The 144,179-nt window shown below is 39.7% G+C and overlaps 1 protein-coding gene and 1 pseudogene across 4 annotated transcripts; both read right to left on the bottom strand.

Annotated features, from left to right (window-relative positions):
* Positions 1 to 31,819: 31,819 nt before the first annotated feature.
* Positions 31,820 to 37,642, bottom strand: LOC111179205 (uncharacterized; annotated as a pseudogene).
* Positions 37,643 to 37,750: 108 nt separating this feature from the next.
* On the bottom strand, positions 37,751 to 132,312 carry RYK (receptor like tyrosine kinase). 4 transcript variants are annotated; one of them, XM_022582529.3, is made up of 15 exons: positions 132,051 to 132,312; positions 102,285 to 102,406; positions 90,876 to 90,975; positions 89,037 to 89,171; positions 85,777 to 85,830; positions 81,973 to 82,117; positions 76,083 to 76,183; positions 72,967 to 73,101; positions 71,602 to 71,688; positions 66,216 to 66,285; positions 60,413 to 60,545; positions 59,347 to 59,456; positions 59,027 to 59,186; positions 40,275 to 40,411; positions 37,751 to 38,881 (listed from the first exon to the last, which is right to left on the bottom strand). In XM_022582529.3, the coding sequence occupies exons 1-15, from the start codon at positions 132,277 to 132,279 to the stop codon at positions 38,770 to 38,772; spliced, it is 1,830 nt and encodes a 609-aa protein (XP_022438237.1). In that variant the 5' UTR covers positions 132,280 to 132,312; the 3' UTR covers positions 37,751 to 38,769. The 4 variants fall into 4 exon arrangements, with proteins under 4 accessions (XP_022438237.1, XP_022438238.1, XP_089767253.1 ...); XM_022582530.3 differs by having other exon boundaries at positions 72,967 to 73,092; XM_089911127.1 differs by lacking the exon at positions 102,285 to 102,406 and having other exon boundaries at positions 132,051 to 132,189.
* Between the last annotated feature and the right edge of the window lie 11,867 nt (positions 132,313 to 144,179).

Genomic DNA, 144,179 nt, shown 5'->3' with positions numbered 1-144,179 from the left:
AGCATCAACGTGGGCCTTAACGTGTTACCTGCTGCAAAGGGGAACCATCTTTGGGGAGGGGTGTCAGTAGTCTGTCTGTATCCCTGTGACTGGCCAACAAGAGTGCTGGTTCCTGCTGGGCAGGCTTTGAAGGAGGTAGAGTTCAGCCCCAGAGTTTAGTTCGTCATGAGAACGCCCTGCCCAAGGCCACCCTGGAGGCTGAGTAGGAAGTCTGCTGGAGTGAGCTAAAGTTTGGGGGTAGTTCCAGAACGCACTGAGTCACAGCCCTGGCTTCTGCAATACCCGGATGCCTGGAGGCTGGAAGAAAGACACCACAAATGTCACTTGCCCATTGCTCAGGAATGTCAGAGGGCATGAAGGTAAATCCAAAATTCTGTGGGATTACAGAACCCCCTCCTTCCCTTGTGCTGGGGTTGAGAGAAGCACAACTCTGGGCTAGGCTTCCAGCCAAGGATGCTGACTCACACAGGATGACCAGGTGACATTTGTGCAGGTGTGGTAAGAAGTGGGTGACCATGCTCAGTTTACCAAAACTGCTGGAAAGAAAATCCTCTGAGTCCCATCCCTAAAGAAATCAATGAAGATTGGTTTAACTTTTATGCATGAGAAATGGGACTGTGACCTTCCCAGGAAACCTTCCCTGATTGCCTGCTACACCCCCAGTCTACCCTCGTCCAAGTTCCTGTTACTCCAATGTTTGCTCCATTGGCTATTTGCATGTCTGCCTCCCCACTGGATGGCAAGCCCTGTGAGGCAGGCCTGTGTCTCGTTCATCACTGTACCCCTGCCACCCAGCACAAGGCTCCTTCCAGTACAGCCTATGAGGCCCCAAACATGAAGTGAGAACATTCAAACACCAGGCTGGACCCTGGTCTCCAGATGGCACAAGCAGACACCCTGCCCCCTCCAAAGCCAAGGAGGCTGCAGCTGAACCACTCTGACCTCAGGACCACCTAGACTTGACACACAGCTCATCAAGAAATCAGCCAACTTGGCTGCTGGGCAGGCTAACCTCGCTGGGGTCTCCCCAGCCTCCCCAGCTTGCTAGTGTAGCCTTTTAGAATGGGCCTTGTGCCCAGTGCCCCTTCGAGACTGACCTGTGTGCAGTGGCGAGGCCCTGTTATCTCAGGGAGGGAACAGGAGTTTGGGCTGGGCAAGAACACACTTCCTGGAGGGCAGGGCAACCTCACAATGGGAGAGGGCAGCTACCCTCACCTGCCCCCCAACAACTCACACAGCTTCCTGTAGTCTACTCCCCGCAGAAGGGGGGTGTCTGAGCTGTGAGGTGCGGGATTTCATAGAGCCTCCTCAGCCTGGACTAGCAGGCTATTGGGAGGTCTTTGACTTTTACTCTGAGTGAAATGAGAACCACTGCAAGGTTTTGAACTAGAAAGAGATAAGCTCTGACTTATCTGTTCACAGGGTCCATCTGGCTGCTGTGATTAGAATAGACTGAAGGGGGACAGGGCTGGAAGTGTGAGACCTCCTAGGGAGCTATTTGATACTGACATTCAGTGTGCACTTCCCGTGAGCCAAGGCTTAATCCTCACAAAACAACAACAACAACAAAAACCCACTATAAAGTTGGTATAATTATAATCACACTCTTTATAAATCAAAATATTGAGTCAAAGATGTTAGGTAACTGCCCAAGTATACAGCCAGTAACTGGTAAAGTCAAGATTTGAACCCAGGCTTTCTGGCTTTAGAGTCCACACTTTTAACCAGCTTGCATTTCAAAGAAAGAATCAATATGATCTAATAATGACATGATGTAGGAACTCAAGAAAGAAACCAAGAATGATCCTAAGATGTTTGTCTTACCACTTCTAATCAACATAATATTAGAGGTACTTGCCTGGGTGATGATGTAAGAAAAAGAAGTAAATGAATAAAATTTAGAAAGGAAGAAGTAATACTCTCTTTATTTGCAGACAACATGCTCTTATATGTTGAAAATCCTAAGGAATCTACCCCCAAAATTACTAGAAGCAATAAAAGAATTTAGAAAGAGTGCAGAATACAAGGTCAATATAAAAAAAGCTATTTTATTTCTATTTACCAGCAATGAATAATTGGAAATGAAATTTTTAAATACCAATTACAATGGCATCAAAAGCATGAAATACTTAGAGACCAATTTAACACAGTATGTACAAGTTCTGCTCACTAAAAATTACAAAATATTATCAAGAGAAAACAAAGAAAACCTAAAGAAACAAAGAGATATACCATGTTCATGGTTTGGGAGACTCTACATTGTTAAGATGTCAATTCTACCCCAGTGTGAGTTATAAATTCAATACTATCTCAATTAAAATTCCAGTGGGCTTTTCTCATAGAAATAGAAAAACTGATGCTAAAATTAATATGGAAATGTTAAGGATAAAAAAATAGCCAAAATAATCTTGAAAGAGAAAAACAAATTTGAAGAACTTATACTAGATTTTCAGATATACTGGAAAGCTACAGTAATCAGTAAAGTGTTATATAGGCATAAGATCCATGGAACAGATTAGAGAGCCCAGAAATAAACACAAACATATATGGGCAATTGATAGTCAACAAAGACGCCAAGGTAATTCAGTAGGAAAAAGGGTATCATCTTTTCAACAAATGATGCAGGAACCACTGAATATCTGTAAAGGAAAAAAAAAGGAACCCCAATTCTTACCTCACGTCATACACAAAAATCAATTTGAAGTGGAGCATTTACTTAAATCTAAAAGTCAAAACTATACAATTTCTAGAAGAAAATATAGGAGTAAATCTTTGTGAACTTGGGACAGGCAAAGATTTCTTAGACAAGACACATAAAGCTTAAAAGAAGTGATCACTTAGATTTTATCAAAATTAAAAACTTCCATTCTTCAAAAGATACTGTTGAGAAAATGAAAAGACAAGCCACAAACCAGGAGAAAATATTCACAATACAAATATTATACAAGAGATTTGTATCTAGAATATATAAAGAACTCTCAACTCAATAATTAGGTGACAAACAACTCAATTTTTTTTAATGAGCAAAAGATTTAAACATACTTTATAAAAGAAAATGTATGAGTGACCAATAAACCACATGAAAGAATTCTCAGAGCATTAGTAATCAGGGAAATATGGATTAAAACCACAAGGACAAACCATTGCACATCCAGTGATTCAATAGAATGGTTTAAATTTAAAAACTGATAATACCAGACGTTGGCAAGAATGTGAAACAACCAGAACTTCCATACATTGTTCAGACATCGTGGGAGTGTAAAAGGGTACAACTGTTTTGCAGTTTCTTATAAAGTAAACACATACTTGCCATGTGACTTAGCAATTCCACTCCTAGGTTTTGAGAGAAATGAAAACTTATGTTCATGAAAAGACTTGTACACAAATATAAATTTATAACAGCCTTATTCATAATAGGCCCTAAACTGGAAAGAACTCAGGTATCCCTCAGTAGATGAATGGGTAAACACAATGTAGTATATGCACACCATGGAATATTACCCAGCCATAAAAATGAACCAAATCCCTAAAACATTATGCTATGCAAAGGAAGCCAGACACAAAAGAATACATACTGTAAGATTTCATTTGTATGGAATCCTAGAAAAGGTGAAACTAATCTATAGTGACAGAAAGTAGATCAGCAGTTGCCTGGGGCTGGGGTTGGCTGGGATTGGCTGAAACGACCTGAAGGAACTTTCTAGGGGCGATGCACATGTTCTATATGTTGATTTGGATTGTGGCTACTCAGGTGGACACATTTATTAAAAATCCATCCGAGGGTACACCTTATTGTATGCAAATTTATAGCATCTAAAAAATGCCCTAGGGAGGGGGAAGGGTAAGCTGGGATGAAGTGAGAGAGTGGCATGGACATATATACACTACCAAACGTAAAATAGATAGCTAGTGGGAAGCAGCTGCATAGCACAGGGAGATCAGCTCGTTGCTTTGTGACCACCTAGAAGGGTGGGATAGGGAGGGTGGGAGGGAGACGCAAGAGGGAGGAGATATGGGGATATATGTATATGTATAGCTGATTCACTTTGTTATACAGCAGAAACTAACACACCATTGTAAAGCAATTATACTCCAATAAAGGTGTTAAAAAATTTTAATAAAAATAAAAATTAAAAATGCCCTATAAAGTTGATTTTAAAAAATTAAGAGAGAATAGGAGGAGAACTAGAGACAGTGGGTATATGGTGGGGGGAAGTCCTTTGTGGCTGGTGAAAAGCCCAGTGCTTGGAATATAATAAATTGTCAATAATTTTTTTAATAAATGAAGAGGGGCTGGAGAAGGAAGGAGCAGCAGGAGATGATACTGGGGAGAGAGAGAGATTCCCCCAGAGACAGGGCACTCAGGAAAACAAGGTAGCAGTGTGGCTGCGGCCAGCCCTGGCTTGGGGTCCCTTGGCCACCCACCAGCTCTCTGACCTTCCCAGACCAATCTCTCCACGAAAGGGAATGCTGATAGGGCTGACTGCAGGGATGAGGTCCAGGCGAGATCATTCCATGTGCTCAAGGCCTGAGCACACCCCTGGCCTCAATCGATATTAGATGTTATTATACTAACAACAAAGATGTGCTACAGAGAACTGCTGGCCCCCTTTCTGCTCTGGACGTGACCTAATGAGCGCATATGTGTCCCTGGCTTCTGCCTCCCTGCTCTGCTCTTCCTGACATTCTCGGGCAGCTCTCAGCCCTGGGTGAGGATGTGCTGTCTTTCTGTGGCTGCTCCACAGACAGGGAGGGAGGATGCCTGCCTGGAGTGTCTGGTGGTCCCCGAGGAGGTTGGCAGATAAGCTCCTGAGGTACTCTCCGCTGCTATGCTTCTCCCGGAATGTCAGCAATCCTTCAGATGGGATTGGATAACACACGGGACTTCTTCTCTGGGTATATTGTTTGTCCCAACATCAGAGGCCTCTCTGGACACAGGAGCCCCAGACTTCTGTCCTTTGCCCTGGGAAACCACAAGGATGATTTTTTTGTCCACAGAGATAACAGTGGGATGATGAATAACAATGGGGCGTGCTCCCCATCTAGGTCTGTACCCAAATAGCAGGAGGAGGTAGAGGTCATGGAAGCATCGAGCTGGGAGGAAACACAGGAGCTGCCCTGCATTTTCCAAGTGTGGTATGTGGAATCGCTGTAGGTAGAATAGGATACACCTGTTATCCTAAACTTATCTTTTGATTTTTATGGACACTTTCTTTTTTTTTAAATTAATTAGTTAATTTATTTTTGGATGCATTGGGTCTTCGTTGCTGTGTGCAGGCTTTCTCTAGTGGTGGCGAGTGGGGGCTACTCTTCCTTGCAGTGCGCGGGCTTCTCACTACAGTGACTTCTCTCGTTGCGGAGCACAGGCTCTAGGTGTGTGGGCTTCAGTAGTTGTGGCGCACGGGCTTAGTTGCTCTGCGGCACGTGGGACCTTCCCAGACCAGGGCTTGGACCCGTGTCCCCTGCATTGGCAGGCGGATTCTTAACCACTGCGCCACCAGGGAAGTCCCTATGGACACTTCCTATTTATGTCAATTTTTCCACTCATCATAAGTGTACATGGAGTTTCCTTTTCAAATCATTGCACTTAAGTTTTCATTTTAATAGGTCTTTAATAGGTTTTTAAAGAAGAGTGTTGAGCAAATAACAGATGATTCTATGCAAATATAGCAAAAAACACAGATAACATGCAAATGACTGAAATCTACAGAACATTGATAGACCAACTCCCCATCTGTCAGATGGGAAGCAGAGGCTTCCGGAGGTTGCACAAAAGTTTTGTTTTTTTTGGCGGGACGCGGGCCTCTCACTGTTGTGGCCTCTCCCACTGCGGAGCACAGGCTCCGGACGCGCATGCTCAGCGGCCATTGCTCACGGGCCTATCCTCTCCGCGGAATGTGGGATCTTCCTGGACCGGGGCACGAACCCGTGTCCCCTGCATCGGCAGGCGGACTCTCAACCACTGCGCCACGAGGGAAGCCCCACAAAAGCCTTAATAGCAAGATTCTTAGTGGTAAATCCAGAGGCACCTAGGAGCCTTGATCCAGAGGTAGTAGTCAAAGAGGGCAGGGTGGGCAGTGCTGAGCTGATCAGGGCTGTAGGAGGGGCCCAGACCCAGCAGACACTGTGGATTTCAGGGCTCCCTCCAAGACCCCCAGAGCATTCCCAGGGTTATGGAAACCTTACCCTTGGCGCCTTCAACTGCTTTCTAGTGAGCACAAAAGAAAAAGACACTCACCCTCATGCTTCTCTCTGTTTAGTCACCAACCCTGACATTGCTCAGCCAAACCCTAGGCTGACAGGAGCAAGGCGAGGAGTTCCTTGTCCTGCATGCTGGGAGCCCACCCCTTGCCCAGCATTAGGGCCTTTGTGTTAGTGGACCAACACCAACTGCAGAGCACTTGTGTCCCCAACCCAGGCAGACACTTACTCATGGAGTCCTCTTAACACCCACAGGAGGTGGGCCCCATGGCCATCCGCCTTTCAGAGATAGGGAAACCGAGTCTCAGAAATGTTCAGAGCTGGTACAAAGACCAAAAGGTGGCAGAGCAGGGAACTGAACCAGGTGCTGAGGTTAAATGCTGTTCCCCACCACCCCTCCCATGGCATCTTGGAGCCTTGAGTTCAGTGCAACCAGGGCCATTCCCTGTAAGATGCCAGACACCCTTTGCAGCCTCTTACTGGCGTCCCCTAGGGCCAATCCAGCTTGACGGAGTGTTGGCTGCACCCACGTACCCAAGGACTGGGAGCTGATCCCGCTTTTACACATAAGAAAACTGAGGCTCAGAATGATGACGGGGTTAGTGCAGGGTAACACACATGGTGAGACCTGGGAATCGAAGCCAGTGCAGAAAGCTTTCCCTCCAACCTCCAGAGTCCCTAGGAGAAGGGAGACCCTTGCTCAGAGAGGGTGATCACAGGTTGGAGAGAGAAGCAGTGCCCCATTTGAGGTACCCACTCTGCTGCCTAAGTGTCTGAGGCCCAGCATCCTGGAGAACCACCCCAGGTAAACCGCACTCTTCTGGGCTTACCTTCTAAAGGATCTCAAGTCCTGGAAAAAATAGCATCCCCAGGCAGGGGGCCTCTAAAGACAGTAAGATCTCTCAAGCCACTGCAAGGTCCACCCAGGAAGAAGGTCGTTTCCATGAGGCAGGAAAGAGGGCTGCCTGGGGGCAGCCCAGGCCTGGGTTTGAATTCCATCTGAGACATTCACCCACTATGTGTCCATAGCCACGTTAATCGACCCCGCTTTGCCCATCTACATACCTATAGTATATGGATAATAATGCCAAATTCAGACGGTAGCTATAAAATATGCAACACCTCTGGCATAGTGCCTAGAATATAGCATGTGCTCAATAAATCAACAATAATAGCAGTCACTGCAGTAATTGTACAAGGGTTAGCCATGCAACTTTTTTGCTTTCACAAATTCTTGATCCTTAACCTTCATTCAATCCTAATTGGTATTCTAACTGTCTCTGAACAATCCTTTTTTTTTTTTTTGGCTCTATATCTTTGCTTATACTTTATCGCTTCCTGAAACACCATCTCCTTCCCTTTCTATATGCCTAAATTTTATCCATCATTCATGGCACAGCTCTTCATGGATCTTCCTTGTAAAAGAAGCACAGCTGGAGGGAAGAAATCAATAGTCAGGCAGGGTATGAAAGACCAAGAACCATGGCCCAAAGCTCTGGAAGAATCTGAGACCTGGGGCTGAACTATCTGTTCAACTACCTTCAACTCACCACCCATCCACTTCCCTCCCTCCCACCCAGTCACCTAGAGACCCAGCCACTTACATCTTACCCTCCCACCTGCTCCCTTGCCACCGGTATCTGCTCTCTAATAAACAGTGCCAAATTGCATCTGTCCTTTGTTCTCTTTTCCCTTTTTTTGGCCTTCTTTTGGATCAACTTAGAATTTTTTTCATGTCCTTCTCCTTTATTGGCTTATAAGCAATAACTCCACGCTGTTTTAGCTGTTACTTTAGAGTTTACAGTATACATATAAAATTTGTCATGGTCTACTTTCAAGTGATGTTATACCATTCCATGTACAGAAAAGACCTTACAATAACATATTTACATTTTCCCCCTTTAGGTCTTTGTGCTATTGCTGTCATACATTTTATTTCTCTATGTGTGTTTTTTTTTTTTTTTTTTTTTGCGGTACGCAGGCCTCTCACTGTTGTGGCCTCTCCCGTCGCGGAGCACAGGCTCCGGTCGCGCAGGCTCAGCAGCCATGGCTCATGAGCCTAGTGCTCCGCGGCACGTGGGATCTTCCCGGACCGGGGCACGAACCCGTGTCCCCTGCATCGGCAGGCGGACTCTCAACCACTGCGCCACCAGGGAAGCTCTCTATGTGTTTTTCTTTAGATGTTGGGGTTAGGAGTTTATTAATTAATTAATTTATTTTTGCTGTGTTGGGTCTTCGTTTCTGTGTGAGGGCTTTCTCTACTTGTGGCAAGCAGAGGCCACTCTTCATAATGGTGCGCGGGCCTCTCACTATCGCAGCCTCTCTTGTTGCGGAGCACAGGCTCCAGATGCGCAGGCTCAGTAGTTGTGGCTCACGGGCCTAGTTGCTCTGCGGCATGTGGGATCCTCTCAGACCAGGGATCGAACCCATGTCCCCTGCATTAGCAGGCAGATTCTCAACCACTGCGCCACCAGGGAAGCCCTTCTCTATGTGTTTTAAATGCCACATTACATTGTTTTTATTTTTGCTTTAAACAATTATCTTTTAAAGAGATTAAAACAAAAACAGTCTTTATATTTACCCACATGGTTATTATTTCTGGTACTCTTCATTCCTTTGTGTAGATCCAGATTTATAACTGGTAACATTTTCATTCTGCTTGTAGGACTTTTTTTTTTTTTTTTAATTTGGCTGCATTGGGTCTTCGTTGCTGTGCTTGGGCTTTCTCTAGTTGCGGCGAGCAGGAGCTGCTCTTTGTTGCGGCACGCAGGCTTCTCATTGTTGTGGTTTCTCTTGTTGCAGAGCACGGGCTCTAGGCGCACGGACTTCTGTAGTTGTGGCATGCAGGCTCCAGAGCGCAGGCTCAGTAGCTGTGGTGCACGGGCTTAGTTGCTCCACGGCATGTGGGATCTTCCCAGACCAGGGCTCGAACCCGTGTCCCCTGCAATGGCAGGCAGATTCTTAACCACTGCGCCACCAGGGAAGCCCAGGACTTCTTTTGGTATTCCTTGTAGTGCAGATCTGTTGGTGATGAGTTCCTTGTTGATCTTTATACCTAAAGAGGTCTTTATTTCACCATTTTTGAAAGGTATTTTTACTAGGTAAAAAATTCTGGGGTGACAATTCTTATATTTCAGTACTTTAAAAGTTTGATAGGCTATTTCTGATTTATGTTTATTCCAACAAAAAATCTATGGTCTTTTCCTATAGCTACTTTTAAGATTTTCTCTTGTTTTGAGCAATTTGATTATATCTTGTACCTTGGTATAGTTTTATTGTTCCTTGTGCATGGGATTCACTGAGTTTCTTAAGTATCTGGATTTATAGTTTTTACTAATGTGTCCATTAGTTCTTCAAAAAATTTCTTTTGATAGAACTACCACATGATCCAGCCATCCTACTTCCAGGTATATAACCAAAGGAGATGAAAACACAATCTTGAAGAGATATCTGCAGTCCCACATTCATTGCAGCACTATTCACAATCGGCAAGATGTGGAAACAACCTAAGTGAATGGATAAAGAAGAATACAGAGCACACACACACACACACACACACACACTGGAATATTATTCAGCCATGAGAAAGAAGGAAATTCTGCCATTTGCAACAACATGGATGGACCTTGGGGCATTATGCTAAGTGAAATAAGTCAGACGGAGAAAGACAAATACTGTGTGAGCTCACTCATATGCAGAATCTAAAGAAGCTAAACTCACAGAAAAAAAAGTAGAATGGCAGTTACCAGGGACCAGGGGGTAGGGGAAATGGGGAGATATCGGTCAGTGAGTACAAACTTTCAGTTATAAGATGAATAACTTCTGGGGATTTAATGTACAGCATGGTGATTATTGTTAACAATACTGTATTTTTACAATAATACTGTGCATTTGAAAGTTGCTAAGAGAGTAAATCTTACATGTTCTCACCACAAAGAAGAAATGGTAATTATGTAATGTGATAAAGGTGTTACCTAATGATATGGTGGTAATCATTTTGCAATATGTAGGTGTGTCAAATCAACACATTATACACCTTAAACTTACACAATGTTATGTGTCAGCAATACCTCAAAGCTGGAAAAAAATTTTTCACCTCCTCTCCTTCAGGGACTTTAGGATGCTTGAAGTTGTCCTACAGCCCACTGATGTTTTGTTTGTTTATTTGTAGTATTTTTCCTTTTTGTGTTTCATTTTGGGTAGTTTCTATTGCTCTGTCTTCAAACTCACTAATCTTCTCTTCCACAATAACTAATCTACCATTTGTAGCATCCAGTGTATTTTTTAAAAATCTCAGACATTAAAGTTTTCTATAAGTTCAATTTGAGTATTCTTTATATTTTCTATGTCTCTACTTAACAGTTCAGTCTTTCCTCTATCTTTATGAACATATGGACACAGTTTCTGTGTTCTTTCTGAACACAGTTCTAATAACTGTGTTAAGGTCCCAACCTACTATAATGATGATAAATTCTATAGAATTTCTATTCTATAGAATCTACCATCTGTAGAATCTATCATCTATATTCTTTCTGGGTCAGTTTCTAATGATTGATTTTTCTCTTCATTATGGATTCTATAGAATTTCTATTCTATAGAATCTACCATCTGTAGAATCTATCATCTATATTCTTTCTGGGTCAGTTTCTAATGATTGATTTTTCTCTTCATTATGGATCATACATTTCTGCTTCATTGGATGTCTGGCAATCTTTGAATGTATGCCAGACATTTAAAATTTTACCTTGTTTTGTGCTATTTGTTTCCGTATTCCTATAAATATGCTTGACTCTTGTTATGGGACATGATTAAGTTACTTAGAGCCAGTTTAATTCTTTCAGATATTGTTTTTAAGCTTTTTCAGATAGGGCCAGAGTAGTGTTTATCTTAGTAGAGGGGCTAAATTTTCCCCACTACTGAGGCAAACTCGCCTGATAACTTGTGAATTACATAATTTTCCTCTGGATGTTGAAAACAGACATATGTCTGTCCCTGTGTGAGCTACAGGGATTTTTCCTCTGATCCTTTTTGGGCAATACTTTCTCCGGCCTTGTGAAATTTTCTCATATTCACACACTGGCCAGTACTCAGGTGAATACTGCAGGAACCTTCTACAGATTTCTAGACTTCTCTCTCTGTGCAACTCTTCCTCTCTGATGATTTGCCCTGCAAACTCAAGCCACCTGGGCCTTCAAAATCCAACTTTTCAACCTAAGGAGACCACTAAGCTCTCCCTGGTTTCCTTTCTAAGAATTAAGCTGGGACCATCACAGGGTTCACCTCATTTTCTTCCCATTTTTCAAGAATCATTGTTCTTCATTGCCTAATATGTAATGTCTTAAAAATACTGTTTCATATATTTGTCCAGATTTTTAGTTATTTTGGGTGGAAATAAATCTGGTCCATTAAACCATCTTGGTCAGGATTGGAAGTTGTAAATGTTCACCTTTTGATAGTGAACATGTTTAGTCCATTGTGCTTGTTTCATTGAAACTTGCTGCAAATACCTTGGCAGCTGACAGATGAGAGATGATCCCAGGATGTTCTGTACATGGAGGAATGTGGGGTCCAGGCTCACCTCCCACTGTGCTGCCACTGCCATTCTGATGATTGTTTTAAGTATTGAACAGTTAGAGCCAGTTTTTGTCCAGGCTGTTGTAGCTTACAAAATTTAATTCCTTCAAACACTGGGTTGCTAATCTACTTGCTTTCAGTTCCATTTATTAATCATAACTAAGGTTTTTTCCTGGTCATAGTTCTCAAATCCTGAAGTGCTTTCCCACCCCTCTCCTTTGCCTCTCTCTCAATGTAAAGGCAGCTACCTTGAGCCTATCCAGCTTGAACAAAAAAGACCAAAATTTAAAATTTTCCCTGAGGGCTTTATTCAGCTGATAAGTTTTACTGAGCCTTTATTGCTCAAAGCTTTAAAACTACTATCTCTTACTATTTGGGCCTTCAAAATACTTGTCTTTCCCTTCTTTCAAGGTGACAAATTTCTGGAATCTCCCAATTTCCTTTCATTTCAACATTTACACTGGCTGAGTCTTTCCTGAATGCACATGTCTTTGCAATACCCTGCCATCAAGGCCAATAATATCCACACATGTTAACACTTTACTTCCCATCTTTTTCCTTGGTACTGATGACTCATTAGGCATGGGATCTTCCTCTCACATTTCAAAAAATGATGATTTTATCAAATGTTTTTTCTCTAACAACATGGATCTCTATTTCTCCAGCCCCCGGGCATAGCTTCCTCACTGCTTACCACCTACTGCTATGCTAATGTCACATACTGTAGGATTTAATTTCAGCAAGACTCCACTTCCTTTACCAATTTCTGTATCAGTCAGAATGGACTAACAACTATAACAAACCTAAATCTCAGTGGATTAATACAAAGACTTTTTCCTCCCTCACACAAACAAAGTGAATGTTCCTGGTTGGCTGTCCCTTCCATCTTATGGATCCTCCATCGTCTTGCAGGCTTCTTCTGGGTCCTCTGTATTCAGATAGCTGCCTTATAGATAATGAGAGCAGCCAAGATCCTCATGGTATATCGTAGGAGCTGGACCAAGAAGTTGAATTCCATTGATCAGAACTAATCACATGGCCCCATCCAGAGGCAGGGGACACTGGGAAATGTAGTCTTCCTGTGTGCCTACAAGAAAAAGTAAATGACTTCACAGCACTGTCCAAATGCTTACCTTTACACCCACTCATCTACCACGAACCCACCAAGAACAAAATGAGAATATCAACAAAGAGGAAGAAAGTATTAAAAAAAAAAAGAAACAGAAATTCTTGAACTGAAAAATACATTAACTGAACTGAAAACTAATGAGGGGTTCAACAACAGACTTGATCAGGCAGAAAAAAAATCAGCCTGAAGAAAGGTCATTTAAAATCATCAAGTCAGAGGAGCAAAAGGAAAAAACTGAATGAAGAAAAATGAAGAGAGGTAAGGAACTTATGGGACACTATCAAGTGGACCAACATACACATTGTATGAATCCCAGAGGGAAAAGACAAAGTGAAAGGGGCAGAGAATTTACTTGAAGAAATAATAACTAAAAATTTCCCAACTCTAAGGAAAGAAATAGACACACAGATTCAAGAAACTCAAAAAACTCCAAAGAGAACCACAATGCGACATTATAATCAAACTGTCTAATGTCAAAGACAGAGAGAGAATCTTAGATGCAGCAAAAGAGAATCACAAACAAGGGAGCCTCCATAAGATTTTCAGTGAATTTCTCAACAGAAACTTTGCAGGTCAAAATGAAGTGGGATGATATATTCAAATTGCTGAAAGAAAAAACTGTTGGCCAAGGATACTATATCTGGCCAAACTGTCCTTCAAAAAATGAAGGAGAAATTAAGACTTTCCCAGATGAACAGAAGCTGAGAGAGCTTATTACCACTAGAACTGCTCTAGAAGAAATGCTAAAGAGACTTCTTCAAGTTGAAACAAAAGAATGTTAGCAACATGAAGCCATTTTAAAATATAATAATCTTGCCTTTGCACAGCAAAGGAAACCATCAGCAAAATGAAAAGACAACCTAAAGAATAGGAGAAAATATTTGCTAATAATATGACCAATAAGCGGTTAATATCCAAAATATATAAACAGCTCATACAACTCAATATCAAAAAAATCCAAACAACCAGATTAAAAAAGGGGCAGAAGACCAAAGAACGAGAGATGGTTAACAGGTACATGGAAAGATGCTCAACATCGTTAATCATCAGAGAAATGAAAATCAAAACTACAATGTGATATCACCTCACACCTGTCTACTTGATAGCTATCATCAAAAAGACCACAGACAACAAATGTTGGCAAGGTTGTGGAGAAAAGGGAAACCAATGTTCATAGCAGCATTATTCACAATTGCCAAGATATGGAAACAACCTTAAGTGTCCATCAACAGATGAATGGATAAAGAAGATGTGGTATGTATATATACAATAGAATACTACTCAGCCATAAAAAGAATGAAAATTTTCCATTTGCAACAACATGGATGGACTTGGAGGGCATTATGCTAAGTGAAATAAGTCAGACAGAGAAAGACAAATACTGTATAATATCACTTATATGTGGAACCTAAAAAATACAACAAACTAGTGAATATAACAAAAAAGAATCAGACTCACATGTAGAGAGAACAAGCTAGTGCTTATCAGTAGGGAGAGAGAAAGGGGAGGGGCAAGATAGAGGAGGGGGACTAAGAGGTACAAACTATTATGCATAAAATAAATAAGCTACAAGGATACATTATATAACACAGGGAATATAGTCAATATTTTATAATAAGTATAAATGGAGTATAAACTTAAAAAATTATGAATCACTACGCTGTACATCTGTAACTTATATAATACTGTACATCAACAGTATCTCGATTCTTTTTAAAGTAAAAAAGAAAGAAAAATGTAAAAAAAAAAGATCTCCAGTAATAGTAAATACATGAATAAATATAGTAATCTTGATGCAGGGAACTTATATACACATGTGACAAAAAGCATTTTTTAAACCAAAAACCTATGTTATGGGAATACAATGTAATTTGAGACATCAATAATATAAAATAGAGGAAGTGGGGAGCTGTAATAGAGTAGAGATTTTTGTATGCAACTGAAGTAAAATTGTTATCAGTTTAAAATAGAATGTTATATTTTTAGGAGGCTTTATGAAGTTGCAATGGCATCCACAAAGAAAACATCCATAGAACATACACAAAGGGAAATGAGAAAGGAACCAAAGTATATTACTACAAGAGAAAAATAAAGAAAACAAAGGAAGAAAGGAAGAAAGGAAAGGAGGGACAAAAAAGCTACAAGACATACAGAAAACAGTTAACAAAATGGTAACAGTAAGTCCTTCTCTCTCATTAGTTACTTTAAATGTAAATAGATAAACTCAACCAAAAGACATAGATTGGCTGAATGGATTTTAAAAACAAAATCAACAAAAGGGTGTCTCTAAGTGACTTACTTTAGATCTCAGGACACATTATAGACTGAAGGTGAAAGGATGGAAAGATACTCTATAAATGGTAACCAAAAGAGAGAAGAAGTACTAATATCAAAAATAAAAATATACTTTAAATCAAAAACTGTTATAAGAGATAATTCACCAAGAAGATATAACAATTATAAATATTTATGCACCCAACCTCAGAGCTTCTAAATATATGAAACAAACTGCAGAGTTGAAGGGAGAAATAGACAGCAATACAATAATAGCTGGAGACTTCAACACCCCTATTTTCAATAATGAATAGAACAAACAGACAGAAGATCAATAAGAAAATAGAGAACCTGAACTTGAACAATATAGCAATTGGACCTAATAGAGCACTCCACCTAATAACAACAGAATATACATTCTTCTCAAGTGCACTTGGAACATTTTCTATGACAGACCATGTGTCAGGCCATAAAACAAGTCTTAACAAATTCAAGATTGAAATTATACAAAGTATCTTTTCTGATTACAAATGGAATGAAATTTGAAACCAAAAGCACATGAGAAACAGAAAAATTCATGAATATGTGAAAATTAAACAGCACACCCTTAAACTACCAATGCACCAAAGAATAAATCACAAGAGAAATTAGAGATAAATGAAAATTAAAATACAATATACCAGCACTTATGGGATACAATGAAAGCAGTGCTAAGATGGAATTTTATAGCTGTAAATGTGTACATTAAAAAAGAAGATCTCAATTTAACATTTTAAATTTACACCTACAGAAACTAGGGGTAAAAAACTAAACCCAAAACTAGCAGAAGCAAGGAAATATAAAGATGAGAGAAGAGATAAATGAAATAGAGAATAGAAAAACAATAGAAAAAATAAAATTGAGATAAATTTTTGAAAGATTGATAAAATTGACAAAATCTTAGCTAGATTAACTAAGAATAAAAGAGAATACTCAAATAACTAAAATCAGAAATGAAAGAGGAGATATTACAAATTGTGCCACAGAAATAAAAACAATTCATTTTTTATATAAAAAAAGAATACTATGAACAATTGTATACATAAATTGGAAAAAATGGATTAATTTCTTGAAACGCACAACATACCAAGTCTGAATTATGAAGAAGCAGAAAATTTGAGCAGACTAATAATGAGTAAGGAGATTGAATAAGTAATCAAAAAGCTGCCATTGCTGAGAAGAGGGAGAGGGTGTAACTATATGTAATAAAACCAGCTCAGACCTGACTTTCAGGGCTCCTCCTCCAGCATCTTGGGATCTGACACTGACCCAATAGGGCAGTGACAGACACTGAGAATAGGAGAACTAGACACTGATTCATATCTGGCTCTGGCTTTAGCCCCTCCATCTCCAGCCCCACCTCCCGCCATCACACTCTTTGACTTCAGACACAAAGCTATAAAACAATGGAACAGAATAGAGAGCCCATAAATAAATCCAAGCACTTAATGGTCAATTAATCTATGACAAAGGAGGAAAGAATATACAATAGAGAAAAGACAGTCTCTTCAATAAGTGGTGCTGGGAAAACTGGACAGCTAAATGTAAAAGAATGAAATTAGAAAATTTTCTCATACCACATATAAAAATAAACTCAAAATGGATTAAAGATCTAAATGTAAGACCAGAAACCATAAAAATCCTAGAAGAAAACATAGGCAGAACACTCTTTGACATAGATTGTAGCAATATATTTTTGGATCTGTCTCCTCAGGCAAAGGAAACAAAAGGAAAAATGAACAAATGGATCCTAATTAAACTTAAAAGCTTTTGTACAGCAAAGGAAACCATCAACAAAATGAAAAGACAATCTACTGAAGGGGAGAAAATATTTGAAAATGATACGTCTGATAGGGGTTAATCCAAAATATATGAACAGCTCGTATAACTCAATATCAAAAAAACACCAAACAACCCAATAAAAAATTGGGCAGAAGACCTGAATAGACATTTTTCCAGAGAAGACAGACAGACGGTCAACAGGCACATGAAAAGATGCTCAACGTGCCTAATCACCATAGAAATGAAAATCAAAACCACAATGTGATATCACCTCACACCTGTCTATTTGATGGCTGTCATCAAAAAGACCACAGATAACAAATGTTGGCAAGGATGTGGAGGAAAAGGAACCCTAGTACACTGTTGGTGGGAAGGTTAATGGTGTAGCTGCTATGGAAAACAATATGCAGGTTCCTCAAAAAATGAAAAATAGAACTACCATATGACCAAGCAATTCCACTCAGGGATATATATCCGAAGAAAATGAAAACACTAATTCAAAGAGACACATGCACCCCAATGTTTATAGCAGCTTATTTACCATAGCCAAGATAAGGAAGAAACCTAAGTGTCCATCAACAGATGAATGGATACAGAAGAAGATATAAATATTCCAATATATACATATATATGTATTCCGTATGTATATATGTATTTATCAGAATACTACTCAGCCATAATAAAGAATGTTTTGCTCTTTGCAACATGGAGGCTATTAATGCTTAGTGAAATGTCAGGTGGAGAAAGACAAATACCATACAATTTAACTTATATATGTAATATAAAAAATAAACAAATAAATAAATACACTGAAAGAGAAATAGATTTACAGATACAGCGAACAAATTAATGGTTCCCAGTGGGAGAGGAAAGTGGGGAGAGACAAGATAGAGGAAAGGAAATATGAGGTATAAACTACTATGTATAAAATAAATAAGCTACAAGGATATATTGTACAACACAGGGAATATAGCCAATATTTTATAAAACCATTAAATGGAGTTTAATCTATAAAAATACTGAATAACTATGCTATACACCTGAAAATAATATAGTACTGTAAATCAACTATACTTCAATAAAAAAAGAAAATTAAGAAAACAAATCCATTTACAATGGCATCAAAAAGAATCATATCTAGTAATAAACCTAACCAGAGAGATGAAAGATTTGTACACTGTAAACTACAAAACATTGTGAAAAAAATTAGAGAAGATACAAATAAATGGAAAGGCATCCCTTGTTCATGGATTGGAAATTGTTAAAATGTTTGTACTACTTAAAGTGATCTACAGATTCAACGTGATCACTATCAAAATCTCAGTGACATTCTTTGTAGACTTAGAAAAATACATCCTAAAATTCATATGGTACCCCAAGAGACCCTGAAGAGCCAAACAATTTTGAAAAAGAGAAACAAATTTGGAGGTCTTATATTTCCTGATTTCAAAACATATAACAAAGGTACAGTAATCAAAACAGTGTGATACTGGCAAAAAGACCAACACATAAATCAATGAATAGAATAGAAATCCCAGAAATAAATACTCACATATATGGTCAAGTGATCTTCAACAAGAATGTCAAGACCAGTGAGTAAGGAAATTATAGTCTTTTCAACAGATAGTAGTAGGAAAACTGAATATCCCCATGCAAAAGAATGAAATTGAACCCTTACTTTACACCATATACAAAAATTTACTCAAAGTGGATGAAAGACCTAAGTGTAAGACTTAAAACTATAAAAGAAGAAAACATTAGGGAAAATCTTTATGATACTGGGCTGAATGTTTTCTTAGAAATGACACCAAAAGCATAGGCAACAAAAGCAAAAATAGACATATGGGATTACCTCAAGGTTTAAAACTTTGGTGCATCAAAGGACATCATCAACAGAGTAAAAAGAGAACATAAAGAATGGAAGAAAACATTTGCAAGTCATATATGTGATGAGGGTCTAGTGTTCAGAATATAAAAAGAAGTCCTACAACTCAACAAGAAAAAAATATAATGACCCAATTAAAAACGCGCAAAGAGGGCGCCCCTGGTGGCGCAGTGGTTGAGAGTCCACCTGCCGATGCAGGGGACATGGGTTCGTGCCCCGGTCTGGGAAGATCCCACATGCTGCGGAGCGGCTGGGCCCATGAGCCATGGCCGCTGAGCCTGCACATCCGGAGCCTGTGCTCCGCAACGGGAGAGGCCACAGCAGTGAGAGGCCCGTGTACTGCAAAAAAAAATAATAATAAATAAATAAAATTAAAAAAAAATAAAAACGGGCAAAGAATTTGAATAGACGTTTCTCCAAAGATGATATATCATGGCCAAAAAGCATATGAAAAGATGCTCAACATCACTAATCATCATAAAAATGCAAAGCAACACCACAGTGAAATACCACCTCAGAGCCATTAGGATGACAATTACTAAAAAAAAAAAAGAAAGAAGTAGAAAATAACAAGTATTAGCAAGGATGCATAGAAATTGGCACTCTTGTGCACCATTAGTGGATTTGTAAAGTGGTATAACATATGGAAAACAGTATGAAGTTTCTTCAAAAAATTAAAAATAGAACTGCCATACGATCTAGCAATCCCTCTTCTGGGTATATATCCAAAATAATTGAAACCAGGGTGTTGAAGAGATTTTTTTCACACCCATGTTTATAGAAGCACTGTTCACAATAGTCAAGAAGTGGAAGCAATCCACATGTCCACTGATGGATGAATGGGAAAACAAAGTGTGGTGCATGCATACATACAATGTTATTCAGCCTTAAAAAGGGAGAAAGTCCTGTCAATATGTACAACATGGATGAATCTTGAGGACATTATGCTAAGTGAAATAAGTCATCACAAAATGACAAATACTGTATGATTCCACTTATAAGAGGTATCTAAATTAGTCAAATTCGTAGAAACAAGAAGTAGAGTGGTGGTTACTAGAGGCTGAAGAGAGAGGGAAAGAGGAGTTGTTTAATGGGTATAGAGTTTCAGATTTGCAAGATGATAAAATTCTGGAGATCTATTTCACAATATGCTAATATACTTAATAGTACTGAAATGTACACTTAAAAATGGTTAAGAGGGAGCTTCTCTGGTGGCGCAAGTGGTTGAGAGTCCGCCTGCCGATGCAGGGGACACGGGTTCGTGCCCTAGTCTGGGAAGATCCCACATGCCGCATCTCCCTGACTTCAGAGGAGGTGACCTCTTTCTTGTGTTTGTTGCTTATCTTACTGTGTTTGGGGTCTCCTTTTTGCCGGCTGCAGGTTCGTAGTACCCGCTGTTTTTGATGTCTGTCTCCAGTGGCTAAGGCTGGTTCAGTGGGTTGTGTAGGCTTCCTGGTGGAGGGGACTAGTGCCTGTGTTGTGGTGCCTGTATTATTTCTTATTCATGTCTTACTGTCCCGTGAGATTTTGACAAATAAGGGCAGGCAGAACTTGAGGTCACAATCCAAATTTATGGACCACATGCGAAAAGAATCCACTGCAAATGAAAGTCAGCAAAAGCATGAACAGCTTCAAATTTCTAAGAACTTCAAGAAATGGAATTAATAGATCCAGATTATTAAAAAGGAATGTGTACAATAATTAAAGAAACAAAAGGTGCAATGAAAAACATAAGCAACTACTTAGGTAAAAGGAGATATATTTTTACAAGAAAAAAAGAGAGCTTTTAGAAATGAAAAATACAGACACTGAATATTAAAACCCAAATTCCATTAAAGAGCAGAAGAACCACAACTGAAAAAAAAAAAAAAAAGAATCGGTGAATCAGAAGCTAGGTTACAAAAAGCTACCCAGAATGCAGTACAGAAATTTAAAATGAAGAAAAATATTAAAGAGAGGTTAAGAGACATGGAAGGTAGGAAGAGGCAACATTAGACTTCAAAATATTTGTTTCTCCCTCTTATTGTTAAAGATTAATTAACCCAACACTATACTCTACTCCTATATACACACTTGGCATTTCCTCCCAGACAACAGGAAGTTAATCAAATGCTTACTGTAGCAAGTACACTTGCAAAAAAATATATTTTCCTTAGATCTTGGAAAATAATTTCAAGGCTGCTTCCTGGTATTCTGTGCCTAGATGAGAAAGTATATTTGTAACAAAGATACTGTCCACTTTCTAACTTTGCTGCATAAAATTTTTTGAAAATAAATCAAGGAACCTAATTCTTGGGGCAAGAAGGAGGGAAGACATTTGTCATGAAGTCACCGTGGCAGTTGCTGATGCCTCCCTTCCATGGTAGGTCAGCCAACAGTGTCAGCTCTTCAGAATGACATTCTAAGTGATGTTTGTGCTGGCGAATTAGAGCAGGGAGTCGATGATGTCTAGGTCATGGGTCATTTCCTTAGTGGCTCACGGCCACAGGCAGCAGCCCAACCCCAGTAGGCGCCTTGTGGTCTCAGGTCTGGGTCCAGAGGTCAGGGTTGTTGGGCTGAAGTTGTTATCACTACTAGAAAAGCAACTCCAGGAACTCTAGCTGGATCATGTACATGCTTAAATACAGGTTGAGTGAATGCATAAACATATGAGCCAGCACTATGCTATGCTGTGGGAAAGGCACCCCATCAGCTGGTCTCATGTATAAACTTCCTACCCACAGACATCTCACCCTGTAGATCAGCATTAAGGATTAAGTCCATCCTTCTCTCTCTTTTTTTTCAGGAGTGTGTGTCTTAGAAAACAACCTTGTCTCCGGCATACCTTTCTCCAGGGCTTTTGAATACATTTAGATTTTTTTTCTGCCAGTAGGAACTCTTGGAATAATGAATTCCATATGTGTATATTTCTCAGTGGGAAGTGGGACGATTACCTTTATTTGGTCAGTAAAATTACTCTTTGCTCCAAGAAATCATTATATTTCGTAAGTCCTAAGTGCTGGAAGAAGTTGCAGAGGAGAGGGTGGACTGGTCCTTCATTGCTTAGGGAGCTTACAATGTTAACAGACTCCAAAATACACGTCTTTGATGTTCACGTGAAGCTATGCATCCATACTTGTTGAAGGAAAACATTTCTCATACCAGTTTTTCAGAATGCTTGAGTGATTTTCAAAAAAGGAAAAAGAAGGTAACTCTGGTAACCAGGGTAGCACTGGGAAGAAAATGGGAACAGGAGACCCAAACAAGTTGTTATTGCCAAACACTGGGGGAGGGAGCAGAGGGCATAGGAGAGGTTGGCCTACAGGCAAGACTGTCAGGAGGATGGGGGGCTGGAGAGAGCTTGTCAGAGAGACCCAAAATTCTGCCCCTGGATGACTCAGTAAGAACCACAGCAGAAGGAGTGAAGGTAGCTCCCTGGGGAGGCCCTGATGGAGGACTGAAAATGGAGAGGATGAGTTTTGTGTTGTCTGTGTTGGGTTTGAGGTAGCTGTGTGACATCCAGGTGGGGATGTCCTGGAAGAGATATTCAAAAAGGCCTGGACCAGAGCCCCAGGTGTGGAGGTGCTGGGCACAGAGCAGGAATCTGAGCATAGATGGAACACCTTAGGGACATGATGGAGAAGGAAGACTGGGGGTAGGAGCCTCAGGAAGCCCTCACATTTGGGGGGATGGGGGAGAAAGAAGTCTGTGTAGAAGGTAAGAGGAAGAAAAAACCCAGGAGAGAAGCACTGAGGGAAGAGAGGGTCTCAAGCAGGGCGATGTGGTTGGTAGGGCCAGGAGGAGGAGGACTGAGGACACTGAATCTGGTCGCCTTGGGAGTCTTGGGACCTGCAGAGGAAGGCATCCCAGAGAGTAAGGACACTAGTCCCAGGTCAGGGTGCTGACACCCGAGGAAGCCAAGAGATGCCCCAGGGATGCTTGAGCCCTCCTCTTCCAGGCAGTGCGATGGTACCAGGCAGGGGATACTGAATGGAGAGTGGAGGGAAGTCCTGGATCGAGGAGGGACCACCAGAGACAGGAAAATCACAGGGAATGAAGACCACCCTGGGAGGGGATCCAGGGTGGGAGGGGACATTAGTGTTGGCAAGAGTGAGAGATGAGAAAGGTCTTTTGAGAGAGGGGAGGGGTGTCCCAGGAACACGAGATGGACTTTTTCGAGAAAGAGAGGAGAGCCACTGACTGGGGCCGAGTCAGGGAGGGGGTAGGGGAGGGAGGGGCCAGCATGGGGGAGAGGGCTAAGGTGAGGACGAGGGGGACAGGAAGGGCCAGAGTGAGGGACAGGACAGTGAGGACAGTCTGTGGGATACCAGCTGGACAGACCACAGCACAAAGTGAGTCGCGACAAAGAACAGCTGGGCTTCTGAGAGGGCCCTGGCCTGGCCTGCAGCTTAGCAAAGGAGCCCGAGGTCATGCTGGGGCCAATCTTCCTTCTTCCTGAGCCCCAGGGACCTCGAGGCCTCCAGGTGACCACCCAGACAGTGGTGGCTTCTTTTCTGGGAACACTGCCCAGCCCAAGAAGTCCTCTGTCTAGTATAACCACCCTGGCCTCGCTCTGTTTCCCGTGGTTTCCTCCCTTCACCCGCAGCTTCCAGGGGAGGGAGGTGATACTTCCTGTGCAATTCCTTCTGGAATTCCTGCCCAGGCTTCTGAGGTCTGCAGCTGTTCTGGAGAATCAAGCTGTACCACACTCATCCACTGTGATGATCCAGACGGGCCTTTGGTCAGGAGGGTCCCCCGTCACAGGATGGCTCAGGCAGCTGTGAGGAGAGTGGCCTGGAGTCGGGGAGGCTGGAGGGTAGCTTGGTTTGGAAGGGCTTGAGGTGTCCGGGCAGGAGCGATGGGGGCCTGGACCAGAGTGCTGGTGACACGGTGAAGAGAAGTGGTGGTGCAGGGATGCGTTTTAGAAGTAGGGGATTGAGCAAGGGGCTGAGAGAAAGAGGGGAACCAAGGCTGGTCTCTCAGACCAAGGGACACTGAACGCTGTCACCTGAACAGCAGACTTCCCAGTAAGCCATGTACTCAGTGAGCGTGTGACGGCCCAGAGGGTTTTCTCCAAGCCTGGGAAACCTCCGCAAAGACAGCAGGTGTCTGTTTTCCTGAGAAGGGGCAGAGGGTGGGCAGGGCCTCCGGATGGGAGCGTGAGAGGGGCTGCTTCTCCTGCCCAGCCTCTGCAGGGACTTCCCCGAAAGGTTCAGGGTCAAACCTGAAGCTCCTGGGGGAGGTCCAGCCTCATGGGACCACCTCAGGCCTGACCCCCCAACTTCTCCCCAGCTCCTGCACTGGGTGCAACCATGGTAGTGTGGGCCGGGAGACCAGGCCAGACTGCTTTCACCATCCTGAGAAGTCCCCCTTGACCTAATGTGATGCAGTTTTCCACAAGATGGACATTTTTGGTTTTTATCTCTGGGAAATGGAGTATTTGTTTTCCAACGAACAAATTCTTGGATAGAAAGAACTGGATTTGCAAAGAAAAGTTTTAATAAAAATGGGGGGAGCAGGGGAGAAGGGCAGCCAGACGGTTTCCAGCTGATGCCACAAATGATTTCCTTACTGTCAGGTTGAGGCTCAGCCTCAGGGTGTGTGCAAAGCTGCAGTCATACCCGGGGGCCAAAGTGGTCTGAGCCACTGGGTTTGGGGGGGCCGGGGGGGTGGGGAGCACAAGTTCACAGACACAGGCTCTCCTCACACCAATTAGAAAACCAAACTCCAGGACAGAAGTGATGGCCACTCAGATGAATAAGGGCCGCGCGTGTGCACGTAATCCACACACAAACCCGAGCAGCATTCTGATCCCACAGACAGTGACTCGAGCCGCTCCCCCTTAGAACGGGGGCCACTGCCCCTCCAGGGGCCACCCCATGTCTCTGGAGATGCCCTCTCCAAGTGTTTAGGCTTCACAGGTTTTTACCAGGCCCTCGAGGAAGGCTCTCTGGGGCTGGAACCCTGGGGGTGCCCACAGTTTCAGAGCCTTTCCTCCCATACTCATTGTACCATAACTGGCTGGTTATACACCCTAAGCCCCCTCTTCTGTCCTCCCCTGCTACCCCCACTAGACTGTGAGAACAGGGTGGCTTCCTAGCCTTCTCCATTCCCAGGGCCTGGCAGAGCTTCTAGTTGTTCTAGTTGAATAAACAGACCAACGACCAAATACTCAACCAGCGGATTGAATCCCTTTGGTACAACATAAATTTATTCCTGAGTGGTGAGGACAAACGGCCAAATTGTATCTCCCTAAAAACCCCTCCTATACCCAAGGCCTGGCAGGAAGATAAAGCCATGATGGGGTGCCTCGTGCCCACACGTCACAGCCACAGCACTGAACACAGCATGGAAAGCAGCTGGGCAAGCTCTAGATCTGCTCATTCTGCTTTCCTGCACGTGACTGGCCAGCTGATAGTAGGTAATACACAGGTTAGCTGTGCTCTGGTATGAAAGGATGAGACGAGCTGGGCCAGTGAGACGGCCTGTCTCAGAAATTTGATATGAATATAAGCAAAGAAATGGCCGGTTAGTTGCAGATATGTAGTGTGTACATAGAGGATTAGGAAGGCCAAACTGGCCGTATGTAAGCTTCAGTTACAAACTATAAATAAGCAGAGGAAGGCGCTAGCTGGTACCCAGAGAGAAGCCAAGAGGAGGCTTTATAAGGCTAGGGATCAAGGACGGCCTCTTGGACAAGGGAAACAAAAGCACAAATAAACAAATGGGACTACATCAAACTAAAAAGCTTTTGCACAGCAAAGAAAACTATTAACAAAACAAAAAGGCAGCCTATGAATGGGAGAGGATATTTGTAAACCATATATATGATAAGGGGTTAATATCCCAAATATATAAATAACTCATACAAGTCAACATCAAACAAAAATGACCCAATTACAAAATGGGCAGAGGACCTGAATAGAGTTGACATTTTCCAAAGGCATACAGATGGCCAACGTACACATGAAAAGATGCTCAACATCACTAATCATCAGGGAAATGCACATCAAAACCACAATCACCTCACACCTGTCAGAATGGCTGTTATAAAGACCACAAATAAGTTTTGGCAAGGATGTGGAGAAAAGGGAACCTGTCATGCACTATTGGTGGGAATGTAAATTGGTGTAGCAGTCACTATGTAAAAGAGTATGAAGTTTCCTCAAAAAAATTAAAAATAGAACTACCATCCAAACCAGCAATTCCACTTCTGGTATTTTTCCAAAGAAAAGGAAAACACTAATCTGAAAACATATACGCATCCCTATGTTCACTGCAGCATTATTCACAATAGCCACAATATGGAAACAATTGAAATGTCCATCCATAGACGGACAGATAAAGAAGATGTGGTGTATACACACACACACACACACACACACACACACGAATATTACTCAGCCATAAAAAAGAATGAAATCTTGCCATTTGCAACAATATAGATTATATTAAGTGAAATAATTCAGACAAAGACAAATGCTGTATAATTTCACTTACATGTGGAATCTAAAAAACAAAAGAACAAACAAAACAGAAACAGACTACAGAGAACAAACAGGTGGTTGCCAGAAGGGAGGGGGAGGGGGGATAGTGGAAGAAAAAAGGTAACTATGTGAGGTGATGAATGCTAATTAGCTTAACTGTAGTGATCATTTCAAAATGTATATTTATATGAAACCATCACGTTGTACACCTTAAATATATACAACTTTTGTCAATTACACCTCAATAAAGCTGCAAAAAGAGTTTAAAAATTAAATATTAAAAGGACAGTCTCTTGGGAGAGACGACATGCGTGGTGGATTCTGCAGGTGAGGGGTTACCTAGATGGATGGGAAGTGGGGGTATGGTGCAGCATTTACAGGAAGGGAGATTACGTGTGAAGGCACAAAAGGGATGTGTGTCTAAGAACCACTGGCTTCGTGAGTGAGTAGAGAGCAAGGGAGGGGAAGAAGTTGCGTGTGAGGGGGACAGCAGGGCCAGATGGTGGAGGGAACTGTGTGCTACGGTGGCAAGTCTGGCCCCTGCAGGGAACGTTGAATACGCTCCGGGAAGACCTCACCTCCGGACACCTCCGTCTCACCGTGTCGCCCTCCCAAAGCCACGGCTCCACCATCTCCCAGGACTAGGCCACCTCTAGACCCAACGCCAGATCACACTCTACCCAAAAACCACTGACCCCTTTCATCTCACATCTATGCTGCAACCTCTTAGACACGAGGCTCCAGGCCTTCAATATTCCGGTCTAACTACCTTGCCCAGCTGGAGCTCACAGCTGACCATCTGAACTACATCTCACCAACACCCTAAACTCTCTTGCACTGCTGTCCTCACACCTGTCCAGAAAACCCACAATCCTCCATCAACCCCCCAGTCAGCCTTCTCTCCTGTGGCGGGCTTCTAGCCGGGCCCCAGATCTATTCTCATCTTCTTCCACAACACTAGAGTTTTAGTTGGTGACATGGCTGCCCAGCTAGACCCATTTCCCAGACTTCTTTGCAGCCGGGTGCCTAAGTTCCCACCAATGGAATGTGAGCAGAAGTGATGTGTACAACTTCCCTCTCTCTTACCTAAGAGGAAATTATTTGCTTTCCACTTCTGCTCCTACTCCCTTTCAGGAGCTGGAACACTGATGTGTAGAGCCCAGCTCTGGCCATGCAGCCACAGTCTGTGGATAGTGGAACAAGATGGAAGGACGCCCGAGGACCCTGAGCGGTCCTGAAAAATGAGGCACTCCACCCTCCTCCCTTTGCACTGTAACATGAGAGAGAAATAAACATTTATCATATTTAACCCACTCCTTGTTACAGCAGATTCTACTACTGTCAAATATGTGGAGAAAAATGCCGTAACCCATCAGGGCAGTCCCGTCTCCAGGCCTCAGCTGAGGTCCACCTGCACTTGATCCTGATCAGCCCCCTTGCAAATTTCCCCTAGTCAAAGCTTCCAACTCTCATGTTTATCAGGCCCCCATCCAACCTCTCGCTCTCAACAATCCTGTCTTATGGCACAACAAATGTGGAGGCCACCAAGCAGGGTCTCCCACCATGTTCTACATACCACTGTGGTCCTCTCCCCTTATCTCAATGGTTGGTGTCCTTTTCTCTGTGCTCTGATTAGACTCTCTGGATTAAATTCACAGCTCTACTACATACTACCTGTGCAACCCACCTCAGCTTTCCTTTCCTCAACTGCAAAATGGAGGTGACAATACTACTTAACAGGATTGTGAGGACTAAGTGAGGTAATGCATGAAAAGTGAGGTAATGCCTGACACACAGTCAGCAATGGGCAACTGCCACTAACATCACTGAAACAAATGTGACCACATCAGTACCTGATGGAGGCCATCCACTGAATCTCCGTCACCTACAGAACATAGTCTAAACCTCTCAGTATGTTAGGCCCTTCGTGACACATCTGCCGTTTACCCCTGGCATGTTCTCTCTTGCTACTCTGCCTTGAACACTATGTTCTAATACCAAACTGCCCACAGATCTAAAAAACAAAACAAAAACCCATTCACTGATTAGACAGATAGATATTAAAGTCCCCACTTTTGGAGCATTAGTGACTACTCCAATAAATTAATTCCCCTTCCTGGAAAAAACCACCCACCTCCCTAAAAATCATCATGAGAAAAAGCCTATTTTTCATCCTGTGTCTGGGAAGTGATACTGAATTCAGTTTCCTAAAGCAAAAGTTAGGTTACCCTTCTTTCAGCTTTAAAATGCGATGCTATGCTAAGATGGTTATGGGGAAAAAAGCAATCTTTATATCTACTTTTAAATCTTATTGTTTAATGCATCTGAAATGTTGTATCCCATGGAAAGGGAAGGAGATTCCTTTCAGAGGGACATTTGACACATGAGCCAGATGGTGAGGCTGGCAACAGGATGTTGAAGAGTAGGAAGACGGCCAAGGTGGCCAGCAAGGACAGTGGAGATGGGGGCAGGCCCTCAGGGCAGAGTCAGTCCCAGATTTTCACAAAGCGCATAGCACCTGGCTGCAGTCTCCTGTCTCTTCCTCTTCCTGCCTTCCCAGAACAAGCAAGAAGGACCCTAGGGAGTACTTTCCACGAGACAAGAGTCTGCTTAGCGGACCAAGAATGCCTGTCAGGTCAAATAAAGCTGCCCTCCTTTCAGTCAGGTCACGTGTGGGTCTTTCTAAGGGGAAAAAAAGAGCAAAGGCCAGAGGGACGCTGCCTAGAGATCCCAACACAAAACTTAAACACAGGTTTATCAGGACATTGCACTTCCTGCCGAAGAGATTACGGTCAAGTCAAACCCATTCTGGCCTGAGCGAGTCAGAGTTAGAGGAACTTCATTCAGAATATGAACTCTAGTACTTTTCTGGGGCCAGGGCCTATGACCAATTCCTCCTCAAGTCTACCAGAGTGTCCAGAATGTCCTGTTCTCTGAGTTATGGAGACAACATCTAAGGTGTTCTTTAGATATATAGTAAGTAATGCTATCACCAAATAGCTCCAATTCAAAATTAACAAACCTTATATGAATGCAAAGTCTTTAAAAAGGCATATAAAATATAGTCCAATAGATTCATGTGATATTTCATTAAATGAATAAACAAATGTTTAAGATCTTTTAATAAGAATTTTTATGGAGACAGATAGCTAATCTCTAGCTTACTTCCAAAGGCCCTAGGTAGTCAGACCATGAAGCTAGAGGAAAGGCACCTGGTGGGAGATACCGCAGGCCAAACACTGAGGAGAACAAAAATATCCCTGCAAGGCCAAATCTATAAAGTGGTGGCAGAATTATGGACTCGTGGAAAATAGTAGGGCTGAGGCCAAAGTAACAGCGATCAGGATGGAATAGTAAGAGTTTTCTGGACATAGAGGCTAAAATGTTACCTAGTAATCCCTACCAGTATTTCTCCTCAAATAATGGCAGTACTTACCAACCTGAAAACTAGCTGACTGGGCACTCTCTACATTGGCAAAGACTTCATAACCACTGCACTTCCTCTCATACTGACAATGCTCTGAAGCAGTGATATACTGCTAAAGGAGGCCAGATACCAGTCCCTTACCCCATTTCTGCACAGGGGCAGACATTGCTAGTTGCCCACCAACAGCCATCCCTATTTTCCTACCAATGGAAGCCAAATTTTGTTCAAGGTAAGAATGTGCTCAACTAAAAAGTTTCCTCAAATGTGCACAAACTGATGAACGAATAGTATATATATATATATATATATATATATATATATATATATCCATTACAACGGAAAATTTGGCAATAAAAAGGAATGAAACCCTGATACATGCTACAATATGAATGAACCTCAAAAATGTTACGCTAAGTGAAAGCAGCTAGACATAAAAAGTCACATATTGTATGATACCATTTACATGAAAGGTCTAGGATAGGCAAATCTAGAGAGACAGAAAATGGATGTGTGGTTGCCAAGGGCAGGGGTGGGGATGGAATTAGGAGTGACTGCTAATGGGCATGGGGTTGCTTTCTTTTTGTGTTGGTAAAAATGAATTCAATCGTGGTGATGATTGCACAACTCTACGAATATACTGAAAATCAGAGCTGTACACTTTAAATGGGTGACACGTGAATCAAATCTCAATAAAGCTGTCGAAAAAAATCCAACAAAACCAATTTCCCAAGATGTTGGACTGCTTGGGGTACCCATGTGCTACAGTTCTGTCCAGTAAGGTGTTGGTGGAAGTATACGATGGGAAAGTTGTCTCCTCAAAAAAGACTCAAGTAACTCGTGTCTTTTGCCTTTCATCTTTTTCTCATCTTCTTGCCTACTAAAAGTCTAGGCCCTGGGGGTCCCCTTAGAACAAAAACATGTTAAAGATGACAGGGCAGCAAAAATGGAGGTAGCAGGTAATGGATGATATCCTGGGATCACAGCACGAGCTCTGGTTTGTCTCTCTCTGGAATTGTTATGCGAGAGAAATAAACCTGTATTTCATTAAGTGATTATAGTGGTATTTCTATCGCTTGCAGCCAAAGGCTATCCCTAATGATGCACGCCTATCTAACATCAGCCTGGGCTGATTCTTGGAGCCAAGAAGGAAAAGGAAAAAAAAAGTAGACTCAGAAAGACACAAAAAGTTGATTCCAAATGGAACATTCAGACACCATGGAGTCAGCGTCAATTTTTTTGTTTAAAGGGTAAATAGTTATTTTATTTTCAAACTATACATGTTTTTCCCAATTTTTGTATACCCCCAAGGGAGTGCTTACCCCTCTCTAAAAACAAATCGCTAAAAAATGCTTTAGTTTTAAAATACTGATGAACCAAATACGAGCAAATGCATATTATTATTATTATTATTGGAGGGCCTGGTTCTTTATTTCAAAAAGACATTTATCAATGTTCAGTATCAAAACAGTTACACTATTGGTTTTTCTTTCTCCCAGTCGGCCCCCAAAGAGACGACACCAAAGGAGAGTACATTTTAAGCCAATTTTGCTGAAGGATGCACACCTAACTGACCTCACCGAAACCTCACCAAAAAGGGGGGCTCGGGTAGGGAAAGAAACTTTAAAAGACCAGCACACTGCCAGCCCAGACTGTAGAGAGCTCTCATAGCCAGATGGGGTGACCAGTGTGCCCCCCAACCCCAAAGAAGCAAAGTTTCAAAATAATATAAAATTTAAAAACACTTTTGTACATAAGCTATTCAAGATTTCTCCAGCACTGACACAACGTACAATGAGATGGCACTTCAGACCCAGCAGCAGCTTCAGACCCAGAAAAGGGTGACGAGTTTCATATGGCTAAATCAGTGGTAAAACATAATTTTCTTTCCTTTCTTTCAAAGAGGCGGGAGAGCAAATAAGTGGTCACCACAAAATAAGGGACACATGATCCATTCTGTGGGTGGTGGGGAAAGGGGTAGGGCTGGGACAAGGATTTCGTCTCAGAGGTCTCACCATCTTAATTTCGTTTGGTCACTTCTGATGGAAAAAAAAAAAAAAAAGTTGCCCCCAAATACTGTAAAGCTGAAAATCTGAACAGTGGTTTTTTTTTGTTTTTGTTTTGCTTTGGCTAACTCCTTCTGGAATCACCTTTCTGGTTTGGCAGGGACTTTTTGCAGAGCAATGAGGCTTCCCAAAATGGAGTCCTTCTCTGGGCTGTTTGGCTCTCAGGAAGGCAGGCCCATACCTTTTTCCCTCCTCTATGAAGAGGGCGATATGCATTAAGCTGAAAAGTTACCTTCCAAAAGTGAGAAAGGGATTAGACTGCTGCTTCAGAACTATGGAAGTATCTGGAATGTTTTACAAATGGCTGCTACATCAACAACAAAAAAGGTAATTACAAAATGCATACATCACAGCATGCTTTTGAAAACACTTAGCATTGTGCTCCGTTCCCTTAAACGTTGTTCCCAAAGGTGCTCAGCCTCTAGCCCAAATGGAATCTCTGGGGAGAGGCAGAGACAGTTTGGCGAAAAGGACACAGGGGTGGGGGTGGGAGCCGTGGCAAAAGGAGAAAGCAGCCTTCCAGTTAAAGCTCAGCCCTCAGCTTAAAGGTCAGCTTCAGGCAGGCTGGCCTCAGCGGTCGGGGTCAGGGAGGGGCAGTGCAGGGCGGGACTGGGGTGCTCTGCATCTCAACCAGGTCAAGCAGAGTCTGGTCCAGCATCCTTTGTGTACAGAGGTGCTCCTCTTTGGTGCATATCCGTTCATCTTCCAAATCACCGTCTTTACCAGCTTGGCTACTGATCTCTCAGCAAACTCAGCACGGGTCTTTGCCTCCTTGAGTTTATCAGTAAGAATCTTTCTCTCTTCCTCATATGTCTTCTTCTTGAGAGTACTTTTCTTCAGCAGCACTCAGACACTTCAGCTTCTGGTCCATCAGTCTGACCTGCTCATCCGTCTCTCGGCAACCGGACTCTGCCAGCTCAGCTCGCTCCTCTGTGCCTTCCAAGTCTCCCTCAATAATCACCAACCTAAGAGCCACCTCTTCTGCAATGTGCTTAGCTTCTTTGAGTTGGATTTCCGGGAGCTCCATTTTTTCCTCTTTTAAGCCTCGGTTTTCAGTAACCTTCATGTCTCTCTCGCTGTCACCAGCAGCTTTCTCGGCTTCCTCCAGCATTTTCAGGGCAGCGGCGAGGCGCTCTTGAGCGCAGTCCAGCTCTTCAACCAGCTGGACCCTATGGTTCAAGGAGGCCGCCTCAGCCTGTTCCCCGGGCCGCCTTTCTCCTCCACTTCCGCAGGGGGCGCTCGGCCCTCTCCCCCGCGTCCCTGGCCTGTTGCTGCAGAAGCGGGGTCTTGCGCTTCACCGCCTCGGTGGTGGTGATCCCGGCCATGGTGCCGCCCGGCCCCTGCTCGCCTTCGGGTTCCTGCCTCCTCTGCCCGGAGCTGCGGTCGCTTCTCCGCCAATGGCATATTATTATTTGCTCAAAGAGGAATCCTTTAAACTATAATCGATTCCCCATTTTTTTTTTTTAAATACGTTTCTAACATCTGTTCTTTGAAGGGTTAGAAGACATCTCCCATTAAACCCTTTAGGCCTGGTCAGCCTTAATCCTTAAAGAACAGCACTCTGAGAGAGAAAACAAAGGCCCAGAGTTTCAGTTTACTTATATATAAAATGTATGTTCTCGGTACACTTATGCATGATGTTCATGTGTCCCAGAGGATTAAGTTCAATGTTATTCTGAACTATTAAGGGCAAAAATGAACGTAGAAACAAAAATTATTAACAAGCAACTGTTTATGTTTTTCTTTTCTAGCCCCATAAATTATATCACCTCCTTTTTATAGTATGGGTGGGGGTGCAGGGCATGGGAGAGTAACACCTGGAAAAGAATCTTCCACTCAAGTCAATGAATTACTTCATTTGAGATGATTATTTCATGTACAACTCCAAATAAAGTTGACCTTATAGAAGTATGAAACAGAATTTGCAATCAGGCTAATTGTTTCTGCGACCAAAGAAAAAGAAGGGAAAATGAAGTATCAATGAAAAGGTGGCTGGGGGTGGGGCTGGGGGTTGCTTAAGCCAGCAATGGGGTGGGATATGGTCTTCCCTACCATTCTGTCTCCTTTTATTTCATGCTTTATTGGTTTATATTACATAAAACTTAAACCCTTTAAATTTGAATATATCACATTATAATAGAACACAGTACTTTAAATGAGATGTTTTACAGAGTTACCATTTTTTTAAAGCCTAACTGCTCTCATGTGCAAATTTAGGTGTTTTTACTTACCAATTCACTAAATATTCAACCCTAAAATGTGTCAAGCACTAAGTAGGCAGTGGAGATTCAACCTGAGTGAAACACAAGTTCCTATCCTCAAGAAATATAAACAGCCAAGTGGTAAAAATAAGCCCCCATCTTAGATTTGTCAGAATGTAAACCCAGGGAAAAAGCCTGAAAAGCAACTATGGCAGAGCCTGGAGGAGCGGGGTGAGGTGTCAGGGGAGTCTCTTGGGCACTGGGCAGTCTGGAGTAGAGTGTGGCACAGGCATAGGAAAGGACACATGAAATAGCACCACGCTCAGGCAGGAAAGTGGTAAGCTGGTGAAGCAGGAGGGGACACAGCAGAGATGAGTGGAGGCTGTATACACCTAGGTGCTCTGAACTCCACTCCGCAGGCTCTGGGAAGGGGCTGAACGGTTCTGAGCAGGGACAGCTCAGTTTTAGGAAGCATTACTCTGGCAGAGGCTGGTTGGGTGGGATACAGACCAAGGCCAGTCCAGCAGTTTCAGGGCAAGAGGCCAAAAGATGATGATGGTAAGCAAGACCATGGCAGGTCTCAGGTCCTAAGGAAGCAACCTCAACAAAGGCAGGTTTTCATATAATGGAAACGTTTAAAGTTCTGTGCACCACCTCCCTTCATCCTCGCATTTTCCCCCAATAAAAACATAACCTTTACCACAACGAGAGGCTGGTGGCTAGAGTGGAGAGGCTTTCATGCTTGCAGATCAAATGACAAGAACGAAGAGTATTCCACACCCAAAGGGATTTTTCTCCCTCTGCTCGCTCATTCCCATCACCAGTGAAACATTTCCTGGAAAACAAACATGTCCCGTGCCTGCCCCCGCAACCCCCCACCCCAATACTTCTTTGATCTCCTCTAGTTCTGTTCCATTTCCCTTCACAGCAAAACTTTCAAGTAGGGTCTCCACTGTCCCACCTAGTATTTACACTTCCACTTGCTCCAATCCCTACTGCTTCTGTCAATAATTGCATAATGCCAAATCCCATACAGGCTTCTTCTTCCACTTTGAAATACTTTCTTTCCTTTTTTCCTGTTTTTTTGTTGTTGCTTTTTCCAACTGTAGTGGTTTCTTCTCTTTTTCTGTTATTTATTCTTCCTTCACTAGATCATTAAAAGTTGGAGTTAACCAGGACCCTGTCCCAAGACCTCCTCTCCATCTACACTGGCTCCCGAAGCAAGTTCATCCAATATCATGGCTTTAAATATGGTCTGTATTTTACACTCCTACATTTATATGTTCAATGAGACCTCCTCCCTGAGCTGCAGGTTCTCATCTATCTACTCAAAATCTCCACTTAGATGACCAATTGGCATCTCGAACATGGCTTACAACAAATTACTAATTCCCCCTGCTAAAGCAAAATCCTGTTCCTCCTAGTTTTTTTTTTTTCCATCTCAGTATACAGTTTGGCCATACAGCCAGACTATATGTTCAAGCTCCAAACCAACTAGTTATTCCTGATCACTCTTTCCTTCTCCACCCCACTCTCCAACATCCAATAGATCCAGGTCCAATCTGCCCCTCCCAACCTCCTGCACTACTCTAATTAGTCCAAAACCACTATCTTTTCTCTCCTAAACTATGCAACAGTTTCTTATAGTCTCATTGCCTCCACCCTTGTCTCCCTACAGTCTAATCTTCACAAAAATGTTGGCATAATCTGTAAACTGCAAATCAGATCACGTCACTCCCTTATTTAAAAACTCCTTGACAGCCGCATAGCACAAGGAGATCAGCTCGGTGCTTTGTGTCCACCTAGAGGGGTGGGATAGGGAGGGTGGGAGGGAGACGCAAGAGGGAGGAGATATGGGGATATATGTATAACTGATTCTAACACACCATTGTAACTAAGGAACTAACCACTGTAACTAAGAAACTAACACACCATTGTAAAGCAATTATACTCCAATAAAGATGTTAAAAAATAAAATTAAAAAAATTTTTTAAACTCCTTGAATGAAATCCCACTGTACTTAGAATATAAATGTGTCCCATGGCTTACAACCACCCCCAACCCTGCTCCAATGTCTGTTCCTACATCTCCCAGACCTCTTCCCTAACTACATTCTAGCCACATTGGCCTCTGTTCTCTTCTTCCAGTGGCAGCAGCTGGAGGATGAACAGGAAGGGCTGACACTGGAGGCCAGCTCATTCCTGCTTTAATGCTTCTGCAATTATGTCCCTTCTGCCTGGATCTTCTCATAGGTGGCTTTTTGTTACTCAGATCTCAGCTCAAATGCCACCTGCTCAGAGAAGCCTGACTAAAGACATGTAAAGTTATTCTCTGATACCACTCTGTATTTTTTCTTATAGCACTTACCAAAATCTTACTTATGTTCATTATCTGCTTCTTCTAACCAGAATGTGAGACCTAGAAAGGGAGGAACATCATGTCTTGTTCCCTGCATACCTTGAAGGCCAGATATACAGCTGGCGCTCAATAAATACATAATGAATAAACCAATCCTCCTTACATCTATAAATAAAATTTTCTTACAGTGGGGGTGTTACGAGAAAGGAGAGAATATAATAGAGCTCTTGGTCACTAGGGCCAGCTTATACCACATCAGTGCTTTGCTAATTTGCTTCTTTACTATAAAAATTACATTTTCTACAAAATCTATTCAGTAATATTCACAAACCACTGGAAAAAGCCCAGACATGAAAATCTCGTAACTGCTCTTTTCACTGAAGTTAGTGACTCCAAGTAGTTCTGCAAGAAAAATCTATTTAAAGTCTTAAACCACCTCTAAAACAAATATACATACATAAAATAAAACAGCTTACAAAGAGAGATATGGTTAAAGGCACCACACATCCAAGCAAACTGAGAGCACCTCTTACTACATGGTAATTTGGGACAGAAGTCAATGACAGCACTTTTTTCTTTGAACCGACCTTGTGCACAGAACTGTGATATATAAAAAATGCACTAACCTGAACACATTAAAAAAATGCACTGAATGTTGGAAGGGATGTTAGAGCGGAACCACTCACTGCATGTGCATAATAATACATAATAAACGCTATAAATAAATATTTGTTGACTGAATGCCTTCTAAGATTGCAGGTTGTCAACCAAAACTTCTGTAACTTACAAAGTTCAAAGAGCTTTGAAAAAGCTGGCCCCTTAGGGGGCTGAGTATTTCATAAAACCAAAGAACCAGTGTTAATAAATGGCATACAGAAAGATCATGCTCTTGGCCTGCTTGTGACAGAGCACGTATCATGTGAGCTATTTTCCCAGATGTGCTGCTGATTCATAAAGCTCCTTTAAGAACAGCAAAAGCCTCCAACTGCTACGCATTCTCTCCTATGTACCTGTGAGAATGGGAGCAGAGGCAGGCACATGCACGCCTAGCTATTTAAGAGGTCCATTCAACTCTGCCTTAGGCCAACTCTAGCCAAGTATAAATATATACATACCCTGAATTTAACGGCTCTGGAGAAAAGTTTCAGTGCTGTAATACTTCCTTGTAATAATAATCTCAACTTTTTATTAGAACCTGGAGGCTGAGCAGAGTCAGCTGCACTTGTGTTAGGGCTTGGGAGTCTGAGTGAGACACCCATGAAATGAAACAGGGCTATCTAGCTGTTGTGTGTTCAAAGACTTACCAGACACAACCAATCATTCATTATGAACAATATTTTCAATACTGTCATAATATAAAACAAATCCTTTAATTTCTCAGGTGTTTTTAAAAAACCATTTTATACTTAAGCCAGCCTTGAAGATAGGTACAAAATCTACCTGTTTACATTTTTTTACTCAAAACAACTCAAGCACCCATTCTGTGCATGGCACTATTCTAGGTGCAATAAAAGGAATTCCTAACCTTAGAAACAAGATTTCACTTTCTGGAATTGTGTTATCTCCTTTTCCAGAGAGTAAAAATAAATAAGATCGCCACTGTTCACTACTGACCTGCCCCAAACCCACTTCTGGCTCACAGAAATGCTAGGTTCTGCCAAAATTAAGATGTTTCGATGAACTCAGCTCCTACTTCCCCCAAAATAAGAAAGGAGAACTCCTTTTCATTAAAAAAATAAAGAACAATTCTCCATGGAAGGGCAGTTTCTGTTTCTAATAAGTATTTTTCTCTTTTTTTCCCCTCTAGCTTTTCTTTCAGTGTTCCTCCTCCAATATTGCCTTTTCCTGTACAAGGCAAACCGACATCTTTTTCTGTTTTTCTTTTCCTAAGAAAAAGTACTGCATCTTGAAGACAAACCATTCCCAAGACTAGTGATAAATATTAAAACAAACAAACAAAAAACTTTAAAGGTGAATCACCTACATTACCTTGATGAAGTAAAAAAAATAAAAAGCAGTTGCACTAAGGTAGCTATTCCAAATACCTGTGTTTAAACAATTTTAAAAACTGTTTATTTATTTTGTAAGAATGTACCCCTAGTCCAAAGTTAACTATGTTTAAAAAAATTTTTGGCCAAAAAATTTACAAAAACATTTTCAGTTCAACCTAATGAAAGTGATATCTAGAAAATATTTGACATCATTAAGTCTGCCTTAGATAGTTCCGATTCTAAAGCATTCCTAAGGCACGGTGCTCTGGAAGACAAATGTGCTTCTGCGGCGCTGCGTGGCGTATGCGGCATCCGTGACCGGCTGCAAGTGAGCCCTGGCAGGCTCCTTCCTCCTGACGCTGGGGGACTGTGAGAGGAGTCAGACGTAGGCCCCCAGGGCTGCATGGAACTCTGTGAGACACTGGACCAGCTGCTGGAACTTGGGCCTCTCCTCCGGATCTAAGGCCCAGCAACAAGCCATCACAGCAAATCTGCAGAGTGACAAGACCAGAAAATTTGGCTAGTGATGATATAGTACTCCTAACCTTTTGGTCAATATGATACCAGTTATGTTGTCTATCTAAATGTGGGCGTGGAGAGGACGATATATTAAAAAAATCAATCAATATTACTATCTGTTGGCAGATATTATCTGGATGAATAATCCAGGTAAATCTGGCAGAATTATCTGGATGATATCTGTGGATTTCAATTCTGAAACATGTCAAAATATATCAGCAAATAGAGATTGTATATAACTACCTAAAACATAGTCAAAATAATAACCTGTGTTATCCTGTACAGTTGACTCTTAAGCAACACAGGGGTGAGGGGCGCCGACTCTCTGCATAAAAATCTGCGCATAACTTACTGTTTAGCCCTCCGTATCCCCAGTTCCCCCTCATCCGCATATTCAACCAACCATGGACCATGTAGTACTGTAGTATTTATCACTGAAAAAAATCCACACGTAAGTGGACCCACATAGTTCAAACCCACATTGTTCAAGGGTCAACTGTATTTGAGTTCTGAAAGAAAGAACTTGGAAGAAGAGGAACCTTTAACTAAACTGTAAGAATCCTTGATCTACAGTAAAATCTGTGCAAAAGCTGCCACCTTGCCACAGTATAAAAACCTTCAGGGGGGCTTCCCTGGTGGCGCAGTGGTTGAGAGTCCGCCTGCCGATGCAGGGGACACGGGTTTGTGCCCCGGTCTGGGAAGATCCCACATGCCGCGGAGCGGCTGGGCCCGTGAGCCATGGCCGCTGAGCCTGCGCGTCCGGAGCCTGTGCTCCGCAACGGGAGAGGCCACAACAGTGAGAGGCCCGCATACCGCAAAAAAAAAAAAAAAAAAAACTTCAGGGGATACTGGAACTGAGACTCAATCACCCCTGAACAGCCTCCTGCCCACTCCGATCCCATTATATGGAAAGACTAGCTATGTGATAAAAGCAGGAAACAGGAACTATCCCACTCACCAGACCAGAACATCTTCCTTATACGTATATCAGTTCACACCAGCTGGCAAGGCACAACAGCAATGAGAAAGGCTCTTTATAACTAAGGATGTCCTTAAGGCTGTGTAGGTCCTCACTCTACACAGGAAAACTGACAGTGTTCAGTGTTTTCTCACTATGTACATAAGTCTCTTGGATTAGATTAATCACTACAAATATGAGATGCAAGAAGTCCTAATGTCAAATGCCTTAAAGAATGAATGAGTCTGGCTGACTTTGTAGTTTCTCTACAGGAGTATAATTCAAGTCCAAAGAGGCATTATTCTCAAAAGGGAAGCCTGTACAAGTATGGGCACCTGTTCTTTTTCTTTTATCCAAACGTCGTAAATGGAGTGAAATCCATGTCTTCAAGCTCAGAAAAAACTTACAGTTCATCAGGACAGTTGATCGGCTGGGCTATTCGGTAACCGTCTTTCAGGTACGCGGCCATCTCAAACGGGTCGATGTCCACATAGGGTGTTTGGCCCAGAGTCATGAGCTCCCACAGCGTCACTCCAAAGGCCCACTGAGAAGAAGAACGGCAACACCATGAGGGGATATTTAAAACAGCTGTCAGAGTGCTGCTGCCTGTGGCCAGGTAGGGACCAAAAATAGCAGATTGATCAACTTTTTTTGTGTGTGTGGCATGTGGGATCTTAGGCGTGGCATGTGGGATCTTAGTTCCCTGACCAGGGATCGAACCCGCGCCCCCTGCATTGGAAGCGTGGAGTCCTAACCACTGGACCACGAGGGAAGTCCCAGCAGATCTATTAACTCTTAATGAAAGCAAAATGTTATTTATAAAAAGAAGTCTACCATACCCAGTTAGATTCTCTTGTTGGACAGAAAGGAACATTTTAATGAATGCATCCTTTAATGTGAATATCATTACTGTATATTCTAAGGTAATTAGAGCCATTGGAAAGAATTATTTTTACTGTTGATTACAAGCCCCACCACCCAAAACCGTTAATTATGTCTAAAATTTTCCTAATATGTAAATGTGTTAAATACCATAGCTAGTCTGCATAGCTGAAAAGTGGAAAATGCAAATCATGTAAAATATAATGTCATGGATTTTTACTATATTCAGATAATTTAAATTAACAGATGAAAGTATACTGAAAGAATATCTTCCAACCTTGCTTGGGTAAAATATGAGATTTATTTAAAATCAACATGTAAACTACTGGTAGGAGCAGAAATCATAAGCAGTGGCAACAGTGCTCAGTCATGGTCCAGCCAGGGCTCCTCTGTTTGCCTGTGGCTTCTGGACAGTGTGTGGACGGCAGGAATATGTCTCCACAAAGCTGCTGCCATGAGGCAGGACAGGACTCAGACTGGGGGATCCCACTGATCTGCTGCCATGCGTGGGCCTTGTGGTCAGGAGAGCTGAAGGTGGATGAGGAGGAAGATACCTGTGTACCATGCTATCATGTTTATGAATACCTTCAAGTTCTAGACATTTTGTTTTCATTTTTCGTTCTTTTTCTCTTTTAACTTTCACAACGAACCTATGAGAATCACTGGTAGCCCAATTTTACAGATGAGGAAACAGAAATAACCTGCCCCCAAAAAACACTTTTTATAAGTGAAGGGGGGGGAAAGGAAAGGGAAAAAGAGGAAAAAAACACAAGAACAGGTCTGTTTATAAAATCTAAGCACAGTGCATCAAATTTTAAGTTATTTTGTTCAATAATAATGAAATACTATTCTAAAGTATACAGATTTTTTAAAGCCTTATATTTGTGAACAATAGTTTTATTTCTTATTATAATTTAGGCAAATAAGGAAACAGTGGAATGACAGAATATTTTTTAAAACTGTCAATGGAGAATTCTATACTAAGCCAAAATGTACTTGAAAAATGAAGACAAAATACAGTTTTTCAAACAAAAGCTGAGAGAATATGTCACTGGCAGACCTACACTTCAAGACACGTTAGAGCAGTTCTTCATGTGGAAAGAAAAAACACCAATGGGAATTTGGATCTATACAAAAAATGAAGAGTGCTAAAAATATATGAACAACTAGGTATTTTTTCCTCATTTAAAAATTTGCTTAATAGACTGTTTAAAGCAAAATCCCATGCACTGTGGGGTTTATAATATAAATGGAAGTAAAATGTATGCTCATAATAGCATAAAGGATGGAAGGGGATGAGTGGAAATACTGTATTGTAAGCTGCTTATATTAAACATGAAGTGGCATAATATTCGAAAGTAGAAGGTGTACACTGTAAGCCCTAGAACAGGTTTCCCAACTTCAGCACTAGTGACACTGTGGACTGGATGAGTCTCTGTTGTGAGAGGCTGTCTTGTGCATGGCAGGATGTTTAGTTCAGCAGCATCCCTGGCCTCCACCCACTGGATGCCCCAAGTTGTAATAACTGAAAATGTCTCCAGATATTGCCAAATGCCCCACACCCCCAGGAGGGAGGGTGCAAAACTGCCCCCAGTTGAGAAACCCTAAGCCAGACTGATGAAAGAAAATAAAAAGACACAAATAACCAATATGAGGAAGAAAAGAGGAAACATCATTACAGATCCTACAGACATCAAAAAATATTATAAGCAACTCAACTTTATGCCAATAAATTCAAAAACTTAGATGAAATGAACAAATTCCTTGATATATATGTTACCAAAATAGATACAAGAACAAACAGAAAATCTATACAGCCCAATATTTCTTAGAGAAATTGAATTCATAATTTAAAATCTTTCCACAAAGAAAACTCTGCATCCAATTTCACTGGATGAATTCTATCAAACTTGAAAGAAAAAAATACAATATTAGTTTCCTAATACAATGTTAGTTTCCTAGGGCTGCCATAACAAAGTACCACAAACTAGGTGACTGTTTAAACAACAGAATTTGCCTCACAGCTCTGGAGGCTAGAAGTCCAAAATCAGGGTGTTGGCAGGGCTACACTCACTCTGAAACCCACAGGGGAGAATCCTTCCTTGCCTAATCCTACCTTCTGGTGCTTTGCCAGCAATCCTTGGTGTTCCTTGGTTTGCAGCTGTAGTACTTCAATCTCTGCCTCTGTTTTCACACAACATTCTCCCCTTGCGTGCCAGTGTCTCTTCTTATAATGATATTAGTCATATTGGATTAAGGTCTACCTTAATTATGACTTCATCTTAACATTATATCTCTAATGACCCTGTTTCCAAAGAAGGTCACATTCTGAGGTATAGGGGTTAGAACTTCAACCTATCTTTTGGGGGAACACAATTCAAACCACAGTACAATCCTACACAAACTCTTTCAGAAAACAGGGGAGGATGGAACACTTCTCGACTCATTTTTAGGCCAGCATTATCCTAAATACCAAAACCAAAGTGTTTAGCTTTTTGGAACTTAATATCTTTTTTATTAATTGTTACCATTAAGGTAGAACAACGGCCATCCTTGAGGTCTGTGCTTTGGGGGGAGGGAAGAGACAGGGCTCAGATGCAGATGGATGTATATTTTTTAAATCTTCATAGAGACAGAGTCTACAGGAATTTCCCTAAACCTATTGGTTTAAGGGGAATCTTCTGTTCTGCTTAAAAATGGAAAAACGATTTCAAATTAATAAAAGTTAAAGGAAGGTGCCTGCTGACATACAGGTGTTTGTCTTTAAACTTTATATGAACTTTTAATAATGACAGTAATTAGTCATTGTAATGCTTAATTTTTAAAATAGTGTCCAAGGCTTCCCTGGTGGCGCAGAGGTTAAGAATCCGCCTGCCAATGCAGGGGACACGGCTTCGAGCCCTGGTCCAGGAAGATCCCACATGACGTGGAGCAACTAAGCCCGTGCGCCACAACTACTGAGCCTGCGCTCTAGAGCCTGCGAGCCACAACTACTGAAGCCCGCCTGCCTAGAGCCCGTTCTCCGCAACAAGAGAAGCCACTGCAATGAGAAGCCCGCGCACCTCAATAAAGAGTAGCCCCGCTGGCCACAACTAGAGAAAGCCCGCGTGCAGCAACGAAGAATAAATACAATCTTTATTTATTTATAAAGCACCAAAAAAATAAATAAAATAAATTAAAATTTTTAATAAATAAATAAAATAGTGTCCAACTGCCACAGGGAAGGTAGTTCACTACACAGATGGAACAGAGCCCAAAGAAGTGAAGCTAGTTGGAAGGGTGTTCCTACCCCTTATTTACAAGATGATATGGGTCTGTTCTTATTCACTGATTGCGGTAGCAGCTTCGGGGAAGGAATAATCAATCCAAACTAGATTCTGGAGGAAGAAACAATAAGAACTGGTAAGAAGTGGATACTGCCACTTGATGAGTAACCCCATCCACTGACAAGGGATGTTCTAACAACTTCTAACTGTAAGACTTTCATAGTAATGCTGGTGGTATCTGAGACCTGGAGTGTACACAGGTACCATAACAGTACAAAATATATAAAATGACTTAAAAAATACTTCTTTCACATTGTTGTATCCACATTATCACTAAGCACCCATCTAAGTTTCTTATGTTACATATTGCAGCACTAAGAAACACCAAAAAAAGAACAATAAAGCCAAAGGGAAAGTTGCAGTTTCATTTCCTTACAAGCCAACAACCAAAAAAAGTGATTAATTACATGTTGGCTCACCAACCCTCTAAAAAAAATCAAGACCAAACAGCACAAGGATAATTTGTGGAAAACTTGCTCTCTAAAGTCTTCTGATAACTGAACCATTTAAAATTTAGACAGACTTATTCTATAATTTCCTCTTGTTTGACGTCTTTGGAAAGGGGGCAATGAGAAGGTCAGCCTATTTTTTCCAGAGTTTTATACAACTTTTATAAAAGGCTCTTGCTACATCCATTTAAAGAACATGTAGAGAATAACAGTGTTCTTCTATTCATCTTATTTCTCTTCTCCCAACTTGTGTTATTTTACAGCTTCTTAATATATAGGATACAAAATTTTTTCTTCACTAACAACATATACAGATGTGACTTGTCAAAAAGTATATAATACTCGGGACTACCCTGGTGGTGCAGTGGTTAAGAATCCGCCTGCCAATGCAGGGGACACGGGTTCGATCCCTGGTCCGGGAAGATCCCACATGCTGTGGAGCAGCTAAGCCTGTGTACCACAACTACTGAGCCTGTGCTCTAGAGCCTGCATGCCACAACTACTGAGCCTGTGCACCTAGAGCCCCCCTGCTCTGCAGCAAGAGAAGCCACCACAATGAGAAGCCCGCGCACCGCAACCAAGAGTAGCCCCCCACTTGCCGCAACTAGAGAAAGCCCGTGCACAGCAATGAAAGGCTCAACGCAGCTAAAAATAAATGAATGAAAATTTAAAAATATATTTATTAAAAAAAAGTATATAATAATTCTTTTTTACTCTTTGATGTAATATTCACTAATGTTGGGACTATTCAGAGATTTCCATTCTGTTACTTCAGGCTGACCTCAATATATTACATATGATGAGAAAAAAATTTTGTTCAATTCTAAATGATCTCATCTGACCATAGCAAAAGCATAATCAAGTGTTTTATGGCTAGGCCTTTCTGTTAACACTGGAAACCTAACATCCCTTTCTCATATATGGAAATAGGTTCAGATGACCAAAGTGGAATTAACTTAATGTGGGACAAGTGCTTTCAAAGCTTGAGTAATAAGAAAAATCACCTCGAGTGTTTGTTAAAATTACAGATTCCTTAGCCCCATCCTAGTAATTCTGAGGCCTGGAACTCAATATTTTTAAGAGCCCTAGCTGGGTCCTAAGATCCTGCAAACTTAGGAACTAGTCTTAGATGTGTTAGCAGTGGTGGTCAGACAGCAAAGACAGAAGACAGTTTTTATGTATTTTTATTGTAGTATGGCCAACATACAATAAACTGTTCGACTTGATATATTCTCACATATGTACACACCTCTGAAACAACTGCCACAATCAAGATAATGAACATATCACATATCCATCACTTCCCAAAGATTCTTACAGCTCTAATCCCTTCCTCCCAGTCCCCACTATCTCCAAATAACCATTAATCTGCTCTCTGCCACTAACATTAGTTTGCATTTTCTAGAATTTCACATAAATGGAATTATTAAAACTGTACATTTTGTCTAGCTTCTTTCACTCAGAATAACGATTCTGAGATTCATCCATGATATATTGACAGTTCATCCCTTTTCACTGCTGAACAGTAGTTCATTGTATGAATACAGCAGTTTACCCACTTACCTGTTGATGGACATTGAATTATTTCCAGGTTTAGCTACTAAAAATAAGGCTGCTATGAACATCTATGCCCAAGTATTGGTAAGGACATATGCTTTCATTTACCTAGGAGCAAAATGACTGGATATGGTATGTGCATGTTTAACGTTTTAAGAAACTGCCACACTGGGAATTGTCCCTGGTGGTCCAGTGGTTAGGAATCTGCTTTCCAATGCAGGGGATGCAGGTTCGATCCCTGGTCAGGGAACACAGGCCATGGGGGAACTAAGCCCACGTGCCCCCAACTGCTGAGCCCACAGGCCTCAACTAGACAGCCCACACACCACAACTTCAGAGCCCACGTGGGGCAATGAAGAGCCCTCGTGCCACAACTAGAGAGAAGCCCATGGGCCACAATGAAGATCCTGCGTGCCACAACTAAGACCCAATACAGCCAAAAATAAATAAATTTTAAAAAATTTATTAAGGATAAAATATCTCATACTTAAAAGAAAGAAACTGCAAAACTGTTTTCCGAAGTGTATGTACCATATTACATTACCATCAGCAGTATAAGAGAGCTACCGTTCTTCCATATCCTTGCAAAGACTTCAGTCTTCAATTTTAGCCATAGTAATGGGTGGGGAATGGTATTTTGTTGTGGTTTTAGTCTGCGTTTTCCTAATGATTAATGATGTTAATCATATTTTCATGTGCTTATTTTCCATTTACATATCTTCACTGGTGAAGTGTCTGTTGAAATATTTTGCCCATTTTTATATTGGGTTGCTTTTTTATTACAGGCTTCCCCTGCTATCTGAAAGTAGAGCATTCCTATGAAACCTTTTGTAAACAGAAATGCCATAAAGTGAGGCAGCAATTACTTTAGAACACATCTTACTAACACATGCACAATATAAATCGAGATAAATCACAGATGCTCACAAGCACAGTTCAAAGCCATGGTGGCTTGATGCTGAGATGCTGAGTGTAGTGTCTGGGGAAGGAGGTTGGTGGGGCCACTCTCACTGCCTGGGGTGCAAGATGCCTCTATAATGGCTGCTACAAAACAAACACTTGAATGCTATTTTTGCTTTTCACCTTCTTTTTTGTAAAACCAAAAAGCTTCTTTCGATTTCTCTTGGTTTGTGAAAACAGGTACTAACATAGGTCTTTTGTAAAAGCGAAGTGGCATAAAGCAAACTTTTGAAAAGTGGGGAATACCTGTACTGAATTTTTAGAGTTCTTTATATATTCTGCAAATATGTCCTTTACCAGATATATGACTTGCAAATATATCCTCTGAGCGTGACTTGTCTTCTCATTCTCTTAACACTACTTCAAAAAGTACAAGCTTCAAATTTTGATAAAGTCTAATTTGTTCTTTTACAGATCTTGAGTTGGTGTCTTGTCTAAGAAATCTTTGCTTACGGCAAAGCTCCGAAGATTTTCTTCTATTATTGTCTTCTAGAAGTTTTATAGTTTTAGGTCGTGCACTTAGGTCTGTGACTTATTTTGAGTTAATTTTTGTACATGGAGCAAGGTATAAATTGAAGTTCATTTGTTTTGTAGCTGGATATCCAGTTGCTCCAGGACCATTTGTTTAAAAGAGAATCCTTTCTCCATTGACTTGCCTTTGCACTTTTGTTGCAAATTAGTTGTCCATACATATGTGGGCGAAATTTTACATACTCTATTCTGTTCCACTGATCTACCTATCTACCTTAATCCCAATACAACTGTCTTGATTACTGTAATTTGAAATCAGACCCATAACTTTCTTTTTTCAAAGCTGTTTTGGCTATGGTTCTTTGCCTGTCCATATCAATTTTATCAATCTGTCAACTTCTACAAAAAAAAAAAAAATTAAAAGCCTGCAAAGATTTTCTTCGGAAATGTGTTGAATCTATAGGTCAACTTGGAGAGAACTAACATCTCAATATTGAGTTTTCTGGCCAACAAACAAGGTACACCACTCCACTTATGTAGGACTTTAATTTCTCTCAACAGTGTTTCATAGCGTTTTCATCATATAGGTCTTTCACAATTTTTGTCATATTTATTCCTAAGAATTTCATATTTTATGATGCTTTTATGTTTTTAAAAAACTTTAATTTCTGATTTTTATTAGTATGTAGAAATACAACTTACTTTTGTAAATTGATCTTATAACCTGTAATCTTTCTAAACTCATTTATTAGTTCTAGTAGCTATTTTGTATATCACATTGGATTTTCTTCATAGACGATCAAGTTGCCCACAAATAAAGAGTTACTTTTTCCTATGCAATATTTTCTTACCTTTTATTTCCTTTTCTTGCCTTAGTGCACTGGCTAGAACCTTGAGAACAATACTGATGAGAGTGGGTGCCCTTATCTTGTTACTGTTATTAGGTAAAAAGAATTCAGCCTTTTAGCATTAAGTATGATAACAGCTATAGGGTTTTGTTTTTGTTTTTGTAGATGCCCTTTATCAGACTGCTAGGAATTTTTACTAGAAATGAATTTTGGAATTTTTTCTAATACTTTTTCTGCATCTACTGAGGTGATCATATGGTTTTTCTTTTTTAATATGTTAATACAGTAAACTGCACTGCTTGATTTTTCAAATGATTGAAAAAGCTTGTAATTCTTGGGATAAAGCCTATGTGATCATAATATTATTTTTAAATACATTCATGGGTTCTAAACTTCTGTTTAATTTTTGCATCTGTGATCATGAGTGACAATGATCTGTAGATCAGTTTCAAGGTAATGCTGACTTCACAGAATGAGTTAGAAAGTATTCTCTCCTCAACTTTCTGAAATTGTATAGAATTTTTATTATTTCTTCCTTAAATGTTTGAAGGCATTCGGCAGTGCCCTAGAGTTTAATCTAGACCTAAAATTTTCTTTTGGGGCAGGTTTTTAACTAAATATTAAATTTTGGGGGAATTACCTGGCAGTCCAGTGGTTAGGACTCCACACTCTCACTGCTGAGGGCCTGGCTTTAATCCCTGGTTGGGGAACTAAGATCCCACAAGCCACGCAGCAAGGCCAGAAAAACCAAAAATTCAATTTTTATATGGCTATTCAGATTATCTACTCCTTGAGTGAGCTTTGAAAATTCTTATCTTCCAAAGAATTTGTCCATTTCACCTGTGTTTAAATTTATTGGGAAAAAGTTCATAATATTCTCTTACTATTAATACCTGTGAGAATCTTTAATGATATCATCTCTCTCATTCATTATATCGTTAATTTGCAACTTCTTTTCTTCCTGATTAGTCTGGCAAAAGAGTCATCATTAATGATATTCTCAGAGTTAAGCATTGGTTTCACTTGATTTTTGTCTACTGTTTTTCTGTTTCATATTTCACTGACTTCCATCTAATCTTTATTATTTCCTTTCACCTACTTACTTGGGAGTTAAACTGCTCTTCTTCTAGTTTCTTAAGGTGAAAACTAAGGTCACTAATTTGAGACTTTTCTTCTTTTCTAATATTGATGTTTAATAGTATACATGTCGCCCTTGAGCAGCATCCCCCAAATTTTGAAATGTGTCTTTACTTTCATTCAATTCTAAGTACTTTATAATTTCCCTTTTGGTTACTTCCTTGACACATGGGTTACTTGAATGTGTATTATTTAGTTTCTAAATATTTGAGGATTTTCTAGATTCCTTTTTGTTGTTGTTGTTTTAATTTATTTTTATTTTTGAGTGCATTGGGTCTTTGTTGCTGCTCGCAGGCTTTCTCTAGTTGTGGTGAGTGGGGGCTACTCTTCATTGCGGTGTGCAGACTTCTCGCTGTGGTGGCTTCTCTTGTTGCAGAGCACGGGCTTCAGTAGTTGTGGCTCATGGGCTCTAGAGCACAGGCTCAGTAGTTGTGGCACACGGGCTTAGTTGCTCCGTGGCGTGTGGGATCTTCCCGGACCAGGGATTGAACCTGTGTCCCCTGCATTGGCAGGCGGATTCTTAACCACTATGCCAGCAGGGAAGTCCTAGATTCCTATTTTTGATTTCTAATTTAATTCCATTGTGTTCACAAAACCCTACTTTGTGTGAATTAAATCCTTTTAAATTTATTGACTTGATCATGATCCAGAATGTGGTCTACCTTAGTAAATATTCCATGTGAACCTGCAGATATGCATTCTGCTGTTGTTGAATGGTGTGTTCTATAACTGTTAACTAGATCAAGTTGGTTGGTACTGTCATTGAAATCTATATCCTTACTGATTTTCTATTTTACCAATTACTACACAAGGCGCATAAAAATATGTTCAATTATCTTTTTAAAGGATTTAAGTAATGAGAAAAAAAAAACTGTATACATTTACCCATGCAGTTACCATTTCTGGTATTCTCTGTTCCTTCGTCAGACCCGTATTTCCATCTGGTTGGTTCCTAAAGGACTTCCTTTAACATTTCTTATACTGTGCATCTGCTAGTTATGAATTCTTTCAGCTTTTCTATTTCTGGAAAAGTCTTTATTTCCCCTTCAGTTTTTGAAAGATATTTTATCTGGATATAAAATTCTACATAAGTTTTTTCTTACAGTAGATGTTAAAGATGTTTAAAGATGTTGCTTCACTGTCTTCTCCCTTGCATGGCTTCCAGTGAGAAATTTTCCTGGTTCCTCTGTATATTAACATTCTTTTTTTTATGGCTGCTTTTAAGATTTTCTCTTTATCGCTAGTTTTGCGCAATTTGATTATAACGTGTAACGCATTAGTTTCTTCGTGCTTATTTTGTTTGGGGTTTGTTGAGCTCTTAGATCTGTGGGTTTATAGTTTTAATCAAATTTGGAAACATTTCAGTTATTTCTTCATTATTCTTTTAGTCCCCTACTGCCCCGCATCTCCAATGCATGCTTTTGTGGACCCCGATTACAACTATATTCAGCAACTGAAGTTGTCCCATAGGTCAATGAGAGATCCTTCTTCAAGAATTTTCTGTACCTTCTCTCTCCCATCTCTTGCTTTATTCCCATCTCAGACAAGAGGTATACCTCCTCCTATGCCAAACTATACCTTTACGTGGGCTTCTGAGCCCGTTCACCTATCATCTCTTGGACCTCCCCTCCAATAATCACAAGTCCATCTCTTTCTCCCCATTGCTTCCCTGCCTAAAAGTCACACCAAACAAACCCAGTAAAATAAAATACAACATTAACACAATAAAACCTCTCTTGATCCTGCCAACCCATCAAGCTACAATCCTTCCACTCCTTTTCATAGCTAAACTTCTTCAAAGTGTAATCTATTTATTGTCTCCACTTTCTCACCTCCCACCGAGCCCTTAACAATCATATCCATCTTTAATGATTTACTAAACCTGCCTGTTCAAAAGCCCTCAAAGATTTCCTCATCCTTTCTGATTACTGCAGATATGTTTAGAGACTAGACTCTCCTTGAAACTATTTCCTTCCTTGGTTTCTAAGACACAGCATTCTCTGGATTCTCTTCTTACCTTTCTGTTTTATTCATTGTTCATCTTTCCTTTCTCACTAACTAAAGTAAATATTCCCTACATTTTCTCTTGGCTTTCTTCTCTCTTTATATTCGCCACCTCTGAGATCAACAAACTCTCTTGTTTATTCTATCACACACTTTTACGAAGCTGATGTACAATTTCTAATATCCTGCTTCTATGTCTGTCCAGAATTCCAGACCTACATTCCACCCATCAGTATCCTGAACTTAACATGCCCCATAGCAAATCAATCATGTTTTCCCCTCAAACCAGACAGTCTACCTGTTGTCCTCAATTGTGTTGCATCTTTACAGTGCAAAGATTGCACTTACGTTTTCAGAAACATGGGCCCTGGGCACAAAAGCAGAGTAGGTATCTATGCAATATATCTAATACTTAAGAGGGAGACCTTAGGCCACAAATGTCAATTAATAAATCATTTACTCATAAATAACAACTGTAGTCAAAAGAACACATGGGATCTCTGAATTGAAGTCTGTAAGAGTGAGACAAGGAGAAAAATGAGGATTCAACATGGAAACAGAGGGGAGAAGAGGACAGTGTGAGGCCCTCCAAGATTCTTTTACACAGTCAAGTACACAGCTCTCTAAGGATAAGATTAACACTGCTACGCACACACACACACACAAACACACACACAACTTTAATTCTGTAAATATGGAAAACCTTCTAAAGGAAAATAATTAAGTCAGAGTTCCCCACTGCCTGTTCTGGGAAAAATGACTTGTGCCAGAAAATATAAGGCAGTGTGTGATAGGTGCCATTATTAGGTAAATAAAGAATTCTTTATGGGTGTCATTAAGTAGATACAATTCTCTGGGATCCAAAGATGATCAAATTAAATGGCACAGAAGCACCTGGTGAGTTTGGACTCAGCAGGAATTTCGGATTGGCTTAAATGCAGAATATAAGGAAACGTACAGTAGAAAATATAAAACTGAAACAAGAAGATAAGGAACAGAAGTTCTGAAAACCAAGGCTAAGGAGTTTGGATTTCTCTTTACCAATTCCTTTAATTAAGAGTTCACTCTGAAGATCAAAATATCATGGAGTAACATTCCAAGCAGTGGAAGCTTGAGTTTAATCGACTTTCATTAACTAAACAATTTTCACAAGTCTCCAAAACTAACACTATGCCGTACTCGAGGTACAGGCTTTATTAGTATATACCCCTTTCTGAATATCCAATTTTTGAAGCTATACTATTCTACGAATTTTAATTTTTCAGACACGTATTTTCCAGGCCTTTCCAATAACCACAGTGGAAATATGTATCTATAGAATTATGCTACTTTAAAAAAGCTTTACTGGATGCACAGTGGTGGGCCAGGCCCCTGGCGCACTGAGTGGAGGCAAGGGCCAGGGGCCAGGATCCAATTAATAAATTCACACAAGTGACCTTTAAAGAGTTCTTTTTAACAATTCTTCAGTGTAAACTATCACCTAAAAATCTTAATAATCCTTTATACTTATCACTGTGGCTAATACTTTTCTATTCCAGCTAAACAAATGTACCCAAGTGTACAATGACTATATAGAAAGTGCATTTTGACTGCATCAGGTATCAAATTCAGTACATGTCTGCTAACTCAACTTCAAAAATCCACAAACTTTAGGCACAGAGTGTCCTACGTGACCGAAAAGAGACCAAATCTGTCCTAGGATCTAATATTGGATGCCTACCAAGCCATCACACATATCTGCTATATATGGTACTTTCCTCCACTGTATCAGATGCTTAGACATTGCTCTATCAGAACACTGGGGCTATTTGAAAGGGATATTAAATAGAATGATAAGGACAAGGCAGGAAAGGAAAGGAAGGGTATGTTCACAAGGTCTCTTAAGGAAAATATCTATTCTCAAGGAGAGCCAAATACAGAAAATAAATTGAGTGCAACTACTTGATCACAAGACAGGAACTGTTCACTCTGAAAATATATTAACTGTTCCTAAAGTAAATCCATTTATTCCACATTCCCAGGAAATATTAGGACTATTTCATAAAACTAAACAATGTTTTCTTAATGTTAATAAAAGTAAACTTTAAATCTTTATTTCCTAAAGTAATGTCTGAATGATTTTTTCACCTCTCCAGCTTTTTTCTAATGTCTTTTAATCAATTCATCTTAACATGAATATTTAAATAGTAAGTCTAAGATTGTTGATGTGTAAAATGTGCAACCATAGTGGAAACAAATTAAATAATGGGACTCTTAAGTATTATTCTAAAATTAATAATGAAGAAATGGAATAAAATAGAAAGTTTTCTATTCTTTTAAAAATAATAAGCATTCTCTGAAAACTATAGCTCTCTCTGATACCACAGTAGTTCAGAAGACCACTCTTCATGGGCATATTATGAATGTGAGTTTCTCCTGCACAAGTCTCTTCAGGGTTGTGGCAGTGACTTTCCATGGCACTGGGCAAAGAGGAGCAATAAGAAGCACTCTGCAGCAAACAGAGTATCTGCATAACTACAGATTTCTCTCCTTCTTCTGGAGATAATCTCTAATGTTCACAAAAGAAATGTCAAGGAACACACTTTCATATGCCATGCACCCTAAAAACTGTTTGAATACCTTAAAGGATCTCCTCATTGCCATAAACCACACTGATAAGACTAACATGGAAGTCATTTCCTTGACTTGTTTTTGTCCCAAGAAAATGCTTTGTAAACACAATGTAATACCATAAAGGCAAGAAAACCACCAAGAAAAAACTCTTAATTGTGTATTCCTGATTGCATTCAGTCTCTTAATAGAAGGTAGCCTCTTACAGAATTATGTTAGCTACTATAACTAGCTAAATAATTCAAAGAAGACATAAATCAAGAAATCTATTTTCAAATAAAGGAAAAGAAAGTCACCAAAAAAGATTTATGGCAGTACCACATCTGATGAAAGCAGAATAAAAACAATATCCAGAAATTCTTAATAATGGCTATGATGATGTCATATCTTAGAATAATATTAGAGATTTATAACTAGTCAAATCTGGTTGTGCATATTTCCTAAGTTCAACAGTTAAAAGCTGATATTAACATTATAACAATCTTGACATAGTAAAATATTGAATCCTTCCAGTAAAAACTGTTAAAACACAACCCAGAAATGCAATGTATTATTTTTAAGACAGAAAACATTAATGTATTTCCAAATAAATCAGGGAGAATTTTTAACTATAAAGGAATGCAAAAATGTTAAGGGTCTTTTAAGGGCAGAGAAAATTTCCCTCCAAGGCAGTAATATCATTTGTTAGATGCTACATTAATAGCTAAAATATGTATTTTACATGTGTAGATATTCTGGGGGGAATGGGGTTACATTACTTATTTTGCATTTGACTCTGAATGAAGTTTTACAGCCCGAAAGTACAATATTAAATGTAGCTTTTTAAAACCCCAATTTAATCCATAAAGGAAAAGTGGAAGCACAGCATAACGATTATGTATACACAATTCAATACAAATGTTAAAAAGCAATTTAACATGTGTGCTTCAACATAAGAATTCAAAAAATACTCAATCCCACAAAACAGAAAGGCAGGATTTTTACACTAAATAGCCCCATCACAGTCATAGGAAACAGAACAGTATTCCCATTCCTTTCAATCTCAATTATCCAAGGCAAAAGATATTTAGGGGAAAAATACATTTTAAAGGAAATGAATTTATAAGAATCTAAAGAAGAAAAATCTTTACATTTTAGGAGTTGACCATGTTAAACGTAAATCAATGTGGGTAGTCTCACCATCACATTCTAAGTACAGCTCAGAAGAACTTGGGTCACACAGACATTTCAAGTAGGTTTATGCCAAGACATGCTAAAAGTGGTGATGATTTTAAAGTAATTCTCCTGTTAAGGCAAGTTCTTACACAAAATATGTGAACTGTTGCAAAATTTGTAAAATATCATAATTGTAAGAATAACTAATTCTAAGTATGATTTTGAAATATTTGCTTAACCAAGCCATATATCCTCTATATGGAATTTACCAGCTAATACAGCACAGTGTACCCAGCTGAAGAGATGCAGATCACATTGCTTAGAAATGTATTATTAACTATAGTCTCATTAGTTGAAGTGTATCATCTAATTTTCACTCTGGAGTTCCTGTGAAATATGCGATCATAAGTGTTATAAAAAATAATTCCTAAAAAAAATTTCCTATTACTGCTTAAATATACAATGGAATACTTACATAGAAATAAGCAAATACATTAAATTAAGCATGCATATTTTGGGGGCTTCCACTGTGCAAGCTAACAGTACTACTGGCCATCTTGCATACCCCTCTGAAATATTACTTATCAATTCCTTTTTCTAAGAGAATAATCAAACAATTCCCAATCTCCTTGAATTTACATGGCATCTTTGTATTATAGACTGCCATCTAAGAAACACCTTCTATTTCCTACCCGTTAAACTAGTTTTGGGTTCACCACAACTGCCACCTCATTTCTGTTAAGGCAACTATGCTATATTTCCATGAGTAATAAAACCATAAAATTTTAAAATCAACCATTAAAAAGAATATTAACATTCCAAAGAGATGAGTGAATTAATCTTTTAAATCAAATATGGAATGATATTTTCAAAGAAGATGTGAGGAAAGTTTCTTTTACTTTTCTGCATTCAAAAATATTCAGATGCAGGCTTTTCTACTAAAGGGGTGGATTTGAAAACCATGTAGCTCTAATTCAACTGATACTATGTTTTTGAACTATGTTCTAAAACCAAAGTTAAACTCAATTTTTTTCCCCATGAAAACGGCTTTGCTTAATGTAGAAACTGGTAAAGAATCCCACCTACAATTCAGAACTTCTGAATAAAGATTTGGCAACCTGAAAAACAAGCACCTGAGTATAACTGGTCCTTACTGTCATTCAATACAGCAGCTGTTTGCTAGCCTAAATCAAGCTCTGCTTTCCTTTTTTTTAAACATCATTTGAGAAAAATAAACATCAAAAACAAAAAAAGCAACCCCTCCTTCCCCCAAAAAGAAGTCCAGGTTCTCTTTAGATAACTATGAGAACTATGTAAGTTGCTTGGCGTATTTGTATTGCTTTACTTGGAATTTTAACTTCTTGACATTAATGTTAGAGAAGTTTTATTTTATTATCACAGCTCTGGAAGAACAGACTAGGCCTAGTTTCCCACTGCTATACAAGCTGAACCCTCAGGGCTCTGTGTCTAAGAATCAGGATTTATTCCTCCCACCTCCACCCATTCTCCAAAAGGCCCCATGACTCTGGCTGGGAAAGACTGTGGCAACAAAGTTTCCATCCACTATTAACTTTTGCAGCTGCTCCATGAAACAGAAAACATCCTTCGCATCATCACTCATATCTATTCTGCCCATCTCACAAGTGTCAGATAAGCTTTTTTTTTTTTTCTTTTCAGAGAGTAGTTGATTTTAAATTAAGTTAAAACGAAGTATTTTGAAGATATGCATAATGAAAGACCTTCACTTACAGGAAAAAAGGTTAAAAACTATATATGTAACTTGCTCATTCACATCAAGTGAGCACATTTCATCAAAACACGTGGTATGCAGAAAGGCACAATATATCAAATAGCTAACCTAGCTCCTGAAAAAGAAAGAAAAAATTAAATTAAAAGACTATAGGGCTTCCCTGGTGGCGCAGTGGTTGAGAGTCCGCCTGCCGATGCAGGGGACACGGGTTCGTGCCCCAGTCCAGGAGGATCCCACATGCCGCGAAGCGGCTACGCCCGTGGGCCATGGCCGCTGAGCCTGCACGTCCGGAGCCTGTTGCTCCACAACGGGAGAGGCCACAACAGTGAGAGGCCCGCGTACCGCAAAAAAAAAAAAAAAAGACTATAATAACAAGAGAGGGTTCCTCCCTTAACAAATCATTTCAAGGATTTTAAATTGGAAGATTAGTTTTTCAATAAGGAAATCTTAGGTAATTTCAATTACTGAGTATAGTGGATTGAATGGTGGCCCCAAAGATATGTCCACATTCTAATCCCCGAAACCTATAGGTATTACCTTATATGACAAAAGATGTGATTAAGTTAAGGACCTTAAGAGTAGAAACATATCCTGGATTATGAGATAAATCCTAAATGCAATCATATGTATCACTGTAAGAGACAGGTAGAGGGAGTTTCGAGAGACAGACACATGGAGGATAAGGTGGTATGAACATGGAGCAGAGAGATGCAGCCACAAGCCAAGGAGTGCCAAGAGCCACCAGAAGCTGGGAGAGGCAAGGATGGTTTCTCCCTTAAGGTCTCTGGAGGGAGCACGGCCCTGCCTACACCCTGATTTCAAACACGTGGCTTCCAGAATTCAACTGTGAGAGAATAAGCCTCTGCTGTTTTACCACCAAGGTTGCTGCAATCTGTTACAGCAGCCACAGGACACTAATATACTGAGGGAAATTGTGTATTAAAAGAGTAGTTCTTAACCCACACAAGCTTAGTAAAAGGGAAACCCTATATTATAAATAAAATATATCACTGAGACACAAGATATAATGATATGGTAAGCCCAATTTTTATAGCTGAAACTTTGAAGCAAATTACTCTATAAAATTTTACATGTAACACTAACAGATATTGAGTGATACAGGGGGGCCTTATAAGCAGAAGTTTTACCTAATCTCTAAATATTCAGCTATGATAATAAAGTGCATTAAGCAAGAGATAGGGAAATAAATTAATTTTCCAAATCAAACTAAAAAGTGGCAGAAATTAAAAACAATTAAAATGCCTACAAAATACACGCAAGTAACTGTGGCTTCTGAAACTATACATCACTAAGTTGAAAGGATCCCACTATATGATCTGCTTGAATAGACAGAACCACCCAGAAACTGACAAAAAGGAAGAGAGTGTGACATCTGGGGAACTGTAAGTTACACAGGCCATAAAACTGGGAAGAGGTCGTTTGAAAAAAAGAAAACAATAAATCTTTACTATCTGACAGCCACCTGGTCATTCTGAGACTTGAAAAAACCTAACTTCAGGGCTTCCCTGGCGGCGCAGTGGTTGAGAGTCCGCCTGCCTATGCAGGGGACACGGGTTCGTGCCCCGGTCCGGGAAGATCCCACATGCTGCAGAGCGGCTGGGCCCGTGACCCATGGCCACTGAGCCTGCGCATCTGGAGCCTGTGCTCCGCAACGGGAGAGGCCACAACAGTGAGAGGCCCGTGTACTGCAAAAAAACAAAAACAAAAACCTAACTTCAATATCATCACCTTTAAAACTGGGATAGTGTCTACCTATCTCATAGTGTTAATAGCCCCTTCACAGGTTATCATGAGGATGAAATGAGATTACACACAGTGATGGGCCATGGTTTGGGTCACAAACTAGCTGACAGTTAGAAAACTAACTATACTTGCTTTCTGAATAAAAAACTTCGGGGAACAGTTATCAGATTAAAAAAATTGAAAAACGTTTTAAAAGCATTTGGAGCCTCCTCCATTCCGCTGATATCTGGGGGTCCCAGTACTTACCACATCACTAGCACTGGAGAATTCATTATTAACCAGACTTTCAAGAGCCATCCACCGAACCGGCCTGTTTTCGTTGTCTCCTAGACAATGATAGTCCATAGGGAACAAGTCTCTGGAGAGGGCATTGTCTGTGATCTTAACTTGAAGTGTGTCATCAATGCTGAAAAGTAGATATGAATATCAAATACAATTGAATACTGAAAAAATATGGACCACAATCACTCATAAATACAACACAGTTCCCACCGTGACTCCTGGAGAGAACCCAAATTCAGGGAACACTAAATATCAAATGACAGTGACAAGCTTATGGCACCTACACACAGTTCCTAGCAGCCAGGTCTTTGTGGATGACTTCCCTTCTGGCCAGATAGCTCATTCCACAGGCAATCTGAATAGCCATGTGGACCAGGTCTTGTTGAGAAATTGCCTGTAGTAACAGAAAGTGACAATGTCTGCAGTTAGCACAAAAACTTTGATGGTAGTTATTTTATTCCACAATCTTACTCCATCCCAAAATACATCTACACACTAAGTTTTAAAAAGCTACTTCTTGACCAAGAACATGTTCCCATAGCTTCCTATACTTATACCTACTACAGTCCTTATCATTCTGTACCGTAATTTACCATTTACTTCACTCTCATCTGTTAGGTGTATCTCCCCAACATCCAGCATATACAGTAGCAGCTAAATAAACATCTGTTCAATGAATGCTGAATTCTAAGGGTAATATTTCAAATGTTTATTATTCAATAACTTGTTCTTTTCTTTTACAATATTAAGCTTTTATTAGGAGGTTACCCCCCGGGGACCATTTTCAAACTAATGCTAGTTTACAGCTCTCTCTGATGTGCTCCTCTAGAGCTAATGTGCCAGGACTGTAGGTTGAGGAATGAAATTCTTCTCCAGGTGATGCTGGTGGGCTCTGGCTGCCAACCACTTGCTGGAAACCCTGGCTACCAAATTATCACCGACAATCTACACCTCCAGCTACCACCAGCTTTTTTTTTTTTTTTTGTACAACATGGACCAAATGGCTCTGTAAGGTCTATTTCCATTCCTAGAAGGGAGATCTAGTACAAGTACCTTCAAAGAGTTATGAGGAAAATGACTGAGATGGTGTCACAGAGGGTTTGAGGTGATTATGAATAATACACAATGGTTATACACGGAAAACCTTCAGCATCAGCAGAGTGTAAGCCTCAAGACAGGAATCACAAACCATCTCTCTCTAAATCAACAGATTAGCAATATCTTCTGGTTCAACCTTGAGTTTCTTTTTACAGGCTTCTAAACAGTTTATATATAGGAATGTTAACATCTACCTTCAAAGATATTAGAAGCTACTGGTAAATAATTGGTATGTGGGCAAATATTTCTCACCTGTGGATTATTGGCCTCTACTAATTTGCACTGCCGTAAAAACAATTTAAGATTCCCCCAATTCATGTAAGGCAATATCACCATAGGCTTTTCTCCTTCTTCTATACAGACATGGGTAATAGGAAGAAGATTTCTATAAAATAATAAAAAATCAGGAGAAACACAAGTGAAATCTGAAACTTCAGGGGGTTATTTTTAACAAAAAGTAATAAAATAAAGATAACCTAAAACAAAACAAGAAAATCTCAAACTTACTTAAAAACATAACCATTAAAAACGTAAAATTATAAATGCTCTTAGACTGGACTTTAATGTTTTCCACATACCCACTTTCTTGATAGGGAAAAATTATAAACTCAGAAATTGTTTCCTGTGGACTAGATTCTCTTAAGACACACTCTAGCCACACTAAATCTCTACTCTAAAGGGTAATAAAAGGGACCTAAAAAATGAGTTGATCATGAGCATATGATAACAGCCCATTTGGTTCATTATCACGCTTAAAAAAGAAAAAAAAAAAAAAAGGGCCCCAACGCAAGTCTGCAGAAAAGAATATGATGATCAAGAGCATGAAACTGTCACAAAAAGCCAAGAAGTTCTTAGCAGGTCACATGGGATTTCTAAATCCTAAATTTACCATTTACTGTCTGTGTGACCATCTCTCTTGGCCTTAGTTTCCATACCTCTAACATGGGGATCCCACCAGCCATACAATGTTGCTGTGATATACAAATAAGGCCAAGCATGCAGTAAAAAAAAAATCTTGTTCCTTTTAAAATCTCCATGGCACACATACTTTCATCCTATTGCCTAATGACACCTCTTCCATCGGTACCTGGAAATAACCGTTAATTTTTCCCAAGGCTATGTAACTTTTTACATAATTACCTCATTTCCCCCACTAAGCTGAAAATTCCTAGATGGCAAAAACTAAAGTGAACTCCTTTTTTACACCCAATGTTTTGTATTCTGTGCCACAGAAATAAGCATTTAATAAATATTTGGTAAGTAACACCAAACAACAAGCTGAAAAACATTCCTCCTCCTTAACTTGGAAAATTCTGCCTCTAAGGATATTAATAAGGAAATATTATTAAACATATGAAAGCTATATGAACAAGGATAGTTAATGCAGTATTAATAGTAAAAGCTGCAAACAACAAGGCTGTCCAAAAGTAAGGAAGTACAGCCAAATAATAGGATAGTATATAACAATTAAATAGTCACAAAGGGATGTTACAAGAATATGAGTAAAAACTTACTTATAGGAAAGCAAGATACAAAATTCACATATGCTTGCAGGATAATTACAAGTATGGGGGCAAATACAACTCTGCACAGAAGTATGCCAAGAGTTGTTTTTGAGTTGCGAGACTTTAGATCATTTCTACCTTGCTTTTCTGTATTTCCTAAATTGTCTCAATTGAGTATGTATCTCTTTTAAAACCACAGTCACACGATTCTGGCCTAACAGTGCAGAAGTGAAAGCTGTGGGGCCCCCCGCCTGCTGTGCAGGAGTTACTAACAGGGAAAGCACTGACCCTGAAGAGCCGGGAAAATGAGGACTCAGAGATCAGTAAACCTGTATGCGGCAACTTCTCTGTAAGGCTTCTGCTTGCCTTACAGCCCAAGAGTGGCAGTGATGATTAGTCCCACTTTACAGGCGAGGGAATCCATGAAGGTGGTAAGGGGTGAGGTAATTTGCCAAGGACAAACAGCCAGCACATAGTGGAAAAAATTCAAATCTTCATCTGATTATAAAAACCTTGTGTTTTCCACTGGATCACTGGACATTCCCTCCCAGGGGAGCAAGACAGAGCCTCTTTTCACACCAAGACCCACACATACTAAAATGATTAGAGCACGAGGATGGAGGGAGGGGGAACTGGAGGAAGGCAGTCAAAGGTACAAACTTCCAATTATAAATAAGTACTAGGGATGTACTGTACAACCTGACGACTATAGCTAACACCGCTGTGTGATATACAGGACAGTGGGTAGGAGAGTAAATAAATCCTAAGAGCTCTCATCACAAGGAGAAAATTTTCTTTCTTCTTTCTTTCCCTTTTATTGTATCTATATGAGAACATGGACATTAGCTGAACCTACTATGGTAATCATTTCACAATATATGTAAATCAAACCATCATGCTGTATGTTTTAAACTTATACAGTGAGGTATATCAATTATTTCTCAATAAAAGTGGGAAAAAATGACTACAGCAGGTGTGGACTCAGGTTTAACTGAACCTACCATGATTTCAGGAGTAATATGAAGAGCTGCCCAATCTCTTTAACCCTCCCAAAATTATTTCTCTGCACCTTTCCTCATGACTGAAATTCACTGAGCAAAGTTAAAGGAATCTGACCCAAACACAGGAAGTTTGCTGGATGAGATCAAATCACTTATTCTATCACCAGAGGATTAAAAGCCCTCCGGGAGAAGTAACAAGCTGCATGAAAATGTTTCAAGGAATAAATGGCTGCTCTTCATTCTGCCCAGTTTATAAAGGAAAGGAAGATAAAGAGGAAGATATGGGATCCGTAAGAAGAGCGGATGAGGCAGAAGCAGGTGCTATAGAGGAAAGGCAGGTTCTGCAGGGACTTGAGGCAAGAACTGGTCCAGTTCTCAGTCTTGCCGAGCGTGCCTGCAGAGTGAGAGCCATGAGGCATTCAGCAAAGTGCCCATCATCAGGCACCCTTGGGCCAGTGGAGAGTCAAACTACAAGCAGAAATAGCTTGAGTACTTGTACTTTTTATAAAGCATGTCTGATGGAATTTAAATAAATCAACAGCTATCTTTTATTTATACAGCTATTTTAACTTATAATAAAAATTATTCTCAAAAATTCCAGTGGAAAAAGGAATGAAAAGAAAGAATTTCAAGATGCTTTAAAATATTTCAACACTTTAAAACTCTTAATCATGGAATGTTAAAACATGAAGTAAACATGATGAATTACATACCAAAACTAGTTTTTTAAAAAAGGTAAAATCAGAAACTAGATGTCATTTCTTGCTGAGTGTATTGAGTTTGCTTGATAAATTCTATAATATGATCACTGAAGATCATTATTTCTTTTTTAATTTTTTTTGCGGTACGCGCGCCTCTCACTGTTGTGGCCTCTCCCGTTGCGGAGCACAGGCTCCGGACGCTCAGGCTCAATGGCCATGGGTCACAGGACCAGCCGCTCCGCGGCATGTGGGATCTTTCCGGACCGGGGCACAAACCCGTGTCCCCTGCATCAGCAGGTGGACTCCCAACCACTGCGCCACCAGGTAAGCCCATTATTTCATTTTTAACCCTCATGCCTAGCAGTGTTCCAAGTGCAAAATGGGCACTTAATGAATGAGAACGTATGCATACACAGAGCCATGAACAGTCTAGACATCAGGGGTCAAAAGAAATGTGTCATAGGCCCTAGTCCCCTTAAAAATGAAATAAATTGCTACAGTGAGTAGAAAGAACCATATACTTTCTACATATTGACAATGTGTTTTGCTCATTAAAAACCAGGAGTCCTGGTATGACTTTATGATGAGGAAGAACAATTAACCAGGATCAAACCATAACTTGCCTTTAGAAGACATTCCCTAATCACTGAACGTACAGTAACAAATAACCCTAATTCAGTATAAGTCATCCCATTCCACCACCTAAGTGTATCCTGGGGCTACTAATTCATCCTAGTTGGATGCTGGAAAATCCTATAGCTTAAAGCTGCCTGAGAAAATGCTGCAAATGCTTGCTCTGAACATTTTTCAGCCAAAGCACCTTTGGGCTACTGTGGATATAAAACTGCTTCTTGAGAAAATCCTGGCTTTGTCTATACCCCTGCCACCCACTTCTGTGCTGATGTGGTACAGACCTTTCATCAAGGTAAGAACACTAGCTAAGTACCTAAGTACTAGGTTAACATTACATACTAGTATTAAACACTCTGGTTCTTCCCACTAGGGTCAGCATAATAAATCAAGTACTCCGAACATTGTCAAAAAGGACATTCCCAATTGATCATTACCCAGTTCTTGCTTTGTTACTCAGAGGAAACAAAATGTGTGTTTTTTTTTTTTTTTAGAAAATATAGTCTAAAGGGTCAGTTATCTATCCATTCCTCTGCAAATGACTTCTATTCTTGGAATGAATCAGTGAATCAGGTCAATGGAAGGTAACATTCTTAAATCACATGACTTTAACCCTTCAAAAGGACATCTTTAGTCCCTCATTACTGTGTGGTCAATTTTTTTCAGAGGTCTCTGGCTTTTTTATTTTCAATGAAACTAAAAAGTACATCTGTTCATTGTCTTAATCAATGTCCCAAGTATATGATAAAGCTAATGACATCTGTCCCAGAATGTGAAACCAGAAAAAGTTTTCTCCCCAAGAAACATGTACATTTCCTTCCATTCTAATACTGAGATGTATCAAACTTTGTTTCCTTCAGCCTTGCTTGCCCAGAAGCTAAGAGTTGTTTTATGTTCAATCACAGTAAAAATAATTGTCTCCTTAATGTTGGCTTATTTGTCTTCTTTTCCACCATCACAATGCCAAAAAACTCAATTTCATTTTCATTACCATTTTATTCATCTTACTATAGCTGCCTTCTTTTTAGGTTCTCAAATTCTTTTGACTATGAACCAAAGTATAAATAAAATTCAAAAATAAAACTCTGCATAGTCATCTTATTTTTTGGCAGAACTCAAGTAACTGCTCAAAGTACACAGAAATTACAATGCATAATGTCTTTTGCACACATCGCTTTCTATCTTTTTTTTCCAGAAGTCCATAAATATCTTCCAACAATGATGGTCACCATTCCGTTTTTTAAACATATGTGATCAAATTTTCAGTAGGCACACAAATTAAGCTGTCTGTATAGTGCTTTAAAACAACAACAACAAAAACCTTGCCCAAATATTGATACTGCACATTGTGATACTATAATTACGCCCTTTTTGGCTCAGAAGATAGAATCTCTTATTATAGCTCTGTGAAAAGGGCTGATATAAAGCTTTTTTAAAAAGTTCTTCATATACAGAACTGTAAGTATTTTTTAAAAATCATACTGCAAACTAATGATAAGAGACTGGTTAAATAAAATGTGGTGCATCCATTCAATGAACTACTATGCAGTCTTTTTAAATGTGGATGTGAATTTATAGTTACTTACATGAAAAGTTAGACACATTGTTTTGCCATATATCAAGAAGTGTGTTAACCTTGTTAAAGATAATGGTATTGTGATTATATAGAAAAATGTCCTCAACTTTTTGGAAAATGCATGCTGGAAATGCATTGAAAGTGCTAAGATATCCAATTTAGTTTAAAATATTTCCACACTTGCAAATATCTATCTATATCTACCTAAATAGATGATAGATACATAAACATGCACAGCAAAAATGGCAAATGTTAACCACCAATGTATTCAGGAGGTGGGCTTACTGGTGTTTATTATTCTTTTCTTTGGTACTCTACATGTTCAACATTTCATAACAAATATTTCTTAGCATATGTATATCATTATCCTACTTTTTAAAGGGAAAGATGCACATAAATATAAACTCTTTCCTGAAAGCTCAGCTATAATTATCCAGATGTGGGCTTACATACTCTTCTTTATATTTTACTGTATTTTAAAATTTTGTGCAATGAGCATGCATTTCACTTTTATATTCAGGAAAAAAACAAATTAAGCTATTCCAGAAATGTTTTCTATTAACAGCACATTACAACATTCTTAAAAATGTAGCATACAATGCTACCATGCTTAACACAATGCTGGGTGGTTTCTCCTCTCACCTGTGATGAAGACCTCGTAGCTTACAACTTTCAGTGAGCATCATTGTCACCTGAATTTCAGAAGCTTGATCTACATAAAGAAAAAGACACTGTCATATATAGTATGATAATATTATACATATGACATCAATATTTTCTGGTATTAGTAAGTAACTATCTCAAACTGTATGGTAAATTTCATCAAAAGTTACAGGCAAATCTAAATAGGTCTAGCCTAAAATTCTATTGTAGTAGATAGAGTCTCATTGACAAGGTCAACATTTACAGATGCCATTAAGGATAAGTTTGACTACATAAAAATCAGAAACTAAGTAAGGTTCCAGAAACAAAGCAGACAAAGTAATAACACTGGAAAAATATCTGTAACACATAAGGCATATAAAGGGCTGATTTCGTCTTTTCCCCCCTTCTTTAAAGAACTCATACGATAAGAAAAAAATCTGAAAAAGAGGCAAAGGATATTAACATATAGTTTACTAAAAAAACAACACAAATGACCAGGAAAATTAAAAAAACGACTTTCTGCTTCATTCCTCAGTAAAGAAATGCAAATTAAACGAGGAGATGCCATTTTCCTCATCAGATTGGAAGAGACAAAAAAGTCAGCTACCTGTCAGTTTGGGCAAGAGTGTGAGGAAACAGGCTCATCCACAGTATCTTGGGTAGGTGGGGGAAACAACATCTAACAAAATTTTTAATACCTTTTACCATCATCAATCCCACTGCTAAGAGTCTACTCATAAAAGCTCATCTATATATAACATAACAAGAATACTGTTCAATTATAACAACAAAACAACTCAAAACAACCAAAGACCAAAGTGCCCATCACAGAGAACTAGTTAAATTAGCATGTAAGAATAATATGCAGCTACCTTAAGAAAAAAAAGTCAGATTTACATGTACTGACAGGAAAATCTGCAAGACATATTAAATTTTAAAAGCAAGATGAAAAACTGTGTTTGTGCGATCAGTTATATTTCAAAATCAAATTTATTTGGAAAATTAGATATATTTGGCTGTGTTTTTCTTCTTACTCACAGAGGGAATCATAGGAAATTGTTTACGGTGGTTACTTTTAGAGATGCGAGAATTTACATTTTGCACCTTTCTGTCCTGTTTAAACTTTCTAACCTTACAAACATAGAATTAGAAAAAAATGACCACAGGAGTTCTGACTGGAGATTGTGGTGCATTTTATTGTTTTCTTCTTCTTACCTCTATGTGGTTAAACAAACAAAAAGAACTACTATTATATTGGTAGAAAAAGATTTAATTTTCATATAATAGCCCAAATTAGCATGATTATTCCATTTTATTTTTAGCTTCTGAACTCATGGTTTTTGGTCCAGGTAACAAACAGAACTAAAATTGGCTTTTAGTTCAATGTTTTTGAAATAAAACATGATAATGCAATTTACCAATATCTTTAGTCTGCACCTTCAAAAGAATTTGAAGCCATTAAATATTTGCACAAATCTACAAGGATGCCTTCTCTTATAGGGACCACTATTTTAATAAGTATAGAAGATTTTCTCCCCTGTCTGAAAAGAACATTTCCATTAAGTGAATAGTATATTTTCATTATAAAATTGAATATGAGTTTTAATTTTTTTAAATGGTTTTTAAATATCAAAAACAAAATTAACAGTATACCCTTAAAAATACTTTCAAAGAAGCCAATAATAGATTTGTATGTCAACAATTTAAAAAATCGTAATAATAATTTATAGATCTTCTGATCAATGCAGTACGAGGCAGAAGAAGATAGAAAGATGGGCAAAGCCAAGATCCACCTCCCAGCCCTACCTAGTAAAATGCTAAACCAACAGTAAAATCCAGACCTCTAAACTCAGGCACCATGATTATACACTCATTCCTTAAAAGTGGAGCTGTCAAAGCTGAGAAATAGTAAATTTCATTTACTTCCAAGACTAACCCGTGGAATCACTCCCTCTCTCATTACGTGATATTAGTGTTCCCTTTCCAGACAGCTTCACTTAGTTAAAACTTTTGTAGGAATACAAAATGGGTAGACAAAAAGCCAAGGACTTGGAATACTTGCTACTTCTTTGAAAAAGCACTTTACCTCAATGTCTGCTGAAATAAACTCTAGTTGTTTAAAAACTGCTTAAAATTTAGGAACATTTAGTAAATGGCAGAATATACCTTTTTACTCTTTCTGTAATCTAAATATGTGGCCTCTCCCGTTGCAGAGCACAGGCTACGGACGCGCAGGCTCAGCAGCCATGGCTCACGGGCCCAGCTGCTCCACGGCACGTGGGATCTTCCCGGACCGGGGCACGAACCCGCGTCCCCTGCATTGGCAGGCGGACTCTCAACCACTGCGCCACCAGGGAAGCCCTGGAAGGATCTTTTTGGAACTGAAAACTAGTAATAGTCGGAGGTCTGTACCCATTTGGTAAGAGTTTACCTTCTTGTCAACTGGTGCAGAGATCCAAGTAAAATGAAAGGTAATTTCAGGATGTGTCATTTTTTGCATAATTTTTTAAGTTTTTAACTTTGATAAGCATGTTCTATTAAGCCAGGGACACTTCAGCTGGATAATGAGCTAAGGAAACTTTGGAGAAAAAATAATTTTATACATTTAGTAAGAAAAAATCATTTTCCTGGATACCTTACCCAGTCTGGTCCTAGTCTTATAATTTTAAATACTGAAAGGTCTATCTTTAAGATGTATATATTTGAAAAGAATACTATACAATAATTTACATTCTAAAAGTTACAAGAACAAAATGATTTTTACAAAACCCTACTTATTTCTAATTTGTAAAAAATTAGAAGCTATAAAAAAAACAAGAACTTAATACGAATAACCTCAAATTAATTCATTTATTTCATGGAATTCAATTTCACAATATTCACTGTGTGAAATTCAGATTCCTAATTTCAATCTCTGGAAATTTATATTGGGATATCCATTAAGTCTCTGTGAAAAATGATAACTTTTAAGAAGCCAAACTCCAATTTCCTGCTTATGCCTAAAGGCAAAGGTAGGGACTTCCCTAGTGGTGCAGTGGTTAAGACTCCACGCACGCTCCCAATGCAGGGGGCCCGGGTTCGATTCCCATCAGGGAACTAGATCCCACATGCATGCCACAACTAAGAGTTCACATGCTGTAACTTAGAGTTCGCATGCCGCAACTGAGGAGTTGGCGAGCTGCAACTAAGGAGCAGGTGAGCCGCAACTAAGGAGCCCATCTGCTGCAACTAAGACCTGGTGCAACCAAATAAATAAATAAAATAAATATAAAAATAAATAAGTTAAAAAATAAAGGTAAAGTAACTGATCTTTTAAAAAATTATTTTTGCATTTTTAGCTGTACTTCTAATTGTATAGCATGTAACAAAGCATACATATTTGTGAAAGAACTTTGTCAACTCTACGTAGCTTCAATTAAAAAATAACATTCCAAAAGAATAAATCTCAGAGACACTCAATCATGTGGAGTTATCTAACAATTTTAAAGCAAATACCGTGGTCAGTGCACTTCCTCTGTGTTTCCCACGCAAATCATGACCACATCTTGGCTAAGGACTCACTATGCTTTCTCTTGTTTCCGTCTAGCTCAGAGAGAACATTATAATTACAGTGGTAAGACAGAGAAACAAGCAAGTGACTACAATTCAAAGGTACACGGAAAGAGAAATCTTATCTTGTGAAACAGTCCCAGTATCTGCATTGTGTTTTCTTATCACTATTATTTCCTTTCCCCCCATTTCCAATCCTAAATCAACCCAATTCTATACAGAAACCTCTTTTGTTAATTCAACATTCCTTCAGAACAAATTAATAATATCCCAGTTCTAAATTATCCATAGAATATTTACAAACCCCAGAAGAAATATTAGAATTAAGGGGGAATGTTTCCTTTAAAAAATGGAGAAACTGTAACAAAAGGCAGACATTATTAAACTTAGGGCTCAAATTTTACATCTACAAAGAGTAATATGTAAAGTATCCTTCAAAACTAGTCAGAAAACCTAGTGGGACCAAACCTAAAATTCAATCTTTAGAAGTGTTTTGGGGTTAGGAGAAGTGAATGAATAAATTCATTTTATTAACTGTTAACTTACTTAACAGTAAGTTAAACCATCTGTTTAGAAAGAAGAAAGTGTTTGTAGCATCCTTAAACAAGCAATTTTGCTAAATTAAAAGAAAATTCCAAAGTTTTTTTTTGTTAGATTAGTACAACCCAACTTTTTAGAAACAATAAACACAAACCTTTCATGCTTCCTAAGAATTCCTTTAACTAAATTTAGAAACATAAGTTCTTATAAATTAACTTTGTGAACTTCACAAAATTGTCACCTCCTACTCATAAAACTGAATTTAATTTTGCCCTCAATTTCTGCATTTGGAATGCTAAATTTGTTTTTCCAAAATTAATAACTAGTTATTTCAACTTACATCAGACACTGTCAGACATTAAGCACTCTTTAAATTACATTTTCTCTCTTAAAATGAGCAAATAGACTTACCTAAGAATTACTGAAGCTTTTACAAAGCTTAAATATACAAATCAATTATAAATCATTAAAATTCTAATATTATAAAAGGACTTGCTAATTTACCAGTATTAGGCAATAAGCCATATAAAAACATATTCTAGTATATGTTGATAGGGAATCTCTAACTGAAAATTTTATATAAATCAGTAAGTGAAAAATTAAGCATCACATTTCTCCAAAAGGAGAATATGTGAAAATAGGTATTCTGTTCATGAAAATATAAACTATCACTACCTTTTAGAAAACAATCTGGCAACAACTATCAATATTTTAAATGTAAACACCTCGTGGGGCAGCAATTCCAACTACAGCTATACCTGCAAAACTCTACCAAGAAATAACACACACACACACACACACACACACACACACAGCAAAAAAAAGGGAGGAGAGGGAGTGAGAGAAAGGCAAATAGCACCTATTCACATAAGGTTCAGTGGGTCTGGGGGTCATTTTTTTTCTTTATAAGTCCTCAGTATTGGGGGTGGAGGGGTGCTGAGATGGAGGGAAAACTACTATCAATGTTTTTTAAGAAGGAAAAACCAAAGAATTTTAACATAGGAAAAACATAATATTAGATATAGCAAAAATGAAGTCAAGTGGATGCAGTTTAATTAGAAGCCTGAGTAATATCTAATAAATATATAATGTCTTAATTTATTAGCTTCTATGTTCTATACCTTAACGAAAACAACACAAATCTCCTAAAAGGTTAGACTGTATGAGCTAAATTAACATGGACTGATTGATGATTAAGGTCTGGCACGCACTGAAAATCTGAAACAATTTTGCTGACATAAGCCACCTTAGACAGAAAAGCAGCATGGAAACAGAATGGGAAATAAAATCCTACCTTTAACTGTTTTTACAAATGCTTGTTTCTCCTTATTTGGATCTTTTTCATCTACTAAAATCCCATGGAAAATACGCCCAAAAGTACCTAAAAGGAAAAATAATTATTGAGATCATATGATAACGTTCATAAAACTATAAGTACAAAACTTTCTGGCACAATACAACTTAAACATAACAAGGGAAAATGTGATCAAAATTACTCCAGCCCTAGCATAAAAAGACTCAAATCTTTGTTTTTTAATGACTGTTAAAGGCTCTTTTTAACTACAAAATATCTTAACTTGCCTTTTGAAATACCAAATTTAAACTATATATGAGAATTCATTCTGAAATATCCTAAATAAACTAATGATATAGACAGGAGCACTGGAGCTCAGTAATGGGGTATCCGTAGAGACATTTATGAGTTTCTAGGCTTAGCCTCAGAGCAAAGAAAAAGGAGAAAAATGGACTCTCCTCATACGTTCAAAAACACCAAAAAAATCTGCTTCCATTAATTACTATTTGCCACTGGAGACAGTTCAAGCCCCTCCCTTGGCTGTGACTGACCTACAAGCATCTCAACCAAACAGATGAATTCAGAATGACTCACATGCATCCAAAACATTCCAAACTGAGTTATGGAAGGGGGGAAAAAGTAATTCTCTATTTAACAACTTGAAGAGTTCAATAAAGTATTTTATTATTAATTTCTGTCTTCTTCTTTCAGCATTCTCCCCAGTCAATACCTTGAAACTCAAAAAAGAAAGCAAGGACCAGCAAGAGGGGGAAGGGCAGGGTCCTATCTCTCAAACACCTATCATATGTTAGTTCATTTAATGAACATCAGTTCATCTAATCTTCATAACTGTCTAAGAGTAGACAACGGAGTCCAAATTTAGAGAAGAGAAAACTGGACATGGAAAACAGGAAATTATTTCCCCAAGGTCACATAGGTAATAAATTGTGGGACTGGGATTGGAAGTTGGGCACAACTCCAATCCTCATGCATGCGCCTTCTGCTAGAGCCCATACACTTTCCATCACAGAGAGAATTACTTAGAATGCTTCAAAGAGGCCTGCTAGGTAGTGATCACCTTCAGACAAGAACTAAACAGAAAATATACTTTAAAGGTGACAAACACTAATAATTATGCCTTAATATACTTGAAAATCAACAATTGCACCAAAGCTGTCCATATTAAGGCAAATTGAAAATCTAAAGAAAGGGAAAATAAAAATCAGTGTTATAGAGGAAACAAATTGTGCACTGCTTTCTATCCTTAAACTCAAAATGAGATGAAATTCTTAAATTCTGAAACAAAAAAATTTTTATACTACTAACATTTCTTCCTTGAAAACCTGATTTTGAGATAATAGATACCTTCTTGGAGTACATCTTTTAGAGTTATCCTCTCCCTGGATATTGCGATATCCTTCACCTTAGCTTTGGCCTCCAAAAGAGTGACACTTCTCAGGTCATTCTTCTCTATCCGCAAGGTAGGATAACCTGAGGAGCCAACAAAGCCAAACCAAGAAATATAAATACCCTTATTATGGCATCAGGGTCAACTAGTTCAGTTAGAACCTCAGGACTCAAGTCACAGGAATGAATGAATGTAAGAATCATAAATGGAAAAAGGCACACACACGAACAGGGAGAATTACATATGAAGGCTATACTAAATTTTAAAGAAACACTTTCCCACCTATCCCAAAATCTTAAAATGCAGAATTAAAACAAGAAACACTAAAAATAATATTATATTACCACCACTTCAACTGCTTTTCAGCCAAATGAAACAAGCTTTGATTCATGGAATTTAATGCAATCCCTCATATGGACTGCTTTTCTCTCCAAAGATTTTCTAATACAGTCTCCTAACAAAAAAAAAAACCTTTTCAAATGAAGACATGTTTGTAAAAATATCTTTTCTAAAAAAACATATAATTGATTTAATCATTCTGGCATCCATACAGCCTAGTCATACCACTGTGAGATTCATATTTGTTTTTCGGTTCCCTAATTCCCATCATTCTTAATATGATGACGGCAAAACAAAATTTCTGGCCATCAATTAAAATTCTCATTGCACAAAAAAAAAGTCAGAATAAAAGTTAGTGTTAGCAAGCAGAAATTGGAATGGTATCCCCATTGGAATAGTATTTTGGGGAAGAAAAATCCGTAAAGAATGGGTGGACTTGGACAACGGTCATCAGTGGCTGCTAGAAGAACTACATGAAAGGCTTTGGAAACCTTTATAATGGATGGATTAGGCTGACAAAACCTGATTCCATTGATCAGCACCTTGACCATGATATGTCTAGGTGTGTGTGCATATGTGAGCATTTATGAGTGCATTTATGAGTGTTTAATCCTTCCTGAAGTTCTCTGAGTTTCTTGCATCTGTGGACTGTTGTGTTTTGTTATTTTGGAAAACTCTTGGCTATTTTGTCTTCAAGTATTTTTTCCGCTCCTTTCTTCTTTTATTTATAGACAAATATATTTCCATTGGGTTTTCTTAAAAGCACTATTTGTTTCTATCATACATAAGAAATGAAGTATCTATCTCCTTAAGGTAATGTCTACAAAACAAATAAACTTCTTATTGGTGGTAAATAAAAAAATTTGTCAACAAATAAATGTATTTTCACTGACTTTTTAAAATGCATTTTGCTTTCAGCACATATAATAAATTACTATCTACCTCTTTAAGGTTATATCCACCATCAAGAATTGACTCTAATGAGCAAATCTTGACAGCTAGACATTAAAAGCAATGATGTGTTTCTTATAAATAGTTTGGACTACTCTCACATCTATCATTATATTTCCTGAGGAACTTATGTCTTTCTTTCCTTGGTGGAGATGTTAACTGCTGTTATGATTTCTCTTATATTTCTTTTAAGCTAGAGTGCCACCTCCTTCCCTTTCGTTTTTCTTGCCACATCTTATTAAAGAAACTGCGTCAATTATCCTGGAGAATGTCCAGCAACTGCCTCTTCTAGTGTCATCTAACTTGTTTCCCTATCCCTGTATTTCTTGTAAACTGCAAGATTAGATCCTTACAGCCTTGATTAGATCCAGGTTAACTCTTGGAGGGGGAGGGGAGACAAGAATACTCCATCTGGGAGCACAAAATACTTAGCTGTCCTACTTTTAATGATGCTAAGTTTCAGTAGTGGATTCAGGCGGTGAAACTCTGATCCCTCAAATGGTAAAGTTCCCTACTTCCCTTTGTTCATATAGTTTAAAACACTAACGAACTTTTCCTGAATCAAATATTTTATTAGGGGATGCAAGTATGATTTTCTAATTCTACCATTCCTTCCACATTTATTAGCTGGGATTCTTCTGTAAAAAAACATTTTCCTTCATAAACCAGCACTATCTGGTTACTGTGAAATAGTGCAGGTAGCCAGTTGTCAGAGTAAGGCACAATAATGTCTTAGTTAACTTGGTGCCTTAGTTAACTCCCATAATGACTGATTTTTCTAAAAAGTATCATTACGAACTTGTGGATTTTTACACATTTTTACATTTCACATTTACATCACTTCATCAATCCACTGCAGTCATTATTCTTTCTGATGCTCAATGGTCCCATTTTGGGGAGCTCTTGTCTTTAGTAGCTTCCTGGATTTTTGGCTCAGCAAATGTCCCAGGTTTATCTTACACATTCCCGACCCAGTCCTGGAATCATCCGTTTCTCCAAAGAATCCTGGTACTTCTTAATGAGAAACAGTACTGAAAGACCACAAGAGGGCACTGGGTGAAGAACAGATACTCCTTAATTTTAGTTTACTAGAGAGTAAATGTCAGCCCAGAGGAGATAATAGTTAATTGCCTACAAGAACCTCATTAATCAATGGCACCATTGAGTTGAGCCCTGACTTGTAGTCCACTGTCTATCCTGATGATTGTGTAGTTTCTTATTTGTATGGTGAGTGAGTCCTCATTATGTCTAAATTATACTCTAAGAATGATTATTTTCCCCCAAACATCTACATGTTACAGTATAAAAACTTTCATCAAAATCCTGTTCAAAAAAAGGAAATCAGACCCCATTCTCAACTCTAATGGCATCTAGTTTCCCATCATGATCAGAAGACAATGTAACGTCCTAACCACAGCCCATGAGACCATCAAATAATTCATTAAAATCCAAGTCTCTGCCTTCATAGAGATCAGTGGCTTATTCTATCTAACTACCTGAAAATCCTCCTTCTGAATTTGTATAGAGATGGTTCAGCAGCCCTCTTAATATAATCGATAGAAACCTCCCCAAAACTAATTCTAGCCATTAAACCTAAAATTTTAATACTCCAATTTTGGAATGTTTCATTCAATGCTCTAGAAAGCAAAAGTTAAAGCCTAATTCTGTACATGTTAGATACTATGTACACAGCATGGCACACGTAACTAACCACACAGGACCAAGGAAAGACAGAACATAGACAATTTTAGTAAACCATCTTTAGAATTAAATTAACTCTTACTGGTGATAGGAGTTGCATTGTTGGGTGTGTCGGCTCTCAGATACTGAGTCGTCTGGGTAGATGGCTGAGACAGCCCTTGGGAACTACTGCTGGCACTGATGCTGCAAACAATTTTTAAGAGAGAAATACTTGGCAAGTCAGCTTCAATGAGAAATTTCCTTTTTCCATACATACAAAATGCACGTAGCTATTATAACCAGCTTAAAACCCTAACGGAGATCACAATAATGCATGGACCTCTATCACAAATGTTCCATATTGAAATTTTAATCTGCCTCATAACGTAGAGCTCTATTTTTTCCTTCCTTTCTATCTCCACAACCACCAGGCAGGTTCATCATATCATAGTCATTCACAAATGTGGTATTCCTCAGACACCATAGATAGCAGTCCTGAACCTCACAAAATGTTATGCTAGGGAACCATCTCTTAGGAAAAGAGCTCATGCCACTCAATTAGATTGCTTTTAAGAAAAGGAGCATAAAGACAGGCCTCTTTTAATGATGGTCCAAAATCAAATGGCCTACAGATGATGGAGTATGAAAGCAAATCAAACGTGCCAACGTGCTCAAAGCTTGGGAAGGGACTTCCTACCTGGTTCAAATCTGTTTAATCATATACATTTTGCTTCTTCTACTTCCCCAATCCCACCTTTTTAGAATTTGCAGAACTTACTAGAAATCTCTAGCACGTGAAGCATTCTATTATGCCATATTCTTTAAGTAATGAGGAGACCCAGAAAATGGTAGGCTCAAATAAATGTGAACCCCATACTCAAGATTACTACAGATTAATGTCCTTTTGTCTTGTCAGTGGATGACGACCTTATCCCAGGGTCACCCTTACACACATTTCAATTTCACTGCCTCAGCCCTTGTAGTTTTGCAGCAGTGGAGAAGTGAAGCATAGAAATTCAGCATGAAGAGTGAAATCACAGGCAGGATGTCATCCCCTCAGGAGCAAGGTCTACTTTCCATGCCTCCCTTAGCTATAGAATCGGCAGAGTCCCATAAGAGGCTCCCAAATTTCCTAAATATGAAAATTGTTTAAATCACCACACCCCACAAAATAGTTCTGTATTTTCATAACCTAATGATTAAAAAAACACATAATGATAAAAAGCTGCTACTCAAAAATTGATCTATATAGGTCTACACATATAGTGGGTATGGGACAGTACAGTGAAGAGATGTAGAGCATAACCTTGAAATCAAAACTGCCAGCACCACCATTTATTAACTAGCTGTATGACCTTAGGCAAAATGCTTCTGGAGCCTCAAATTCCTCGTGGATAAAATAACCATAATACTACCTCCTGAAAAGGTTGCTAAAAGGATTACATGAAAAATATAATCCTTTTAGGGCAATGCCCTGCCCTCAAACATACACTTACAAGTTATTATTACTAATTATGCATATTATTACCAATATTATGCATCCTTAATTCCTGGAACCACCAGGCACCTGTTTTTGGAGTTCTGAGTATATACTACTCAAAGACCACGTCGGAAATCAAATCTGTTAAAAGTCCAGGATTCAATAATGGGGAGAGGAGAGAAGCATTATCATCCCCAAAGAGGGGGGAAATAATAGAATACAATTTACTTACCCATAAAATGGGACTAAGAAAACCTACCTCCCAGGATTTTTGTGAGGCTCAAGTTGTATAATATATGTGAAAGTATAATTCAAATATTACCTGCAACCAATGTACAGGTTGAAGAAATATGCACAGACCCCAAATTATTTACTAGTTATTGTGTTTCTCTTCAGCAGCTCAACAGTAGGTGGCACTCTTGTACCACCTCAGAATTCCTGAAAAGCCTGGGCATACAAAGATGTTATGCACTCATCCACATTTAGTGGTCCCTACAGTGAGCACAGCACTAATGTTAAGCGATCAGAACAAACCTTTGAAAGCCCAGGCTTACTGTTATGAGAGAAGCACGGAGCAGTTGGGGCTCGACCCCTGATACCTATTAAATTCAATACATAGCTACATCACATGAGGTAAAAAATGAAATAAAAATGTACACTTGCTAGCACTTAATAGTTTAACGCCAGTCTAAATAAATTATCTCATTTGACTTTCATAAGCAAGTAAGATTAGCTATGAAGACATTAACCTTGCTTTAGCGTTGAAGTTAGAACTTAGGGCAAAGATCATCATTTTCCTTCAGAGTGCTTATTATGATTTATATTTCTCTATTTTTCTGTGTAATTCATTTATTTAATTATTCATTCAAAAACTATTTACTAAGTGTATACTAGATGCTAGATACTGTGCCAGGTGCTGGGGATACAGCAGTGAACATAAGAAACAAAGATCCCTACCCTCATGAAACCTACATTCTAGCAGGGATTTTTGGTTTAATATCTATCTTGCCCAAGCAGACTGTAAACTCCACGAGGGCAGGAAAAGTACCTATTTGTTCACTCCTCCCTTCCCAGCACTTAAGCCAGGGCCTGGCACAAGAGGCCTCAAGTGGGCCCAACTCTTAGTGAGAGCTCAATTAACACTTACTGAATCAATCAATCAATAAACAGAGAAAAACACCCTTCCTTGGAATAGAAAGCTATAAACCACACAGAAGAGTTGCTGCTGACATGAGCTATTGACATATACTGAAAGAGGGAAAGAATTATTGCTCTAACAGAATGGTTTCCTGTCTCTCTCTACTCATTCCTCATTCAACAAATTCTTCATGCAACATTCATTCAGTGATACCTGTTAGACACTGAATAAGGGGAATACAGAAATGAATAACGGGAAATAAAAGGGACCCTGTCACCAGTAATGGCAAGGGTGATGGGGCAATGCAGATAATGGAAAATGAAGATATTGCCAAATAACAAGTTCATGTATCCCACAAAGGAGTGAACTCTCCTATTTGCAAGCTAACAGGGAAAGACTACAGTATAGACAGGGTGCAGATCAATCCCTCTGTGGAAGGACTTTACAAAAGCTCTGCATCTCCAGAATACACTCATCTGGCACAACACAGAGACTGAGAAGATGAGCTTATAGTGTCAGGAGAGGGAAAGTCACACACTTGGGCTCCAACTGCCCCTGGCATGAGCACACCTCAGGCAGTTTTATTCTCTGCCTCTAAATAAGCTCTGTGTATAAGAGGACTCTGGCTCCTGAGTGTCAGGAATGGAAGAACGCTGTACCATCCCTGTGCAAGCAATTCCATGGAGCCGTGGGTCCCATCAAACCTCACAGGGCTGCTGTGAGGGTTAAGAGGATTAATGGATGTAAAAGCACATGGAGCAGTGCCTGGCATATAACAAGTGCTTTATACAATTACAGTACTGAGTTATTACAATACAGCTATTACAACAATAATGAGTCCCTCCTGTTGCTCGGCCCTGGTCCTAGAAGTGCAACCCTGAAAAAGTTATTTAATCTCTTCAAGCCTGTTTCTTTATCTTTAAAACAAGGACAGTACCATACCCATAAGTGGCTGTGAGTGTCAAATAAGATAATACATGTAAAGTGCTTGGTACAGTACTGGTAAATAGCACTCAATGAAATGGTAGCCACTGTTAACTCAGTGGCCCCAGCACAGAGGGAAGAAGCAGTGTCCCTTAAATGCTATTAGATTGCTGGATGGGAACTTTCTAGTCACCACTGTTAGCTTGCCTGGCATGTAATAAATAACACTAGTAGAACAGGAAAGAGATGAAGAAGAAATTAGTCCATCACTACCAACACACTGCAACTTTATGAAAAGAAAAATCATAATAATGGCACTTACTATATGCCAGGCTTGTTCTAAGAGTTTACACTTTTATTTCACTAAAACTTCGCAACATGCCTACAAAGTATGTGCCATGATCATCTCTGCTTTAGAGATGAGGAAAACTGAGACATAAAGCAGCTACAAAACTTCCTCTATCTGGGCCTGTAGCACAGACAGAATTCAGAGACGTGCTGGCTCCAGTCCATGCTCTTAACCACTAGGCTGTACTCTGAAAACAAGTGATGATGAAAGCTGCTTCTATTCAGGCAATGTCTGGAAACATCTGCCTGAAAACTAGAGAACTGGAACACCAATTCATGGGTGGTAACAAATTATTTCAGCAGCAAAGGTATAAGCCCCATGGATTCTGAAGTTCTTGCACAACTCTGATCTCTGTGGGTTCAGAGCCCCCCACCCACCCACAAGCAAGCATTCAAGGAGAATGTGTTTATCAAGACAGACTACTAAATGCCATGCCTTCCAGTGACCTCTAACTCTGCCATATCCTCTCTCAGAGTCCCATCAAAATGTTCCTGTTACTTCACTTCCCCCTCAGTACTTTCTCTACAAAACCCGATTGTAAGTAACACAACCATATATACAAAACATACTCTGAAACACCCCACCCGTGAATTTCCCTTCTCACTCTGACCTCCTCCCTCTTCTTCCTCTACTCAGATAAAGAAAGGGTAACAGAGGGGACAGAGAGTAGTTAGGGGCAGGAATTAATCCAACCAGGATCCCCATCCCCTTGTGCTTTTGTTTCTGCCACACATATGCTTACCCGCTGTATGTATGGCACCATGTAGGACTGGGAAGTCAGCAGTAAGATGCACTGCTCCCTAACTGGGAAAAGCTTACATTCCAGCAGGAGAGACAAATACACAAAAACTGATTTTAGAAGGAAAAAGTAAAATAATTGCTACCAGAGAGAGAGACAGAGAAACGGAGAGGGAAGGAGAGAGAGACAAAGAGAGGAGGGAGAAATTGATGGTTGGGAGGCTTAAAAAAGAGTTCATAGAAGAGACGGCAATGGAGTTGAAATGTGAAGAATGGTTTGAACCAGTGGAAAATGCAGGGAGCCCTGTGGGCAAAGGAAAGCATGAACAAAAGTCCTGGAGGGCAAAGTAGGGCAAAAGTGAGGAACAAATAATCATTTAACTGGAGCGTGAAGTAAGGATGAGAGACAAGGCAGGCTCATCTCCAGACTGTAAAGGAGGGTGCCTTGAAAGCCAAGTCACGAAGCTGAGAATGTCTTCAGTCAGCAACTGGGAATCACTGAGGAGGGAAACGAGAACTGTGCACTAGGAAAATAAACCTGTCTATGATTCCATCTTTACCTCTCACCCTATCCGGCTATAACATCCTCCTGGTCATCTTGACTCACCCAGGCTGGGACGGGCACTTGTTTTATTCCCACACTATAATACACATACCACAATCATCAAATTTACAAACTTTTATAATATGGGTTAATGTCAAAGATTAAATACTTGAAGCCATGAAGTATATCATTATTTTTTTTTATTCCTAGCGCTTAGCATAACATCTAATCCAGTGTATCTCAAAGCCTACACGTTAGACTCATCCAGAAAGCTCTAAGAAAAATACTGACGCTCAAACACCACCCTAGACCAATGACATCAGAATTTCTGGAAGGGGGTACCTAAGTTCTGATTTATTTTAAAAGCTTACCCATGACTCTAATGTGTGACCAGGTTGAGAACTAATGATTTAAATCATAGCAGGTTCTTAATAAATGTTAATAAATTGGATGGATGGATGGATGGATAGAAGGATGGATAGTGATGGAGGGACAAACTACGAGGAAGAAACAGGGCTATTTCAAAAAGGTACTAAGAGTCTAGAAGAGAGTCATGTCAAAGGGGATAGGGAAAAAACTGATCTCTACTACTTCTCCACCAACTAATAAACTAATTTCTGACTTCACAGATTTTTAAAAATAAAATTAGAGAAACACAAAGACAGTATTTTTTCAAGTATTTTTTCCCTTGGCTAGGGAAAGCCTCCCACCCTTCTTCCCCTGCACCACTGTGCACCAGTGGGCATGGGTGTGTGTGGGCTCCCATGTAAATGCAAACAACTGCTTTTATTTTTTTCCTTTCCCAAAATATATACGATACCTGTCATCCAGTTCAATCCTTTTCATACTATGAAGGTGCAAAACAGCTAATATTATTGCTACAAGAAATATTACTGCACAGCAAACCCCTACGCTGATATAAAATACACGTGTAGAAGTGGTTGGAGCTGCATGTACAGGATCATCTGAAATAAAAATGAACAGCACATTAAGCTTTTTAAACAAATATCATCAATTGCTTTGTGACCTAATATACACAATGAGTACCCTGTTCTTTGTAAAAGATTTTCATTTCATGTGTCCATTCTTTGATAAGATCAGTTACCAGTAGCATGTTGATATAAATTCACACAATTTAAAAAGTGTTTTTGTTGTAGTAAAAGAGGGATTTTAAATAGAACTTTTGGCTAATGAGTAAAATTTACAAGTGGTATACATATAATAAAACATCTACAGCAGTGCTGTCCAATAGGGGAATGCTCTATAGGGTGCATTCCAATACAGCAGCCACTGGCCACCTGTGGCTATTAAGCACTTGAAATGTTGCTAGTACAGTGGAGGAACTGAAGTTTTAATTTTATTTCATTTCAATTAATTTAATGTTAAATAGCCACACGTGGCTAGTAATTACCATACTGGACAGCAAGCTCTACAGACCCTTCCTCAACAGTGACACCTGGTACGGAGAGATCAGACATCTTTGTTGCCGATGACCACTAACTCACAGGGGGAGGGATATACAGTAGAGCGACCCACAGGTAAAACAAACAAACCTTTCATCTTTTTCACTTTTGAGAGTAACAGAAATTATTTTGCTTATCTGTTTTTAAAGATAAAAGCAGGAAAACAAGACAATACTCATGAAATAAAATAACAGTCACCTTAATACTATTCAAAAAGAAAGAAAGCCTCAGCAATAGGGGAAATAATTCAAAGACACAGAGACACATGTATATACATACACACAGAAACAACTGAGAAAGAGACACAGAAACAAAGATCCACATGATAAGAGCAAGCAGAATGGAAGACAGAGAAATAGAAACAGAACTGGTGTAACTGGAGATTCATGTAAGTTTTAATGAGTACTCACATCAGAATTCTAGTGAAGAATTTGGATTTTATCCTAAGTGATATGGGAAGTCACTGCAAGGCTTCAACCAAAGGAATGATACACATGATCATACGTGAAAATAAAAGAAACAAAGATGACTCTGCATGCTGTATAAAGAATACTGTGGGGAGGAGCAAAAGCAGAAGCAGGAACAAATCAGGTTACTACAGCAGTCCAAGAAAGAGAGAGCAGTGGCTTGGACAAGAGTGTTATGGTGAAGGTGAGAAGTTCACGGATTGGGAAGCAGAGTCAACAGAGTTTGCTAATGGATTGAACCGGGGTAGAAAGAAAAAGAGGAAGCAAAGCTTTGGCTTAAAGAATTAGGTGGATAAGGTACCTTTACAAGCAGAAAAAAGAAGCAGGTTGGGGAAACAGAGAATCAAGAGTTTTGTTTTGTCCAAGAGTACCTAGTACACATCTACATGGAGATGTCAAATTGACAGAAATACAAATGTGGAGCTATGGGGATAGGTCAGGACAAAAGATAAAAGTCATAGCTTTCAAAAACTTAAAAATAAGATTGCTTTCTAAAAGTTAAACTTTGAATCAACAAATAATAAACCAGAACAGATCAATGCAGAGAGACCGAATGGCTTCTAGGGCAGCTAGACTTGACAGCAGCCTGAATGAAGGTATGACTTTCCTTAAGAATGCCACAGGCCGTTCAACCTTGAAGGGGTGGGAAAGGAAGGCCCCAAAGGCTGATGTTGGCAGTATCCATCTCAGCACACTCCAAGGCAGAGGAGAGGGTACCGCTCTGCTGGGCAGGTCCCCAAATGCGCCCCGCCTGACTACCTCCAAATTCCAAGGCTTGTGTATGCACTGTTCCCATTCCCTCACTTTGACATTTCACCTGCCACCACCTAGTCTGAGACCTTCAGGTCTCAGGCGAGATGCCACCCTCCTCAGGAAGCTCACCCTCATTCCCAGAGGAGGTTACTTGCCCCCTCCTCAGGATTTCCAAAGCCCCTTGTGCTGGCCTCATCACAGCCTGCCACAAGATACTGTTGTCACTGGTACTGCAACTCCATTTCCTCTGCTACATTAGAAACCCATGGGGGCTTACAGAGTCTGCTTTGTTCAGTTTAATCCTCTGCCTCAATCATACCACCTGGCACATCATAGCCTCTCAGTAAACGTTAGATGGATGAATACACAGAAAGGGAGGGGAGGAGAGAGGGAGCAACGAAGAGGCAGACAGAGACCAAGGATACGCAATACTGTATTCTGCTTGTCAGAAATAATAACCCTACTAGCATAAAAGAGAGATAAAATCACCAGAATTCTACAAGTAAAGTTGGAGAGCAGCAATATTTTAAAAAATAGTTTTATTTTCTTCTCAAAGACAAATCCAAATGAAATATTTCTAAAAGGCAGACTAATCTCATATTATTTTACCTTCAAAAATGGTCTACTTTGAGACAACCAGATGCTTTGTGCCTCTTGAGGTGATAAAAAAGATAAAATAGGAAGCACATACTACCATCTATGAACTATTCTAGCCAAAAGAGTTAGTTCTCAACCTAACGAAGTACAAAATCTAACTACCAGTTTAGAAGAGAGAAAAACATGTTAAATGACACCACAAAAATGCAGATGTGGAAAATTCTATGAGACAAATGGCTCAATTTCTTCAACAAATAAATGACATTGAAGGAAAGGGGGTGGTTTCTGATTAATATAAGATACATGTCAACCAAATACAGTGTGTGTAGGCTTCATTTGGATCCTGATTCAGGGAAGAAACTATACAAAGACAATTTTGAGACAATCAGGTTAATTTGAACATGGACTAGCTATCAGAAGATATTAAGGAGTTAATTTTGTTACATGTGATAAATCAAATACAAGTGAATAGGTGTTGGGTGATTGTGGCTTGTTTTTTTAATGGCCTTTTAAAAAGTTACCTACCCTGAAACATTTATGGGGTGAAATGATATGATGCCTAGGATGTGCTTTAAAGTACTACTCTATCCTTCCCCACCCACGCACCCAACTGAAAAAGGAGGAAGGAATCAACGGTACAGGACTGGCAAATGTTGATCATTACTGAAGCAGGGTGATGGTCACATGGGGGTTCATCAAAACATTCTCTTGACTTCTGCATACTTGAAATTCCCTCCCCCGATTTTGTTTTAGTTTACTTCCATAAAAAGAATCTAGTAACATTTTAAGATACTGCTATTAAATTCAGGAAGAGTAAGAGTTAATAATGTATCCATGTCAGAAAAGGAAAAAGAAGTCTAAGTTATACTACCTTACACAACCATTATCAAAAAATAAAAATCTCCTTCAAGTTTCTGCTCTGTAGGTTTAAACAATGTGGATATTTAAGCCTGTATTTTCACCTGGATGAAACTAGCTGAGGGTTACCCAGGCCATGAATTAGATTTTCTATCCTTCTGTTAAACAGATGAAGATCTTACACATATTTCACGTTCATACTTTAATTATGACCATTTGAAATGATGATATAAATTCTTGCTTATAAAAGTTTTTTAGATCACATGAAATATGTATGAATTTTGCTTTACAAAATTTTCAATATTCTAATAGTTTCATCTGAACATACCAATCTACAAAACATCAGTGAAATAAGCAGCATGGCGTCATTTAATCTTTTGACAAACTGGAAACCACAAAACATCCAAGCTACACAAAACCATGTTCATTTGCAATCCATCATTTTTCATCCCTAATGATGGAAAAAGATAATACAGTAACACTTACAAATAGTTCTGCTAGTGTTTTTGTCCAAGGATGAAGTTTTTACTTCTTCAAGTTCTGAATTAAAAAGGAGATAAAAGATGCTTTAGAAATTCTTTCTTTTCCATGAAAATCCTTAAATACCAAATTATATTTTCTGAATTTTTTCTCACATAGCTTTATGTTCTAACAGAAGTCCCTGAACTAAGTAACAAGGTATTTGTTGCAAGATAATAAACATATAGATAGCTAGTGGGAAGAAGCTGCATAGCGCAGGGAGATCAGATCAGTGCTTTGTGACCACCTAGAGAGGTGGGATAGGGAGGGTGGGAGGGAGATGCAAGAGGGAGGGGATATGGGGATATATGTATACATACAGCTGATTCAGTTTGTTATACATCAGAAACCAACAAAACACTGTAAAGCAATTATACTCCAATAAAGATGTTAAAATATATATATATAATAAATGCTACATTACTATTCTGATAATCATCACTATATTCATCAATCAATAGTCTATGCCTATATTAGCCAATGGGTATTACTTACAGATAGATGCTCAATGAAAAAGGGTTTCTGTGGTCAAGAAGTCTGGGGAAAGCTACATACTATAACCTCTGTGGAGGTTCACAGTGCACATTAGCAGAGTGCAAAGGCTCTGAGGAGTTTGAGAGTAACAAAACCTGTCTGATCCAATAATTTACACCCTCGTAAAGGAACATTTTCTTCCCAGTAACACCCATTAACATATACAGTACATGTATGTTTTCTGTGGCAGACAGTTTTCAAAATGTAGTAAGCTGGAAAATCATATCAATATATTAGGATCACATATTAAAGAGTCATGAATGTAAACCGGATGATTAGAGTGGCCAGAAGTATGACCACCAAATAAAAAGGGTGGTACTATATTAAACTTAAGTCTAAAACAGAATAGAAAATTACATCAACTGTTAATTTTCATGTACATATTAAAGAAAATGGAGAAGGTATGGGATTATTCTGAACATCGGCTAATCATTAACCTTAGTGGGCTCCACAGACCCCATCACACTTGACCAACATTCTGCCTTTAAGCACTAACAGATGAAGCGCCGAGGTACAGGCAGCGCCACCTCCCTAGGGGCCAGGAACCACCTATTCTGCATTCCTCACTGACTGCCTATGCACGCTTAGGTGACCACTCCAGGTCCCAGTCTCCTCATATTATATAACGACTAGGTTGAACTAGTGTCTCTGAAGTCTTCTTTGGCTTTAAAATTACATGAAGGTATAACTGGATATGTAAGAACTGACAAATGTATCAAAACACCAAAGCTAACAAGGGACTAACTTTTCATTTTAAAAATGTCCATTCCGACGACATCGCGCATTCAGGGTGATGTGGCCATAGACTAAAAATGTCCATTCTGGATAAAGAAGTGCTGAAAACACATGTGCATGCACAAACACACACGCACACACACGCCACACACATAATAGAGCACCATTTAGCCATAAAAAATAAGGAAATCCTGCCATTTGCAACAACATGGATAGACTTTGAGGGTCTTATACTAAGTGAAATAAGTCAGACAGAGAAAGGCTATGAGATATTCTATGATCTCACTTATATGTATATAGAATCTAAAGAATCAATTTTTTTTTTTAATCGTAAGAAAAGAGATCAGATTTTTTATTATCAGAGGCAGGAGGGAGGAGGAACTGGAGGAGGTAGTCAAAAGGTACAAACTTCCAGTTATAAGATAAACACTAGGGATATAACGTACAGCACAGTGTACTTTATATGTTATTTAACACAATATGTTAACTGTATGATATATGTGAGAGTTGTTAAGAAAGTAAATCCTAAGAGGTCTCATCACAAGGAAAAAATTTTTTTATTTTTTTGCTCTCTCTTTCTATTGTATCCATATGAAATGATGGATGCTAAGTAAATTTATTGTGATAATCATTTCACAATGTATGTAAATCAAACCATTATGCTGTACACCTTAAACTTATACAGTGATGTATGTTAATTATATCTCAATAAAACTGGGAAAAATATACATGGAGAGTAACTGTTTACTTTATATTTACTCTAATTAAAAGATTAAATTAGAGCTTAAAAATGCCCATTCTAATGCAGTACAGCTTTTTTACTGGCATGTTATCTGGACATTAGCCATTATAACTCATGTGCTGGCCTCAGGCTTTCTCATAACACTCAGCACTAACTTTGACTAGGAAATGTGTTAAGAGACAGTTTGACAAAGAAGCCAAAGAAGCAAGAGCACGGGTTTGCAACCCAGCTCCACCACTTAGCTGTCCGGCCTTGGCAAGTTGGTTGGATTCTCTGAGCCTCAGCTTGCTCCTCAGAAAATGGAGATAATGAGAGAACCTACTGCCTAGGGCTGCTATAAGCATTAAATGGGTTTAATGTGTGTAAAGCACTTGGAACACAGTAAGCACTCAGCAAGTTTAGAGGGGTTTTCTTTAGCTTTTTTTTTTTCCTATCTTAGATACTAACTGGCTCTACCAATGTGACTTTGTAAATTCAGGTCTCTTTAATCTCTCTGGAACTTAAAGTGAGTGGGTTGGACTAGATAACCTTTAAGGAGAATTCTAAAATTCTTTGATCTATGACCTAGCATGCTGAAGCTCTTTCATATCCACTGTAATCTCTTGAGCAACAGATTATTCAAAACCAAAAACTACCAACATGTATTAAGTACCCACATATGGTATTCTAAGTTTCAGGTTATTAGCTTCAATTAATCTAAAATCAACCAACCAACCAACCTCTTGAAACGGGTTATTATGCCATTTTACAGATGAAAAAAACTGAGACTTAGGTTAAGAAACCTGTTCCAATTATCCTGTCAAGAGCAGAGCTGTAATTCTAACGCAGGTCTTTCTGGCCCCAGGGTAATTCTTCTACATAATGGTAATTCATAAAGGAAACATAGTTAACACCCCATTACTCAGGGGTCCCTATCAAAATTACCTGATTGCTTTACCTCTTCAGCCACTAGTGCTATTTCACATTCCTAAAGGAAAACATCCTTAACAAATCTGATGAAAATTTTGAGAAAGCAGGAAGTAAGTGGGGCCTGAATGAGATTCCTGGCTACAAGCTATCTAGGTGATTATTTTGGAATTTCATCAGTTAGTGCTCTCTTTTCTCACTTGCAACTATAATCAAGATTTGATCACAAATCTGTAAAAAGATGACAAAATCTATTTTTGACCTTCTCACATCTATATAAAACACATACTTTGGTAAATAAATTCCTTACTTTTGTAGCACATTTTCCTTCGTTTAAAATTTAAGACTGTAAAGTTTTTTGAAGAATTTACTGTCAAGTTGAGCTGCATTAGTATCATAACCTCAGAATCTACTTTGCCAGTACAGGAAAGCTCGACCCGAAACACTGTTTAAAAAAGAAAAAATATTTTAATTTTCTAAAAATCAACATTAATGCCCATTGAATAATTTAGAATTTATTTTTGTTTCAATAAAACTACAAATAATACATTTACATAACATACTAAGCAGAAACTTTCAGAGAACTTATCTATAGACTACAAGCTTTGGACATTAAGTACTTCATTCATTACAGATATAAAAGTTAGCATTAAAGAACAAACCAAGACATAAAGGAAGAGAATTATTTTCAAATTTGCTCATGATTTTTAATATATCAGTTTGTCTCATAAGTTCTCTTATTATAATAAAGCTACAGAATCATAAAGCAAACCCTACTACCTCATCAGTCACAATCAACAGTAATAACAAAAATTACTTGATAAAAAAGGAAAGACAATTCACCACCAAAATGCAATTATGTATTATTCTTAATGAAGAGATTAAAAATAAACCTGTAAATGAAACTGATAAATTCTCAACTATGAATTAAAAAGAAAAAAAAACCTTTCTAAACAGAAACTGGCTTTTAATCAATTAATGTAAGCAAGGGGATAACAGACTTTGGTGCACTTTTTTTTTTTTTTCAATCTTTCAGTTTAAGACTCTTTTTCTACAAATTTAGAATACATCATTCTACCATCTACATCAGCGTATGAACAATATGGGCATTTTTAAATTTCTTTACTGGCCCATAAAAATTAACCAGCCTTCCCATGTTTTCTTAAAGCTTGGATTAATGAATGTCACAAATAACAGTAAGACTGTCAAAAAAGTTCCATAACACTGGGGCTTATACTGTCAAGTTTAAAAATTTTTCGTTTTCTTTAAATCTCACATCTTCAGAAGCCTCTCTCAAAAGGCTGGCTCAAAAGTAGTTATATTGGTGTAAATATGACACTTAAATGATTTACTCAGACATGTCCTGAGTGCCTATCCTGTTCCAGATGTTATGCTAGGCACCCAGGGTAGAGAGCTGAAAAAGACAGCTCCTACCCTCAGGGTGGCACAGGCTAGAGGGAGAAAGAAAGAATTACAAGATAATGTGATCAGTTCAAAACAGTTAAATACAGAAGAGTTAACAAATGGAGGGAGAGGAGGCAGGAAAAGGAGAGTACAGATTTTGAGTCTTGCAGAATATTTAGCATGAATAGAAATTCACAAGCAGGAAAGATGAAAAAATCGTTCCAAATACAGAGACCAGCTTGTGCAAAGGCATGGCTCTGAGAACTACATGTAGCATGGCACTGCTGGAACACTGGGGCAAATGCAGCAATAAGGTTTAGACAGGCAGGCAGGGGCAGATGTAAACACAGCACACTGGCTGGGGAGTGTGCAATGTACTCAGCTGACTGGGGCGGGGGCACTGAGGGGCTTGATATCACATGGTCGGAAGTGAGTGTTCGGTGGTTATCAGGGCTGCAGTGTGGGAACTAACAGAAGAGAAACAAGACCAGACAAAGGGACCCAGCTGGGGGCCAAGGAGACAGAGAAGAGCTGAGTGCAGACAGTTCTGGAAGGGTTGGAAAAGAGGAAATGGTTTAAACAGTCCAAATAACCCCTATTTAAAAAAATTACTTTTCGAAGTACTTATGTGTCTGATACCTACGTGTGTGCGTAGAATACTACATTATCAGTAGTTTAACTGTTCTTTGAGAGTACATGGGACACAGTTAAAAACAGTATGTTAAACTCTGTCACTGAGACTCACCTGATAAAGTGCGTGGAACTTCCCCCTGAGCAGAAATGTTGACCTGGGGCATGTCCATAGCCACAAAATTGTCTACTTGGAATCCCAGCTTATATTCAACCTGTAAAATGGAGAAATAAACAAACTGGATCCATCATAACAGAAAAGGCACCAACAGCTTGACCTCACTGATTTAGGTCATTAACTAATGAATGCATGAGCCTTTCATAAGAACAAATAATCTAGCTATTTTTTAAAAAGTCCAAATTGTCAGAAACAGTGCTAGGAATGTTCCTTTTGTTTTAAACAGTTGGAAGAAACCAAGCCAGGGAAGTTGAATATATGCAAAGTAGCTAGAGTGGGAATCCAGCTCAGCTGCGTCTGATTCTAAGACTTTTCCCCACCAGACTGCATTGCCTCTTACATGACCCATTAGATTACTGTCTTGGGGGTGTGTTTATTTTTTTCTTCCAGTTTTATTGAGATATAATTGACATATATCACTATATAAGTTTAAAACGGTTACAGCATAATGGTTTGACTTACATACATGATGAAATGCTTATCACCATAAGTTTAGGGAACATCTATCATCTCATATAGATACAAAATTAAAGAAATAGAAAAAAATTTTTCCTTGTGATAAGAACTCTTAGAATTTACTCTCTTAACAATGTTCATATATAACATACAGCATTGTTAATTCTATTTATAAGGTTGCACATTATATCCCTAGCACTTATTTATCTTATAACTGGAAGTTTGTAGTACCTTTTCATTGCCTTCATCCAATTCCCCCTGCCCACCTCCTCTGGTAACCACAAATCTGATCTCTTTTTCTATGTGTTTGTTTGTATGTTTGTTTGTTTTTGAAGTATAAGTGACCTACAACACTATATTAGTTCCATTTATGCAACAGTGATTTTTTTTCTATACATTTCAAAATGATCACCAAAATAAGTCTAGTTACAATACGTCACCACAAAGATATTGTTTAGTTATTGACTATACTCCCCACACTGTAAATTTCATATCCTTGACTCTTATTTTGCAACTGGAAGTCTGCACCTCTTAATCTCCCTCACCTATCTCTTTCGTCCCCCTCTACCCTAACTCCTCTGGTAACCATCTGCTTGTCCTCTGTAGTTATGACTCGGTTTCTGTCTTGTTATGTTTGTGCATTTGTTCCTAGGAATTTTCAATTGGATAAAAATTCAATCCAGTAAGCCACCCTCTGTTTCATGCTCAGAACAGTACCCCCACTCTCCTGTACAATCTGCCATCTAGGATTCAGAAATTCTGCTGAGGACCACAGCCACTGACAGAGAAGCCCTGGAGAGGCAGATAGATATGAAGAGCCAAGGGGCTGAGATGTATAATTTACAGACCATGACTAGTCACCAATGTCTTCTCTATTTGATAAAAGCCAAGCTCTGAGGGCCTGCATGTGACTGGGATGAAGGTCTATTCTACAGACCCACTCACCTCACAAGCAGATTCCAAGGTACAAATTTCTCATAGAATATCTAAGCCACATTCTCTAGTCCAGCTTTCACCACTGAGAAAGTTTATGTTTGGATGCCCATCTAACCTCTGGATCTATTTCTCAAGTGATTCAGAATCAGGAAAGGAAGAGGGGTGACTAGGAAGATGTCCTGGGAACACCAATATTCTCTATCAATACCTGGCCTACACAGGTGGCTCAACAGAACCAATCAGCATCAATCAATAAATATATCCTGTTGCTAGAGAGATGTTCATGAAAGAAAGAGTTCAAAGTGCAAAGCAATAGGTGAAATTCAGAATGGCTGCCACCTTCAAGACCTTCAGTGAGGCCTTATATTTCACACTACTCTTTGTCCTGCCCTTGGGGACTCAATAAGAATGGTACCCCTCTCCCATTCAGTGGTCACAAGGGCTTTTTGGTGGAGGCTGGGACTGGCAGAAGCCAAAGGGCAGTGGGTTAGGAAAACAGTAGTAGAAAAGAGGTCCAAGAAACCGTTCTTCAAGAAACTTAACTAGGAAGAATGTAATCAGGTAATGGTGGGGAGCAGGGCTGGGGGTGGGTGGTGGGGTAGATTTCAAAGCCCTTCTTTCTTCTTTTTTCAATGGAAGATACTCAAACATGTTTATATGCTAATGAAAAAAACCAACAAAAAAAGGACTTAACAAAGAGGAAACAGGGAAAGAGTAATCTTCCAGATTATAAAAGAAAGGATGGACACCTGAGTATTAACTGGGTCAGGAGGTGTTTAAACCATGGATAAGAAGGGCTCAATCCAATGACTGTAACTCCCCCTCTGGGTTTCTCTTTTCACACGCTACTTGAAAGTCCCAGAACGCTGTAGGGAGTATGCAAATATTAAAGTATTGCTTTACAGTTAAGATAGGTATACAAACAATTGTTGAAGGCTGTATTCGGTAAGTGCCACGTTCACAACAAAGGGTATGTTCTTGCTGCTGCACATCAGTGACTTAGTGGCACCTTGGCTAGAAGTGTTCCCTCTCATCTTAGCAGGCCGAAATACCATCACTGCCACCAGGGGGTGAGAGAGAGCTGCAGCCCAGAAAGTCTGGGCCCAGAATGGGCAGGCTTTCCCAGCAACACTCATTGACTAACATTAAGAGAATGCATTGACTATATCCCTATATCCATGCTACCTCTAAACAGGGCAATACATGAAGGGCAAGTGCATGAAAAAAAAATTAAGCACAGTCAGCAAGAACTGGATTAGAACCATGAGACTGTGTGACCATTAGGTAAATTACTAACTTTTCCGAGTTTCAGTTTTTATAAAATGAGGCTAGTATAACCATGTTATGAGGATCAAATAATTAAGATGACACACCTGTCAGTCTGGCACAGGTCCCCTTTAATAAACGCAGACCCCAGTGGCATCAGCAATCATTCCAGAGTAGCTACCCTAGGCCCTGCTGCACTTCTCCGTAAGCACCAGCCTACTGACCCCAGAGATTCTGACACAAGCTTTCCTATGCCCTGCCAAGAACAATACTGCTGCCCTTCTGTTTTGTCCCCCATCTTGGGAACGCCACTATTCTAAACAGCCTCCCATACTCTCAGCCTCTTCACAAGTGTCTTCCCCACCTTCTCCCCCAGACTGGCTTTCCTAACCCTCAACCCTCAGGGCCTAGACAGTAGGGTCAGCATTCTTTCAGAATCATTAGGTCCTACACACCCCTTCCTCATGCAAAACCCCCTATACTCTGAAGCTCCCAACTTCTACTCATAACGGCTATTTCTCACGCCAACATCATCAGTGACACACAGGGACTCTGCAGAGGCCTGGGCGCTTGGCTCACTCTGTCTCCTGCCATCTTCCTGATGGCTTCAATATTAACATTCAGTATTCCTATGTACTGAAGAATTGCCCCATAACCAAAACAAATGCAAAAATCCCACTCTATCAAAGATCCCATCATAACATCTGATTCCTATAAAACCGGTTCTTTGTCTCCAACACTCTGATTCAACCAACATTTATGAAGCACATTTGTAAGCCAAGGGCTATGCTCATAGTTGGGATGCAATAGCCAGTAAAGCTATTTCCATCCTCTCCAGTCTAGCTAGTGACCTGGTTTCACTTTCCCACAGACTGTGCCCCAAAGAAGACTAGTTACCAACACAGTCGTATTGCCATCAGGACTCTGACCACCTCTCACTCTACTTCTGCTGCCCAGCACTGCTGGGGGAAATCACACCTGGAAGAGAAAGTTGCTACGACAGAAAGATGATCCCCAGCTTCAGGGTAGGCCGTTAATCCTGCTCAGCAATCCCTTCCCCACTCACCCCTCTCTCCTTAGTCTTCTCACTCCAAATCTCACAGGATCCACAGCTTCACCACCTTCTGCCCTCCCCAATTCCCTTCTCTCGGACAATGCTCTTGTCCCCTGCGGCTGGCACACAGGAACCCCCTTTCTGCCTTTCTTTTCAGCTCCAGGTAGATCTGTTTAGAACACTCAATCTTTGCGCACCAGTCCCAAGGAGAGATCTGTTCTCCTCTCCAAATGATAAATCCTTCTCTCCTAGTATACTAGCTCTAGCCCACTTCACCACTGATGGGATTTTGTATCATCAACTCATCTCTCTCACTCTCCTATATCTTCATTTTCTCCCATATGCCCAATTACCTACTAGACATATCTACCTAATAATCTTACAGCTCTCAAATGTGGCAGATTCAAAACCAAGCTTATTATGCTTCCCCACACTTGCTGTCTCCTTTATTCTAGGTCTCAGTTATTGCAAGCAGAGGCACAGCTAGCCAGGGACCAGAACCCCTGGGGCAGCAGATAAAGCCAGCGGCAAACAGGGTCAAAGGCCTTATCTGCAGTGCTGAGGGCGGGAACAAGACTAGCTCTGGAGAGTCTCAGTGCAGCCAGGGGGTGGGGGCGGAGAAGGGCAGGAGGGAGAGAAGTAAGCTTGTGAGTGGAGCTGGGTAGAGTCAGGGGCATGGAGAGAGGTGGTGAATGGGCTGAGTAAGATTTCTGAAAAGCCCAAACCTTTGGCCAAGAGCAGCCTGGAACACTAAGAAGTGTGAAAGCACCATGCCTGTCCTTTGCTTCCTCCCTTTTGGATGCTCTCTGCCTAAACGTGAAAGGCATTCCAAAGCAGTTCTCTTCTCCCTCTGGAACCTTCAGAATATAAAATTTTAAATTGCAGTTTCTGGGGTTAGAAACTGCCAATTATTAAAGGCCAGCTTTTTCCTATTTTGGCATGTATCGCTCTATATCGAATCTCACTTGCCAATGATCCTTTGAAGAAACAGATCTGCTCTAAAGCTAACATTTATAATCTACTGGAACAAAGGAAATCTGAACAGCAGTTGTTTATCAGAAAAAAGAATGAGCCAAAATACTTCAGAAAAGAAACTAGAGAAAATATAAATATTTGAATAAGCTAAGAAATAAACATTTTTGGTAATCTTCCCTTACTTGGAAACAAATGGCAATTGCAAAGAGGCAGCTGCTGAGTAAAGCCACTTCCTTTTGGAACGCAGTACAGATTTAAAGTGAATACACTTGCCTATAGCCAAATAGGCTTTTAATTCCTCTGCAATTACCAGAAGTGCTGCATTTCTCATAGAAACCCCACTCTGCAGGCGATACAGCAGGCTGAGCCCCAGGGCTGCTGTAGGAACTCTGGACAAGTTCCCTGCAGACCCTCCTGACAATGATGAATTCCTGAAACCAGATATCAGCTATGGGATGGGAGTGAGTGGGGATTGTATTCTGCTACATTTTGGTACATTTTTGCCTTTCAGCTATCTAAAATATCTACTGACACTTAACAGATGCAGTTGCATGTTTTTTTCTGGATATTGGAGAATGTACTGGAATACAGAAGAAACTAATTATTTCTTAAAGCCACCAGTAGTCTTTTTTTTTTTTCTTTTTGAGTGTGTGGCCTTGTGAAAGACAAGCAACACCAGAGTTCTCATCCCATCTGGAAATGCAATTAACCCATCATATTTACCAACCACTCACTAAGGCAGTATGACACAATGTCATGAATAAGACACAGCTCCAGCCTCTGAGAAGACCACAACCTGTTTGGCAAGATAAAACAGAATCACGTATACACTGGAGAACACTATTATCAAAAGCTCTGATGTGTTAAAACTAATGTTAAAATATCTACAATGTGAAGTGAAATACCAAGAAGCCTGGAGATCTCTGGAAGCAAATACCTCATCTTCTGGCAATTCTTAAAAAGCAAGAACTACAAAGTGCTGGAGCCTGGGAGCCATGGCCCTCCTTCTGAAAGTTCCTGATTGCATCTCAGAGCCAACATGATCAGGTGAAGAACTCTCCAACATGTCTCTCCAAGCCCCTTGCATGATTTTCCCATTTCAAAAAAATACACACACACACACCCAGGTGCTTATCTATGCACAGACTATCTTTAGAAGGGGAGAGTAGAATCAGGTAACAGTGGTTGCCAATGGAAGGGGAACTAGGTGGCTAGATTGCTTGGGGATGGTACTAGGAAGGTGTAGGGGATTTATTTTTCACTGTATACCCCTATGCCTTTTGCATTTTGTACCATATGCATAAATGAAATACTCAAAAGATTAACTTTTAGGGCTTCCCTGGTGGCGCAGTGGTTGAGTCCGCCTGCCGATGCAGGGGACACGGGTTCGTGCCCCGGTCCGGGAAGATCCCACATGCCGTGGAGCGGCTGCGCCCGTGAGCCATAGCCGCTGAGACTGCACATCCAGAGCCTGTGCTCCACAACGGGAGAGGCCACAACAGTGAGAGGCCCGCGGACGGCAAAAACAAAAACAAAAAAAAGATTAACTTTTAAAATAGACAAACTTCAATTAAACAACTGTGCTAAAATCACCGAAGAGATTATGACCTAAAACTGGAATTAGGAGCTGCAATGGAAGCCATAACTGAAATTAGATTTAACGTACACACGTTCCTTAGTTTTTTACTATAAAACATTTTAAGATATAACATGATTAGCACTTTCCTCTCAATTCTTACACCTGCTACAGATGAACTGTGAGATAAGTTTAGCTATATATTCAAACTATGAATTCCATTCATTTTTCCAAATTTACAACTTTATTCAGAGTGAAATATCTGGAAAATCCCAGGTGTGCAACTAGTTTGTCAACTAGCTTGTCAAGTGTACCCAACCTATGTTTTCACATTTCTAGATACAGGAATCCACCACTCCTAAAGCAGCACATTCTAACTTTGAAAAGCTCTAACTGTTCAGAAGTTCCCCATTTGTTGAGCTGTGCCCTGTGGCTTCTACCTGTGCATCTCTTCCATAGTCGGTTAAGGAATACCTGTAACTAACTACCAGGTGCTACACCAGGCACAAGGGACACAGAAAAAGACAAAAAGAGGTTCCTAGCCTTAACATGCTCAGCACCTTGGAAGGAGACAGACAAGAAAATCAACTACTAAAATATTCTTAGAGTATGATAAGGGCTATGAGGGAGGAAAGAGAAGGTCACTGTGGGTACAGAAAAGGGCACCTGACATAGATGAAATAGAGGTGACACCAAGTGTAAGTTTTGAGATAAAAAGAGTTAATGAGGTAAAAAATGAGGAAAGGGCATTTCTAGCAGAGTAAACAGCAGCAATGTAACAGGGTACAGGGCATTCCAGAAATTGCCAGGACCCCCCCCCCCCAAAAATGGCAGTAAACAATTAGCAGGAGGGCAGGCAGAAAAAGAAAAGGCAGGGATGAGATCATGAAGGCTCCCTAAGAAATAGAACTTTATTCTGATGGCAACCGAGAGCCCTAGGACTGCTTTGCGGGGAGTACAGCAAGAGGTCAGTCCAGAGGCAAGATCAGTTAGAAGACTATTTCTGTATCTAGTTAAGAAACAATGAAAGCCCAAACTAAGGATGAGGCATTAGTCTCGAGAGAGATAGGAAACGAATTTAAGGTGTAATTATGAGCGAGAATAATCTGGACTGGGAAGGTGAAGGAGGAGTCGAGGATCCCTTCTAGGCTTCTGGCCTCGACGTGTAAATAAATGTGATGGCCTCCAACAAGTCAGGGAGTTTCTGCCTTACGAGGACTATCATACCAGCAAGAGCAGTCCAAATGTGCATTAATGATGGTATTTAATACCCGCCACAGAAGTAGTTTAGAAATGATGCTCTACAAGATAATGTGAAGAACATGAAAGTACAAAAGAGCTATACCAAGGCTCCTCCTAATCCAACACGTACCCACGCCAACACTGCTTCCCGTTCAAACATATATATTCATCTGAGCCCCTTCTTCTATCTGCTCTCCTCCACTCCAATTTCCTCCTTGTGACAGGCTCCTAAAACTCCTCAGGCACCCACTATCAGCAGTCAGACCCCTGAAACTCACTCCAAGTGAAAAAAAAAAAAAAATTAGTGTATATTTTTTAAAATGAATGAAAATAGAATGTTTAATTCTGTTCAATTCTAACTGCCACATCCCACACTGCCTTTTTATTCATAAGTCACTACTCATACACTTGCCCAGAAAATATTCTCATGGTATATCAGCATTTTTTTCCCCAAGTGGGCCCAGAAACAATCACATCCTATTCAAAGTCAGCAGCTTACCCAGAATAGAATCTCTACTATTTCATTAGATTTTTCACTATTTTAAAATATATGTATTTTTTGTTTTCGTATTCATCAACATTAAAGATAGGAAAAGTAACAAAGGACTAACCATCAATTTTTTGAAGAATATAAAAAGCTTCTCTTCCTGAAAGATTCACAGAAACGATGGATCTCAGAGTTGCAAGGGAACTTAAAATTTAAGACTGCCACTCCACAATGTTTAAATTCCTTCTACAGCACTACCACCAAACGGCTACCCAGTGCAGATCACCTCTTCCAGTGAGAGGAAACAATCACACTGTCTAAAAGTGAAACCTAGTTCTAAACACAGGTGCAAAAATTAGTGGTTGAAAGGGTGTTGCGTTATGGGATTTTAATATATAATTTCAAGTTATTTCCCCACGATTACCTGTTCATTATAAAGGAGAGAACTTTACAGTGGAGAAACCTGGTGAACTGTGTGATCACAGTTAACATCAACAGTAAGGGGACAAATTGACATCGTGTGCATTGTGGAGGACAGCAATGCTGTAGTGTTACCACCAAGGAGACATTCCGGAATCTAACCATAAGGAAACCTCAGACAACTCAAAATGAGGGACAGTCCACTGGCCTGTATGTTCCTAAATGTCAAAGTCAAGAAACACAAAGAAAGGCCAAAGGAGGAAAAAGGGCTATAAAGAACATGATTGGGATAACTGATGAAATATGAGTTCTGTAGATTAGATAATAGTATTGTTTTAATATTAAGTTCCTAACCCTGTTCTTAGAAAATAGACACTGATATATTTAGGAGTAAAGGGACACAATGCATGCAATTCACTTGCACACAGTTCAACGGAAAAAAGTATGTGTGCATGAGTGTGGGGAGAATGAGCGAATGAATGATAAAGTAAGTAAATGGAGCAAACCAGTAACAATTAGTGAACCTGGGTAAAGGATACTCTTTGAGAATTCTTTGTACTGTTCTTATAATTTTCTCTATGTTTGAAATTATATCAAAATTAAAAGTTACCCACCCCAAATAATAATGTCACACAATGTTATATAAGAATACTGAAAAATGTGTTAGCTGTTTCATTGAAGAGTCCAGGTGTCTACCCATTCAAACTAACAGACCATAGATTAAAATGTCTCAGGTGAACCTTTTCTGAATTACCTATATCATTTATGCTGGCACTTCAGTATATCCAAGTTACCATCTACCATATGTTCTTAGCTCACATGAAATTTCTCCCTCTGTTTTTGCAGATTTCACCCTAAAGAGATCTATCCACTCCTAAAAGAACACCCCCCTATTTGGATACCCCAAGGCAATAATGTTGGACAGTTGAGGTGCTCTAGACAGCAAGGCACATATGCTTTACCCAGGATCCAAGCTAATTCAACTTTAATCACAGCATTCCTGCAGCTACGTTTTAATGCATTTATGTGTATGTGTGTACGTTTCTCTAATGTACATGTGAGTATATATAATAATGTGGACATATGCATATTTATATAATCATTTTTACTTATCTGACTGGCAAACAAATATACTTAAATATTTAGTATTAAATGGTGAACTGAAAGAAGCACTCTTATTCACTTTGTAAGGAATGTTGGCTTATTGGTACCATCTTGAGAGAGGGAAGGGAGAACGAATTTGGCGATATCAATCAAAATTTTAATCATGCACAGTCTCTGACCCAGTCATTTCACTTCCGGGTCACAACGTACTACTCAGAAATAATGCCAAAAGTACACAAAAATTTCTTAACAAATTAAGATGTTCTTAATGTATGTATACATACATACTCATAAACATTCACACACATACATATTTTTTGTTTCTATATTCATCAATAATAAAGTTAGAAACAGCAACAAAAGATGAACTACCAATTGTTTTTACCATGGATTTTGCCTGCCAAATGAAGTGAAGAAACTATTTGTAATAGTGAAAGGAAACATTGTTTGAAACAGTAAAATGCTATTAAAAATCCATGCATCGGGCTTCCCTGGTGGCGCAGTGGTTGAGAGTCTGCCTGCCAATGCAGGGGACACGGGTTCGTGCCCCGGTCCGGGAAGATCCTACATGCCGCGGAGCAGCTGGGCCCGTGAGCCATGGCCGCTGAGCCTGTGCGTCCGGAGCCTGTGCTCCGCAAAGGGAGAGACCACAACAGTGAGAGGCCCACGTACCGCAAAAAAAAAAAAAAATCCATGCATCAATGAGGCACTTAACAAATAACAATACATTGTACATCCATAAGATATCATATTATAGAGCCATTAAAGAGACTGAGTTAAATCGGAAAGTAGAGAAATGGAAAGATGCCAAGACATAGTATCAGGTAGGGGGGAAACTGTACAACACATGTGTTAGAAAATCCCCTTTTTGTTTAAAAAGGAAAAAGAAATGAGCTTTGAAGTATACCAAATTATAAACAATGATTACTTCTTGGTACAGAGGTACAAAGTCTTAACAGTTCTTAAAACAATTCTATAATATTTGAATTTTCCCAATAACTATTATTGTTTTCTAAGTAGACAAAAACAGATCTATATTAAACTGATCAAACTTAAATGACCTGCAACAAATATAAGGACAAATACCACTTTATAATAATTTTAAAATAAACTGTACAGTAGGTATTCTTATTTGTTTTTAGTAGCAAAAACTATTTTTATTTCCCAAATAAAACCCTACTCAGAAGCTTATATATAATACTGCCGAAAGAAACTGAAGTTGATCGGGGGAGGTTGGTTCTACATTCAGCCTCTCTCTCTCTGACCTAAGAGAAAACTTATCATGTTAGAGGAGCCCAGACAGTCAGAAGAAATGTGAAGAATTCAGGAACAAGCAAACCAGGCAAGAGGTTCGTCATAGTTACACACAGGTGCATACGTCTGCTGTACGTGACTTTTACCACTTCTCCATAAATGGGAGAACTATATCCAATACCTCAAACATGTCTGAAACACCTAACTTACAAATTCCCCCACCCCTCACTCATATCACTTCTTCATAACAGTAACAGCATAGTCATTAACAGGTCCAGCTGTCCCCTCTTCAAGCTAGAGCTACATCCCTATTTGAAAAGCTTGAAAAGATGTAAGTGTTCTGCCATAAGTTAGTCACATAAATGATGACTACCTTCATTTTCAAGGATTTGAGAAAGTCTAGAGGACTAGGCTCAAGATTTAAAATAGAAATCTGAAAAGATCCAGTACTGCTACAGCCCACCACCCACTGACCCCCTTGTGTGGTTGGCAGCCCATTCCTCAGATACAGTCCTTGCCTCAGCCTCTGGGCCTGGGTGGTCCTGTCCTGGCATCTTTGGTTGACCGCTCTCTTACCTTGGACTTTGCATGCCAAGTGAAGTGCAGGAAATTTGTCTCGCTGGGTACTAACAGGTTAAAGGATAGGGCGTAGTGACTAATAAGATCATTTCTCACATAATAAAGTTCTGCATCAAGACCTAGAAAAAAAATAGGGAAAAAAATTAAACGCCCATAATACCCTCAAAAGCATTAACCATCAGTATTTCAAATACTGATTATTATAAAAATAACACTGATGTACAAATGCACATCACAAACATATCCCACATGTGCTGCCTTACAAAGTAGGAAGAACACGGGATTTCATCATCGCCAACAAGGATTAAGAAACTGAGACTCAGGACAATTAAGTGGTCCTCCAGTTAAGCACAGGGGTGCTGGAGCCACAACTCTGGGAGCCACGCTGTCTTCCGAGAACCACCAATGTGATACACTTCCTTTTGGAAACAGACCTTCTCAGAGAAATGCCTACAAACAAAAGCCCCTTAACCCCACATAACTGATGAGGATTTAGGAAGAGAGATGGGCACCTGGGTGAAAATATTAGTGTGAACCAAGGCCTCAAGACCCCAGCCAGAGATGACCTCGGCTTCTGTCAGTACGACGCACTGGCTGCTTGGACGGCATGTTACCAAGGTACACTCACACCACTGCCACACAGACACATGTCCTCTTCCCAATCTGAACTACAAGGTGGAGAACACCATACTTCTCGTATTCTTGGGACAGTCCTCTGCACAAAGCAGATGCTCAGTAAACACTTGTTAGACAAGTTAGAACTGCAGATAAAAAGAGAAATAATCGAGATGCCTGAGAAATGTTGGAGATTTCAAATCTCACTCATTGCCATATCACTTTCTTGCCCAAGGTCACATCCAACCTCAAACACACATCACATTTCTCAATTTTGTGATACCCCTTCTTAAAATAAAAATTTTAAAGGCAAAATTTAATCACCATCTTGAGTGGAAAACCAGTAATTATTGTGACAAAATACAAGGTAACCAAAAATAATAATAATAAATCAATTAAAAGGAAAACAAAACATTACTAAATGCTAAATACTGTGGCCTACACCAAGGCAGTGAGCCTGAGCCCAGCTCATTGTTTACAAAAAGGGAGGAAGGGAATAATAGCAAGTGTTTGAGAGAGGTAAAGAATCAGAAGTTTTCTCTATGATAACCCAAAAGAACTTTAAGAATGAAAGCAGGGAGTAAGTTCTCTCAATTGATTTACTGTTATTAAAAGTTGTGACCAGGTGTCCCTCTAGTAATGCATGACACATATTCCACACATAGGAGGGAAAAAGGTACAGGGGAGGCCAACTGAAATGTAAATTTCATACTTACTGAGCCTTATACCATGAGTCTAAAACACCCTGTGGTATGCAAAGAGGTCAAGGTGAGGCTCTCACACCTCCTAAGATACAGATATAGAAATGAATAACTCTGTTATAGGTCTTTCTCCTGTAAAATTAGTTTTCTCATTTCTGAACTGACTCTAATACAATCATTAATTCAGAAATGAGATTTGAGGCTTACATAGGGGAAAGTTGCTGCACTGGTTGAGCAGCGCTGCTTTATTGATCCTATAGAGGAAACCAAATGCAATGAGAGAAAGTTAGAGGTCTTCTGCAAAAGGCTCTCCCTGCCAGCAAAACAGGAAGTGCTAGCAAACAACTGGGGAGGGAGGACTGGTGGGGCTGGAGAAAGGACAGTAGGGGAAAGAAAGTAAGAAGGTGGGAGAGAGGTAGGAGGGAAATGCAACAAGAAAGCTGGGTACAAAGAAGGCCATCAGCAAGCACAATAACTGTAAATAGCTTAAATTTTGCTTGTTTTTAAAAATGTTTTTTTACTCTAGTCTAGATTGATGCTGTTCATAAGAGATATACAATACCTAGAACAAAATTTTAAAATATATGCCAGGTTAAAAGGGGGAGAAAAACAAAGAAGTAAATATGGCAGTACTGACATGAGACAAATTAGAACTTAAGGTAGAAAGACTTTATATTAATAAATTCATTAATTAATATGAATTTATTAGTAAAAAAAGTTCATATTCATAAAAACATAAGATACAGTAGTACAACTAACAAACGAGCTTCAAATATAGAAAGCCAAAAAAAAAAATCAAGAAGAAATAAATCCACAATCATAGTTGGAAACTAACATCCTTCAGAAAACAAAAGATCAAAACAGATAAAAATTTAGTGTGGACATATAATTTGAACAATGTAATTATGGGACATGAAACAAGGGAGGTTAATCATGAATTAGGCCCATTACACATTTTTTTTTTTTTTTTTTTTGCGGTATGCGGGCCTCTCACTGTTGTGGCCTCTCCTGTTGCGGAGCACAGGCTCCGGACGCGCAGGTCCAGCTGCCACGGCTCACGGGTCCAGCCGCTCTGCGGCATGTGGGATCCTCCCGGACCGGGGCACGAACCCATGTCCCCTGCATCGGCAGGCGGACTCTCAACCACTGCGCCACCAGAGGAGCCCCCATTACACATTTTACAAAATGGATTCTAACTTGAAATAATGCAGGCTACCTTCTCTGATCAAATACCACAATATAGAAATTAACCATAAGGATAAAGTCAAAAGATGATTACTTGAAAAGATTAGTAGGGACTTCCCTGGTGGTCCAGTGGTTAAGAGTACGACGCGGACTTCCAATGCAGGGGACTCGGGTTTGATCCCTGGCTGGAGAACTAAGATCCCACACGCTGCACGGTAACTAAGCCCGCGCCCCACAACTACCGAGCCCGTGTTCCCCAACTGCAGAGCCCACGTGCTCTGGAGCCCATGAGCCACAACTAGAGAGAAGCCAGCACACCGCAACAAAGAGTCTGCGCACCGCAACAAAGGATCCCGCATGCCACAACTGAGACCTGACGCAGCCATAAATAAATAAATAAATAGATAGATAAATAAATAAGAAAAAAAGGAGACACAGACTAACAATATTTAGGAAGAGGCAACGTTACTACAAGTCCTATAGATGTTAAAAAAAGAATATTATGAACAACCTAATGACAATTCAGTAATTTAGATAAGATAAAAAAAATCCTTGAATTTACCAAAACTGACAAGAAGAAATTAAAAATCCAAATAATTAAAAATCTTCCCTCAAAGCTCCAGGTCCAGATGAATTCTACCAAAACATTTAAGGAAGATATAATACCAATCTTGCACAAACTCTTTCAGAAAATAGTCAAAGAAAGAACTTCCTAACTCATTTTATGTTACACTGATATTAAAACCTGACTAAAACATCGTAAGAAAATTAGACTGACTTCCCTCGTGAACATAGACACATTCTCTATCAAACATTAGCAAACTGAGTCCAGCAATATAGAAAAAGGTTAATACATCATGACCAAGTGTTTATAAAAGGTAAACCTTTAAAAATCAATATAATTAAACACATTAATGAATAAAAGGCAAAAACCCAGATCATCTCAATAGATGCAGAAAATGCATTTGGTAAAATTCAAAGCCTAATAATGATTTAAAAAAACTGGGCAAACTAGGAAGAGAAGTAAATCTTCTCAGTCTGGTAAAGAGTATCTACAAAAACACTATAGCTAACATCATACTCAATGGTGAATTTAAATTCTTATTTCTAAGATCAGAAACAAGACAAGGATGTCCACTTCCAACACTTCTATTCAACCTTGCGCTGGAGGTCATAGCCAATTTATAAGACAAAAAGTATAAAAGTTAGAGAGGATGAACTATAGCTCATTATTCACAGATGATAGGATTACATGTGCAGAGAAAACACTATGAAATCTATTATTAATAAAATACTACTAAAACCAATTCATGAATTTAGCAAAGCCTCAGAATACAAGGCCAATATTCAAAAAATTACTTGTATCTCTATATACTAGCAACAATTGGAAAATAAAATTTAAAAATACCATAACATAAAAGAAAACAGTATCTAGAAATAATTCTAACTAAAGATAAGACCTCTTTACTTGGAAACTACAGAACATGACAGAAAAATTAGAGATGACCTAAGTAAGTGGAGAGATACCATTCTCTTAGATAAGCCTCAACACTGTTAAGATGTCAAGTTTCTTAAATTGATCTATAGCTTTAAAGTAACCCTAATCAAAATCCTAACAGATTTTCTGAAGAAACAAATTAACTCTAAAATGAAATTTACATGCCAAAATAATCTTGAAGAAAAGAAAAAGACAACGTTGAAAGACTCACACTACCTCATAGATAATGTAAGGATTCCAGTTATCATCCTATTTCACAACAGGATGAAGAACTAGAGTAATCAAGACAGTGTGGTATTGGTATAAGGACAGATATATCAATGGAACAAAACAGAATCCAAAACTAAACCCACAAGGGTCAGTGGAATTTCAACAAAGGCACAATGGCAATTCAATTAAAGTGATGCTAAACCAAATGGATAAAGGTATGGGGGGAAAAATCTTGAGCCCTATCTTACATATCACACAAAACCTGATCTGAAATTGATTACAGACCTAAATGTAAAGGCTAAAACTATAAAGCTTCTAGAAGAAAATGATTATCTTCACAACCTGGGTTAAGCAAAGATTTCTTGGACTGGCCACATAAACCACGAACCCAAAGAGAAAAAATTGATGAATTGGTCATCATTAAAATTAAAAACTTCTGCTCCTTAAAAGATATTAAGAAAATGAAATTCAAGTCACAAACTGGGAGAAAATATTCACAACTCATACACCTAAAAGGACTTGTTTCTAGAATAAAGATCTCTTATGAACCAAAAATAAAAAGACAACCCAATTAAATAAAATAGGCAAAAGATGTGAATGTACATTTTGTAAGAAAAGATATGTAAATAGACAATGAGCATATGAAAAGGTGCTAAACATTATTAGTTATCAGCGAAATACAAATTAAAACCACAATGAGATAGCATTTCCACTCACAAGAATGACTAAATGTTGGCAAGGATGGGGAGCAACTGCAACTCTCATACATTGCTGGGAAAGTAAAAATGTTCAACTACTTTGGAAAACAGGCAGTTTCTTATAAAGTTAAGCATATGCCTACTCAGACCCAGTAATTCCACTCCTAGGTAATTATCCAAAAGAAATAAAAACATATGATTCCACAAAACAACTCGTATGTGAACACTTTTATTCAGAATAGCCAAAACTGGAAACACAAATGTCCATCAGCAGATGAATGAATAACCAATTTTCATAAAATAAACTGTTGAGACTCTGTAACAAAAGGGATGAATCTCACAGACCATATGAGTCAAAGAAGCTGTACACAGAGAGTACATCCTATATGATTCCATTTATATAACGTTCTAGAGCAGGCAAAATTAATCTGTGGTGACAGAAATCAGATTAGTGTGGTTGCTTGGGAGGGGGTTGGGAGGGGGATTGGTGAACTGATTACAAAGGGAACCTCCTGGGGTGATGGAAATGTTCTGCATCTAATGGGGGGGATGGTTACATAGGTGTATGTATTTTTCAAAACTCGACCAACTGTATCTGCACATTTCATTGTATGTAAAGTTTACCTAAATTTTTTTAAAGAGTCAACAAGTTTTTACCTCTCTTTTCCAGTCTTAAAAAGCTTGCATACCACAGAATGTTACTATCACCAACATAAAAAGTTTCAGAAAAAAAGAATTAATCTTAAGTGATCAACAACTTCCAAATTTAAATTTCAAACATCATTCACAGGGAAATGAATTCTGTTCCTAATAAATAACAGTTATAAGGTTATTACTGGTAATAACAACGATGTGTAAATATTTAAATTTTCCAGACACAGTTCAAAGTGTCAAGAACATCTAGGAGTTCTGTAAATTCAACTCCACATAAAGCTCCTTCCCAGTATCTTAGCTACCTCATTCACTGAGGATTCTGGAACCAGTTTATGAAATTTCTACACACCCTTATCCTGTGACTTATGGCAGACTCCCAATGTACCTGAGACCAACCCACTCTCAACCCAACCTTCAGTGATCCTTTTATTCCTCAACTCCAACAACCTTCATCCATACCAAAGCAACCCATTTCTATGGACAGTGACAATATATAAATTGCTCTACCTCCAAAATCTTACACTGTAATTATCTCAATAGTTAGTAGCTCCTCAGCTCCTTCCCTTTATTGTTACAACAGCTGTTCTGTGGGCTCATAATATCACCAGTGTCCATAATCCTCTTGTTTCTCCCATTTGATTATAGCAATTATTTCCTTATTTTCTTTTTACTGGCCTCAACGCCAATTACTGCAATTACTTTCTTACCAGTACCCTCAACTTTCTCCCACAGCCTATATCAAGACATGCATACCCTACCCTGAAAACAGCCAATCTTGAATTTGACTTGACACCCCTACTCCTTGTCTTCTCTGGTGCTATAACTGAATGCTGCATAATCCTGAATGAAGTCATTCCCACAAATGAGTCACTACAAAACCATGACTTCTATGCTCAACAAATAAAGTAATATACATAAGCTGTTGAAAGTTTGGAGCCCTGTGATCCATATCTTAATGACCACCAAAATAAACTGAAAATTTTAAATTCACTACCCTAGATTGAGGTATTGAAACAGTAATACAACTGTTAAACAGAGTTGCTGTTTCCTGACTAGATTTTGAAAGCAATTTATTTTGAAATAGCCATTCTTTTTTTTTTTTTTTTTTTTTCTTGCGGTACGCGGGCCTCTCACCGTTGTGGACTCTCCTGTTGTGGAGCACAGGCTCCGGACGCGCAGGCCCAGCGGCCATGGCTCACGGGCCCAGCCGCTCCGCGGCATGTGGGATCTTCCCGGACCGGGGCACGAACCCGCGTCCCCTGCATCGGCAGGCGGACTCTCAACCACTGCGCCACCATGGAAGCCCTGAAATAGCCATTCTTTATTAACTCAGGTAGTTATTCCTAGTTTGGAAGGGTTTGAATTTCTTCAAAGAAGCCATTTTAATGGTTCAAATTTAATAGTTCAAATTAGGTTCAAATTTTCACCTATCAAATTAGCAAATACAGTCTGTTCTGTCATAAGACAGGTTCCTGAACACCAATTAGCTTATAAGTGGTTAGTAAATAAAATAACAATACCAGTACAACACAGAAATTGTGTCAGTTTACATTTGAATTTTCCCAGGCAAGGGGAACTGCAATAGCAGGTAAAGAATTGTAACTTTCAGTGGAAAAGGAAAAGACCCTCACTCAACTCAGCTACCACCAGGCAGGAGCCCTCTCAGCCCCATTTTAAGAAAACTAAAAATAAGCACCTGCACGCAGGGCTCTCTCCTCAGAGGAGCACCACCAGTCTCTGCATGGTTCCTGGACCTAGGAAGATGCACTTTCTCTTGTGTCCAACTCTATAGCAGCCCCAATGGCTTAGAAAGCTGCTCTCATCTGCACTATCTCAAAAACATGCAAGCCAGCGATTTCCACCCTATTATGTTTTAACATCTTTGATTCTCCTCTGAAGCAGCCTCAGCCACCCTAAGTGGTTTGACCAGGCTGTCCAAGTTATCTCATAAGGTACCAATTATGCTTTTGTTAGTAATTGGTTTGAAAACTGCAGAGGTCTTGAATGGTTTGCCCTTAACCTTATTCTTCCCATAAGTCCTGTTATTTTCAGTGACTTGGAAACCTTAAAGGTTTTTTTTTTTAATGTATTTGATGTTGTAACAGAAATGCTTATGTTCTTTAAATACAATACTGAATGTTAGGCAGTGTGCGGCAAGCAATTTGTGAACATATATCAATATTTTATAAATATTTATACTCTGACCCACTAAGTCCAATTTGAAAAATTCATCCTAAGGAAACCAAATATAGATCCAAATGTTTATGTATAAAGATATTAATCAAAATAAAATTTAAAATTGAAGAAAAGTAACAATATAAACTACCAGCAACAGAGCAGTAATCAATAAACTATAATATATCCATAACAGAGAACAATAGTTTTCAACAATTTCTCTTTCTTTGGAGAAGAAGAGAGGTCGTACTCTAAGCCATTATACCCCTTCAGTCAAATCTCTCCTGTTCATCCATGTGACATACTGAGCTTCCCCTTTGAAGACAGGTTTTAATGACTAAAAAAACACTGAAAAAGACTATGAAGCCATGAACAGGACTGTTACAAATAAATTTTAATGAATTGAGTTTTGCTTAGAATGTTACATTAAATAAGAACAGGCAAGATACAAACTATATACAGCAAAATTTTAATAATGTCTGGCATCTATAATTGTTCCCTTGCATAAAATAGGTGTTCAATAAATATTTGTCTGGTGAATTAAATGTACATGTATATGCACCCTCAGTGTTCACAGCAGCGCTATTTACAACAGCCAAGACATGGAAGCAACCTAAATGTTCATCAACAGATGAATGGATAAAGAAGATGTGGTATATATATACAATGGAATATTACCCAGCCGTAAAAAAGAATGAAATAATGCCATTTGCAGCTACATGGATGGACCCAGAGATTATCATATTAAGTGAAGTAAGCCAGACAAAGACAAATATCATATGATGTCACTCATATGTGATACAAATGAACTTATTTACAAAACAAATAGACTCAGACATAGAAAACAAACTTATGGTTACCAAAGGGGATGGGGGGTGGAGATAAATTAAGAATTTGGGATTAACATATACACACTACTATATATAAGATAAATAAACAACAAGGACCTACTGTATAGCATAGCAAACTACATTCAATATCTTGTAATAACCTATAATGGAAAAAGAATCTAAAAAAGAATACATATACATTCAGAATATATATTCAGTTATATATATAACTGAATCACTTTGCTATACACCTGAAACCAACACAACATTGTAAATTAACTATACTTCAATTTATAAAAAGGTTAAAAAAAAGAGGACCTGCATTAAAAAAAAAACCTGTACATGTATGCGTACAATGTGTGTGTTCCATTTCTCAAAAAAGAAAGGAAATACCAAAATATATGAAGTGATTGATTATAAATGGTGGCTCATGGGTTATGCTTTTATTCTTTTTCTTAAATTTCCTATGAAAGTTAAGTTAAACTGGGAAAAATAAAAATTAGTTTTCAAAAACATGTTTAAAGAAATATGCATACAGCTACAGCAATGCACTGAACAAAAACCCAATTACTGCCTAGAGTAATCCATGAAGGCCAGTAAAAGCTAGAGAGAAAGCCCTCAAACAACAAAATTCAATTTTAAAAAATCACATTGGTAAAGATAATATCTTTGATATATCAAGATTAACACTAGTAATAATAATTTACTAATGACTAAAACACCTTCCTTCAACTTTCCCTTAAAATACCCAACCAAAAGGTAAAATATGGCAAAGCACTATGAACTGAAAAGCTCATAGTGAAAAGTTCAAAGATCAGAAAGAACTTCACCATGCAACAGTGACAATGGGGCTGAAAGGAGAAGAAAATCCCTGGACTACGCATGCTCACTGTCTGAATAAGGATAACATGGGAAATCCTGAAGACGACAGAGAAGACAATAAAGCTATAGATTTCAGGGAAATCAGAAGCGGGCCAAGAATTACATTCCCACACAAATTCTCATCATATGTGAAGACAACAGATTCTCAGAAAATACACCGATTATGTATCTTTCCCCAAAAAAGCTACTCCAAAACATACTGAAAGGTTAATAACACTTTTATTTCTAAAGTGAGGTAATCATTTTACACTGAGGTTTACATAATACATAATAATTCAAGTATAATCATGAATATAACTCTAAATGAAATGTAAGGAGTCCAAAAAATTCCCCAAATATTAGAAATGCAAAGAGAACCCAATGTAAATAAAATCTTCCCAAAATAATAGAAATATGAAGAGAACCCAATGTAAGTATAATCATGGTACAAAACTATCAGTCTAGACTGATCTTAGCATGTTGATACGTGTATCTCCATCCATAATTAATATGGCTGAGTGGACATGCAGACACACCAAGACCGTACTCTAAAGGAAATTCAATTCTTTCAAAGCATCAGTAAGAGATTTAGAAAAAGTGATCAGCTATAATGAAAAGCACAGTCAATTTCATAAAGTAGAAAACGTACAGGCCACAATCTGACCACAGGTAAGAAGACAGAGAGTGAGGGAAAACATAACATAATAGATTGTGAAGTACCATCTATATCAAAGAGTTACCCATGTTCTAAGATTTCAACTACATAAAGAAAAATGAGAACATGGAAAAAATACTGGAAAGATATTTACCAAAGACTGCCAATGTATGGTTAAATAACATATACTTTTCTTCTTCTTTATGGTCCTGTACACTTTCCAAATGGCCTATCAGTATGTTTTTACTCTGATAATCAGGAAATAAAATTAATAAAAAAGAATTTTAAACAAATTGATTTTTAGAAAAAGATGAAATCTGTAGAGACTATCATACATTTATTTCTGAATGTAATCTTTTTCCTTCCCCATCACGCTCAAAACAATTTTTAAGTAAAAGTGAAAGACAATGAAGACAGAATCTAGATAATCTACTTCTTTCTAATTGCTTCTAATTATTAGTGTTTCAAATATGACAATAACAATTAAATGCAATCTCAAAGCAGGGGTAGTAGACAGCAAGGCTTATCATTGTCTGAGAGCGGTGTGGTAGCCTCCACAGAAGAGAAGTGGGCAGCAAGGAATGGTTAGAGAGGCAATGAGGGAAACAGTTTATTCAGTGATGCTTTATTGAGCCAGCTGGGCACAAGACAGGAAAAGGGTAACTCTTTAAGAGACCAGGAAACAGAGCCTGGTAGAGGGGAGTGACTGAGAAAGTAGGTTGGGGTGTCCTGATCAGAACAAGGAAGTTCCAAGGGCTGAGAAAAGGACCAAGTCCAAAGTGGCCATTTCAATGAGTGCCTTATTTAGAAAAGAGACCTGAGAACCAGGACACCAGCATGGTCAAAGGAGTAACAGCTGAGAAAAAAAAAAAAAAAAAATCACAGTAGATTTTAATATCCTTTGGGATAAAGGAGGGAAATAATGAAAGCAAGTCAGGGTATAGTCACTGAGGGTCATCTTGCAACTGAGTGGCTGCAACAACCCTAATGGGTCAAAGGTCATACAAGTATCAATAAACCTCAATGATATTAAAACAGACGAGGATGCTGAGTCAGTGCCCTGGGGCAAAACAATCAAAAATCAAAGTAAGAAAGAAAGGATATAATGCATGATAAAAGCTGGTCCCTTAATAAACAATCCAAAAAGGAAATTAAGAAAACAACTCCATTTATAATAGCACCCAAAAGAATAAAATACCTAACAATAACTTTAAACAAGGAGATAAAAGGTTTATCCGCTGAAAACTACAAAACATTGCTAAAATTAAGGAAAATCTAAATAAATGGAAAGACATCCCATCTTCATGGATTGGAAGACTCACCATTACTAATGTTAAGGTCAAAATACTACCCAAAGGGATACATCAGTGCAATCCCTATCAAAATTCTAACCCCTTTTTTTGCAGAAATGGAAAGGCAGATTCTCAAATTAATATGGAATTGCAAGTGGCCTCCAACAGCCTAAACAGTCTTGAAAAAGAACATAGTTGAGTCACACTTTCCAATTTCAAAACTTACCACAAAGCCACAGAAACCAAAACAGTGTGGTACCGGCATAGTGACAGACAGCTAAATTGATGAAATAGAACTGAGAGTGCACAAATAAGCCTATATATTCCTAGCCAATTGATTTTTTAAAAATAATTATTTATTTATTTATTTGGCTGCGCTGGGTTTTAGTTGTGGCACACAGGATCTTCATTGCCATGTGCGGGATCTTTAGTTGCAGCATCTTTAGTTGAGCCGTGTGGGATCTTTTTTTATTTTTTATTTTTTTTAGTTGCGGCATGAAGGATCTAGTTCCCTGACCAGGGATTGAACCCCTGCATTGGGAGCATGGAGTCTTAACCACTGGACCACCAGGCAAGTCCCTAGCCAACTGATTTCTGACAAGAGCGCCAAGACCACTTAATGGGGAAAGAACAGCCACTTCAACAAATGGTGCTGGGACAACTGGATATCCACATGCAAAAAGAATGAAAATTAGAACCCTACCTCACACCATATACAAAAACTAATTCAAAATATATCAACAACATAAATATAAGACCTAAAACTATAAAACTCTTAGAAGAAAACAGGGATAAATTTTCATGACCTTGGATTTAGCAATGGATCCGTAGATATGTCACTAAAAGCAAGAGCAACAGAAGAAAACTAGATAAACTGGACTTCATAAAATTAGAACACTCCCTAACACCATACACAAAAATAAACTCAAAATGGATTAAAGGCCTAAATGTAAGACCAGACACTGTAAAACTCTTAAAGGAAAGCATAGGAAGAACACTCTGTGACATAAATCACAGCAAGATCCTTTTTGACCCACCTCCTAGAGAAATGGAAATGAAAACAAAAGTAAACAAATGGGACCTAATGAAACTTAAAAGCTTTTGCACAGCAAAGGAAAACATAAACAAGATGAAAAGACAACCTTCAGAATGAGAGGAAATATTTGCAAACAAAGCAACTGACAAAGGATTAATCTCCAAAATTTACAAGCAGTTCATGCAGCTCAATATCAAAAAAACAAACAACCCAATCCAAAAATGGACAGAAGAACTAAACAGACATTTCTCCAAAGAAGATATACAGATTGCCAACAAACACATGAAAGGATGCTCAACATCACTAATCATTAGAGAAATGCAAATCTACAATGAGATATCACCTCACACCAGTCAGGATGGCCATCATCAAAAAAATCTACAAACAATAAATGCTGAAGAGGGTATGGAGAAAAGGGAACCCTCTTGCACTGTTGGTGGGAATGTAAATTGATACAGCCACTATGGAGAACAGTACAGAGGTTCCTTAAAAAACTAAAAATAGAACTACCATATGCCCCAGCAATCCCACTACTGGGCATATACCCTGAGAAAACCATAATTCAAAGAGTCATGTACAACAATGTTCATTGCAGCTCTATTTACAATAGCCAGGACATGGAAGCAACATCAGTATCCATCGACAGATGAATGGATAAAGAACATGTGGTACATATATACAATGGAATATTACTCAGCCATAAAAAGAAACGAACTTGAGTTATTTGTAGTGAGGTGGATGGACCTAGAGTCTGTCATACAGAGTGAAGTAAGTCAGAAAGAAAAAAACAAATACCACATGCTAACACACATATATGGAATCTAAAAAAAAAAAAAGAAAATGGTTATGAAGAACCTAGGGGCTGCACAGGAATAAAGACGCAGACCTACTAGAGAATGGATTTGAGGACATGGGGAGGGGGAAGGGTAAGCTGGGACAAAGTGAGAGTGTGGCATGGACATATATACACTACCAAATGTAAAACCGATAGCTACTGGGAAGTAGCCACATAGCACAGGGAGATCAGCTTGGTGCTTTGTGACCACCTAGAGGGGTGGGATAGGGAGGGTGGGAGGGAGGGAGACACAAGAGGGAAGAGAGATGGGGATATATGTATATGTATAGATGATTCACTTTGTTATAAAGCAGAAACTAACACAGCATTGTAAAGCAATTATGCTCCAATAAAGATGTTAAAAAATTTTTAAAAACCCGGCATATTGAAAGTCATTATCAAGGTGAAGACAACCTAGAAAATGGAGGAAAATATTGCAAGTTATGTATTTGATAAGGGTCTAGTATCCACAATATATAAAGAACTCTTACAACTCAACAACAGAAAGACAATTTAAAAATGGGCAAGGGACTTGAAAAGACATTTCTCCAAAGAAGACACACAAATAGCCAACAAACACGTGAACACCAGCAGTCATTAGGGAAATACAAATCAAAACCACAATGAGGTAAAACTTTATACTTACTAGGATAGCATTAATTAAAAAACAAACAAACAAACAGAAAACAGCAAGTGTTAGCAAGGACATGGAAAAACTGGAACTTCTGTACATTGCTGGTGGGACTGCAAAACGGCTCAGCCACTGTAAAAAAGTTTGGTGGTTCCTCAAAAAGTTAAACATGGAATTACCACATGACCCACAATTCCACTCCTAGGTATATATCCAAAACTGAAAACAGGTACTCAAGTACTTAACACACATGTTCATAGAAGCATTATTCACAATAGTAAAGATGTGAAAACGGCCCACATGTCCATCAACAGATGAATGAAGAAACAAACTGTGGTATATACATAGAAATGGAATACTATTCAGTCACAGAAAGGAGTGAAGTATTGATACATGCTACAATGTGAATGAACCCCCAAAACATTATGCTAAATAAAAGAAGCCAGATAGAAAAGGTCTCATATTGTATTAGTCCATTTATATAAAATATCCAGGATAGATAAATCCACAGAAATAGAAAACAAATTGGTGGTTGCCAGAGGCTGGGGGAAGAGGGAGGTGAGAAAAAACTGCTTAACGGGTGAGGAGTTTTATTCTGGAGCAATGGAAATGTTTTGGAACTAGACAGGGTTGGCGGTCGCACAACATGGTATATGTACTAAATGTCACTGAATAATTTGTTCACTTTACAATGGTTAATTTTATGTCATGTGAATTTCACCCAATAAGTTATTATTTTTAAAGAAGAAAGGAAAAAAGCTGACCCCTGCTCAATAAATGGGGAGGGAGTGTTCTAAAACTGACTTCCAGTGACTAGAGAGTATTATGAGGAAACTATCACTCACAAGAAGAAAGCAGGTTTCAGTTAAGCCGAAGAGATAAAGCAGCAGTATGAAAGAGTCAGAGGAGACCTCAAAACAAAACTGGAGCTCTACAAGATAAAACTGAAAGGCCCAGCAGAACAGAGGACAGAGCTGGTGAACTAGAGTGGGTGGAAGGTAGAAAGGGGCTCTGCGGGAAAGCAGGCAGGAACAAGGGCGAACAGCCCTGGATTGAAGAGGTAGCATTTTGTTATTAGAATGTATAGAGTTTTTCTCTTCGAACCTAAGATGAAAAACATTTCAGTTCTTCGCCTATAATAATCAGACTTAAATTTCTCACTGCCAATTCCAGCAAAGTAGGAATGTTACTCTATTGTTAGAAAATATGACATTTATTCATAAGCTATTTTTAAACAACCCAAATTCCAAGCTGAAAATCCAAAGTTATTTCTGCAAAACTCTCAACAGCCATCAAGGAATATTCATTTTCCTCTAAACAATATTAAAAAAAAGCTCAAGCTTAATTCAAGGCCTGTGTTCTACATGACCTGGCCTGTGTAGCTCAAGTTCAAATAACACAATAGTTTAAAAATTATTCTAAACGATTTTAAAAGTTAACTATTGGATTCCTAAGGCCACAACAATGGTCAATTAGTGTCAATGACCAAACCACCTCCCTTTAAAAAAGAGCCACCTTACAGCACAAAACAAAATACATTCCAGGAGCTGTTCACACGTCTGTCTTCCCCACTACCTTGCACCTCACAAGCAAGGCTGGGGTCTTAGGTTATTTGTAGGTACTCAAATGTTAGATGCATGAATGGCTGGCTGTAGATAAAAATCAACTACATCAAAGATAGATTTTTAAGGGAAATGATGTTTTAAAGAAAACATAAGGAATCAGTTAAGGTAGAAAAACAAAAGTGATGTAGAAACAGAACTATAGCAGAGTTTTTGCTAATGAGCTGCTGAGTGACCTTTGGCAATCAATTATTTAACCACCTTCTCCAGGCATCAATTTTCTCAACTATAAAACAAGGGAGTTAAACCAGATAAAGTTAAAGTCCCTCCTCAGCCCCAAAATTCTATTATTCTATGATATCATCCATGGTTTCCAAATGTCAGCCAAAACTCTATTATTCTATGATATCATCAATGGTTTCCAAACGCTAGTCAAAGCTTAAGTTAAAAATTTACTTAGTCAAAATAATCTTCTAGGTTCTGAGGACAGTGTGGTATACAAGCCAGAGGAAAAAAGCCAAAATCACTTACTACGTATGAAACCAGTAAATACTCTGTATTTTAATCAATGCTGAAATTAAATAAATACAAAGCTCTTACTTCAAATTTTCCTGGTTTATGGAAACTAACAAACTGAAATAAATACAATAAAGTAACAATTTGTCCATCAAAATCTCATAAACCTAGCTATAGTCAAATTATACCTAGAAAATTAGCTGAGACCTAATATTTAACTACATCATAAGAAGGGAATTTACAAATGTTAGACTATAGGAAAGGGGCAACCTATCTTCATAATTAAAAATGAAAAAGCACATAAATCTTCAATCCCCATAGCTGTTTAAACGATATTCTTGTAGATTAAATGAGATGTTTCATGTGATCTCTGCCCATTCAGATTTTCCTCCTACATTTCTGCTGCAACCATAAATGTCTGGATAGAAGTGGGCTGAGAGTACACATGTACACACAGAGAGTATAAAAAGAATTAAAGTGAGCTTTTAAGAGAAAGAAGACATCAACAATGGAAGACAAAGTAAACATGCCCCTTTCCTCCACCCCCTTCCTACAGGCTGCCTCCTCATCCCATGCCTAAAACTGGCCTCTTCAAAGGAAAGGCAAGAGGTCCATCCTTTGGTCCCTAAGAAGTGGCGAGGGGGTCAGCATCAAGAAAGGGAACCTCCTGATCCTCTCAAAGAAAAGCCAGCATCTGCAATCACTGAGCACCTTTCCTCACTCTGCCACTGTAGGAAGAGTACATGATGTGTGATCAAAATCAACAGCTCACTTAAAACAATCCACTGGAATGGCTATTAGTTGCCACTGCTTTAACAGATCAGGCTCCAGGATACAACTATTCCAGTACCAAGCATCTCCCCTCCCGTGTCTTCCATTTCAGTACATAACTTTGACTGTAATTCAGTGATCCCTGAAAATGGAAACCCAAAGCTCTGCATCACAAATGCTGTGCTCAGGTTTGCCTCTCTAGTACCTGTGATGATATGACCTTTGAGAGAAGTTGTGTGGAATCAAAGGGAGAGTGTGGTCACTTTTTTTTCTCTTCACGAGTATTGTCACTTTTGATTTCAATTGGATGACTCAAATAATACCGTCACCTTCCCCATCTGAAAATACTACAGCAGATGGATAAGAAATTATAAAGAGGGCTGACACTAAAACACAGGATCAGGGAACAAGATTTCACATCCAATTAATATAGCTGTCATCTTAAAAAAAAAATCCATAAAAGAATTCCCCCAAAGATGTGATTTGTACCACAACTGCAGAGATGTTAAAGGTGCTCCCCAATTCCTATGTAAGAATAGTAAGTAACAAAAACATAACCCATAATCTCTAGCACTATAACATAAAATATGAAGCATGCCCTGCCATAGCGTGAGAATGTTCTAGTATCTGGTAAAATGATACTCTGGAAACTAATTTATCATTGGTTCCTGCACTATTTAAAGAAGAAAATGATCTCACCAAGCTCATGCATGCATTGCAAGTACAGCTCTAGAGTAGACATGGAGTAATTTACTCACAGTTTGACATAACCACCATTCAATTTCTTTCATAGTCAACTCCTAATAAGGAGCACACACTCTCAGTCAGCCGTGGAGGCCATTAGTAACTTAGAGTTGGCTATTATGGCCAGGGGCTCAAAGCACAATGGAGAACTCACAAACATCGTTCCTCCCTCCCAGCAACTCCAAGTGCTAACTTGGAGTCCAGTTCCAAAGCTACCTGAATTCTTTTCTAAGGCAAGTCACTTAGCTCTCCGCTAGAAGTTTGTGCCATGACACCAGGGATCTATATCTGCTTTATTCACCAAAACATGTCAAGCCCCTAAAATAAGGCCTATCGTACATTCAATAAGTAATTGCTCAGCGAGTGATAAATGTTGCTACCCAAGGCAATCAACCAGGTGATGTCTAAGTGACCTCTCTTTCTAACATTCTATGATTTGAGCTTTTATCCAAAAACATATAAATCCCCCACCAATAACTAAAATAAATTATTTTGAGGATTATGTAGCATTTTCATATACATTATGGCAATATGATAACAGACATCCTGCTATACATCTCATATATGAGGAAACCAACACTCAGAAACGTTAATTACTTGCCTACCCACATATAACAGAAGGAGGAGATGGACTTAAAACTCAAATATGCAGATTCCAAATCCAATATTTTCTCACACCATGTTAGCTAGTATAAACCCACATTTGTGCACATGTGCACGCATGCGTAGGTATACAACCTTAGTGCTTTTTCTTGAAATTAGACTAAATTCTCTCCTTTAACAAATAATCTAAGGAGTTAAACAACTTTAGAAAAGATGCAAACAATCAAAAAGATAATCCTTGGCCACTTCCACTTCTGGACAAGATAGAATAACAGGACAAGATTAACCCTCTCGTCTGAAATTATCAAAAAACAGACAAAATATGTGAGAGTTCAGAAAGACAAAGACAGCTAGAGTACGTAGGACAAAGTACCAGAGAACAGAGAGCTACACAGAGAGAGAATTTCCAAGATCTGCAGAGGGTTGCCCCTCGAGCCTTCAGCTGAGTACTGATCATGCATAAGGAAGCTACACAAGGGCAGAGAAAAAATAAAAGGTTAACAGTGCATAGCACTTCATACATTTTGGAATATCACCTATTCCCACCAGCCAGACTGGAAAACCTCATGAGTCACAGGTCAATGGAGAAAGTACACGGAAGGGTCTTAACTCAGTAGTGGGGAATAATTGGACCTACACTGAGCACTGCTCCTGTCTTATCTAACAAGTCTTAAAAGCAAGACCTGAAAAGATCAAACTGCTTCCAAGTAACTTAGCTGGTCCCAGAACAAAATGTAAGAATAATTACAGGAATACAAAAATATCCAGCACCCAACAGGGTAAAATTCATAATGTCTGCCATCTAGTCAAAAACTACCAGGCATGTAAAAAAGCAAAATAAGTAGATAGACAGATGACAGATCAACTGAAACCAACCCAGAACTGGCAGATGTTAGAATCAGCAGACATTAAAACAACTATTGTAACTGTACCCCACAAAAAGTTAAGTAGAGACATGGAAGATATAAAAAGGCCCAAATCAAATTTCTAGAGATGAAAACTACAATGTACGAGATGAAAAAATACACTGGCTAGGATTAACAGCAGGTTAGCATTTCAGAAGAAAAGATTAGAAATTGTTTTCCGGCTTTTAATTATTTTTCCGGAATCTCTCTTGAATATTCTACATCCTTCAACTGTAGTGTGGACCAGCAGTCTGCTGAGAGACAGCTATGTGCCAAGCCATGAGGTAGCCTTAATGCAGTAGGGAAACTATAGAACATGATGGGTACAGTGATACAGATGTGTTTGTACATGGTATAGAGCTATGGAAGCCAAGATGGGGGGCACCTTACCCAGAGGGGGGGCTCAGGGGACAGAGACTTGGGAAAATTAGGCAACTTCAAAGGAAATAAGCTATTAAAACTAATTGATTTAAACTTACATTCATAAGTTCAGGCCAATCCCTTTTTGGATAATAACTTAGCGGGCAATGGGAAATGATCAAGAGAATGATGACCCCAGTAAGGCACAAGATAGTGAATCCAAAAAAACAAAAAGAAAATATGATTCATTCATTCACTGAACTTTTACTGAATATCCTACTATATGCCAGGTACTGATTTAGGTGCTGGGCATACAGAGTGGAACAATATAAAAGGTCTCTGCTCAAACAGAATTAGCCTTCCTACAGAGGGAGATGGAAACAACAAAAGTATCAGGTACTTAAAAGAAAACAGGGTGGGGTCTTCCCTGGTGGCACAGTGGTTAAGAATCCGCCTGCCAATGCAGAGGACATGGGTTCAAGGCCTGGTCCGGGAAGATCTCACATGCCGCGGAGCAACTAAGCCCATGCGCCACAACTACTGAGCCTGCACTCTAGAGCCCGCGAGCCATAACTACTGAGCCTGTGTGCCTAGAGCCCGTGCTCTGAAATAAGAGAAGCCACCTCAATGATAAGCCTGCGCACCGCAACGAAGAGTAGCCCCTGCTCACCGCAACTAGAGAAAGGCTGCACGCAACAACGAAGACCAATGTAGCCACAAATTAATTAATTTAAAAAAAAAAAAAGGAAAAGAAAACAGGGTGACAGAACAGAGTAGCACTGAGGGTCAACCCTAGGAAGGCAAGGCTCTCTGAGGAAGTAACATTAAGCTAAGATCTAGAAGGCTCTAGCCATGTAAAGATCTAGGAAAAGTACATAAGGCAGAGCAATCATCGAATGCAGACCCTAGGGTGAAAAAAGCTTGGCACCAAAGGAACTAAACGGTGGTATGGTGGGGAGCAGGGACAAGGGAAGAAACAGGTGGCAGGCAAGAGTCTCTACATAAACATTCATTTAGAAATCAGGAAGATCTAAGCCTAGATATTTGGTATTTATGAATTACTGTTAATTTCTTAGGTGTGATAATAGTTATTACAAAATTTTAAAGAATTCCTATCTTTTAGAGATACATACCAAAAAATTTTTTACAAAATTTTATGTCTGAGTTTGCTTCAAAATAATCCAAGCAGAAGATGAGGGGGAGTAGGACAAGGGAGCAGATTGGGGAGTGGAGAAGTATAGACCAAACAGAACTGGCCATGAGCTGGTAATTGTTGAAGCAGGATGATGGATACACAGAGGTTCATTATACTATTCTGTCTACTTTTGAATGTTTGAAATTTTACATAATAAATACATTTTTAAAAGCAAACATTTAAAATATAAGGAAAGGTATTAATAAATATAAATGCCCCCCTTCACAGGGGACTTATTAGGGCTGCAAAATTATTCTATATGATACTATACTGGATGCATTTGTCAAAACCCATATAACTACAACAGAATAAACCTTAATGTATGCAAAATTTTTTTTTTAATTCAGGCGGCAGGGGGAGTTGGATGAAGGTAATCAAAGAGTACAAACTTTCAGTTATAAGATAAATAAGTACTAGGGATATAATGTACATGATAAAGATAATTAGCACTGCTGTATGTTATATATGAACACTGTTAAGAGAGGAAATCTAAGAGTTCTCATCACAAGGAATGAAATTTTTTTTCTCTTTAATATTTTATCTATATGAGATGATGGTGTTCACTAAACCTACTGTGGTTAATTATTTCATGATGTATGTAAGTCAAATCATTATGCTGGACACCTTAAACCTACACAGTGCTTTATGTCAATTAAATCTCAATAAAACTAGAAGGAAAGAAAATCACGTAGGAGGTCAAAGAATCCTAGGATGAAATATAGAATGTTAATAGATGCCCCCTTCCAGAACCAGCTTTTGAGGAATTCAGATGTACCCATAAGCTTTCATCAGGGGGCCCTGTAAGGTCCTCAAAGTCTAAGAACCCCCATCACAGTGTGCAAAACTTAGTATGTGTGGGATCCACACCCTTGTCTAGGAAAAGGCCCTAAGGCTTTCACAAAATAAGGTTGAGAACCACTGATATTTCTCTTGCCAGCAACTTCCTAGCTGAAAAGTGAGTTGCCATTGCTCTTAAACCTAATGGTAATATCTCACTGCCATCATTTGCCTACCCTGCAAGGACATTACTACACAGCCATTACCACAAGTAAATAATTTACCACCAGTGAATTTTACAACTCTGAAAGAAAGTCGTGACAGGTACCCAAAAAAAAGGAAAGGTGGCAAATTATGTCTGTCTCCTTCACAGTATCACCTTATTGGGACATCCCTAGTGGCGCAGTGGTTAAGAATCCTCCTGCCAATGCAAGGGACACGGGTTTGAGCCCTGGGCCGGGAAGATCCCACATGCCACGGAGCAACTAAGCCCGTGAGCCAAACTACTGAGCCTGCTCTCTAGAGCACGCGAGCCACAACTACTGAGCCCACGTGCCACAACTACTGAAGCCTGCGCACCTAAAGCCCATGCTCTGCAACAAGAGAAGCCACCGCAATGAGAAGCCTGCGCACCATAATGAAGAGTAGCCCCCGCTCGCCACAACTAGAGAAAGCCCGCGTTCAGCAACAAAGACCTAACGTGGCCAAAAATAAATAAATAAATTTATTATTTTTTTAAAATCACCTTGTTAAAATACTATATTTCATTTAATCTAAAATGCACCATTATTTTTTGTGCCACTAAGAAAGAAAAAGAGCTGTCAATTAACTGATGATTCACCATTGATTGTGAAATGGTTCCAATTTCAGAGATGTTCAAATGTGAAAAAGCCGTACATCTTACAATTCATGCAACATGCCATTCAAAAATCTCACTGGCTGGGCCCCATCTCAGATCTCCTAAACAAATTGCTCAGAGTAGGTATAGGAATCTGTACTTTGTTTAAGCCCCTCAGATGATCTGGTTAGATAAAGACTGAACTGTTAACTTTCAGAGGCAGCAGAGTAGAGAAGGCATGCACTTTAGAGTCATATAGCCCTAGACATCTCTGTGACCTCCAGCAAATTCTGTAATTTCCCAGATCCTCAGCTTTATCTATAGAAAAATGCCAATGCCATCTACTTCCAGTGGTTGATAAAATAAAAGAAAATATGTGAAACAGTTGACACAGAGCAAGACATTTATATAAGAACATGTTCATTATTTATGAACAAGACACAACGTATCTGTCTTATGAACAAGAATAGGACCTATTAAATTACTTTTCAGAAATATTCTACCATTCAGCACTGTCACTTGCTGGGCATAGTTAAGTAGAATCAATTAATAAGTGTTTATTACTTAATTCAGCAATACACACTTTTGTTCTGGCACACCACATTTTTAGAGGTCCTACATAAATGAAAGCTGTTTAATAACATCTTGATTAGAAAACATTGTACTTGATGTACATCAACAATAACACAAAAAAGCACACTTTTAAGCATAATATAATTTCAGAGTAGCTAGTGGCTCTACTTCATGTCAAGTTTTTGTTTTGTTTTGTTTTAGTATGTATAGCTGGTAAGTTTTTTCAGAACACTGGCATAACTGTGTTAAAACCCCAAAAGTAATGCTGTGGAACTTCTCAATTTGTGATGCTCAAAAAAATACCTACATGTTTCATTTGTTTCTAAAATGATCCTTAAAATCCAAACAGTGTTCCAGGCAGCACCTTCAGAACTGACTAGTCAACTCAGGATATGACTCATAGGGGACAGGTTAGCCATAACTGGACAGAGTTCTCCCACATGTGTAGCACGAAGAAGGAAAAAAAAAACCTCAAAACCCACAATTGCACAATGTCTCAGTCTTGTTCTCCCAGTGAAGAACACATGGATTCAAATTAATGCTGCATCAATGCCACCAACCCTACCCAAAGGCCCAGGATTAAGAGTGTGCTGCAAGGTGCTAACCCACCTCCACCAGCACCCACCTCCTCAAAGTCTGGGCAGTGGCAGGATATGCCAGACACCAGCAGAGAGGACACCCTCACTGCCCTCCCCCAAACACTTGGCCTGAGGTTGAAGAGGAAGAGAGGTGCTGGGAGGAGAGGAACACGTGGCTCATCTCATCTTTCTTTTTCCTCAACCATTTCCCAAAAAGAGTCCTTCAGTTCAGCTGCCCAAATGTGAAACTCAGATTCCTCTGTGACTCCTCCCTCTTCTTTAGCCCTGAGGTGTCCTCCACTAAGTCTTCTCCAAACTCCCAGAAAATTCCTCACAAATCCATCCCACCCCCCCTCAACTGTCCTAGTTGATTCCTCTTACCAGCACAAGGCTGACTCTGTCCCATTTCCCAGATCCAGCTTTTCAGTCTTCAAGCCACCCTTTTCACTGGGGCCGAAGCTGTCTTTTCTAGAACCCAGTCCTATCTGTATACTCTCCTTTCCTAAGTTCAACAGTTCCTCATTACCTATAAAATAAACTTCAAATTCCTAACCTAACTGCAACCTACCTCCCAGCTTTATATTCTGCCACTCCCTGGTTTTGCCAAATTTTCTCACCTTAGCCTACTCCTTGAATTCACACACATCTGCTTCCATACAGCTATGGCTTTGTTCGTGCTATTTTCTCTGCCTGACATGAAATGCTCCTCTTTTCTGTCTTTCAAGTTCATCCTTCAAGATGAGGCTCAAATGTCTCCTTTCCTGGAACACATTCCTGAAAGCCCCTAAGCCTCTCCACTCCCCCTCCTTCTACAGTCAAAAGTAATCATTCCCACAAAAACTTACATCAATCAGCAGTATAATTCTTATCTCAGTGTTATAGTTGTAGATACAACTGTTAGTCTCCCCTACGAAATTTGAGTTCTTCAAGAAAAGGAATTCAGTAATTTTGAATTGCCATTTTCTACCACAATATATGGTACTTGGTTGGGCTTCAAAAATTTTTACTGGACTGATTTGGGGAGCAATGATCTCAACTAGTATTGAACTGATTTTAAAAAAGATGTGAACAACGCTTAACTCTTTCAGAGGATATTTATTTTAATGGAGAGGCAAGTTATCCAAAATGAATTTCTAATTGGTGTGAGGCGGAGTCTATTCTCAGAAGTCCCCCTGACTCCTACAGATTCCCTATCACCACCATCACCGCTGCCATGACCAGTTTATATCATACCCCCCACCCATCAGCATCTTATTCCCACACCCCCGGTACTGCCCCAGCCACAGACTGATTCCACCAGCTCTGGACTTCCAGGGAACTCAGCTATTAGAATTATCAAGTAGATAGAGAACAGGAGAGAATGCAGATAATAATCAAGACCACAGATGAGCACATGTGGCAGCAGGCTTGCCGATTCTACTCCTTAAGCATTTTGGTTAATCACAGGTCCTCCAGAGCTGACGAAGAGGCGATATGGATTCCAGACTGAGTCAAGACCTGGCCCTCTATTCACTGCCCAAAGGGCCCCAGATCAGTCTTCATCAGTAAAATGGAGAAATGGATGCCTACACTGCAGCCTAAGCAGGGCCTGGGGACACAGGGATGCCACATAAAACATCTGAGGCTTTTGGAGTCTCTATACCGATGGACTTCTATCAAGACTGCATGCCCTACTACCAAGGAATGAGCTAGTTACATACTTCCTGCACGTCTGTTTCCTCATCTATATTATGGAAGTAACAATACACACCCAAAACAGGGATTACTTTTGTACCTGACACAGGCAAGATTGCCACACATCAGCAGCACTCTAAATTCAAGTGTCAACCATTTCTGTGACCACCACCACTACTCTTCCTAATACTGTTAGTACCAAAAAACTACACATCACCAGCTCTTCAATAGTCAAAGCCCAACCATTTACACACTGTAGAATGACCACTTGCCTTTACCCCCATCCTCCTAGGACTCCTCTAAAATGACAGTAATGAAATCACAAAGACATTAAACCACAAACACAGAAAGGGAAAGAAGACAACACAACATATATTTCAACAAACTTTTGCAAGATGGGAAGCAGTTGAAGGGGTGGTCACTGCCTCTCAGAACCTCTAGAGGGACTCAGCCCTGGATGCAACAAGGGCCACCAAAGGCTGGCTTGAGGCTCTGGCCTGTCAAAGGGGGAGCCTCTGATGAGGGGCATTCAAAGCAGTTGGGCCCCCAGGTCCAGCAAGAGACCCAAAGTTTTTCTGAAAAAACTGAACCACAGAGGCTGGTGTACCACCAAGCACACCAGAGGCAGCAGACTGCAGGTGTCTTCTCTGCAGACACTGACCAGTCCCAAAGAAACTGTGAAGGTGCTGATATGTGTGTGTGCGGGGGGGCTCCCAATGAAACGTTCACCCACATTCCAAGGGAGGCCAATAGACCACCCACCTACCCACCCACAAGCTTGCCCTCCCCTAATCAACTTTTCAGCATCTCACTCTTAATTACAGACAGCCAAGGATCAACAGATACTATCTAAATGAACAGAAAAAGAACTCTGAAATGAACAGGCACATTGGAGGAAGCAGAAGAAATATTTTAAAAATGTTAAACATACAGAAAAAATTAAAAACAACAAACACATGCCTCAAAGATAAGTGAAGATAATACATCCATAAAATTAGAATAAAATGAAATGGAAATGGAAACAGAAAACAAAGAGTTCTAAAATTTAAAATCATCATTAAAATTTTAAAAATAAAAGAGCTTGGAAGACAAAATTGAGAAAATTTCCCCCTCTTCCCACCTCCAAACATAGAGATGTAAATAAGAGGCAACATACGTTGAGTATCTGAAGATCAATTCCAGAAGATTCAATAACCAAACCAATAGATATCTCAGAAACAAAACAAGTGATGGGTAGGAAATTATCAGAAGTAACAGACATTTTTGAAAACTGAAGGATATGAGTCTCTAGATTGAAAGGGCGTCTTAGGGACCACAAACAGAAGGAAGGACCCACACAGAAGCTGATAAAATTACAGAATTTTTTTAAAGACAAAGACCCTAAGCTCAAAAAACAGAAAACAAACAAACAACAACAACCAAAAAAAAAAAAAAAAAGAAAAAAAACACACAAGGAAAAAAAGGAATCAGAATGATTTTGGATTTTTCATCAGAAACCCTTAAAGCCAGAAAACTGTGTAAAAATGCCACCAAAAATCGGGAAAATATATTTTTTTTTCTGTCTAATATTCTAAATTCAGCCAAATCACCTATAAAGCATGAGGATAGGCTAGACACCTTCAGACATACAAGGCTTCAAATTATTTACCTCCCATGCAACCCTTCTCAGTAAGCTACTGAGGATATACTTTAGCAAAATGAAGCAAACAAAGAAAAAGGAAGACAGAAGATTCAGGAAACAGAGGCTCCAAGACAGGAGAGAAGGGTACAGTATGTGCAGGAAAAATAATCCTACTGTCCAGATTGGAAGAAGAGGATGGAAGGCTCCAAAGCAGGGAGTCTCTAAGAGGAAACCAAGTGAAAGTGATAGATGATTTGATGTGTTACCTGGAAAAAAAATATCAAAAGGCATTTAACATATTTCTTGGAGTGTATGAGAGATTGTAGCCATAGATACAGAAAAGACTCAAAAAGTTTATAGTTTATTTGCTCCAGGAAAAACAATAACATACAGGAGAAGAAAACATAACCATGGGTCACTATTTAACTCACAAGTGAGTTTATATATGTGTGTGTGTGTGTACGTATACGTACATGTATACATATAATAATGTATAATAAAAATTTACAATATAAATATATTGTAAATATAAATATACAATAATCTAAATACAGACTGCTGGTTTTACTAAAAATGATGTAACTATATTGGGGGATTTGGGCAAGAGAAGAGGACAACTGCTCAGTTATGATACTAGGAAGTGAAATGCTTATTCTACATTGATTTCAAAATATGAAAAGTAAAAAAAAAACAGGGAAAAAAAAAAAAAAAAGAGCTAGCTTGGGATAGTAGCTTCCACTAGAAAGTAGGGCCCGGAGGATAAAAAGGCCAAAGGCAGAAGACTGCTGTTTTTTCATTTGAGGTCTTTTAGCACTATTTGATTTCTTTTTTTAACTATGTGCATATATGAATCGGATTAAAACAACTTATTCCCATGTCAAGAACAATCAGTTCAATTTATAAAGATGTCACTACCAACTTTATTTATAAGTTTCATACTTGGAATTGCAAATTCATTGTCTTACAAATATTATAAAGTGATGGTTAGTTTCCCAAGTCAGCTTTCAGAAGGCATTTAACCCATAATGATACAAAAACATGGTACAAAGTATTTCAAGTAGTCTTAAACACCATAAGCATAAGAGTTCCTGTGGGAAACTGCATTCTGAGAAATCAGTATGCCTGGTATACATCTCAGCCCCACCCAATTGTTCTTCCCCAGCCAGGGGCAGCCAAAAACTAAAGTCAGAATAGATGAGGAAGATGGAAGGAAGGAGAGGACCTGGATCTGGCAGGATGGAGAGTCAAGAGACCCACTGTAACAGGTCAACTCTGTTTGCATTAGAGAAAATACTACTGAAGGTTCCCCTTGTCCCAGAGGTGGACCAAGGTTGATCAGTGAGGAAATCCTCCCTCCCCTCTTCCCAACAGCTCATTCCTGGGCACAAACTGGATGCTCATCAATCAGGTAACAAATACATCATTTCAAGTATTAATTAGCAATGACTTCTTTTCCACCATGCCATAATCAAACTTCTATATAAATATCTTTATTTCATTCAATGAAATTTGAAACTTGTTGTGGCCTATGTCAACACTATGTTTGATTATTTTTAAAAAAAGATTATTAAATGTGTGACCTTGAGCAAGTTAAAGTCTCACTTTCCTCATCTCTAAAAGAGGAATAATGATATCCACCTCACTGGATCACAAGAAAATTAGAGGAAATAATGTGTATAAAACATGTAGGAGGAAGTATATGGCAGGCACTCAATCAATGTCAGCCTCTGGTTGTGCCATGTCCCCTACCTCAATTGGTTTCTTACATGTAAACAAAGTCACAAATTATATACACGCTTTTAACCAAAAAAACCTTTACAAAACCATGCATAATACATTAATATTTTTTAAATTAATGTTATGAGTCAATTTATAAGCATTCATTATTTTTCCTAAACCTTAGTCTTGTTTCAAGTACTAATCCAATTTGCTGTTTTAACTTAGCTAAATTAAATTCAGCTAATTCCACCAGACTAAAAAGAGGATTACAGACCAGCAGGACATTACAAAAACACAGCATTCTTTGGTTAAAGGGGACAAACCCGTATATATAACAATGTCTAAACAGCCTGCTTAAAAGCAGTTCCATTTTAACACTGAGTGGACTTCAGTAGACCTCAAGAAAGTCTTATAACAAAAAAAATTGAATAAAATGACAGCTAATGGATGCTTAAAAGAATAATTTTTCCCCTCAAACCCTTAGATGCACCACAAATCTGAGATGAAATAAAAATGAAAAAAAATGTGGTTTTCTGGCCCATAATACACAAAAGAAAGTGAATGTATAGCTATCTGCAGCTACCAAAGACTTCCCATTTGGGGCCATTTCTATCAGACCTTCCTCTAAGGGGTCATTTCCAGAATCCACAAAGTCACATTTTTCAAATTAATTCCCCAATGACAAAGCTAATTAGGTAGCACAGAACCACCAACTGACCCAAAGCCAAGTTCTCCTTTTCTTACAAGGTATTCTAAGTAGAAGAGGGGCCCAGAAATTCAGAATCAGTCCAAACTCCAACACAAGAACCAAAAAGGTACTGAAAAAGCTAAAAGGTCGGCTACCTGGAGATTCATTCACTGTTGTAAAATACGCTTATCGGTCCCAAGATTTGGAGACTGTCACGGACATGTAGTGCCCTTATAACCAATCTCTGTCTCTCATTTAAAAACAAAACAAAACAAAAAACTACGATAACCAGAAAGTATGAGCACCGTAGTGTGGCCTCTACTGGGGCATCAAAGCCACAGCATATTTAACCTAAATAAAACGTGGATTTCGAGTATCCAAAATCCAGGGCCCTAGAGTGACACGTTGAGGAAAGGTCGAAGAAACTTGGAGCGGCAGGGAAGAAGAGTCTGCCTCTAGGGAATAAGGCGAAAGGCTAAAGAGGCTGTAAGCAGGCTGGAATGGGGTAGATCGCCGGGGGCCGAGGGGTCCCCGGGTCTTTCCGCGACGTGCGGGGGAGGCCGGAAGGCTGGCCCGGGGCGGGGGCCGGGCAGGGACCACACCTCCCGGCCAGCAAGGCAGGCAAAGGCCGGGGCCCAGAGGCGACCCGGGGCGCTGGGGCCTGCCCGCCCGCGGTCCAGGTCGCGCGGACTGGGCCGCCGGCGGCCGGAAGCACCGGGGCCCGACCCTACCTGCCCACCCCGGCGCAGGCGGCCCCACTCACCGATAAGCCGGCGCACCTCATCCTCGCTCAGGTAGAGGCTCACGCTGGGCCCGGCAGACGCGGGAGGCAGCGCCGGCGGCCTCGGGGCAGGGGCGGCGGCGGCGCCTGGTGCGAGCAGCAGCGGCAGCAGCGCGAGCAGGAGCAGCAGCGGCGGCGGCGGGGCCCTCAGGCCGCGGGTCCACGGGAGGCGGCCCCGGCCCGGCGGCCCCGGCCGCGCCGTCCTGCGCATGGCCACCGCCGCCGCCGCCGCCGAGAAGAAGCGTGGGCCGCCCGCCGCGCCGCCGCCGCCCACCCCCGGCCCCGAGCCCCTCACAGCCCCGAGCCGGGGGCGGCCGCCCAGCTCATCGCGCCGCCGGCCCGTGGCAGCCTGCCGCCGCTTCAGACCGCCGGAGCGCGCCGCCGCCGCCGCCGCCTCCTCGGCCGCATCTTCCGCTGCGGGAGGCGGGCCGCGGTGGCGCGCGTGCGCGCGCCGCCGCCGCCTCGAGAGCGCGCACGCACGCACTGCCTCCTCCGTGCGGGCCCGAGCCCGGCGAGTAGCGCTTTGGGTTTCCAGGGTCTCTGAAGGCCAGGGGCTCCCCGGTCACCCTGTAAAGGAGCCCGTCCCCGCCCCACGTTGTCACCAACCTGATGTTTGCTTGCCTATTGTCTGTACCACACATACCCCCGCCCGGGATGGAGGGTCCAGGCAGGCAGGCCCGGGCAGCGCCTGCAGCCGAGTAGGCTTCCAGATACAGGGAAATGCCTGGATGCGGCCGCTCTGATGGCAAAAGAGAAACATGCTTTTCATTTGGAGAGAAAAAGAGAAAATACCTTTTATCCTACCAACGGACGTCAACATTAACATTTCTGTGTCTGTTTTGATGGATATATACTATATACTTTTACTTTCCAAGAAGATCTTGTTGAGCAAACTGCAAACTTTAACCTTATTCCTCCTACACATTACAAATTTTTATTTTTTATAATCGTTTTGCGTCTCTATAATCAACCTGAATTTGGGGCTGTCAACCCGTGGTCCATGCTGGACTTTGACAGCTCCCCCCCGCATATGAAGTTGTGTGCAAAAGTGTGTGTCTGCCTCTCAGTGTGTGCTGTGTGTGGGCTTGAGCACACACAGAGAAGTGATATGTACATCTCCTCATTTGTTCTAGGGAGTCCTTGTCCCTGAAAAACGTTAAGAATCACGGATACACCTCATCTCTTTTAAAGGCCGACCAGCGAGCTGGTGCACCTTGTGACGTATTTATTGATGTGTCGCGGTCAAACCTGCTCCAGGTGCCGCCTCTCTTCGTGAGGTTTCCAAGCATCCCGGCCAGGCCTGGGTCACCTAGCCCCTGTGGGCAGCCTAGCCCCTGCCCTGACCCTATGCCTCCCACCAGGCCTGTGCCTCTGGGAACAGCTGCTCCCGGGGCAGGCCCAGCTTCAGTGCACAGTTGCTGCAAGAGCAGTGAGGCCCTGGGAGGATGCTATTTTTATCCTCTGGGGTGGGTGGCGGAAGAGCCGGGTTGATGAGGCGGGAAGTCCTGGAACTTGATTTTCTCCTTCTCTACTGAGAGGGATGGATTGAGTTTAGAGATAAACCAGCCTTGATTTGTCAAGCCTCAACTCCCCAGCACAGAATACTGTGCCCATCATTCTACAGGAGGAGGCTGAGAAGAGGGTGAGGGCTGAGGAAAAGTGCTCCACCTGAGAACGATAAAGTCACAAAGGTCAGCAAAAATACTTCTCTTGGGGCAGCCACTGCTACTTATTAGGGGACCAGGGCTCTGTCAAGAAGGGCTTGGGGGGCTTCCCTGGTGGCGCAGTGGTTGAGAGTCCTCCTGCCGATGCAGGGGACGCGGGTTCGTGCCCCGGTCCGGGAGGATCCCACATGCCGCGGAGCGGCTGGGCCCGTGAGCCATGGCCGCTGAGCCTGCGCGTCCGGAGCCTGTGCTCCGCAACGGGAGAGGCCACAACAGTGAGAGGCCCGCGTACCGCAAAAAAAAAAAAAAAAAAAGGACTTGGGGCTGGTAATGTGCTGTGTGAACAGGCTCTCAATTCAGACAGTAGGAGTTTTTTTAAAGGATGGCATCTTCCCGGCATTTTTTAAAATGACTCACAGTCCCCCTGTAAGGAAGCCCCTGTCTTCAAGGCAATCTCCTCTTATCAGTGACTTCTTGAGGGAGAGTGTGGTGTCAGCAGAGCACGGAACTGTCTGGCAGTCAGGCCTGGCTGGGCTCTGGTACTTGTTAGTGGTGTGACCTTGGGAAAATTACTTAAACTCTCTGAGCCTCTGGTTTCCTCATTTATAAAATAAGGGGGATAATGCCAGATTCACAGGGCTTTTACAGGATTTAATTGGAGAAGATGTCAGTAAAACACCTAGGCAGACACAGGAATGGGTGGGTGTCACATCCATTGTTGTTGTTATTATAATTAACCTCTTCCCTCTAATGACCACTTCCTGGAAATTTCATCACCAGTTATCTCCAACCATTCAGACCAGGGATCCTCAAGACCTTCATTCCAGGTAGCACCATGCCTGGCCCAGAGCCAAGCTCAAGACATTAATGCCAGGCATCATGGTTGGCCCTGGGATGCAGGGGTGACTAAAGAGCTTCCTTGAGGAGGTATGATAAACATCAATTGCACATTTTCATCAGTGCTAGGAAGAAAAAGCTAGTGGTTGTCAATGTTCCCAGACCAGCAGTAGTATCACCTGGGAACATGCAAAAATGCTAATTCCTAGGCCCCCGCCCCAGACTAACAGCAGTAACAACTTCAAGGGGTAGCAGCACCCAGAGAAGTGGTATGCACATTGCATCCCTTGTTCTAAGGAGTCCCTGTCCCCCAAAGAGTATCACAGGCCCTCCAAGTGATGCCGGCCACTCTGTCAAGAAAATCTCAGCTCTACCATCTCTCTTTTGGACTCAGTTGCTGCTTCCCTGACCCCCTGCTTTCCCCTTATTCATTTAGTCTGTTCTCAACACAGCAGCCAGAGCCATCCTGTTAAACCTTAGCTGGATCAAGTCACTCCCTGCCTCTTAGGCTGCCAATGGCTCCCTAATTCATCTAGAATAAAAGGCAAAGTCCTTACAAGATGTCAAGGTAGTTCTCATTCTTCACCTTCCTCCCTTCGTGTCCAATCTAGTCTTCTTCTACTCTCCCCCTACTCACTTAGCTCCAGCCACAGTGACTTCCTTGCTGTACTTCCAACGCATCAGACATGATCCTACCTCAGGGCCTTTGCACTGCTGTTCCCTGTACCTGGAATGCTCTTCCTTCTGACATCCACATGGCTTCATCCTTCACCTGTTCAAATCTACACTCAAATGTTAACTTCTGAAGAAGATTAAAATTTTGACTTCCCAACACTTTAACTCCCCAGAGGGGGAACCAGTTCCCAGTCTCTCCTATCTCTGCAGGGTACTTGGTCTCACACAACACCCAACCAATCTCTGAAGAAGGAGTCCCCTCTCCCTCCTGGGTCAGGGTGTGGGTGGCAACTTTTGAAATTTCCCAATAAGCCTCAGTGTGAAAATGCTGGGAAGCCCTGACTTCAGCCTTCTGAGGTTTCTTTGCCTGGAGGAAATGAAGGCCACAGTCGTCATGCTGCTCCACCCACTGCCCCCGCTCTTGGTTTTGCTTGTCACTGTGGTTGACCTTACCCTCCTCCAGGAGACAAATTTCAGGCCCAGAAACTACCATCATCAGGACTTGTTTCACTGCTCCTAAAAAAGGCCAGCCTTGGGCTTCCCTGGTGGAGCAGTGGTTGAGAGTCCGCCTGCTGATGCAGGGGACATGGGTTCGTGCCCCAGTCTGGGAGGATCCCACATGCCACGGAGCGGGTGGGCCCGTGAGCCATGGCCACTGAGCCTGCGCGTCCGGAGCCTGTGCTCCGCAACGGGAGAGGCCACAACAGTGAGAGGCCCGCATACCGCAAAAAAAAAAAAAGGCCAGCCTTGGGTTTAAGATGCAGCAGGGTGGGTGGGTGGAAGCTCTGGGCCGTCGGGGTCCAGCGGGGAAGGGGTGAGACATCCTGGTTAAGGGAAATGACTGGGGTGTTCATGCATGGAGTCTTATGCCCACTCAGAGCCTGGCTCACTCGTGTCCACAAGGATAGACGCCCAGTTCACAGAGCCCTGAGAACAACTCCCAACCCAGACTGCACTCACTCAGCTAGGGGAGGGATCTAGAAGGGGGTGGCTCTAGGTTCTGAAAACACCCCCTTCCTTTGCAAGTGGCAGTTGGGAACACTGCTCTGTGTACTATGGAACAGTTTACTTTTTAAACCTTCTCCCTCCACTCGCAGTGTGAATGAGTCAAGCAGCACCAAGTCCTGGAAGAAAATATGAACATCCTCTTTGACACAAGTCATCATCTCTCTCCACCACCTCCCAGATTCACGTATGTTCTTATAGCCCTTTCTCTAGACATTTACCTACACGTATCACATACATGCAACTGTATGTGTGTGGTTTCTTTCAGTTTTACAGAAATGGGTAATTGTTGACACGATTTGTTTTTTCCCTGATCAAAATGAATTGAGGTCTTGAGGATGCTTGCATGACAGGACACACAGAGGCATTTTGATTGGGATGGACAGTGCTAGATTTCACAGTTCTGGTGATGGACCACACATCCTTTTATGTGCATCTCTGTGCACGTACGTAGATATTCAGAAGGGCAGATTCTCAGAAGTGAAGTGCTGAGTTAAAGGGAGTTAACTTTTGATGTTGATGGATTCCACTGAATCGCCCTGCGAAAGACTTTACCAATGTACCCTTCCACCAGTGGCATAAATGAAAGAGACAAGGTAATATATCAGGGTTTTTTCATTTTGCTTTTGACAGTCTGGTGAAAGAAAAAATAACTCTTTAATCTGGGTTTCCCTCATTACCAGTGAGGTTGAGCAACTTCTTGTAGGTATTTATTGCCCATTCAATGTACAGCTTTTGCCTGTTTTTCTAGTGAATGGTTCGCCTTTTTTCTTGATTTGTAGATATTTTCTTTTACTGTATCCCTTGTCATTTAACTTTGCTTATGATGTCCTTTACTTAATTTAAATTTTGGATTTTCATTTTAGATAAATCTCACAATCTATTCCTTTACGGCTTCTGCATTTTGTGTCTTGCTTAAGAAAAACTCCACAATTAATATTTTTTGTGTTTTTATAATGCTTTTGTACCTTTAAAACAATTAGCCCCTTCATCCATCTGGAATTTATGTTTATATATGGCATATGACACAATTTTATTTTTCCATATGGGGAGCCATTTTTCCCAAATGCTATTTTTTGTATTTATTGAATATTCCACTCTTAGTTGTTGTAAGTAACTGTATTAGGGTTCTCCAGAAAAACAGAACCAATGGGATATAAATATAAATAAATAAATATATGTGGGTGTATATATATATATATATACACATATATATATATATATATATAGAGAGAGAGAGAGAGAGGAGAGATAAGAGGAGATTTATTATGGGAATTGGCTGTCATGATTACGGAGCCTGAGAAGTCCCAGGATCTGACGTCTGCAAACTGGAGACCCAGGAAAGCCTGCAGTGTAATTCAGTCTGAATCCAAAGGCCTGAGAAGGGGGTGGGGACAATGGTGTAATTTAAATCCCAGTCTGAGGCCTGAGAACCAGGAGTAAGTCAGAGGGCAGCAGGGAGGGAGTTAGCCCTTCCTCCACCTTTTTGTTCTTTACAAGCTCTCATTGGACTGGATGATGGCACCCTCATTGGTGAGGGTGATCTTCCTTACTCAGTCTACAGATTCGAATGCTAATCTCCTCCAGAGACACCCTCACAGACTTATCCGAAATAATATGTTGACAGCTATCTGAGCATCCCTTCTCCCAGTCAAGTTGACACATAAAATTGACCATCACAAGTCAACCCCTTGTGAACTTGGCACCCATATACATCTCCTTAAACTATATTTAAATCTCTAAATAAAAACAATAATGAGATCATAACTCTGCCGACATGATACAACTCCCCTATGTACAACTGAAAACATGCTAATTTCTTCCCCAGAAGTGGAGGTAAAATACTTGAGTGATGTTTATTCTTCTCTTGATATCCTACAACTCAAATACTATGATGTGAAATTAATAATACCGATATAAAGTCAATACATCTTATGTTTCATGATAAAAGGAAATAAGAGTGGAAAGAAGACAAAGATATTTGTGTAATGTATGTGTGTATACACACAAATGTATTCATAACAAAATTAGTTTTTTTCATAATAAAATAAGCTTTGGGGACAAATGGTTCCCATATGGAAAAAATGAATGTAACAAAATTCATGATAATTACAGGCATCATTTCTGTAGCTGGTCCCATGACTGTAGCTGGTATTTACTTTTTTTTTTTTTTTGCTGTATGCGGGCCTCTCACTGTTGTCGCCTCTCCCGTTGCAGAGCACAGACTCCGGACACGCAGGCTCAGCGGCCATGGACCACGGGCCTAGCCACTCCACGGCATGTGGGATCTTCCCGGACCGGGGCACGAACCCGTATCCCCTGCATCAGCAGGCGGACTCTCAACCACTGCACCACCAGGGAAGGGAAGCTCCTGTAGCTGGTATTTATAATTACCTTCTTCTACTACTCATTCTGTGTATTCCTTTTGCCTTCGGCAAGCACCTCAGCTGGTCATGGTTCTTTATGTGGTAGGGTGACCCAAGACTTCATTCCTAAAGGGTCTGGCCATTACTAAGCCTGCCTGGACTGGGTTGTCATAGTTTTCCATTGAACCTAATCAGAGGGCAAGGTAAACTAAGGACATCCTCAGGGGTCTCCTGTATTCCTAACATACTCTTCCTTACTTATCTCTGGTATCCATTATTGCTTTTGAAAAGTCAGTTGTAACTCTAACTGCCAGTTTGACGCATTATTTGTCTTTTCTTTACGGTTGTTTAAGAGATCTTTTTTAGCGGTGTTCCAGTAGGTTATATGTAAATGTGTATATCTTTCCATTTACCTTGCTTGAAATTTATTGAGATTCCTGGATCTGGTGTCTTTAAAAAAAATTCCAGGAAATTCTCAGCTCCATTTCCTTTGTCACTCCTAGATGGATAGATTGAAATGCTTTTTTTTTCTGAACCGTTTGAGAATGGGTGGGAGACATCATGAGTACTTCATTGTACATTTCCCAACAAACACATTCTCTTTCACAACCATAGTACAATTTTCAAAATATAGACACTTAACATTGATACAATACTATTTTCTAATCCACAGTCCATATTCAAATTTTGTCAATTGTCTCAACAAAATCTTTATAACTGTTTTTTCCTGATCCAGGATCCAACCAGAATCACACATTGAGTTCACTTGTCATGTCTTTTTAGTCTCCTTAATCTGAAAGGTTCCTCAACCTTTCTTTTGCCTGAATTTCTTATATTTTGTAGAACATTCTTCAATTGGTGTTGCCTGACATTTCCTCATCACTAGATTCAGGTTACATGTTTTTGGCAGGAATATCACTGAAGTGATGTATTCTTCTCAGTGCATGGTATCAGAAGACACAGGATGTTGGTTTATTGAATATTCCATTCTTTTTTAAATATTTGTTTCTTTATTTGGTTTTTCTGGGTCTTAGTTGCGGCAGGCAGGCTCCTTAGATGTGGCTCGCCAGCTCCTTAGTCGGGGCACATGGGCTCCTTAGTTGTGGCATGTGAACTCCTAGTTGTGGCATGCATGTGGGATCTAGTTCCTTGACCAGGGATCAAACCCCGGCCCCCTGCGTTGGGAGTGTGGAGTATTAACCACTACGCCACCAGGGAAGACCCCTGAATATTCCATTCTTAAGGGTTGTAACCAATTATATTAGTCAGGGTTCTCCAGAGAAACAGAACAAATAGGAAATAAATACAAATAAATAAGTAAATATATATGTTAACTTTGATCACTTGGTTAATATGTTTTCTGATACATTTCCTTTTAGTAAAGTTACTCTTTTTCCCTTTGTAATTAATAAAAAATTAGGTGTGGTGGGGGAGATACTTTGAGATTCTTTGAATCTCTGGTTCTTCATCAAACTTTTATGCACTAATTTGATCATCCATTGATGATTTTTTAACTTTATTATTCCTTCCATATTTAGTTGGCATTCAACCATAAGGGAGACCTTTTCCTTTTCTCCTATTTATATTTAAAATTTACTTATATCAGTGTGGATTTGTGAATTCTTGTTTTATTCAATGGATTATAGTCTATTACTATCATTATATATTTTTCAGTCTCAAGACATATTTGATGATATTTGAGATTTTGCCACTTCAGTTGGTTCCTATGTCCTTTGGTATGTCTTTGGCATTGGTTGAACATTTTCTTACTTTATGGAACAACGAAATATTCTTGTCTCCTCGTGTACTTTTCTGTCCCAACCCTGGAATCAACCCATTTTTCTTAGGAGCCCCAGTTCCTTTTAGTGGAGAATAGTATTCAGAAACCAAGATTGAGGAGCTAGGTATGCTTACTGCTACTGGGGTATAATTGGTTCTAGGCCCTCTGAGGAGACAGAGCAAGGAAATAAATGCATTTATGTATGTATATGCCTGTGTGTGTATATGCATGCATACACACATGGATCTGTAAAATCAATGAGTTTGCATCAACACCTCTGATTCCATTCTCACACCGTTCCTTCCTTATCCCCTATTTGTAAATCCCTTCTATGACAGTAAGAAACCTGGCTCCATTATCCTCGCTGTATCTGCTTATTTGTTCAGCCCTTCCATAGTTAAGTAAACTCGTGGCCTTGCTTTCTAAAAGCTTAGCCCCAGAAACACCAATCTCCACCCCCACTCCCCACTCCAGGTATGCCAGCCAAAGGTCTGCCGCCATGAAGGGGAAGGAAGGGAGGCCAGTTAAAGACTGGGCCCTTGACATGCCATCCCTTATGTCTTGGGTACACTGGCCAGAATGTCAGTCACTGATTCCCTTTTTATCTGTGTCCATTGTATTTTTCAGTTCATCTTTTTCATTTAAAAAATTGCCGTAAATTGGGCTTCCCTGGTGGTGCAGTGGTTGAGAGTCCGCCTGCTGATGCAGGGGACGCGGGTTCATGCCCCGGTCCGGGAAGATCCCACGTGCCGTGGAGCAGCTGGGCCCGTGAGCCATGGCCACTGAGCCTGTGCATCCGGAGTCTGTGCTCTGCAACGGGAGAGGCCACAGCAGTGAGAGGCCCACGTACCGCAGGAAAAAAAAAAAAAAATTGCCATAAATCTGATTTTAATTTACAAATTCTCAAATGGTTGCTTTTCTACCCCAGCCGATTCTTGTTTTTTTTCTAAATAATAATAATAAAAGAATATCTAATATTTATTGAGCACTTATTATTACCTGCTGAACCGAGTGTTTTTACATGGATTATCTCATTTAATTTTCATAATAATCCTATGATATTGGTATTATTTAAATCCCCATTTTATAGATTAGGAAATCGAGGCACAAATTAATTACCTTGCCCAATGCCATCCACACATCTAGAAAGTGGTAGATCTAGGAATTGATTTCAGGTAGTTTGATTCCTGAGCCCATGTGCTTAGCCATTCTGGAGCAATTACTCATATGCATTTAAACTCTTCTCTTTGTGCTCACTCTTTCCCCAAACATCAGTCTTTCTTGTTGTTGAGTTTGCTACTCTCTTTTAGGGTACTGGTTTTCCTCAGGTACCTCCTGACTCTTGACTGCCTTCTCCTCCTCGGGCTTGTGAACCATGTTGGTCTTTGAGGTGCAGGTTCTGGGGATGAGAGTGTGCCCCTGCCTCTCCCCACGCCCAGAGTATTGTGGGGGGGCCTCTGCATGCATATCTTTTGCTATGAGGTCTTCATGTCTGTCCTGGTGTCACTTGCTGCCTAGACATCAATCTGCCCCTGCGGCCCCAGTGCCCAGGCACTGCTTTATCCTGGGGACAATGCCACTGGTAACCCCTGCTCAGCACAAGAGGAGCTGAGAGAGGATTCCACCAGCCCTGTTGCTTCAAATTAAACATCCTCATGGTTGACCCAAGGGCCACCCCGCCATTCCTCAGGTCCATTGACTCTGAGCTTGGATCCGTTGAAGAACCATTCCCACCTCCAAAGCAGGACTTTTCTGGTTTTTCACTGTGGTTTTCTCTGATCTTGTTTCTCCTAATTTGATACCATCCAGTTTCTGTTTTCCAGGGGATTTCTCAATTTTTCTGATCCGTGCAAAAGAAATCAGTATTTCTGCATGACAAAACTACCATAAGCAAAATTAAAAAGCAAAAGATAAGTTGAGGAAAAATCTTTACAATTTTTATCCCAGTCAAAAAAGTGTGCTGTATGAAGAACTTTTGCCAGCTGATGTAAACACACACACATGTATCTACAATTCAACAACAACAAAAGCAGGTAAAGAAATGGACAATTCGCAGAAAAATACAAATAGTTTGGAAATATATTAAAATGCTTAAGCTCAGTCATAAATAAGAAAAATGCGAGTTAAAACTACACTGAGATACTGTATTTTAACCTGTTAGACTGACCAGTCTCTAACAGTTTGATAACATGTCATAGCTGACGGGAATGAAAATTACAAGTCTCCAAGGAAGGCATTTTGACAATTGTCTATCAAGTCTGCAAATGCAGATATTCTCTGACCAGCAGTTTCACTTCTAGTACTTTATCCTAAGGATATATTTGCATACTTAGGAAGTGATATGTGGACAAAGTTATTCCCTGCATTATTTCATAATAGCAAACAATGGGAAATGTGCTCATGGATAGTGCAATGGTTCAGTAACCTATGATGGGTCCCCGTGGTTATGTGGGTATAAAGAAAAATGAGAAGGCTCTTTATGTGTGTGTATGAGTAAGACCAGGTGCAAAGCAGTATATGGAGTATGCTAGTATTTGTACAAAAAAGGGGCAATGGAATATAATTTATATGCTTGTACGTGCCTAATATAGATATGGGATGTTACACACACACCACCATCACCATCCACCACCACACGCTGATATTGATTGCCTGGGGCAGCGATGCGAGGAAAACTTATTGTACATCCTTTGATACTTTTTAGAATTTTGAACTAGGTGAACATGCTCTCCTTTCCCTCAACAATTGGTTTTATAATTCTTCTCAAAAAACAATGTGGTTCAATGATTAGTCTTATTCTCTGGTGCTATTGTGGATTCTCTTCCTCCTCCTCCCCTCCTCCCCTCCTCCCCTCCTCCTCCCCTCCTCTCTTCCTCCCCTCCTCCCCTCCTCCCCCTTCCTCCCCCTCCTCCCCTCCTTCCCCCTCCTCCCCTCCTCCTCCCCCCCTTCCTCCTCCCCTCCTCCTCCCCTCCTCCCCTCCTCCTCCCCTCCTCCCCTCCTCCTCCCCTCCTCCCCTCCTCCTCCCCTCCTCCCCTCCTCCCGTCCTCCTCCCCCTCCTTCTCCTCTTCCTCCTCTTCCTCTTCTTCTTGCTCCATGACTTTATGAGATTTGGGAACGTGGGGAGGGACTGCAGACATGTGCACCTAGTTTGCTACCTGTTTCCATTCTCATCCCTCATTATTAATCTCTAATGTATAGTATCAAGTTCAAAATAGCATAAGCTAGTGTGTTATGATTGAGAGAGAGAGAGAGAAAAAAAGGCCTGATTTTAAGGAATTGGTCCTGTGATCGTGGGAGCTGGCAAGTCCAAAGTTTGTAGGGCAGACCCACAGGCTGGAAATTCAGGGAAGAGTTGATATTGGAATCCTGAGCCCAAAATGTGCAGGCTAGAAATTCAGGCAGAAGTTCTATGTTGCCTTCTGGAGGCCAAATTCCTTCTTCATGGAAGCCTGGGTCTTAAAGCCTTCAACTGATTAGATTGAGGTCCATCCACATGATGGAAGGTCATCTGCTTTTATACAAATCTATGGAGTCAAATGTTAATCACATCTAAAAAGTACTTTCACAGCAGCATCCAGACTGGAGTCTGACCAAATATCAGGGCACCACTGCTGAGCCAAGTTAGCACATAAAATTAGCTACTGCAGCCAGTCTTCCTGTTTTTGTCCTCTTCACTGCCCACGGCTCTCTGATTACTTGTTGTTGTTGAGGTCGAGCAATGTGTTCACAGCATGTTGACTCCTGTGCTCAGCCACGCGGTGCTCTCCAGCCACCCATGCAGCCA

Source organism: Delphinapterus leucas, chromosome 4, assembly GCF_059928025.1.
Source record: "Delphinapterus leucas isolate spDelLeu-1000000601 "Yukka" chromosome 4, BTC_Dleu_Yukka2, whole genome shotgun sequence".
Lineage (NCBI taxonomy): Eukaryota > Metazoa > Chordata > Mammalia > Artiodactyla > Monodontidae > Delphinapterus > Delphinapterus leucas.
The sequence above is the reverse complement of the archived record's forward strand: the minus strand, read 5'-3'. Positions and strand labels throughout refer to the sequence as shown.

Coding starts and splice junctions, on each gene's coding strand:
- RYK (XM_022582529.3), bottom strand. CDS start 132,279: ATGCGCAGGACGGCGCGGCCGGGGCCGCCGGGCCGGGGCCGCCTCCCG. Junction 90,976..102,284: donor CTTGGCATGCAAAGTCCAAG/GTAAGAGAGCGG, acceptor TCCATTTTACAG/GTTGAATATAAGCTGGGATT. Junction 66,286..71,601: donor ATTTGTAAAAACAGTTAAAG/GTAGGATTTTAT, acceptor TTCTTTATGTAG/ATCAAGCTTCTGAAATTCAG.